General features: G+C 41.9%; 1 protein-coding gene across 2 annotated transcripts; it reads left to right on the top strand.

The window, feature by feature from the left end:
• The first annotated feature begins 72,345 nt into the window (after positions 1–72,345).
• LOC124777057 (BUD13 homolog) lies at positions 72,346–135,624 on the top strand. 2 transcript variants are annotated; one of them, XM_047252329.1, is made up of 5 exons: positions 72,361–72,728; positions 97,187–99,089; positions 100,747–100,901; positions 123,210–123,388; positions 135,295–135,624. In XM_047252329.1, exons 1-5 carry the CDS (start codon positions 72,616–72,618, stop codon positions 135,465–135,467), a joined length of 2,523 nt encoding a protein of 840 aa, XP_047108285.1. In that variant the 5' UTR covers positions 72,361–72,615; the 3' UTR covers positions 135,468–135,624. The 2 variants fall into 2 exon arrangements, with proteins under 2 accessions (XP_047108286.1, XP_047108285.1); XM_047252330.1 differs by lacking the exons at positions 123,210–123,388; positions 135,295–135,624 and having other exon boundaries at positions 72,346–72,728; positions 100,715–100,851.
• Positions 135,625–144,179: the final 8,555 nt, after the last annotated feature.

Raw genomic sequence — 144,179 nt, 5'->3', positions numbered from 1 at the left:
AGTAAATTAGGAGAAATAGGCTCGAAAATAGGGAATATAAAAACTACAATAGTTGGAGAAATGGATTCGAAAATAGGGGATATGGAATTAAGGCTTAGTGATAAAATAAAGACAGTGAGTGAAAAATTTGATCAGCTAGATCTCAAATTCACTCAAATTACAGATAAAGTTGAAAACACAGTTAAAATTGTTGAGGGAATTATCGAGAGAGTTGATGAGGTTGAAAGAGGCCTAGTAGCCAAGGTGGACACTGTACAAAGTAATCTTGTGGGGCAGTTCAGGTACAGGAACAGAAATGCACATTATTTCAAAGACAAACAGAGGCAGACATTGAATCCATTAAGATAGGAGTGCTGGATAGCCATAAGGAAATTACTGACAATAAGAAGGAATTAGAAGGGGAAATAAATATCTTGAGGGAAACAGTTAATACTGTGGCAGCAGGGAATGGAAATTTATTGTTGGGATATCCTCTGGGGCATGGATTTCAGTCAAAACCTTTTAATGGGGAGAATAAATACCATGCAGTTGACTTTCTAGTTGCTTGTAAGGATAACTTTGTGACAGGGATGAGTGAGCAGGCAAAAATTAAATATGTTAAGAGGCAGTTGGAAGGGGCAGCTCAAACATGGGCAAACCAAAATGATGATAAATTTTGTGATTTTAAAACCTTCGAAAACCTGTTCTTGAACAAATACTGGGGCCAAGCAAAACAATTAAGATTGCAAAACAATTTTTTGAATGGATCCAGTTACAAGAATGGAAAGGAAAGTATGAGAGAGTTCTATGTTAGAGAACTGAATAAATTAAATCATCTGGATAGGCCACTGGGCGTATTAACAGAAATATCTACACTAAAGAGAAGATTACCAGAGCATTTGCAATGGGATTTGATTCACAGTGCAACAGATTCAGTGGAAGAATTTCTTAATTTTGTGGATAATATGGACAGGGCATTGTGTTACAGACCTAAATACATGGAACATAGGGAGAGTGGAAGGTATCATGAAAGGGGAAACAGTATTAATTATGAATACAGTAATAACCATAACAGGTGGAGAGAAGATAGAAGTGATCAGAATAATCAGGATAGAGATTGGAGAAGCAAGCCACAAAGGTATAATAGAAATTTTGGAGGAAGAAGAGACAATTTTGATCAGATGAGGAGTGATAGAGAAAGTATGAGAGTAGGAATGCCAGATGCAAATGGACAGGGTAGGCAATCAAAAAACTAATTGATGCCTCACTTAAGGCCCGCAGGGGGGCTGGTAATTATGTGAACAGTGCCAGACAAGGACATGATGGGATGAGCAATAAAGTCAGCAAGGAAAATAGGGAAATTGGGATATGTCATATGGATGCTGTCTTAGGAAATGAAAATCTATGGGGGGTTTTAACAATTATAGAAATACAGATAAAAGGTATAAGAGGAAAAAAGGGAACAAGGCTAATATCAGCAATGAACAGTGTGAGTTTTACATTGATGACATGTTTAAAAGGGAAAGGAAATTACAGTCAGAGGAGGACAACATTGGTTTGTGTGCAGCAAAATTCATTGAAAGATGAGAGACAGAGGAAGTTTCATCAAAAGGGGGAACAGAAGTGGATATGGAATTAAGGGGCAATGTTCACAGTAATAATGAGTGTGATGAATGGGTACAGATGTCTATTGGAAATAGTATGGAGAATTGTGGAAAAGGTGAGGAGAGGGTTATTCAGTGTGATGTAAAGACTAATATGAGTGGTGTATTTGACAATGTGGAAAATGCTGGTAAATTACCTACTGATAAGGTTACTGTGCTTGTGGGTGCAGGTGTTAACTGTGGTAGTGATAATGACTTCAGTGTGGGTATGGAAGTGCGTAATGATATGGGGAATGTTGCTGCAGGTTGCCCAGAAGATAAAATTGAAACCTATGTTTTCTTAACTGATGATGCAAGCCTCAAAGATGTTAATTGTGGATGGTTAGGAAAGGAGGAGGCTGATTATGATTTGAGTGATTGGGTGTCCTATGCAAAATTACATAAAGCTTTGATGCCTGAAGAATGGGGTAAAATAAAATTTAAAATTGTCAGAAAAATGGAAGAATTAAGTGAAGAAGAGAATGTTGAGTTTGCTATTAAGGATCTGTTTGAAGGGGATACTGATGTATGTTTTGGAGAAAGACCTAAAGATATTTGCATTATGCAAGAGGAAAGCAGGAGTGAAGTAGAAAGAGATTTATTACAGGAATCAGGGCTGAACAGAGTAGAAATAGAGGTGATACAGCCAATAATTGATATCAGTGTGGGAGGAGTTACAGATATAGCATTATTAGACTCTGGCTCAAGTTTATCTGCAATCTCTGAATCTTTCTGGCAGCAAATTAAAGGTTTAGGATTAATAGAATTACCAGTTACAGGAGTCAAAATTAAGACAGCAACTGGGACATGTAGCAAGCCCATCAGCAGGGAAGTATTACTGGAATTTAATAGTAATTAGTATTGTTTTGATATTAGTTGCTTTGTGGTGAAGGGTTTGGGATTGAATGTAATTTTGGGTATGGACTTCTTGTACAAGTATGACTGTAGCATTTTTGTAAAGGACAGAGTGGTAGAATTTGATGCTGGTGGAAATAGACGAAGAATAGAATTTAAATGGGGATTAAAAGGAGGTGAGACAATTACTCATTTACAAAGGATAGAAGAGGTAGGTGATGAGATGTGCGCTGAACAGCAGATACGTGACAACGTAAATGAAATGGGACATTTAAATGAGGAACAAAAGGTGCAGCTTACAGGTTTCTTATGCTTACAATGTCCTCCGTTAGCGAGGATACATGCATCCACCCTCCGTCGCATGGAATCTCTGATGCGCTGATGCAGCCCTGGAGAATGGCGTATTGTATCACAGCCGTCCACAATATGAGCACGAAGAGTCTCTACATTTGGTACCGGGGTTGCATAAAGAAGAGCTTTCAAATGCCCCCATAAATGAAAGTCAAGAGGTTTGAGGTCAGGAGAGCGTGGAGGCCATGGAATTGGTCCGCCTCTACCAATCCATCGGTCACCGAATCTGTTGTTGAGAAGCGTACGAACACTTCGACTGAAATGTGCAGGAGCTCCATCGTGCATGAACCACATGTTGTGTCGTACTTATAAAGGCACATGTTCTAGCAGCACAGGTAGAGTATCCCGTATGAAGTCATGGCGGAGAATCGAGGAAGTACAGTACATACTAACGAAACTGAAATGAGCTCTAACATGGAAATAAGCGTTTCCGGACACATGTCCACATAACATCTTTTCTTTATTTGTGTGTGAGGAATGTTTTCCGAAAGTTTGGCCGTACCTTTTTGTAACACCCTGTAGATACATGGTAGGGGTAGAATCCCCAGTTCTTTAAAGAATGGTTTGCATGATTTTCGGCTGTTAGCATTTTTCGTTATCCTCACAATCTTTTTTTGTTTCCGGAATGTGGGTATGCTAAGAGGAGAATTTCCCGAGAATATGATGCCATATCTCAATTGGGAGTGTATGCAAGCGTAATACACCGCTCTAACTGTTTCAGGACTTGTGTTGTTCCATATAATCCTCATAGCATAAGTCATTTTCGATAGTTTAGAATTTAATGATGTGATGTGGGAATTCCAGTTAAGATTGTCTTGTAAGTAGATGCCAAGAAATTTTGTTTCAGTGACTTGTTAATTCTTTGGTTTTCCATGGACATGTTTGGTTTTAATGGGTTTTTATTTTGTTGTGTATGGAAGTGTAATACGACTGTTTTTTGAGGGTTTATCAGTAATTTATTCCTCATAAACCATTCTGTGACATTTTCATTTGTGACTTTAGCATTTAAACTTAGAGCCATTTCGTTTTCACCTTCAATTAATATGCTTGTGTCATCTGCAAATAGCACTGGTTCAGAGTGTTGAACGTGTAGGGGGAAGTTGTTTATGAAAATTAAGAAGAGAAAGGGACCTAAAATTGAGCCTTGTGGTACACCGTGGGTTAACGTGGAAGGTTTCGATTGATAAGCTCGGAGTTCGTTTTTTCCCATGTGTTTTAACTCTGTTATCTGAGAGCGATTTTCTAGGTAGGATTTCACCCACTCGTGTGGCAGGCCTCTTACACCTTACCACTCTAACTTTATTAGGAGTGGCTTTAGTCAGGAGTGCTCATTGTCCTCTTCCACTTGTTTGATCAACTTTATCAAAATCCCACATCTGCACCATGAGGACTAACATAAGCACAATCAGGTGTGTGGGATATCGGTGTTTTGTGCTATTATAATTATTTTAAGCGTAAGGTTTTTGGCACTGTTGATTGAAAATGTAATGGTACATTGACTTCATTGCATTACGAATCATTTCTTTCATACGGTATTGATATATTCTTACTTCGTTTCTCCCTGTTAAAATGTCACTTGTGTCAGAATGCAACGTTTGGTCGGGAATAACACAGACTACCGTTTTTTTATGATGGAGTGTTAGTTTAAACATGGTTTCGCGCAGTTCCGACAGTTCGAGGTTAAAGGCGTCCCTTGTTAGTGAGGGTACGCTTTCTTTTGTCCGCCATATCTTCATTTATATCTGCAGATATACTCCGCAGCTACTGTACAGAGCGTGGTGGAAGGTCCAAAGTGCCAATATAACCTATTTTATCTTCAGCTCCACAGCGTGGTAAAAGTAGTTGCGTCTGTATGCACCTTAGCTTCTCTTATCTTATTATGAAAATCCCTGCGCGACGTACACACGCTTGGAAAAAGTACGTAAAAACCACGAGAATTTAAATGCAGATTCTAGCCAAGCCTGAAAGTAGCGCTGTTGCATTTAACAACAAACCATACGTGTGCAATGTCCTCAATACATTGCAACTTTCGGTAGTGGTCAAAACAGTGCTCAGCTCCGTAGTCCTGAGAGTGTTATGTCGGAGATAAGTGAATTTGAACGTGGGCAAATCGTTGGTGATCGTGTGATGGGTGGTTCCGTAACCACGTTAGATTTTTCAAGAGGCAACGTATCGAAGTTTGTACGCGAGGTAGAGGAAAAATACCATCCGCTAGGTCACAACGCGAACGTGTGTGATGGATGGTCGTGGCGGACGGTCGTTGAAGAGGATTGTGACGAAAAATAAGAGGACGAAAGCTGCAAACGTCATTCCAGAACTGGATGTCGCACCCGCGAAGGCTGTCAGCACCAAGTACAATGTTTCTTCCCCAATAGTGAAGCTTTATTTCAAGGCGACAGGGCTCCTGTTCACACAGCTCGTACCGTCCAGGAGTGTTTTTGTGAGCACGCAGCATCTCTCATGGCCACCACACACTGTAGATCTCATTGTTATTGAGCATTTGTAGTCTACTTTGGAGAGAAGGATGCTCTATCGCTATCTACCTGTATCATTGTTAGCTGAACTTACCTGTATTTTGAGAAAGTATGGTATAAGAGGTCCTGAAAACCACACAGGACCTGTACTTATCCTTTCAGGGACGACTAGAAGTTGTTTCGAATGCCAGGTTTTTTCCTAATTGGTATTAGGCATCGTAATGTGTTCTCTTTTTGATGTTTCCATTTTTTGCCCACCCATAGAATGCTGATAGCAACATAATAATCGGACAGTCTTCTTAGGATACAGGTTCAGTGTAGTATAAACTTACCGAAAAGGGCTTCGCGTAAACTGTGTCATCCTTCTTCCGAGGATTCCAATTTAATTTCCTTACACTTTGGTGTGGACTGTAACGACTTGTCGTCTCTGAATTTATTCGATGTCGCCGTCGTACCTGCTTGATTAGGGCTCCAACAACCAGAAAAATAATCTAGAATAGGTCGCACTGACGTCTTGTATGCCATTTTCTTGACAGATGCGTAGTATTTTTCAGAATCCTTCCAACAAATCTTTCTTCCGTTCGCCTTCCCCAATACCGATTTTACGTGATCGACCGCTTCTTAGTATTACCCCTAAATACTTAGTAATGAGCTCAAGATATTCGCCGCTAATTGTGTTGTCAGATAACGTCGGCTTCTCTCTCTTCATTATTTGAATTATCTTACGTTTATCTAAATTTAAAGAGGACTGCCATTCATTACACTAAGTGGAAGACTTACATAGGTGATTCTACGCTTTGCTACGATACTCCAACGACAATCCTTCCCTGCAGGCAGTAGCATCGTCAGCGAACAATTTGATAACGCATCTGACACTATCTGACAAATCAGTAATATGCACTGAACAGCCAAAGAAACTTGTACAACTGGTATCATGTAGGGCCTCCGCGAGCGCGGGGAAGTGCCACAACACGACGTGCCATGGACTCAACTAATGTCTGAAGTAGTTTTGCAGGGAACTGACACCATGAATCGTGCAGGGTGGTTCATAAATTCGTAAGAGTACGAGGGAGTGGAGATCTCTTCTGAACAGCACGTTGAAAGGCATCCCACATATGCTTAATAATGTTCATGTCTGGGAAGTTTGGTGGCCAGCGGAAGTAATTAAACTAAAAAATGCCTTCCTCGACCACTCTGTAGAAATTACGGACGTGTGGGGCGTCGCATTGTCCTGCTCGAATTGCCCAAGTCCGTCGGAATGCACAATGGACATGAATGAATGCAAGTGTTCAGACAGGATGCTTACGGACATGTCACCTGTCAGAGTCGTAACTAGACGTTTCAGGGGTCCCATATCACTCCAACTGCCCACGCCCCACACCATTACAGAGCCTTCACCAGCTTGTACAGTCCCCTGCTGACATGCAGGGTCCATGGATTCATGAGGTTGCCTCCATACCCATACACGTCCTACCGCTCGATACAATTTGAAACGAGACTCGTCCGACCAGGCAACATGTTTCCAGTCATCAACTGTCCAATGTCGGTGTTGACAGGACCGGGCGAGGCGTAAAGCTTTGTGTCGTTCAGTCATCAAGGGTATACGAGTGGGCCTTCGGCTCCGAAAGCCCATATCGATGATGTTTCGTTGAATGATTCGCACGCTGACACTTGTTGATGGCCCAGCATTGAAATCTGCAGAAATTTACGGAAGGGTTGCACTTCTGTCACGTTGAACGATTTTCTTCAGTCGTCGTTGGTCCCGTTCTTGCAGGATCTTTTTCTGGGCGCAGCGATGTCGAGATTTGATGTTTTACCGGATTTCTGATATTCACGGTACGCTCGTGAAATTGTCGTGCGGGAAAATTCACACGTTGTCGCTACCTCGGAGATGCTGTGCCCCATCGCTCGTGAGCCGACTATAACATCAAGGTCAGACTCAGTTAAAGCTTGATAACCTGCCATTGTAGCATCAGTAATTGATCTAACGACTGCGCTAGACACTTGTTGTCTTATGTAGGCGCTGTGCCGTATTCTGCCTGTTTGATATCTCTGTATTTGAATACACATGCCTATAACAGTTTCTTTCGCGCTGCAGTGCATGAGGACGTGCTGGAAAGTAATTCCTCCAAATGTTTGCTTGAAAACGCGTAACTTTTTAAATAAAACAAACATTATTAACATTCTACATCTTTATTCTTCATGCCTATATACTCATATTTAGTTCTCGACATAGCCACTCTGGCGATGAAAACATCTCTCCAAATGGGAGACCAATTTCTTAACACCGCCACTGCAGAATAGGGCTGTCGAAGAATTCGGTTCACAACCCATGCCCATGAACGAGTGCCATAGCGTTAGTAGTAGTGGGATAAAGCCAATATCACACCAGTTTGTTAGAGCGGCTTGCATACATTCATGGGCAAACTTGATTGATTTATAGCCCCTTTCCCCTCCCCTTAATCTATTGTTCTGCCAAGTGGTTTGTGATCCCCTGGGGCCGATTTATGACCCACTGGGGATAATCGATACTTTGGAAAAGCCCCACTTTCAGGCCTGAGATACTCGAATATCCCCCTCCCACTCTATCGATTTGATTGACTAATTAAATTGATCAATTAATTAACCCCTTTCCTATCACCTACCACCCATCTACTCTCCATCTCCCAGAAATTGATGGGAAAAAGACTCAGTTGATTGGCAGTCTGGTGTTTAAATAATTTATTGGATATTGTTACTGGAGCATGTGGAATACTGTTTATTTCATCACTTGAGGTGACAAGGCAGTGTGGAGTATTTGAACAACTGTGGTGCTTTGCCTTCGGGTAGCACTAGGAATACCATCAATATAGCTCACTGTACATAATTACACTGTTAAAAATCTTTAAATTCTAAAGCACACACCATTCACAGTCCGCCAGGCCACACCACGCACCAGTCGCCTCACGTATTCTCGCACATGCAGGCCCAGGCCACTGTTGGTCACACCATGCGCCAAGCATCTTGTGTAGCATGCAGGCAAGTTATCACACTAACCCTCAAACAAAAATGTCAGGTGGCAGCAACCCTTTGATACTGATAACTAAGAAATTCCTTTCGATACACATGCTCTCCTCTCTCTCTCTCTCTCTCTCTCTGTTTCTCTCTCAAGTGGATACTTCTTGCTTGTGTGAACCAGAGTATGCAAACACACACAGACCAAGATGCCCCTACCCCTTCTCCCTTCCATCCCCCTCCCCTGCTCGCCTTGTCATTCATGATGGCTCTGAGCACTATGCGACTTAATTTCTGAGGTCATCAGTCGCCTAGAACTTAGAACTAATTAAACCTAACTAACCTAAGGACATCACACACATCCATGCCTGAGGCAGGATTCGAACCTGCGACAGTAGCAGACGCTCGGTTCCAGACTGTAGCGCCTAGAACCACACAGCAACTCTGCCGGCCCATTCATGATGACCTGACATTGGAAGAGCCCTTTGTTTTCACGCTCCCACTGCTATAGAAACCTATAGTGGTTGAAACAGACATCCAAGAAGAAATCGGTAGTGTATCTCATGTGCCCACTTTGTCCTGGAATAAGTAGTGAATACCTGGTAAACTCCAAGTTGTGGATATCTTGGAAATATTCCTTCACTCTATCAGATTGATTGACTAATTAATTAAATAGACACCCTTTGTGAATGGCCATTTTCCTTGCATCCCATTGTTGGATACTAGGACTAGTGTATTTGGCGTGACTCAATCCCGCAACTACCTGGTTCCCAAACCCTTCCGGAATTTTATTTTTCTCGTCTCCTATTAGAGGATATTGGCACAGTTTGGTCATTTGATACGACGTTCATTATATTGGTGGCAGCTGAAAGTCGCAAATTTCTGTTCAGTTGCATGTTATATCCTTAAACATTTGCAGGAGGGGTTGAACTAGTGTGTGTGCTCACAATACCACTATGAGAAATAACAAATTGATCAATCGGGAATCTGACGTTGCATTGGGTTTTTAAATCACTATATAACCCCTAAGTTAGTTCTCTCAGCTACATCATTATGAAGAATGAGCAGCAGCAGGAGGAGGAGGAAGAAGAAGATGAGGAAGAGGGGGAAGGGCCTACTGCGTGACAGGATTGAGAAAACAGCAAATACCAGTGCAAGACAGAGTCCACTATAGTTCAATTCTTTTATCTTGGCAGTTCGCACATGCCTGCCCAGACACGGGAGATTGCTGTGTTGCCAGTTGTACGCACCAAGAGAAACAGCGCCATAGTATAGTTCGCAAACTTACGTTTAGGGGGGAGCGCGCAGTTTATGAAGTAAAGCCACCAGGGTCGCATTAACCCTCTCGCTGCTACAGAGACGTGCTCCCCGCATTCCTCGATGTGCGCGATTTTGTCATCACTGCACTGCTCGCCTGTGCAGACACATGGTGTTTTGACTACTTTTACACACTTTATAATTCGATTTCACAAAAACTATTTGGCCCAAAAATTTGATTTTTACACACCTTGAGAGGTGGAATGAGCCCCCTCTCATATTTCTAGCTTACGATTTTCCTCTCTAATTACATGCAGTGAAAAGTCGCCATTCCTTCACACGCGGACTTCCCACGCAGCGTCTCTCGTCACCCGGGTGGTCCGGTGACAGGCGGGATCTGCTGATCTGGAAGGGGTTAAGCCGACAGGTGTGAGGAAGTCGAGTGAATGCTTTGCAGACGCCGACATTGTCAAAAGACACGCCCGGAGGGGTCTGAAGTAGCGGCTGGGCTAGAGGTTCCGTTACTTCGCAGAAACTTAGCGAAAACACTTTCTGGCAGGCTACCAGTGAGGCGTGGGAATGACTTGTGTACCCAGGCAGTTGTGGCGGGAAAATTCCCGCGCTTTCTGCAAAATAGTAACTGTGATTGGCTTGCTCAGGGCATAGCTCCGTGACGTAGCAAAATCAGCGCAGAAATTGGCGCCAAGAATCTCCATTGGTGGAATGGTAGTGCTCCGGCAATAGAGTGGAATTTTCCGCCGGTTTTCGAGTTGCTGATTGGAACGTTTAACCACGGCCACTGTCGTGGGGGCGGGAATGTTGTGTGTTCGGCCTGTACGGGTGCTCTAGGTAGTCGGCTCTCGCCTTTCGGTCGAGGACGTCGAAGCAACCAACCACCGCCTCCGGTACGCCAGATCGTGTTCTGGCAGTTAAGAAGACAGTTTGGTAATGTATGTCTGCAGCACCGGCAGATAGGGATTTTCCTAGGTGATAATCAGAGCTCAGCAGAGCGCGCCTGTTCGTCTTTTTCTAACTTTGTTCTGTCTTGAGTAGCAGCAATTAATGTTGGGTTAGCTGTGTGTTTTCTCTTAATATTTGAGTTGCAAGGAATTGGCTGCACATACCACTTCATCATAATCCTCACAATTTAGTTTAGGGACAACTTCACATTCACAGCGTTTGTTTGAGTATCCAATTTGAGCCAATTTGATGTATTGTAAATGTTTCATGTGTTTTTGTTTATTATTTTGTGTTTAGTCTTAATAAATCATATTGTTATTTTGGACAGAACTTTCATTCTGTTAATCGGTAGAGCAACCCTATCATTTCTCACTATGTTAATCAAACCTTCGTTTATTTAACTTATTTATCAAATTAAATTATTGCAGGTGCCAAACTCTCTTCTACTCCACTGGCAGGGTTGATTAGAGTCAGTTCGCGTATTTTTTTAATCCTTGTGCAACAGCAAAACTCGGAGTTAGATTGGGGGGGGGGGGGGGGGCTTAGAGCATCATTTACATATGTAGATTCTAGAAGAATGTAGTGTTAAATACACTGCTAGCCCCGGCACCTTGCATAAAATGGCGACCCTTAGCCTCGGATCTTTCCTGGAATCTTCTGATAAGCAAGCAGTAATTTTAGTAGGGACACTCAGAATTTTTGTTGCTTAATTTTTTATTGATTAATACCCAAGTTTTTTTCTGGTAGTTCCACGTTTAGTTTTAAGTAGCGGCGCATGATTACAGTTTTTGTTTTCAGTGTATATATTTTTTGTTTGTTCATTGTGTTTTTTGTGTTTCTTTGATGTGGTGTCTGTACCTCAACACACTTTGTCGGGTTTGTGTGCAGTTTCTGTACCACAACAAATCGTGCTTGTAGTTACAGCGTTGGAACGGCGTTGTTGAAATTTTATGTCTACGTGAAAAATATTGGGAGTAGATGATTTTTATTGTGAAGTTTAGATAAAATTGTTTTTTCATGAATGATCACGAGAGGTAAGGCACGACTATTATCGAGCGAAAGTAAAACAAAAGAGGATAGCATAATGGATAAGAGGCAGGTTACTGACGAGGATAGGTTCGGAGATGAGATGGGCACATTTTTAGCAGCACAGGACGACAGGGTCATTGATGAGGAAGGTGATTTGGACGCGATCTTAGAGCAACGTCGCGACCGTGATTATGATAGTGAAGTGGAGGATGGAACAGAGACAGGCACACAGGTCGAGATGGTAGCAGAAGTTTATAATCAAACGAACGAGTGCAGACAGAGGCCAGCTCGGTCACGTCAGAGCTCTAGCACCCAGGTGTCCAGAGTTACATCGCCCATGTTTGAAGAGGATCAAAAAGATGACGTAAACCCAATACTGAGCTTCCTAAGATCAATGAAAGAAGAAGCTGATGAACAACGTAAGAAGGAGAAGGAAGAAGATGGAAACAACGTAAGAAGGAGAAGGAAGAAGCTGGCGAACAGCGTAAGAAGGAGAAGGAAGAAGCTGACAAACAGCGTAAGAAGGACACTCAGGCAATAATTTCGCATATAGAAGAAATTCGTGGGGAATTACTAACAATAAAGAAAGAATGTGGAGAAGCAAAACAAATGTCAATGGTAGCACAAAAAGTAGCAGGCCTAGCCAAAACGGCAGCAACAGGGGCAATGAAAATCGGAAAAGTAACTTCTCAACTCGCAGGTCGCTTGCGACGTGCGACACAAGCCCACTCAAAATTCCTAGCGTTCTTAAAAACTCAAGGTAATGTTGCGGTTACGAACGTCACAAAACGAATGAAAGAAGTAGAGAGTCGGATAGCAAAACTAGAGCGAAACGGGCACAGGAGCACTGCGCGTTCGGATACCAATGATGGAGTACACAGAATGGTGTCTCCGAGGAAAAGCCCGCCGTGCTCTAGCCCAGTGACAGAGTGCGGAACTAACAATGCACACACAGAAACACCTAGTTATAGCTCCAATAATTGTAGCCTACACAGGAGAGTGAATTCGGAGTGCCACCTCCACTGTGATACAGAGGTAGTACATCACAGTTATCAGCAAGATAGATCAGGACACTCAGCAGACGTGCAAGTATCGGAAACGAGTGACAACACCAGTGCGAGGATCGGACAGGATTTTGATCAGAATCACTTCCTGTCGATACTAAAATTCCAGAAGTTCAAAGATAATGGAAGGTCGATGCATCCGAAGAGCTGGGTGATGCAGTTTACAAATTCATTACCGTCGTCATGGCAAACCCAGGCAAAATTAGAATTCATGTGTGGACACATCGAAGGCCAAGCTGCGGAAAAGATGCGGGGTGTGGCAGCGACGTGTCGGACTTATCAGGAATTTGTTGGTGCATTCCTGCGGACCTACTGGTCAAAGGAAACGCAAGACAGGATTAAAGAGGAAATAATATTTTGTCCTGAACTGGAAGTGTCCGGGCATAGGAGCGCAACCAAATTTTTTGATGATTTACTCAAGAAGAATCAGTTTTTAGATATGCCATATAGCAACGGAGAAATCATTAAATTTTGCTTTTCCAAATTGCCAGTTAGGTATCAACAGACACTTATCGGGAAGTGTGGATCTGACATAGAAGCATTCAAGAGTATATTGCGCGAACTCGACGTAGTCTTTGATAAACAAGACGCAAAGGACAGGAAGAAGGCACAAAATAACAAATACCACGGGCCAACAAGAGAAGACGACAACAGATCGCATAATCGCACTGGTCAGTTAGGAAACCAGGGTTACGGAAGCCAAGGTTACACTATTCAAGGTTATGGACACCAAAGACACGGAAACCAGAACGTCAGGGAGCAGGGTCAATTTAGACAAGGAATCTGGGACAGGAGGAATAACAAACGGCAAAGCGACCGTAATTGGAGAGAGCGAAACCAAGGACAACAGGAGAACCAGGAGATTGAAACTAGACCCGCAAATCCTATTGCACGTCTGAGGAGGGGTAGTCTGACAAGGGATTGACGCTAGTCCATAGGACTCCACCACATCTCTCACACAAAGAAGTTCGTGGAATAATAGTAGTTTAAGTGGTGTACATAGTAGAATGGGCAAATACATGAACCTTGCTATAGTAGTAGTGTAAGTGGTGTACATAGTAGAATAGGCAAATATATGAACCTTTCTTCGGGAAACAATAATTGTTGCATTAATAGATTAAGATTGTTAAAGTATTAACACGCTGCGTTTCCTCGCATAAGAATTTACTGCTGTTAACTTTTTTTGTCTATGTTCGGGATCTCCTCTGTCGTTGCGATAAGAGGCACTGCCTTTCCATGAGCAGTGTTCTTGTCCTTTCCTATCTGGTGTCCATGTTAAGGGATAAAGATGAGTGACGAGATGTGGCACAAACGGGCGCATACAAGAACGTGCTCTTAGAAGCGTTCTGAGAAGTCGTGATACGCTCCATAGCGGCCACAACCAGTTCGTGAGACGTTCATACCAATGCTTGCAGGCACGCGTCAGTGCACTGCAAGATTGTGGTATATTGCGTGATTTCGAGGATGAATATGGGCGGTATAGTTTTTTGCACAGCTGCGCCAGCATCGTTGTCTTGCAAGTCGGGGTGAACCTGTGAGCGTTTGACTCCAATGGTGCCCTAGACGAGAGAAATGCGGGCATAAAGCCTACCATGCCAATGTGCTGGTTGGGGATTTAGCGTGCTGCTCGTGACTGTCACAGATGAATAACCAGGGACTTATACTTGGATATTCGTGACATACTGTGTAGCTGGCGTGTGTTGGGCGACTGAATCCTCAACAGGAACCAGTCCTGGCTTGGCCATATTACATTGCCTCTGGAAAGGTGTGCTTTGATCGCGAAAACCGCATCACATAGAGAAGGAAGTTGCAACTATAAATTTATTGTCGTGTATAGCCATGGCTAACCCAGTCTCTGGAGTTTCAGTGAGGCGTTATGAAAACTCGGAGGTCATGTCGTACGGCGCGCACATCACTGTCGTCAATAGCGGCGAGCAGCGAGACATCTCAACGTAACAGGAATTATGTAAGAGTATTGTATAGGGTAAACAAACAAAAACAAAAGGTGCGATATACTAGGATAAGTTAAACTGTAGGATTTAACAATAACTAGATTAATATTGTGGGGGTTTTCTACCACAAGTGTTTGGCGCGCGCCTGTTGGGATGTTATTTTTCAGGTCATCAAATCACAGACCCAAGATGGAGGGACGACCAGCGAGCGAACGTAGATTAGTTGCTTGTTCTTTATAAGCCCAGTAAAACTTCAACCTGCATAATAACATAATTTATTCAAAAGACATAGAATGTAGATCGTTGGCAAATGGTAGTTAATTCTTGAGCATGTCTACTGTCGATCTATATAATTAATAGTAGTATTAGTGCGGGCCCGCACATTTAGCTGTTCATCCAGTGTAGCGTCACACACCATGTACAGTAGTGAGACCGGTCTCTACACAAATATCAAGATAAATTATTTCCATGTCTAAATTTGATACACCAAGATTTTGTTATAATGATAGCCATAGATTAATAACTATAAAAGTAAAATAAGAGTGTCTGAAATGACAGACCATCAATGTGTCATTATGTAAATTTATTATAACACAGAAGGTCATGGGAAAAAGTTAGGCATAAGATTTTTGTCAGAACTGTGCAGATGACGGGTATCGTGGCAATGCAGAGGCCAGCCAGCGCAAAAACAAGAGGTCTTCGGCTACCTGCAAGAAGGCGAGCGTCCGGTCCTGCAAGCTGACAGTCACCGGGCCTAATACCTGAGGGATTAGGCGGGATCCTCGCCGGGCCACAAGCGAAAGTGAAGCTGGCCGTTGACACCAACATGCGACCCACACGCGACAGCCTGATAGCTCTCCGGACGCGGCAGCCGTTTGGAGGGATTCCCTGCGGCAGACCACGTTGTCGTGATTACACGAAGAAGATCACATATCGTGTCAGAACCGGCGCCTCATGTGCCTCAGGACAGAAAGGGACGCTATATACTCACCTGTTTGGGTTTTTACAACTCACCAGCATTGGCCGATCTGCATACACAAAGCAGTATCGTGCCACACTAACAAATGTATCGTCTCATTTCTAACTTCTCCTCTCTATTAGAGAGCAGTTTTAGCAATCGTCGCTCATTGTTCGATCCTGTATGGATGACCTCACACACTTGTGGAGTCACTCCACATGCCATCATCCCTCGTCGAACTGCAATATTGGGAAACGTAAAGTACTGTCCAGCGAGAGAAGAGACCTAGACTAGTGATGTAGCCCAACAAGTAGACCTCAGAGACAATTAATCGACGTGAGGAGAGCCTATCACTGTGTCTTCCTACCATACTGCCGTGATCATATGCGTGGGTCTTGGTGCAATCTCAACAGAGTACTGAAGATGCTCCAGCACACCCTATTGCCGTTGCAACAACGTAGCAACAACACCCGACGTTTAGCCCTATGTGATGTCAGCACTGTGGAATTTGTGAAGTGCTTCGAATATTTCTAACAATGTGATTTAGTGCCTCATTCTCAGCACAGTCGTGAACTTTGTGCAATGTGCACACACAACTTGATGCCCCATGAACCTTGTTTTTTTTCTTAAATTTATTTCTCTGGTGTTGTTTTTGTAACGTATGTTATACCTTGTATGTGTTTGTGTTTTACACTGTAATTCTTATTACAAATTACTGTATTGTTCTCCACACCATGTTTTTTTTGTATTTTGTATTTATTGTTGTGTGAATGCAAAAAGTGTGCCTGAAGTCCCCATAAACTGAAGCAGATATCACCACTATCATTGTGAATGGACCATCAGTTCAGGGAACATTTTGTAAAGGTTATTCTTGCTGCAGGGAGACAGAATGAATCGGAGGTTGTAATTAGATTCTGAAAGCTCACAAAGAGATTGTTAACTTAAATAGTATCATGTGTGAGTGAGTTCAGGTTAGTTTAATGATTAAAATTGTTGTAACATCTTGGGCATTTAATTGCGGAGCACTCCAACTCTGATTGTAAAGAATAAATTGCTCGATATTTGGCTCACATGCCCGGGCCATATTTAGAGAGTAAATGTCTGTGTAAATCAGTGTTTGGAAGGGGCTCCCTGGGTATGGATGTGTGATGTGAGTGTTAGTGTTCCATATTAAGAAGGTGAAGTTGGCTACATCATAAATAATCCTCCCTCTATGAGCTGCATTTTTCAGCCAGTTTGCGAGATTGTTCTTGGGCGATTGACTCACTACCTTGCTCCTAAGTGAGCCGACCGCTCACCAATTGCAATCTAAAATGGCGTAGGGGCTATGAGAGGTGGCATGAGCCCCCTCTCATATTTCTAGCTTACGATTTTCCACTCTAATTGCATGCAGTGAAAAGTCGCCATTCCTTCACACGCGGACTTCCCACGCAGCGTCTCTCGTCACCCGGGTGGTCCGGTGACAGGCGGGATCTGCTGATCTGGAAAGGGTTAAGCCGACAGGTGTGAGGAAGTCGAGTGAATGCTTTGCAGACGCTGACATTGTCAAAAGACACGCCCGGAGGGGTCTGAAGTAGCGGCTGGGCTAGAGGTTCCGTTACTTCGCAGAAACTTAGCGAAAACACTTTCTGGCAGGCTACCAGCGAAGCGTGGGAATGACTTGTGTACCCAGGCAGTTGTGGCGCGAAAATTCCCGCGCTTTCTGCAAAATAGTAACTGTGATTGGCTTGCTCAGGGCATAGCTCCGTGACGTAGCAAAATCAGCGCAGAAATTGGCGTCAAGAATCTCCATTGGTGATGTGGTAGTGCTCCGGCAATAGAGTTGCTGATTGGAACGTTTAACCACGGCCACTGTCGTGGGGGCAGGAATGTTGTGTGTTCGGCCTGTACAGGTGCTCTATGTAGTCGGCTCTCGCCTTTCGGTCGAGGACGTCGAAGCAACCAACCACCGCCTCCGGTACGCCAGATCGTGTTCTGGCAGTTTAGAAGACAGTTTGGTAATGTATGTCCACAGCACCAGCAGATAGGGATTTTCCTAGGTGATAATCAGAGCTCAGCAGAACGCGCCTGTTCGTCTTTTTCTAACTTTGTTCTGTCTTGAGTAGCAGCAATTAATGTTGGGTTAGCTGTGTGTTTTCTCTTAATATTTGAGTTGCAAGGAATTGGCTGCACATACCACTTCATCATAATCCTCACAATTTAGTTTAGGGACAACTTCACATTCACAGCGTTTGTTTGAGTATCCAATTTGAGGTATTGTAAATGTTTCATGTGTTTTTGTTTATTATTTTGTGTTTAGTCTTAATAAATCATATTGTTATTTTGGACAGAACTTTCATTCTGTTAATCGGTAGAGCAACCCTATCATTTCTCACTATGTTAATCAAACCTTCGCTTATTTAACTTATTTATCAAATTAAATTATTGCAGGTGCCAAACTCTCTTCTACTCCACTGGCAGGGTTGATTAGAGTCAGTTCGCGTATTTTTTTAACCCTTGTGCAACAGCAAAACTCGGAGTTAGATTGGGGGGGGGGGGCTTAGAACATCATTTACATATGTAGATTCTAGAAGAATTTAGTGTTAAATACACTGCTAGCCCCGGCACCTCGCAACCTTCTTGACTAGTACCTTCCCCCCATAAATGACTTAATTTTGTTTCGAAGTTCAACGCAGTTATTGTGCAGCATTAGATGTAGTAAACCATTGCACGAAATTTTGAAGAGTTTGCAGAGGTAAAAGTCCATAGCGTATACCTTCCATATAGTCGATTTTAGTTGCCACTAGAAATTTCAAAAAATTACATTCAAACGAATAAAATTCATGAAGTAAGACACTTCGATATTGTTTTTAAATAAATGAAATATTAAGCGCACAACAAGGTTTGAATTCAGAACCTCCGCTTAGAAGCCAAACACTTTGACCATTACGCTAACCCAGCTCGTCACTTGATGTGATTCCCTGAGGACTTTAAAGGAGGACGCAAAATACCGACAAACACTGTTGGTATGACTATGAACTACTCACGTTTCGTCGAAGTACAATAGGAAATAAACAATTACTGCTGCTCTTTACAACGAAAAAGCGGTTAATGGGAATAATAGAAACACCTTTCCTTGCTATCCCCTGAATTAGGAGGCTTATTGTTTGTTTGGTTTAATTAATTAATAGAATATGAAGCAATTGGTATAAAGAATGCTTTTTCCAAACTTTCTATAAAAGAAAGTCTGCTATCAAGACACTGCTTTTGTTCAATTACTTTATTTATGACTGAACGTTTCTAAAACTGAAGGCACTCGTCCGTGCTCTGCCCTGCAGTCGAGCTCTGGTAACGTCGTTCTCTGTTCATTGGCTGACTGTGTTTTGTGACGTCAGATGCGCAGAACGAACCTAAACTCGGCCGCCGTCATAATTGACGCGCACTTTAGACTGCATTGAGAAGCAGTAAACCCCACACACTTGAACCACGATCCAACCCTCAGTGGTAGTAGTAGCAGTTGTCATGGCTACCTATGAGGTATCGTTGAAACACTTGCACATCCCACCTGCTCAGTTCCCGATGTCCACACGCAGCGCCCCAGGCCAGAGACTCACGCAGCACTACTTTCCGCAGTGTAAGCGCGCCTCAGCAACCGCACCAGTTCAGCAGCCGGGCTCAGCCCGCCGGAGAGGACTGCCGAGCCATGGAAAGGGTGCAGGATAGGTTGGAGTGGTAGGAATTAGGATGTTATCAATAACTCCAGCACCAAAGTCAGTGATCGATATTGAATCTTCTCAAATATCCACGTCAAAAACGGAGAATACTCGTGACACACAGGATCACGAAGGCTGCCCAGTACACATTGAGTATTAGTTCGCTATTCACCCACCTAGAGGGTGACATGGTTGTACGCTGCCTGACTGGTTCAGGAAGCTTAGCGACGGCTTACACCTTAAGCTGGAAAAGTCAGTTCGTTCCGACCACCTGCTACCTCCGCCACATGCCCCGTACACCAACGGTGTCGTCCTAAGAAACCAGCAACATATTTATCAAAGTAATTACAGTTTAATATTACCACTGCAGCCCTAATCTGGTGACATTTCAAAATGAGCGGAGTATCGGAAATACATTCTCCTGACTACTGTGGCTCTGCAGATATCAATATTTATACCATTCTTATGTCAGGACATAATTTTTCCACGTAAAATCTTTCATGACCCTTATGGCTATCGATGCATTGTATTCGCAATTTTCCACGTTAGATCTCTACCTCCCTTGCGACCGGACATAGCCATTTTCTTTGCACATGTCTGAACGCTGACCACAGTAACTTTACACTGCAACATATACACATTTCAAACAAACAATGCAGTTATGTGTATAGCACCCGAAAAAATTACGATACGTCCACGCTCACACTGGCTAGGTGTCTCGATTCTCTTCATCGTTGTAAATCACAGGCGTCTCTCAATACGTGATTATCAACAGTGCTCCGGCGGACGAAAGAGTTGGATAGACATCACCGATGGGTTGGTGTACTGTAATAAATATCGCAGTCGATAGTGCAACAAAGGACACGTGAGAATCTGCGTGTATCCATTTTGTTACAGCCGTACTGCCCTTCCCGTTTATACTCTATAGTAGATCCAGTTGAACCCTTGCATTGCTATAGTCTGAATGAATCTATCACGCCCTTACAGCAGGATATACTCCTCTATGCGTTGAAATCGCAGTTCATCATGTCAAATCTATCCTTCCCTTACGACTAGACACATGTAATTTTTTTATGTGAGTAGTAGTCTGATTACTTTGCACTAACGTCTGGCGATAGGTTAGAACATAAGGAACAGTACCTTTACGTTCAAGCAGCACAACATTTCTGACTATCATTTATAGGTGTATATGTCCGAAAAATATGGTATGTCCACACTCGCACCATCTGGGTGTCGTTTTGCGCTGCCCAGTAGCAAACACTCCCTCCCCCCTCCTCCCCCAACGACCTGCCAATGCCAGACCGTCGTTATAACATATCTGTCGAGAAGTAAATGGCTTAATTACAATTAAAAAAGCCCTCACGTCTTTTTTATTTTCTCAATTTCGCCACTTCCACGAAATCCTTTCGTATTTTTGATACATGTAAATCCAGCCAACAAAGTGACGTCTTATATATTCGGACCGCCAAGTTGGAGCTTTTGTTAGTGCATTTGGGCCTTATGCCATGTTTAAAATGGTTCAAATTGCTCTGAGCACTATGGGACTCAACTGCTGAGGTCATTAGTCCCCTAGAACTTAGAACTAATTAAACCTAACTAACCTAAGGACACCACAAACATCCATGCCCGAGGCAGGATTCGAACCTGCGACCGTAGTGGTCTTGCGGTTCCAGACTGCAGCGCCTTTAACCGCACGGCCACCATGTTTAAACATTAACTATTGTATACCGAATAGACCGAACACCCTGATCATACAAATTTCTCGACTGAGACATCATTGCGAGTTCAATATATTAGAGTACGTCCAAACGGCGTTAATTTTTAAGGACCAAGAAAACGGGTAGATAAACGTTTGTATATCATAATATTATCGCAAAACTGTTCTGTATCGAGTCTAAGCACAATTTAAGTTCCTCTTGGCAAGTCCCGTTCCTATTTAACGTTTTGGAGGAGGAACACCCCGAGTCTGTTACGAAAAAATAAGAACCCGTTAGAGCGTCATACAAAGATTTTGTCATATGTGCGAAAAATGGTGACTTAATGACGCATATTAAATTAAACATGCGTCTGTTTAGATCCTACGACATGTGTGCGGAGGCTGAATTTCCAAAAGGATACCTTGTTAGGAGGTTTTTACATATCTGCTATTCCAAACGAACAACAGACTTCCCCTGCAATGCACCAGCTGTATATCACCCAATAGTCACTATGAATCCATCGTTAGTCTGTTATTCAACTTCAAGTGCGTGCAGAATGTCTGAATAAGGTGATGCTGTTGGAGGCGAGGAGGAACAGTAGCAGCACCGTAATTCTAATAGTGAATTTGAGCAATGGTAGTGAGAGTATTGTGCAAAGTATGGTCGTGGATGCCAAGGTACATGCTTTAGTTATCGCTATTTCAGAGCTATTTAAGGGGAATAGTGACTGCACGATTCTTCTTTATTCACGGACACGTATGTTAGAACAATTAGCCTTGAGGACTACGGATTCGCTGGGAATAGAGAATGCTACTGCTTACAACATGTCTGAGTGGGTGAAAAAAAATGGCTCTGAGCACTATGGGACTCAACTGCTGAGGTCATTAGTCCCCTAGAACTTAGAACTAGTTAAACCTAACTAACCTAAGGACATCACAATCATCCATGCCCGAGGCAGGATTCGAACCTGCGACCGTAGCGGTCTTGCGGTTCCAGACTGAGTGGGTGAAATCGTGAAATGTGAGTAATGTGCTCTCGCATATTTATATGAAATAGATAAGAGTCGTCGCCACTTGAACTCAACTTATACCATAGTATTGTACTGTATGTTAAGCGGGGGCCTAGAAATGACAGAGAGGCTCCGTCTTCGCCGCAGGCGCAGTGGTCCACAACCCCACGACGACTACCGCAGTCCACTGCACCCGGTGTCCGGCCATTTGCCACGCCGGACAATTGCCACAATTTTACCTGCTTTGAAGGGTTGGGTCTCTTGTCTCTCCCTCCTCCTCCTCATCGCTGTCGGGCAGTAAAGGTACTTACTGAGCCTTTCCGCTGGTTTACTTAACATAGGACCAGAATCTCTTTGAATTTTCCACCATATTTCTAGAGAGACTTTCGTTGTGGAAACTACTAAATGCATCTCTCATTGAAGTCTGCACCAAATTTAGAGCCTCAGTAAAACTTCGCCAGTCTTGAAGATTTTGCGTTCGCCTAAATTGTACGTGCCTTTTTCGGTGCTCCTGCAGCAGCTTTCTGTCGTGTTTTGTGTACCATTGGGGATCAGTTGCATCTCTTATTAATTTGTTTGGTATGAATCTCTCGAGTGCTGTTGATACTATAGTTTGAACTTATGCCACATATGGTCGTCACTTACATAGTTTGAAAGGATTGGAAACTTTTAGAAAGACATCAACCGAATTTTCAGCTGCTTTTATAAATAGATATATTTCGCATTTAGTTTTGGTGAGTTTTTTTGTTACGGAATTGAGCCTCGCTACGACTGTGCGTTCACTAATCCCTGTATCCGTCGTGATGCTCAGGATTATTTGTGGCTAAGAGGTCAAGTGTGTTTTCGTAACCATTTACAATTTGAATAGCCTCGTGAACTAATTGTTCAAAATAATTTTAAAAAAAGCATTTAGAACAATTACGGAAGTAGTTTTCTGTCTACAATAGGGTCTGAAAATGTATTTTTGTCAATATATGGAAGGTAGATTGAAGTCACTGCCAACTATAATTGTATGAGTAGCGTACCTATTTGTGATGAGACTCAAGTTTTCTTTGAACTGTTCAGAAACTGTTTCATCTGAGACCGGGGGTCGGTAAAAGGAGCCAGTTATTAATTTATTCCGGTTCGAATATGCCCATACTAAGTCACAGGAACTACCTGCTTCAATATCGCTTGTGAGCTGGAACACACATTACATTATTTTTCCTTAAGCTGTGCTTCTTGTTTCTGTTGTAGTGCAGATCATTACAATTACGGCTTTTCCCTCCAGAACCTAAGCTGCTTTCTCTGTGACCCTGTAAATACCAGAGCTAAACAATGTAGAACAACGTACGTTATAAGCATGGCATTCTGTATTACTTCATTTCCTTATTTCCAACATTTTAAAATTGCACGTCGACTTTAGATGACATGTCAGTCATAGATGTTCTTACCCCTATTTTCAATCATGTTTTGAACATTGTCCCGCTACACTTTATTAACTAATGTTTCGCCGCAGGGGACATCGGATTTTAGAGAGTAAATTAATATGGAGTATGTCGTTCTTCTTTTCAAACATTCCCATTCCCATTTCTTCTTTCCTTATTGTCTTTTGGCCATGACAGTTGTAGTAATTAAAGTAGGCACAAATGCAGTGATCAAAAAGAAATGATTAGCGTACATTCGCATTCTCTTTACATCGTTCCTTTCTTGTTGCTCCAATGGCGATGGACGGTTTCTATCGCAATCAATAATCGTGAAAGGAAGCTACCGTACAGACAGAGGGATCTATATTTATACTTGGCAGAACTAATTACATACTGACATAATCGTCGGTATTGCTTCCGTTTCCCAAAAGTTATAAATATTTCGATTTCGGAAAAGAAGCTCTGTATTTCTCCAAGATGTCAAAGAAGAAGGTCCCTTACATATTGGTTGTATAGAGTAAGATGTGGAGACGGCGGTTTGAAAGCAAACAGAAGAAGTAAGAGGAAGGGCGTCCCTTACCTGAGGGATCGCTACTCAAGCTACCTGGCGAAGGGGCAAGTGTGGCAAATGTCCGGCATGGCAAATGTCCGGCGTGGCAAATGTCCGGCATTCCTTTCACCCCTCCGCCACCCCACACCGAACCACTCTTTCCGAGTTATTGTGCGGTTCGGCCCCCGGTGGGACCGCCCCGGGGAGCGTCCTACACCAGATAAGAGTAATCCCTATGTTTTCGTGGTAGAGTAATGGTGATGTACGCGTACGTGGAAAACTTGTTTGCGCAGCAATTGCGACATAGTGTAGCTGAGGCGGAATAAGGGGAACCAGCTCGCATTCGCAGAGGCAGATGGGAAACCGCCTAAAAAACCACCAGACATAGACACAAGTCCGCTGAGTGGATTCGTGCTGGGGACCAGACGCTCCTTCCCAATCCGGAAAGCCGTGAACTTGAGTTACGTCGCACACATTCAGTTTTCTATCTGTCGTGTTTAGAAGCGATGAACACATTTCAAAGTGTAAGCCCTGCTCTAAGCACTATGACTCGAATGCATGATGCCAACTGATCGACCACCGTCAATTGGGTGTAAAGCTGAAATGATCAGTAATAAATCGTAATGTCTTTCCGTTGTCACAACAGCCAAGCGAGACGCTGCTACTTTTTTACTAACCTATTACTTTACCTCATGGTTTCTGTGATGACGAGAGTAGACAGTTCACATTTAAAGATGTTGCATTCGTAGCGTACACAGAAGCGGTCGGAAAAATAGAGACAATCTCAGCAGCCAGCCGGTGTGGCCGAGCAGTTCTAGGCGCTTCAGTCCGGAACCGCGCTGCTGCGCGCAGGTTCGAATCCTGCTTCGGGCATGGATGTGTGTGAAGTCCTTAGGTTAGTTAGGTTTAAGTAGTTCTAAGTTCAAGGAGACTGATGACCTCAGATGTTAAGTCCCATAGTGCTCAGAGCCATTTGAACCATTTGAACACTCTCAGCAAACATTGTATCGCCGAGGTCTTTCGAGGAGGAGTGCAAAGTGGTTAGCACATTTCTACCTTGGAGTTCACTGGGATGATCCTGGCACACCCCATAAAGATATGATGACATCTGTTCGATTATTCGACCATCATTGACATGAAGGGGAAGGAGAAGGTCGTATGTATGCTTCGAATCTTCAAATTTGCTGCTGTTCAAGACCTGGAATTCTGTGGGTGTCCTTCTCTCCACGACTCACGTAGGAGATTTGTGTAAATAGTGTTGCTATGTCTGCTTATGAAAATGTAAAATTACTTTTATGTTGGGTGAGAAATAAATGAGCTTTCATCCCACAATCTGAGTATGATTTCTGTTCACACCAGTTCCCGCTGTGATAGTATACAGTTATGCCCAGATACTATGTCTGTGGCTTCCTTCAAGGACAGGAGATATAATTTTAGACATGTTCGCAACATTTCTTTGGAAGTGGACACGGTCTAATGCCTCCTGCTACCATATTCCAATTCATGCTGCACGATAGGCGTAATCCCATGCAACCATTCTACACATTTTGTTCAAAACGGTTCAAATGGCTCTGAGCACTATGCGACTTAACTTCTGAGGTCATCAGTCGCCTAGAACTTAGAACTAATTAAACGTAACTAACCTAAGGACATCACACACATCCATGCCCGAGCCAGGATTCGAACCTGCGACCGTAGCGGTCGCTCGGCTCCAGACTGTAGCGCCCAGAACTGCACGGCCACTCCGGCCGGCCCACATTTTGTTATCTTCCATCTTGAACTTCACCTCCTCGATGCCACTGATCTTCAGAAAAACTAATGTCATTTGTGTGATGCACATCCTTTGTGTACACAGTGCAATAGGGGATAGGTTTTTTGTAAATAACAACAATGCACCTATCGGCTCTTGCTATCTTATGAATTGGGTGGATGACATTTTTTTTTCATTTATTCAGTTCACATTTTATTTTTGAGATGAAGTACAGTTCTTGAGATACAATTCAGTTCTTGAGGTACAGATCAGCTCTTGTGGTACAATTCAGGTCTTGAGGTACAAATTAACTGTGATATTTCAATACAGAAATACTTTTAACATACACGCTGAAATGTTCCCTTAGAAAAATTTATGAATGATTGTGCTGATAAACCTCTTACATTATTTGATTTTCAAACAGCTGAGCAAAACTGAATGTACTCAGACATTTCTCTCTTTACTTATTCTGATCAACACTAAACTGACAAACAATATTTTTACCTCAACGCAATTTGACTTTCAAAAATCCCTACAAAAGAATGGCCCTCACTAACAATAACCTATACCTTTCATGAATCACGTACCTCACAAAAACTACTGCAATACAGCGTGCGCCAATACTGCCAGCTGAATAAAAGATTCTAACTATTGAAGGCAGTAACTACTGATAGGCATAGTTAGCAAATGAAAGATTTTGATAAAGAACAAACAATGTATTTACCTTAATAGTGTTCAAAAGTCATAATATATATATATATATATATCAGTTCATGACATACAGTCTTACAAATTTAGTGTCTCTGATGGACACACGTCTAGATCATCCGCTTTCAAAACTCCGCCATCTCTCTCCCCACATCCACCACTGCTGGCGGCTCACCTCCAACTGCGCAACGCTACGCGCTGTTCACATCCAACTGTCCGACACTACAATGGCGAATGTTCCAACAATGCCAACCAGCACAGCCATTGATTTTCATATAGAGCGCTACGTGGCGTCACCAGCATAAAAACTTAAACACCCTACTTACAACGCTATTACTAATACCCGGGAAAAAGAACCTACCAGCACTGAGACTGGTTGAGAATATTTTTACAGTTTTTTCCTGTAGCACTGATTGAGAACATTTTTACAATTTTTTTTATAAATCTGCACTAAAAACTAATACACAGAATGTTATTTTTACTACAACTAAAAATTCTGTACATAGCTCACAGTTCATCAGAATTATCGTTCAACCTTTCGGACTGTGGAATTTAGTTGTAGTTCCTGTCTTACACCGTTTTTATCCTTCCACTTGTTCAAAATGGCTCTGAGCACTATGGGACTCAACATCTGTGGTCATCAGTCCCCTAGAACTTAGAACTACTTAAACCTAACTAACCTAAGGACATCACACACATCCATGCCCGAGGCAGGATTCGAACCTGCGATCGTAGTGGTCACGCGGTTCCAGACCGAAGCGCCTAGAACCGCACGGCCACAACGGCCGGCCCACTTGTTGTTCTAAGACTGCATACGTATGTATCTACAAGGGGCATTCAATAAGTAATGTAGCATTTTTTTTTCTCTGTCATTGTCGGTTGAGGAAATCTGGATTTTCTTTCCGGGACGTCGTGGAATATTCCCACTTTAGCCCTTATAGTTTCACAAGACAGGTGGCAGTGGTATACGTAGCCTCCGAAATGGCGTCCGTAACGGAGGTGTGTTTCGAGCAGAGAGCTGTCATTGAGCCTTTTTTTCTGAAAACCATAGCATCGAAGATATTCAGATGGGCTTGCAGAATGTCTACGGAGATCTGTCAGTGAACAAAAGCACGATGGTTCGTTGGGCAAGGTGTCTGTTATCATCGCAACAAGGTCGCGCGGCAGGCTGCACGCGGCTGAGACTTCTGCAATGTTAGAACCGCGGACACACTCACTCGAGGAGATCGATGGATCACAGTCAAACACCCCTCTGCTCAACTGGACATATCTGTTCTTAGTGCTAACACACTCGTCCACCAATTGGGGTTCTCAAGAACTCCTCGCCGATTAACAGAAGACAATAAAGAAAACAATAGACCATCTGTGGAAGGATGTACTCCATGGCAAGAAGTACACGGATAATGGCGAAGTTATTGAAGCAGCAAGATATTGGCCTCGATGTCGACCAGTAGAGTAGTACCATGCGGTCACACAGGCGTTGCACTTAACGGAGATTGTGTTAAAATATAGCGTTTCGTAGCCAAAAGTGTGGGGAATAATATGGTGTATTGAAATCCTGAATAAAACCAAGCTGCTCTTAAAAAATCTTGTATTACTTATTGAACACTCCTCGTACTTCTAACACTGTGTAAGTAGTCTGAGTCATTTGTTAGGTATGCGACAAGATGCATTTAAAACATCCTGGTAGACGAGTCTTGTGGTATTATATGTGATGGATGTTTACTTTCCTGCCTCCTGTGGGTCCTCTGAGTATCGCCACAAATCCGCGAAGAGCTTCAGACTTGAAGGCCTCTGACAGTATATGCTCCACCATTCATACATGCCAGTATGTCCATGAAATACATGGCATTAGAGACACCTGACATAGCAAGCAGAGCCCGTTTCATCCTGCAATACATCAAAAGCCCTTTACTGTATGTAGACAGGTATTAGCAAATAGTTTCTTGCCAGATTTAAACAGTGAGCAAGGCTCGGATTTTACTCTGGATCTTAATTTAAAAGAGCAATGTTCTTCCCAACTGAGTTATCCAGGCAGGTATCAGAACTGCAATCTATCAAGACCTTTCCTCTATTTTTCGACATGGATGGACGCTTTTCTATATGCTTTTCAGGACTAACCAGGAGTGAACAGATGCTTGTTTTCTAGCAGCATGTTCACTACAGCGTGTGCTCCCTGCCGCCGTTGGATAAGCAGCTGAGCAGCAAGTCGTATACTCCTAGCTCACTCATTTGTTACATAGTTTAATTCTTAATTTCTTTGTGTGTTTTTGGTACTTGCATTGTTTAATTCATAAATTTCGGGCGTATTATAGTATTTGAGAGTTGTAGCATCGCGTTTTAGTACCTGAATAGTGTAAATTCGCGTAGTCGTTTGTCTACTGTTTTTGTTTTGAACGGCCAGTGTCGGTTGGTCACAGTCAGTGTGCTCCCTGCCGCCGTTGGATAAGCAGCTGAGCAGCAAGTCGTATACTCCTAGCTCACTCGTTTGTTACATAGTTTAATTCTTAATTTCTTTGCGTGTTTTTGGTACTTGCATTGTTTAATTCATAAATTTCGGGCGTATTATAGTATTTGAGAGTTGTAGCATCGCGTTTTAGTACCTGAATAGTGTAAATTCGCGTAGTCGTTTGTCTACTGTTTTTGTTTTGAACGGCCAGTGTCGGTTGGTCACAGTCAGTGTGCTCCCTGCCGCCGTTGGATAAGCAGCTGAGCAGCAAGTCGTATACTCCTAGCTCACTCATTTGTTACATAGTTTAATTCTTAATTTCTTTGTGTGTTTTTGGTACTTGCATTGTTTAATTCATAAATTTCGGGCGTATTATAGTATTTGAGAGTGTAGCATCGCGTTTTAGTACCTGAATAGTGTAATTTCGCTTAGTCTCCTTCCGCCGCCGAGCAGTGTCAGCAGTGCGCAAGTAGCAGCATTACTGCATTTACTAGGCAATCTTGTATTTTAATAACCGTTTAAATTTTGTCGATTTGTTTGCGCTCTCTGTAGATTAGTTCAGACGTTCTTTGTAAAACAGTTTTTAGCATGGATAGGGACTGCAACTGCTGTGTTCGGATGCAGGCTGAGTTGGCATCCCTTCGCTCCCAGCTTCAGGCAGTGTTGGCTTCGGTCACACAGCTTGAGGCTGTTGCCAATGGGCATCACTGTGGGGGTCCGGATGGGGGTTTGTCGGGGACGGCCAGCTCGTCCCACGCATCCCCTGATCGGACTACGACTGTGGTTGCCTGGGATACTGCCCGCATTGAGGCTGATCCCTCACCTGTGGTAGAGTGGGAGGTCGTTTCAAGGTGTGGCAGGGGGCGAAAGACATTCCAGAGGGCTGACGGAAAGCCTCTCCAGTTTGTCTGACGAACCGGTTTCAGGCTCTGTCTCAGGCTGAAACTGATCTTCGGCCTGACATGGCTGCTTGTCCTGTTCCAGAGGTTGCCCCTCAGTCTGCAAGATCCGGGCAGTTGCAGAGGGTGGGCTTACTGGTAGTTGGGAGCTCCAACGTCAGGCGCGTAATGGGGCCCCTTAGGGAAATGGCAGCAAGAGAGGGGAAGAAAACCAATGTGCACTCCGTGTGCATACCGGGGGGAGTCATTCCAGATGTGGAAAGGGTCCTTCCGGATGCCATGAAGGGTACAGGGTGCACCCATCTGCAGGTGGTCGCTCATGTCGGCACCAATGATGTGTGTCGCTATGGATCGGAGGAAATCCTCTCTGGCTTCCGGCGGCTATCTGATTTGGTGAAGACTGCCAGTCTCGCTAGCGGGATGAAAGCAGAGCTCACCATCTGCAGCATCGTCGACAGGACTGACTGCGGACCTTTGGTACAGAGCCGAGTGGAGGGTCTGAATCAGAGGCTGAGACGGTTCTGCGACCATGTGGGCTGCAGATTCCTCGACTTGCGCCATAGGGTGGTGGGGTTTCGGGTTCCGCTGGATAGGTCAGGAGTCCACTACACGCAACAAGCGGCTACACGGGTAGCAGGGGTTGTGTGGCGTGGGCTGGGCGGTTTTTTGGGTTAGATGGCCTTGTGCAATTACAGAAAGGGCAACAGCCTCAACGGGTGCGGGGCAAATTCAGGACATGCGGGGACCAAGCAGCAATCGGTATTGTAATTGTCAACTGTCGAAGCTGCGTTGGTAAAGTACCGGAACTTCAAGCGCTGATAGAAAGCACCGAAGCTGAAATCGTTATAGGTACAGGAAGCTGGCTTAAGCCAGAGATAAAGTCTGCCGAAATTTTTACAAAGGTACAGACGGTGTTTAGAAAGGATAGATTGCATGCAACCGGTGGTGGAGTGTTCGTCGCTGTTAGTAGTAGTTTATCCTGTAGTGAAGTAGAAGTGAATAGTTCCTGTGAATTATTATGGGCGGAGGTTACACTAAACAACCGAACTAGGTTAATAATTGGCTCCTTTTACCGACCTCCCGACTCAGCAGCATTAGTGGCAGAACAACTGAGAGAAAATTTGGAATACATTTCACATAAATTTTCTCAGCATGTTATAGTCTTAGGTGGAGATTTCAATTTACCAGATATAGACTGGGACACTCAGATGTTTAGGCCGGGTGGTAGGGACAGAGCATCGAGTGACATTATACTGAGTGCACTATCCGAAAATTACCTCGAGCAATTAAACAGAGAACCGACTCGTGGAGATAACATCTTGGACCTACTGATAACAAACAGACCCGAACTTTTCGACTCTGTATGTACAGAACAGGGAATCAGTGATCATAAGGCCGTTGCAGCATCCCTGAATATGGAAGTTAATAGGAATATAAAAAAAGGGAGGAAGGTTTATCTGTTTAGCAAGAGTAATAGAAGGCAGATTTCAGACTACCTAACAGATCAAAACGAAAATTTCTGTTCCGACACTGACAATGTTGAGTGTTTATGGAAAAAGTTCAAGGCAATCGTAAAATGCGTTTTAGACAGGTACGCGCCGAGTAAAACTGTGAGGGACGGGAAAAACCCACCGTGGTACAACAACAAAGTTAGGAAACTACTGCGAAAGCAAAGAGAGCTCCACTCCAAGTTTAAACGCAGCCAAAACCTCTCAGACAAACAGAAGCTAAACGATGTCAAAGTTAGCGTAAGGAGGGCTATGCGTGAAGCGTTCATTGAATTCGAAAGTAAAATTCTATGTACCGACTTGACAGAAAATCCTAGGAAGTTCTGGTCTTACGTTAAATCAGTAAGTGGCTCGAAACAGCATATGCAGACACTACGGGATGATGATGGCATTGAAACAGAGGATGACACGCGTAAAGCTGAAATACTAAACACCTTTTTCCAAAGCTGTTTCACAGAGGAAGACCGCACTGCAGTTCCTTCTCTAAATCCTCGCACAAACGAAAAAATGGCTGACATCGAAATAAGTGTCCAAGGAATAGAAAAGCAACTGGAATCACTCAATAGAGGAAAGTCCACTGGACCTGACGGGATACCAATTCGATTCTACACAGAGTACGCGAAAGAACTTGCCCCCCTTCTAACAGCCGTGTACCGCAAGTCTCTAGAGGAACGGAAGGTTCCAAATGATTGGAAAAGAGCACAGATAGTCCCAGTCTTCAAGAAGGGTCGTCGAGCAGATGCGCAAAACTATAGACCTATATCTCTTACGTCGATCTCTTGTAGAATTTTAGAACATGTTTTTTGCTCGCGTATCATGTCATTTCTGGAAACCCAGAATCTACTATGTAGGAATCAACATGGATTCCGGAAACAGCGATCGTGTGAGACCCAACTCGCCTTATTTGTTCATGAGACCCAGAAAATATTAGATACAGGCTCCCAGGTAGATGCTATTTTTCTTGACTTCCGGAAGGCGTTCGATACAGTTCCGCACTGTCGCCTGATAAACAAAGTAAGAGCCTACGGAATATCAGACCAGCTGTGTGGCTGGATTGAAGAGTTTTTAGCAAACAGAACACAGCATGTTGTTATCAATGGAGAGACGTCTACAGACGTTAAAGTAACCTCTGGCGTGCCACAGGGGAGTGTTATGGGACCATTGCTTTTCACAATATATATAAATGACTTAGTAGATAGTGTCGGGAGTTCCATGCGGCTTTTCGCGGATGATGCTGTAGTATACAGAGAAGTTGCAGCATTAGAAAATTGTAGCGAAATGCAGGAAGATCTGCAGCGGATAGGCACTTGGTGCAGGGAGTGGCAACTGACCCTTAACATAGACAAATGTAATGTATTGCGAATACATAGAAAGAAGGATCCTTTATTGTATGATTATATGATAGCGGAACAAACACTGGTAGCAGTTACGTCTGTAAAATATCTGGGAGTATGCGTGCGGAACGATTTGAAGTGGAATGATCATATAAAATTAATTGTTGGTAAGGCGGGTACCAGGTTGAGATTCATTGGGAGAGTGCTTAGAAAATGTAGTCCATCAACAAAGGAGGTGGCTTACAAAACACTCGTTCGACCTATACTTGAGTATTGCTCATCAGTGTGGGATCCGTACCAGGTCGGGTTGACGGAAGAGATAGAGAAGATCCAAAGAAGAGCGGCGCGTTTCGTTACCGGGTTATTTGGTAACCGTGATAGCGTTACGGAGATGTTTAATGAACTCAAGTGGCAGACTCTGCAAGAGAGGCGCTCTGCATCGCGGTGTAACTTGCTCGCCAGGTTTCGAGAGGGTGCGTTTCTGGATGAGGTATCGAATATATTGCTTCCCCCTACTTATACCTCCCGAGGAGATCACGAATGTAAAATTAGAGAGATTAGAGCGCGCACGGAGGCTTTCAGACAGTCGTTCTTCCCGCGAACCATACGCGACTGGAACAGGAAAGGGAGGTAATGACAGTGGCACGTAAAGTGCCCTCCGCCACACACCGTTGGGTGGCTTGCGGAGTATCAATGTAGATGTAGATGTAGATGAGTGATTCAAATCCCTGTCTCGTGCACAATTTTGCTTTTCAGGAATTTTCATTACTCAATAAATCCCACCTTAGAGTGAAATATTTCTTTATCAATTAATGCGCTGTCTCATAACACTTTCTTAACTCAACCGTAGTTTCAAGGTTGTTGGATAGGGATCTCACTGAATTCGGCCATGCATTTTTTTTTTATAAAACAGGGAGTGGTAAAATGCCTGACTTGTGTCGTTACAACGTTCGCTAGAATGTAATGGAAAGTTAATGCCCTTTTTAGCGAACCAGATCTTCCACTGCCAATGAATTTATGAGTCGGGTGGCAACTTCAATTGCAAACCACTCAAGAAGATTGGCTGTGCTCGTTTAGTACATTTACGAGAGTCCGTCTTAGACTTCTGAGACAAGGCACCGTCTGGCTTTCCTCTCTATCCCCTTCTATGTTCTCTCTCTCTCTCTCGCTCAGAGTGTATGTGTGTGTGTGTGTGTGTGTGTGTTTCATAAGAAGAAATAAGGTAACTGCAATTTCAAGGAGTGGGGTACTGCTCAGGTCAATACAATATCGTATCAGAATTTGAATTGACTTACTAAACTAATGGCTCGGTCATAAACACACCTTTCAGGATCTGCTTCGTGATTGGAATTACTACATTCTTCCTGAAGTCTGACGGTTATTTTGCCTGTCTCATACCCATTTTGAAGATACAACCGCTTCGGCTGTAAGAATTTATAAGCATGATCGGTTTTGTAGCATTCTAGCTGCATCATCAGGTGCAATAAAATCGTCATTTCTTTGTTCGTAAAAGAGAATTTGAGGACCCAGCATTCGTCATCAGCAATTTTTCGCTTGATTTTATTGATCCAGCTAAAATGCTGCGAAACCGGTAGTGCTTATAAATAAAGTACTTACAGCTGAAGCGCTTTAATCTTCAAAATGACGTATCCAAGCTGTGGCTGCCCTTACTACAAAGTCTTCTATGTCATACACCTTACATATCAAGTGGAATAATTTTGTCATTGCCCAACGATCTCAATAACTCTGAGGGAATGGTGTCTGCTACAGGTTCCTTGTTTGGGCTTAATCATTCAGCGCTGTGTCACATTCATCTCACAATAATACATCTTCCATTTCATCTTCATTTACTTCCTCTGTGTAGAGTTTCTGTATCCTCCTGCTACCTTTCACTCTTCTCTTCTTTCCTTGGTGTTCGCTTGCCACCTCGGCTCTCGATGGTCCTAAAAACTCATCTCTGTCTCCGGTATTCTTCTTGGGGTTGCAATAAAAAAATTAAAAAGTTTGTGCTTTTAGCTACACAGTTTAGTCACCCACAAATCCGTAAATACTCAGTTTATATACCTTTGTGATTGTTTCTTCATTTCCTCTTACAAAGAATACCACTAGTTCCCTATAAATCGTGTAGTACAAGGGATATTCGCCTATTAAGGCGCGACTGTTCGTGAAATGGAAACCACAGTAAAATAAAAAAATGTTTCATTTGTAGCTACTTTTCTACATAATCGGCGCTTCGACTTAGACACTTGTCGTAACGTTGTCCAACTGTCCAACACCCTCGTCATAGAAGTCAGCTGCCTGTGCTTTGCGGCAATTCTCTATCCTGGTCTGCAGCTCCTTCTCTATGCCAAAATCTTGTCTTCATAGCCAGCGGTTCATGTCAGCAGAGATGAAACTCAGAAGGAGCCAAGTCCGGGCTCTATGGTGGGTGATCAAATACTTCCCATCGAAAACGCTGTAGAAGCGTCTCATTGCTCCTCCAGTGTGTAGCCGCGAATTGTCATGAAGAACGAAATGCATGACAGTTACGTTATGTGGGTTACATGAAATCAGGCGAAATCTCTCAGAAAGCGTTCAATCTGGTGGAAGACATCTTTACGCGCTCGCATTACGTTACGAATTGAAAAGAGTGACGTGACGTGGCGTGAGCCACGGGAATCCTAGAGACACTGCCCAGTACATCTGTGCAAAGCTTCATTGGATTTTCACTGCGGTCTCCATTTCGCGACGAATCGGATCTTAATAAACGAATAGCCTCGTACAAGTCCATCTAAGTTTCAGAGCGCTGTAAAATAAAGCTGACTAGCTACAGGTATTTCCTGTTCTTCAGCTGGTATTCAGGTAAGTCACCGTTTCATCTATCCTAAAATGTTCGTTTTCATGGCGCTATGTTTTAGGTGGTGCCATGTACTTGAGAGGACCCACTTTCAAATTTTCACTTTCCTAAAATTTTCTCTAGGCAAAATGTATTTTTTTCCAGAGCTGCATTATTTCAGTACCAGTCGACCTGACACTGCGTTTTTAATGAGTCATTGTTGACAACATTAATTCCTACCCAAAATAAACTTCTCTCTCACTTCCGTCCTACTACCCTGACGACGGTGTCCTTAGCGTTGCAAACAGCTCCGAGAACATCAAAGAAGACGGAAAGCCGCAAAGTCAATCTTCTCCTAAGAGCTTCAGAAACGAAAACTGCAACCCGACAGCTGCGGTCTGCGTATTGACTCAAGAGCAGAGTGACTCAGAGGCAAGAGGAACGACATCGTTGGACGACACGCCACGTTAATGGAGCTAAAATTAGACCAAGGCGGCAGCCAGTCTCACAAACTTTTCTGCCACTATTGATCAGCTGCAAGCAGTTCAGCACACAGATCCTTCAAACTCTCTACGCCGTTATTGACTAGTGACATAGAAAAATGCCAGTTAATAATCTGCTTCATTATTCTGTTTAGTTCATTATGTCCTCTAGCGACTTACAAGCATAAAATTGTTTTCCTAGAGTTTCTGCGTTTATGAGATCGCTGTCATTGACGTTTCTAGAATAACTGAAAAGTGCATAAGCAGTACACCAAGGCAAAGGCTTCTTTAGGAGAAGCAGTCTACGCTCTCCACACCATATTTTTCAGAGGTTCCTGTAACATATTTCGTGTTGTGAGAAAAGATATATATGCCTGACAGTCAAATGTGTAAACTAGTGTGTCGCGTATGGCGTGCGTAGAGAAGTGTTATTTTTTAAAATTATTGCAAGTTTTTTTTAGAACTGTTTCAGAGATTATTTCCATTTTAACTGTTGATCATCCACCTCCTTGTCCAAGATCGTGATGGCGATGTTCTCGGATGTAACCATTTACAGTCCTGGTGCTGGAACAATAATCGATAATGTTTGGTCAGCAAGGAGAAGTTCCGACCACCGCACTTCGCGTCGATATGTAGGGTTAAGTACACACGAAATCAAAAAAAAGGCACACCACGAAAGAATTATCCAAATGGGACAGAAATTGGTACAGGTGAAGAAAGAAAGTTGGTTAAACTTTCAGAAAAACTGGATGATTTATGCAAGACAAAGAGTTTCACAAATTGAGCAAGTCAATAACGTGTTGGGGCACTTCTGGCCCTTATGCAAACAGTTATTGGGCTTGGCAGTGAGTGACAGAGTAGTTGGATGTTCTCCTGAGCGACATCGTGCCACATTCTGTCCAGCTCGCCTGACCTGGCATTCCTTAATTCCATGTGCCTATGCAGGTTTTCGTAGTTGATTCGTACCCAGCTCATAACGAATGTATAGATGGTGAGATACTTTATAGCAAGTGAATATGTTCTTTTTTAGCGCTTACAATACCTAAGACGATAGTGCCTAGACAGGTAAAGCCCAGCATACAGATTTTAATCGCTCGTCACATTGTACTTGAGTCGTGTTATGAACAGCTTTCTGTGTGCATATCCCTGACGTCCGTATATGAATAAAGGTAAATTATAATATGTAGTTGTGTAAGGCGCTAATGGATAATGTCTGTGCCTCAGATGCTTTTACCTTGTAATTGTCGTACTTTACAGGGACTGTAGTATGTACAGGAAATGTATGCACAAATGTGGGCTATGCATGGGTATGTGACAAGCAGTTACAGTAAAGTCGTGTTTTAGTACTAATGAGTGGTTATACCCTGGGACTATGTATGTGCTGCTTGGACAGCGCTGCCTGGTGGCTGGTTGTGAACCGCTATTATCACAGCAGGTAAGCCTGCACAGAATAGGGCAGTGATGATGCCGACCGGTGTTAGGCGAGCAGTGGTAGTTTCATCTGGTGACTTCAGTTTTATATTTTATGGAAAGAACGACCATGAGAGGAGTTATTTTATATTTTTATTGGTTATGACAATGATTTTATCAGATGGTCTGCCTCATATGCCATGATGTCCATATGGTTTTATAAATGTTAATCCACGTTTCAGGTATGTGGTTCTGTAATAATTGTAAGGTATATAATTAACTCATGTAAGCCCTCCCTCAAACCTGTTATATTATACCTTCACAGGTCTGATGATGGCACCTTCAGAGTGCTGAAACCGGTCATCTAATAAACGATTGAAGCGATCGTGGCTTTTCAATTATTTTAAAAATAGAGAAATAATGTCTTCGCCACAGCATTCAATCAACTCATTTTGAACAGTTTTACTTAAAAATGCGCGTCTTTTATTACCAGAGCTATACTGTGCTTCTAATTCAATTTCCCCACATTCTTCGGCGCGAAATTTCATCAACTCTTTAAAGTTGCCTTTACTTGATAGTCCGGGATCGTTAGAAAAAACAGAGCCATCATCTCGATGTCCTCTAAAAGGTATGCTCTGCCTTCCAAGAAATATGACGTTTTTCACAGGAAATGACAACAGTTTCCGTCGTTGTTTTTCTTTTTCGTTCTCTTTAGTCGGTACGAGTCAACTTGATTTTCAACCGATGTATTTGGATTTTGGTAAGAAACCAAAAAGTCGTTGGCACGTCCTGAAGTTTGCTGATGATATAGTGCTCTACTGTGATTTTCCAGGTCACCATCTTTACCTAATAACTTTGCAAATTTTGTCGGAGGTACAGTCACTAATGTGTTTAACTTCCTTCCCACATGATACCCACCCTTAAGAGTAGGCGCAAAGAAAGGACACACTTTGCAAAATAGACCTTCTTTGGATGGAGACAAAACTAACCATGCTTTATATTTATCTAAGTGCTCTTTTTTCAGAAACCTTCTTTCAGTCTTCCCACCCTTATTATGAGTAGAATGTGGGAAACTGTATTCAGCAGGAGGTTCCCAGTGGTTTTGGTGGTATGGTGGCAAGCACATTATCAGATGGTTTAGTCCCAGTTTGTAGACCGATGTCGTTTTCGTAATGTACCCCAGAAACGGAAGTGTTACCTGCAGGTAATGAAGTTGAAGCGCAGCTCATCTGATCACCTGGATCATTCGAAGTGGCAGGCATTGGCGGTGCTGAGTCCTCAATCTCATTATGCTCATCTGATGTGGAACCTGAAAAGGATACATTGCGTCAAAGTCATAAATGATATGTTTTGAACCCTCCTGTCTCACAAACTCACATGCCATACCACAGTTAGTATGCACAAGCAGCTGTTGGCATAAATGAATGCTTGGCTGCTCACTCTGCTAATAGACTTTTGGCCTAAATGCACATCAATGGCTTAATACTCTCTACATCTACATCCGCACTTTGCAAGTCACCGTGGGGGTGTGGCAGAGGGTACTCTAGAGTACAATACGTTAAGGTTTCTTCCTATTCCAGTCTCGGACGGAAAGAATCACTGTTTAAACGCTCTGTGCGAGCTCTTAGTCTCTTACTTACCTAATTTTGTCTTCGCGAGATAGATACGTAGGGGGAAGGAGAATATGCATCGCTTCTCCCAGGATTTTGCGTCTGGAATTTTTCAAGATGGATCTGGCGTGATATACGTCTTTCTTCGGGTGTTTGCCAATTTTGAATTCTCAGCATTTCACTAACGCTCTCTCACCAGTCAAACAAGCCTGTCACCATTCGTGCTGGCCTTCTTTGTGTTTGCTATATGTCTCCGGTTAGTCCAGCATGATAGGAGCCCCGCATATTTGCTCCATATTACTGGTCGAAATGTCTGTGGGTCCGTTCTACTTCTCTTTTAGTACACCGGTGTGACTTGTGCCCTTTACCATTCACTGGGAATAACTCCTTGTTCGAGAGACACGCGGTAAACTATGGTCAAGAAGGGGGCTAATTCGGTGGCAAATTCCATCGGGCCAAGGAGCTTTGTTGTGTTTTAGAGATTTAAGCTGTTTTTCGACTTTTTTAACCTAGTTCTTTCTGAGATTTAATTGTGTACTGTGTAATTTTATATAAAACCCAAGGTTCACGCAGCGTACCGCAAGAGAGTACACTGGCTGACTGGCGTCAAATTTTTGGCTGGCTTGATTGAGTATAATCGACACTGCTTCTTCTGTTTGTTACCCAAAGTAGCAAAATACTAAAACACAGCCAGAGTATTTATCTATTAATTAAAAAGATTCCCATCAGTCGGATAAGTGGTTCCAAATTTGTGATAATTTTTTTCATAGATTGTAGTGATGGAATAAAGCTTCGTGTCAGACATAACATCTGACACAGAGCTTTACGCCATAATTTAATAGATGTGGAAGTCCTCAAAGACCCTTCTGCTTGTGAATTTGTAGTTAGTTGACTGAAATAAGGGGGCTTATTTAGAAAATTGCAATGAAGCACATCTAAGCTGTGGTAATAACTGCTGTCTTGTAGCGGAACCATTTGACAGATTCGAAGGTGTATTTACCATTTTAAAAATATATACATGCTGCATATAAAAAAGATACACTTGTGTTTATTTCCATTTGACACTGATATTTCAGGTTGTACTGCATCAAAGTATCTTAGCTGTTAGTAGTCAAACATTTCGGTTTGAGATCACTGTGCGCAGGAAATGAGCATGTTTTCGAAAAAAATAAATTATCGCATTTAAGTGGTACATTGTAATTAGGCCTAAAGGTCACACACTGGATGATTTCTCATGGAAGATGAGATTTAAACGCGTCCTGACAGGTAAATTGCCATGATACTAACAAAATGATGAAGCAAGAATCCGGTTCTGTTTCTTCGTAAATTTGCTACCGTGAGTTGTTTCTTTTCATTTGTTAGTTGTACAGTTTTATTTAATAGATTAATATAGCAATCGTAGTGTATCATATTTGTATCTATCAGCAATAAAAAAGTTAAGCAGGCAGTTCTTTGCAGGGCCTACAACTTGGCACGCACGCGCAATGCCAGTCGTTTGCTACTTTAGGTACGACGCGCAGAAGCAACTATCTTTCATAATAATACATTGCTGAGACTTCATATTGAAATGTGACTATCCGATATATTCTCAAAAATGGTCAGTCCGCCTGCAGATCTTAAACGACACTGACCACTTTAAATTTTATCTTCAGAATGCCCCCTCCCCCAGCTGAAAATAATTTCCGAGGCAATGGTACTTCCTGTAGACGTCACTGATACCAAGTTTAACAGTTCGTAAAAATACAAGGAAACAGGAAAAGTAAGGCAGTTCTTTGCAATATCGTACAATTTCCACAAAAACACTCCTTAAAACAAGCACTTCCGCCCATGAAAATATTACTTGTCGCTATCTCGAACATAAAATTAATTTGGTCTGATTCGTTGATCACAAAGATGATGGGTGGCCATAAAAATACTTTATGTCCAATAAGTAAAGTAACATACATAGAAAAACTGTCTACTTTCCAATTTAAGTAGACAGCCGCAGCATATGAAAACAAGTTAACAGCCATGGAAGATAATAATATCAAACGCTTCTTCCTATAAAAATTGTAGTGTAATTCAAATAGCTTGCCTTTAAGAACTCAGTTCCAAAATTAAGTAATACATGTACATGAACAAGCAACTTTTGTCCATATAACAGCTCACGAACCATAATCTTACGCTATAATAAACTCACCTGTTGTCTTCTGTTTCTTAGAGAAAAAAAGATGTTATCTTTGAAGTTCGTTTCATGGTACACGGATGACAGTAATGAAACAGTCGACACCAGTAAAAGGAACTGTTCGTATAAGCTGTTCACCCCGAGATCAGATGTCTAAGAGTACAACTCTAACACTGATAATAGGGGAGGCACGGCAGGTAGCACCGCACGGGCTTAGCGCAGCGCGCTACACTGGTCGGAGGTACGGAAGTCAGGAAATCCCAGCAGGCAATTCCCAGAGAAGCCGGGAGGGATAGCCGTGCTGCGGACGGCTGGGCTGTTTTACCTGCTCCGAAGGGTTGGGTCCTTTGTTTCCCCCTGCTCCTCCTCCTCCTCTTCCTCCTCACTCGCCGCCCGACCCCCAGTAAAGGTACTTACTGAGCCTTTCCGCCGGTTTTCTTAACATAGGACCATGGATTTTTGCCACATTTCTAGGGAGAGTTTCGTTGTGGAAACTATTAAATTCATCTCGCATTGAAATCCACACCAGATTTCGAGCCACAGTAAAACTTCGGCAATCTTGGAGATTTTGCGCTCGTCTAAATAATACGTGCCCTTTTCGGTGCTCCTGCAGCAGCTTTGTGTCGTGTTTTGTGTACCATGGGGGATCAGTTCCGTCTGATATCAGTTTATAAGGTATGAATCTTTCTTTAAACTTAAGCCACATATGGTCTTCACTTACATAGTTTGGAAGGATTGGAGACTGTCTCTTAGAAAGATGTCAACCGAATTTTTAGTTGCTTTTATGTATATATATATATATAAATATATATATATATATATATATATATATATATATATATATATATATCGCGTTTAGTTTTGGTGAATTTCTTTGTTAGGAATTGAGCCTCGCTACGACTGTGTGTTCACTAATTCCTGTACCCATCGTGATGCTCAGGATTATTTGTGGCTAAGAGGTCAAGTGTGTTTTCGTAACCGTTCACAATTTGAGTGGCCTCGTGAACTAATTGTTCAAAATAATTTTATAAAAAGCATTTAGAACAATTATGGAAGTTGTTTTCCATCTACAGTAGGGTCTGAAAATGTATTTTTGTCAACATACAGAAGGTAGATTGAACTCGCTGCCTACTATAATTGTATGATTAGGGTATCTATTTACAATGAGACTTGAATTTTCTTTGAAATGTTCAGCAACTGTTTCATCTGAGACCAGGGGTTGGTAAAACGAGCCAGTTATTAATTTATTCCGGTTGTCGAATATAACCTCTGCCCATTCTAAGTCACAGGAACTACCTGCTTCAATGTCGCTTGTGAGCTGGAACACACATTACATTATTTTTCCTTAAGTTGTGCTTCTTGCCTCTGTTGTAGTGGAGATCATTACAATTGCGGCTTTTCCCTCCAAACCCTAGGATGCCTTCTCTGTGACCCTGTAAATACCAGAGCTAAACAATGTAGAACAACAACGTACAGTACAAGCGCATCATTCTGTATTACTTCATTCTCTTATTTCTAACATTTTAAATTGTACGTCGACTTTAGATGACATGAAAACCATAGATGTCCTTATCTCTGTTTATGAACGTACTTTGTCATGTTTTGAACATTGTTCAAAATGGTTCAAATGGCTCTGAGCACTATGGGACTTAACATCTATGGTCATCAGTCCCCTAGAACTTAGAACTACTTAAACCTAACAAACCTAAGGACAGCACACAACACCCAGTCATCACAAGGCAGAGAAAATCCCTGCCCCGCCGAGAATCGAACCCGGGAACCCGGGCGTGGGAAGCGAGAACGCTACCCCACGACCACGAGCTGCGGACTTTGAACATTGTCCCGCTACAGTTTATTAACTAATTTTTCGCCGCAAGGGATATCGGATTTTAGAGGGTAAATTAATATGGAGTATGTCGTTCTTCTTTTCAAACATTCACATACCTATTTCTTCTTTCCTTATTGTCTTTTGGGCATGCAATTGTAATTAAAGCAGGCACAAATGCAGTAATCAAAAAGAAATGATTTGCGTACATTCGCATTCTGTTTACAGCGTTCCTTTCTTGTTGCTCCAATGGCGATGGACGGTTTCTATCGCAATCAATAATCGTGAAAGGAAGCTACCGTACAGACAGAGGGATCTATATTTATACTTGGCAGAACTAATTACATACTGACATAATCGTCGGAATTGCTTTCGTTTCCCAAAAGATATAAATATTTCGATTTCGGAAAAGAAGCTCTGTATTTCGCCAAGATGTCGAAGAAGAAGGTCCCTTACGTATTGGTTGTATAGAGTAAGATGTGGAGACGGCGGTTTGAAAGCGGACAGAAGTAGTACGAGGAAGGGCGTCCCTTACCTGAGGGATCACTACGTGGCAAAGGAGCAAGTGTGGCAAATGTCCGGCATTCGGGCTGTTCTGGCTGGGGGTTAGAATACCCCCATGGGCATGGATGTGGGTGTTGTCCTGTGATTCTGTGATTCTACTTTGATTAATACAGCTGCATAGGATAAGTCACAAGCAGTACGTGGACACAAAATTTGACCTGAAATAGGACATAGAAAAGATCAAATTAGAGAAAAGCAAATAAGAACAATAAAGTGATACACTCTAGATCTCGCTAAAATTGGGTATCACTTCAGAGACCAAATTTTAATTTTAAATAAAAAGAATTCTCAGAGCATACAGAAGAGTGAAAACATAACATGATGAAATTCTGGCTACTCCAAGACATATGAACTTCCTTCACTTAGGCAAAGCAAAGTAAAGGGGGAGGGGCGACGGCCTCCCCCCCCCCTCCCCACTCCCTTTAATTCGCCAATGCTTTGAAGTTGCAGTCCCCGTAGTTGTTTGTGGAGGCCAGTACTTTCGTCTCGCCATAATTCACTGTGTATCCAGTTTTTATGAAATGTTCTGCTAGGACAGATTGGCTTGTTTGGCATAGGCGGGTGTAGTGTTCGGGTTATTTGGATCGCTCTTCCATTGTTTGGCTGATATAGGATTTGCCGAAGCCGCGCGGAATTTTGTAACGCCCGCTTTCTTGAGGCCGACATTGTCTTTCAGCGTTCCTAGTAAGGCGCGCGTCTTAGCCAATGGTTGGAGGACCGTGTCGATCTTACCTCAGCAGTCTTCCTATTTATGACGAAACGTTGCCTGCAAAAGGTAGAAACGCCAGGCCTTTTTTCTCTCCAGGTGTTGGAGTTCCGTTGGTAGGTTATGTTCGTACAACATCGTATGTGCTCTGTGTACCAAGGCGTTAAGCACTCCTGTTTAGCTGAGCCAGATGGTGGCAGCTGGAAGCATGTAGATACAGGTCAGTGTGTGTGGCGTTGCATTACACACTGGGACCTAGCGAACCATCTGACCTGAGCTGCACCAGGATGTGTAGAAAGGGTAGTTGTCCATCTTTCTCGATTCCCATAGTGAACCAAAGTTACTATGGATGGAATTTAGATATTGTAGAAATATTTGTAGTAGGTCCTTCCCATGTGACCAGATTACAAATGTGTCGTCCACATATCGGAAGAATCATACAGGCTTCAGTTCGTGGGTTCCAGGGCTACTTTTTCGAAGGTCTCCAAGAATAGGTTGGCTACCACAGGTGAGAGAGGGCTCTCCATGGCCACTCCGCCGGTCTGCTCAAAGTATTGGTCGTTGAAGACAATGTAGTTCGATGCTAACACATGCCCGACAAGTTGTCAGTTCTGCTCCAAATTTCTCATTGATTAAGTTGACAGTATTTTCCAGAGTGACTCGTGTAAAAAGTGAGACTACATCAAAGCTGACTAGGATGTCGCAGCCGGCCACTGTGGCCGAGCGGTTCTAGGCGCTTCAGTCTGGAACCGCGCAGCTGTTACGGTCGCAGGTTCGAGTCCTGCCTCGGGCATGGGTGTCTGTGATGTCCTTATGTTAGTTAGGTTTAAGTAGTTCTAAGGCTAGGGGACTGATGACTTCAGATGTTAAGTCCCATAGTGCTTAGAGCCAGGATGTTGGATTCCTGTAAAGTTAGCTCCTTTAGGAGGCTAATGAAGTCCGTCTAATTCCGGATGTGATGCACACATTTTCTCACCTAGGGTCGTAGCAGGCCCGCCAGATGCTGTGTGAGGCGATACGTAGGTGCCCCTATGTTGCTAACTATTGGTCACATCCCATATCTGACCGTCTTTGGAAGGCATATATCCTAGGTGCTACTGCCGAGCGTTGGCGAAGTCACTTGATGTCCTTATCCTTGTATCCTTGAGTTTTTCACCAAGTTGCTAAGGCTTTGAAACCTCTTGGCAGATTAAAACTGTGTGCCGGACCGAGACTCGAACTCGGGGCCTTTGCCTACCCAAGCGCCACTCACGACCCGTCCTCAGAGCTTCAATTCTGCCAGTACCTCGTCTCCTACCTTCCAAACTTCACAGAAGCTCTCTTGCGAACCTTGCAGAACTGTAGTTCAATTCTTTTATCTTGGCGGTTCGCGCATGCCCGCCCAGACGCGGGAGATTGCTGCGTTGCCAGTTGCACGCGCCAAGCAAACTTACGTTTAGGGGGGAGCGCGTAGTTTATGAAATAAAGCCACCAGGGCCGCATTAACCCTTTCGCTGCTACAGAGATGTGCTCCCCGCATTCCGCGCTGTGCGCGATTTTGTCATCACTGCACTACTCGCTGTGCAGACACATGGTGTTCCGACTGCTTTGACACACTTATCATTCGACTTCACAAAAACTATTTGGCCCAAAAATTTGATTTTTACACATCTTCTTGACTGATGCCTTCCCCCCATAAATGACTTACTTTTGTTTCGATGTTCAACGCAGTTATTGTGCAGCATTAAATGTAGTAAACCACTGCACGAAATCTTGAAGAGTTTACTGAGGTAAAAGTCCATAGCGTATACTTTCCGTATGGTTGATTTCAGTTGCCACTATAAATTTCAAAAAATTACATTCAAACGAATAAAATTCATGAAGTAAGACACTTCGATATTGTTTTTAAATAAAGAAAATATTAAGTGCACAACAAGGCTTGAACTCCAAACCTCCACTTAGTAGCCAAACACTTTGACCATTACGCTAACCCAGCTCATCACTTGATGTGATTCCCTAAGGACTTTAAAGAAGGACGCAAAATACCGACAAAAACTGTTGGTATGACTATGAACTACTCACGTTTCGTCGAAGTACAATAGGAAATAAACAATTACTGCTGTTCTTTACAGCGAAAAAGCGGTTAGTGAGAATGATACAAACACCTTTCCTTGCTATCGCCTGAATTAGGAGGCTTATTGCTTGTTTGGTTTAATTAATTAATAGAATATGAAGCAATTGGTATAAAGAATGCTTTTTCCAAACTTCCTATAAAAGAAATTCTTTTATCAAGACATTGTTTTTGTTCAGTTACTTTATTTATGACTGAACGTTTCTAAAACTGAAGACACTCGTCGGTGCTCCGTACTGCAGTCTAGCTCTGGCAACGTCGTTTCTCTGTTCATTGGTTGACTGTGTTTTGTGACGTCAGATGCGCAGAACGAACCTAAACTCGGCCGCCGTCATAAATGACGCGCACTTTAGAACTCCTGGAAGAAAGGATATTGCAGAGACATGGCTTAGCCACAGCCTGGGGGATGTTTTCAGAATGAGATTTTCACTCTGCAGCAGAGTGTGCGTTGATATGAAACTTTTCAGTCCGGAACACAGTTTAAAACTGCCAGGAAGTTTTAGTCGTGCTTTGGTAGCCCAGATGGAGCCGGCACGGTAGCTCAGTGTGTTCGGTCAGAGAGTAACGTGCCCTCTGTAATAAAAAAAGTGAGTTAACAGATCAGCAACGAACTTAAATGGATGTCTCAGGACGTCCGCCCTGAACAGATGCAACGAACCAAAGCCAACAAAACGAAAATTAAAAAAAAAAAAGAAAAACAAAGATGGTAGAGCACTTGCCCTCTAAAGACAAAGATCCCGAGTACGAGTCTCAGTCCGGCACACAGTTTTAATCTGCCAGGAAGTTTCATACCAGTGCACACTCCGCTGCAGAGTGAAAATCTCATTTTGGCACTGCTTTTTTGTACCTTCTTAGTCGGATCTGTTTTAATTTTCCGATATGCTGGGTCGTCTAGTAATTGCAGCATCTTCTGCTCATAGTTGCGTCTCTCAAGGATGGCAGTAGCGTTCTCCTTGTCGGCCGGGAGAGTGACTATCTGTATATATCCTCTGAGGTTGCATAGTGCTCTTCTTTCTGCTCTGGAAATATTGCTTCCGGCTGGTGTTTCTCTCGAAAGAATCCAGCATGCTTCTCTCCTGATTTCTTCAGCCTTGAGGTCTGGTAGCCTTCGGACTGCCTATTCTACTGAAGATATTATTTCAGTGAAGGCGCAGGTGTCGGCGCAAAGTTGAGCCCCTTTTCAAGTATGGCTATAGATGTGGAGTCAAGTCGTTTCCCCAGTGAGATTGATCTTGATGCGTCGTATGGTCTCTGTTTCTTCTTGTGGTTTGCCAGGTAGCCATACAAACTTAGCGATCTGCTTCTCCGTGGATTTCGAGTGCGCCCAGTCTGCTTCGGCCCTGGTGACACCATCTACTCATTTACAGGTGTATTCTTGGAGCGCGAAGGATAATCATAGGAGAAGATGCAGCAGCTCCTTGGCGTTTTTGTCGAGTTGTTGTTGGGTGTAGCGAATCCTTTCCAGGTTGGCTCTTTGCTTGTTAGTATTTGCCACAGGCGTGTGTATGTGATGCATGACTTTGGCGAAAGTAGGTATGGTGTGTTTGTACCTGAATCTTAACAAGGAGGCGAGAGGAGTTGGTAGACGTCGTTTCTTGTTTCGAATCTTATCCAGTTTCTTCACCCGATGGTATACATCCTCGTAGAGAATGGTAATATATGATCTGTGGCTTCCCCACATATATACTGTTTGAAGGGTTCTCAGGTGCCCAGCAGGATACGATCGTCGAATCCCCACAATATTTCGGCGAATAACCGTTCCGCCATCATCAGAAGGTGCTGATTCAGTGGTCCGTCCTGTCGTTACCGCTCCATTGGCGAGCTTTCCTTGCCTGGTATGTTGTGCAGTGTAAGCATAAAATACTGTTCCTACTGGTCCTGTGGGGAAGAAAAAAAGAACTTCACCTATATGAATTGTCCTTGGGTGATGATATCCTGTGTCTGCTGTAAGAAAATTATCCTCACAGCAGGTCAGGCCAACTTGTTGGCCTGTGGTGTGGTTGGTGGCCCAGGTCATGGACGAGCCCGTTACCGGATACCCCCGCGTTCTCGTAGAAGGATCTCGTGATGATCCTGAATCTGTCCTTCAGTAGCGGGATGCATGTGTCTTCTTACAGTACGCGAGTGGGATATTCCCTCGGAAGACGAAGGGCGGCCTTGAGAGCTCGATCTCGGATTCATTGCAGCGTTGCGATGAGCGAATCTGCGGCCTTTCCCCACAGCACGGCTGCATATTCTAACACTGGTCGGACCAGTATTACGTACAGCGTGATGCCGAGTTGCGGAGGCAGTGTCGACTGCGCGTTAAGCAGCGGGTAAAGAGTGCGAAGGCGCTCTATGGCTCTGCTTCTGATGTCTCGGATATGAGGCGCCCAGGAGAATCTTTGGTCTAGGGTAACATCTAGATACTTCGCCATCTTGCTCCATGGGATAGGTGCGCGCAGGATTTCGACGGGCGGAAGGTCTGGCGGTAGCATTCTTTGGGTGAAGACCACTGCCTTGCTCTTCGCTGCGTTGAATTTCAGCTGCTATTTCGTTGAGCACAAACCCAGAGTGGCGCACCTGAGTTGGAGACGGGGTTGCGTCATGTGTATTAGTGCCTACAGCTTCTCGAAAACTTCTGAGCATGGGAGTAGGCTGATAGGTCGGTAGCTGGTAACCTGGTGTGCGTCTCTGTCTTTGGGATGGCCACAACTTCGGTGTGTCATCAGCATAGAGAGCCAATTCGACGCGCATCACCCGTGGTATGTCGGCAGTGTACAGTGAGTACAGCAAGGGGCCGAGCACCGACCCCTGTGGAACCCCAGCACGTATCTGTCGGTCTGTGGACGTACCATCTTCTGCCCTAACTTGGAACGTTCGCTGCGCTAGATAGGATCTGAGGAGGACTGTGTGTAATCTTAGTATCCCGAGTACAAGGAATTTGTACACGAGATCGTCGTGCCAGACGCAAAAGAACGTTCTGAACATGTCGATGAACACTGACTCTACCTGTCTCTAAGCTGGTGAGAGATAGCGTGACCGCTACGAAAACCAAACTGCTCGTCTGGAATAACACCCTACTGAGTGACGTGTTCCATCAGCCTTTTCGCGTACAGCCTCTCTAAAACTTCCGAGAGGAACGGAAGTAGGCCGAGGGTCGGTAGCTGGTGACCTGGCGCGCGTCTTTGCCGGTCTTCGGGCGACCATAACTTCAGCGTTTTTCCATGCTGCCTGGTAGCTGCTCGTGCGGAGTATCGGCTAAGTGCTGGTGTGCTCCTCGTGGGAGATTCTCCAGCAGTTGGTTGTTTATACCGTCGCTGCCTCCTGCTTTCCTGATGTTCAAGAAACGAAGTTGCATCGCAACTTCTTCACCGCAACTTTTTCCTCTGTAATTGGCTCGATTACGTCTTCTTCATTCCTAACTGCTAAGAAGATTGTGAGTTGTTCGTCGACCCGACGGCTGTGTGCCACGTTCACGACATCGGCCAATGGTGTGAAGTTTGCAGCGAATGCGCCGGCCAGCACGCTGGCTTTTGTATGTGACTCACTGAAGTATTCGTTGCCGACTTATAGCGATGGTACGCGCTGTCGGCGCTGCAGGAGGTTCATGGTTTTTCAGGCGCTGTCGTCGTATGGCTAGAGCGTGGACACTAAGTCTGCCCATTCTCTGTTCTCCGAGTGCTGCCCTTATCTCCCGTCGCATGCGGTTGACGCAGCTTTTGGTGTCGCGTTGTCGAACGAATTTCCATTCACGGAACAGTCGATTCTTCTCCGTGATAGTTGCCAGGATGTGTGGCGGTAATAGCAGCGAGAAGTCTCTTGGTCACTGTGGTCGTCTCGGGTTGGCTGAGTTTGCTGCTCGTAGTATCCTTCGGTTGAGGGAAGCTAGGGCTGCATCAGCCCCGACTACTTGGGAGTTAGCTGCACATTCTAGAGACTCTAGTATTTCCACTTGGAAACGGTCACAGTCCAAGTTTCTGTAACTTGGGCGCTGATCTGGAAGGGAGGTGCTTATGAAGTTCATCTCATAGGTGACTGGAACATGGCGCTGTGAGCTATATAAGTCGTCATTCTGGTAGACTGGCGCAGTCGTCGTGTCGCTGCCGCACAGGCAACAGCGTTGAATGGCTACAGAGATTCTGCGTCAGTACAGGAGGAGAAGGCGTTCGCACCTGACAGTGTATAAAGCTATCAATAACATTGTGATGAGCACCGCAGATGGTGTAAATGGACAAGTGTTTTAGCATAGCTCTTCAGTGTTTTGTGGATGTATACTAAATTTTACTTTAGATAACAATGATGCCAATCAACATGGTAATGATTGGGTTACTGTGGCTATAGTGCGTTAACCAGGAGATAAAATGGCCAAAGTACAAGGACTGGAGTCTTTTACTGATGAGGTATTATTGTTTATCGCACATTCCAGAGATATGAGAAGATCTTATTTTATGTCTACAACGCCATTGGTTGCTAGGACCAGGAATCATCGTAAAGTAAATGAGTAAAGTATGGGTGAGAGGTGCTCTTAACTGTAGCAAGATTAAGATTACTAGTGATTTGACACATTGTTATAAAAATTGAAATAAAGTTCAATTTCTCATACCTGTCCTTCATCCTTATCTATGCGTCTAGGGGTACATGAATTATCCAATCCCCTTCAGTAGTGCGAAGTAGATCACATCCAGTCGGCCTTGGGCGAGGAAATGTATGGGTTCAAGGGGCCCAAGGCGGACTGCGCCGTTTCAATGACCAACGTGAGAGACCCGACGCCCACAGGCGTTAGTGTGGCGAGAGTTCCAGTCAGGGTTTTTCACATTGAAATCTCTCACAGTGAAAAGACGTCCCTCAAGTGACAACATAGAATTGAAATCTGCCTCGTGTATCGGTCTAGCGGAATGCCGATATACCGACATGAAGAGAATCTTCCCAGCGGTGGTGTCGATAGTCACACCTGTAGCCTACACCATGGTGAACTCCAGCAGGTAGACTTGATGATGTTGCAGTGACCTCTTGACGCAGATGGCAATGCCGCCCTTGGGGGGTGCTCTGTCATCTAGGTAGCAGCAGTAGTTCGGTGCTCATATATTCACCTCGGGTTTGAGGAATGTTTCCTGTATCAGATGTCAACATTCTCATCCCGTAGGAATTGGCGAAATTCGCCCTGCTGGGAACACAGTCTGTTCGCATTGAACGTGCATATGGTCAAACCATGGATATGGGCATTATCCATGGTGTTTCTGGAGTTGGACGCCGTTGGCCTGGAGGGCCGGCATTGCTTCGATGAGTGCAGGAATTTGGTGCGTAAGCTCGCTCAGTGCTCCCAGGAGTGTACTAATTTTGCTGGCGTCCGTTCCGGCGGCTGCGACGTTCCCGTCGCTTGGGTGCTGACTGATGGCTGCTGCGTGTGCTGTACAGGATGCGAGGGGTCGCGGACGTCAGACGGAGTGGCGCAGTTGGCGGCGCAGATGTGTTGTTCACAGGTGGCGCGTTCCCCCAGACGGCGTCTGCAAAGTTGCGTCCCAGCTGGACACGTTTGGCGGCTCTCTTGTGGAGGAAGGCATTGCAGCCCACAGTTGCAGCAATTCGGTGGGTCTGCCTCCTTCTTGCCGCATTCCCTGGCCTGGTGTAGTTTGGCGCACTTCACACAGTGGGCTGGCTTGTCGCAGTAACGAGCCACATGGTCCCTGCCTTGGCAGGAGTAGCATTTTGCTCTCCTATCTTTTGCACGAAGGGGCTCGACCTTCAGTGAAAAGTCTGCGATCTTCTCCACCTTGAGAGTTTTTTGGGTTTCGATGTTATCGGCCAGGACAACCAGGAACAGAGGCATTTCCTGTGTGTCCTAGGCGACTTCATCAGGCCTGCAGAATGGACTGGGAAACCCTGAGCAGCGAGCTGCTGCTTCAGGAACTCCAGTTCCTTCTTTATTGGAAGGTGGCGGAAGACCTCCTGCAGCTGCTTCTGCGACTCGACATTGTGTGTGCAGCAATGCCACTATTCTTCGGCCACGAGCTTCATGAGGTTGCGGTAATCATGGTTTGTCCTCTCCTTGCAGTTACTATTTACCCCTCGCGTAACTAGGTGCGTTTCCGTGCGCCGACGGCTCGCGGCGTGTCTGGTGGTGGGGGAAGCAGACGTTGCGGTAGGTGGGGCAGAGGGAGAGTCGAAGTATCTCTTCGGCAGATGTGGCAGAGTGATCTCGTGTCCATTTGCACCGTTGCTCCTTGATACAGCTGAGTATTGGTTTCCAGGCCTTACTGAATGGGTAAACAGTTCCCCTATTGAGAGGTTGTTGGTTAATCGAATTTATATGGTCTTCTTGAAGATGCAGTCCCTGTAGTTATCTGTGGAGACCAGTACTTTTGTCTCGCCATAATTCGCTGTGTATCCGGTTCTTATGAAATGTTCTGCTAGGACAGATTGAATCGATTGACATAGGCGGGTGTAGCGTTGGGATTCTTTGGATCGATCTTCCTCCGTACTAATTGTTTGGCCGATATAGGATTTGCCGCAGCCGCGCGGAATTTTGTAACGCCCGCTTTCTTGAGGCCGACATTGTCTTTCAGCGTTCCTAGTAAGGCACGCGTCTTAGCCAATGGTTGGAAGACCGTGTCGGTCTTACCTCAATTGTCTTCCTATTTATGATGACACTTTGCCTGCAAAAGGTAGAAACTCCAGGCCTTTTTTCTCTTCCAGGTGTTTGAGTTCCGTTGATAGGTTATGTTTGTCCAACATCGTATGTGCCCCGTGTATCAAGATGTTAAGCACTCTGTTTAGCTGAGCCAGATGGTGGCAGCTGGAAGCATGTAGATACAGATCAGTGTGTGTGGCGTTGCATTACACACTGGGACCTAGCGAGCCATCTGACCTGCGCTGCACCAGGACATGTAGAAAGAATAGTTGTCCATCTTTCTCGATTCCTTCAGTGAACCGTATGTTACTATGGATAGAATTTAGATATTGTAGAAATATTTGTAGTAGGCCCTTTCCATGTGACCTGATTACAAATGTGTCGTCCACATATCGGAAGAAACATACAGACTTCAATTCGGCGGTTTCTAGTTAATTACAGTTTCAGAAAAATTGGATGATTTATTCAACAGAAAGATCTTCATAAACTGAGAAAGTCAGCAACACATTAGCCCAATTCTGGCCCACATGCAAGCAGTTACTGGGCTTGGCATTGATTAATAGAGTTGTTTGGATGTCCTGACGGCTATCAGTAGTGGGGCAACAAGGACATCACCCCAAAGTAGGTTAAAAATGGTTCAAATGGCTCTGAGCACTATGGGACTTAACATCTATGGTCATCAGTCCCCTAGAACTTAGAACTACCTAAACCTAACTAACCTAAGGACAGCACACAACACCCAGCCATCACGAGGCAGAGAAAATCCCTGACCCCGCCGGGAATCGAACCCGGGCGTGGGAAGCGAGAACGCTACCGCACGACCATGAGATGTGGGCAAAGTAGGTTACCCCAGACAATTACGTCGCCACAAAGTTGGTCACCCCAGACAAGGACGTCGCTGTAAAGTAGGTCACCTCAGAAAAGAACATCAATCCACATTCCATTGTTGCCTGATGTATCCAAGATGGCGGCGGTGAAATCCAACATGGCGGCGTATAGACTTGGCAACAGTGCATGCCGTCATACAAAATGGCAGCTATGACATCATTCAATATGGCGGATTTTGGCAGGAAGTTAGAATTTTGGTGGGAAGGATGTCAATTGGGCTACCTCCACTAACCTAAACCCCCTCCCCTCCCTTCCCCCAGAAAAATGGCGGGAAGTTCAAATTCCAACAGGAAAATGCATCACACCTAAGAAAATTGGGGAAAGATATGTCACTTGGGCTACCTCCACTAACCTAAGTCAGTCCGCCCCGGTAGCTGAGTGGTCAGCGTGACAGACTGTCAATCCTAAGGGCCCGGGTTCGATTCCCGGCTGGGTCGGAGATTTTCTCCGCTCAGGGTCTGGGTGTTGTGTTGTCCTAATCATCATCATTTCATCCCCATCGACGCGCAGGTCGCCGAAGTGGCGTCAAATTGAAAGACCTGCACCAGGCGAACGGTCTACCCGACGGTAGGCCCTAGCCACACGACATTTCCATACCTAAGTCACCCGACTGCTACCTCTTTCTAGGGATTTGTGAGAAAAGGGCTCAGCCTGCACTGGGCTGCTGGAGAGAGTATGGAAGGAGTGTACTTTATTTATTTTGGAACAATTTATTTAGGTATGGAGTATATTTATCACAGTGATACAGAACACACGCTCTGACATGCTTGGGGTCACACAGCCTACAGACATGCAAACCACTAAAAGACTCTGCAAACATGCTTGCTAATCGTCAGCTGTCGAAATCATGCACCAGTCTTTATGTAAACAATCTCAGCCACTACCGCCATCCAGTGTGTGTGTTGATGGCGAGGTCCTGAGCCCAACTGACTTAGTACACAGTACCACCACCAGAGGGAGCTGTCATCCATTCCGTGACGTAATCCAAGATGGCTGCAAACAGTGTGTTCACCACATGGTCATCTACCCAGTACTGTCACCAGAGGGTGCTGTCTCTGTGACGTCATCTGATGATGCTACTACTGTTATTCAAGATGGTGGCAAACAGTGTGTCCACCACATAGTCTAGTACCCAATACTGCCACCAGAGTGTGCTGTCATCGCTCCTGTGACGTAATTCAAGATGGAGGTCTTGGGTGTGGAAAAATGGCGGGTAAACTACTCTGCCTGTGCTGGACATGAGTCTTTATTTTGCAGGCAGTCTCTCCACCACGAGATCTAGAGTCCAACTGACCTAGTACACAGTACTGCCACCAGATGATGCTGTCATCCCTCCTGTGACATAATCGAAGATGGTGATCTGTTGGGGGAAAATGGCGCGAAATTACTCAGCCTGTGCTGGGCTGCTGGGGAGAGTAAGGAGGGAGTGCACTCTATTTATTTTGGAGTATTTTATTTGTGGATGGAGTATATTTATCACACTGACACAAAACACTAGCCCTGAAGTGCTTGGGGTCACAATACAGTCTGCAGACATGCAAACAACTCCTAATTTACCGAAATAATTTCGGTACAGACCTGCAAACGTCTCCTAAATAATGCAGTACACAGATGTACAGACTCGAAATCAACTCTTAAACTGTCCAAATAACGCATAGCACAGTCTACAGGCCCACTTGCAAAATAATGCAATCAACGCATGCCACCCCAGTCCACTGGACTGCACAGGCGGGTAAGCGGCAGCCCCTGTGAAGTGACGCGGCCGTCAGCTGCCAAACCACGCACAGATGCCCTCAAGAATAAGGTGGTGACACATCACTTTCACACTATCCATTCCTATCGAAATAGTGTTCACCTAGACACCGGTGCAGACACTCCTAGGGCGTAAACAGTCTCTGTCATAACTACATCACAGAACTACAAGGCATGCTCACGTCTGTCTCATACATGAGATACCACCGCGTAGGACTTGCCTTTACCACTGATGACAGAATAGCACAGGCTGATTTCCACCTAACAGAACATACAACCTGCGTCTAGTTGTGCATACCTGCCCCAGCGTCACTGACACCTCAGCGCGAAACGTCTACGTGGCGACTTGCCATCTAAATGCTTCTTAAAGTTATTCTTATGTCACATGGCTTTGTAAAAAATAACACCCAAGTCGACCTCTCTGGAATTGTAGAGTGTCCCAGAAATAGTTAACGCTCGCTTTCTTGAGGTCTCAGTTTGTATGCACGGAAATCCTTGCCCTAACAAAACCTGTTTACAAAAATTACGCCGAATTCAGTTTTCCTCGCGACCTAACGTGGTATCCAGTCCTTCCTGCTTTCAACACACACAAATCTACCCTCCGCTATGTAGAGGCTCCTATATCACAGCACAAAGGATGTGAATGAATCGAGCATTATGTTTGGCTCTTTTCGAATTTGCCTGACAGATTACTGATGCCGCCAGTATCGAAGCACCATCAGCCTTTTTTCCTTCTGCAGACGAGACTTTCAGTGGCAATAAACTATTTTACACTGATCAACATATTTCAACGACAACTAAACCTCGCAAAGTGCTGTACATATCGTCAAATACGGAAAGACTCTTAGTCATTTATCCTGTTCCCCCACCGAGGACAGAAGCTTGAATATAAGACCGCAAAATCAATCTCCAACCCATCAATACATCACCGCGTACCATGTCGATGTAGTAAACATATAATTCATATCCTCCTCCATACAAAATCATCCCTTTTACATCATTCATACATGTACTGCGAAGACGGACAGTACCGTACATATTCTCCTCTTTGCACTAGGGCATCTATGCCCGATGGGTGTCCACAGCACCTCAGTGAACCGAAGTCACTCTCAGAACTGTTCTACAAATTCGGAATAGTTTACCCTTGGCACAAACGCGTTACTGTTTCTGCTCCGAACCTGCTTCCTTGCTTGCTCGCTTTTCCACAGACATCTCCAGACTCGGGGATTACGAGAACACACGCATTTTCGCATAGGTCGCCATATTATAATACCATTTTCGCGGTACTCCTCGATATCAAGCACTAGGCAGCATCCTACCGATCGCTAGCACAACGTAATTCCCAAGATATAGACTGGTAATTATTTCTCTACAAACCCCAAACTGTAGCGAGGTGCAGCGTGCTGTAAACCACTGAGTAACTGGAAACAAATAGAGGAAACTGATATTTCCACTCTCGAATACAGATGTCGGTTATGTAACAGATTCCAAATCATTCCTATAATTTACAAGCCAAGTAAGGTCATTCCGATGTCTAGAGAACAGGCAAACGTGTCTTCCACATGCTAGATGCACACACCACAATCGATCTTCTCTCAACTATATAAAGGCGCGAAATGTGCAGAAGCAGTCAACCGAACAATTTACATGGGAGGGAATAACGATCCAGCGCAAACGCACCTACATACACAATCTTCTCATATTTACACTTGATCACGAAAGCCACCCAACACGTACTAAGTATTAGTTCGCTATTTGGTCATCTAGAGGACAGCAAAGTTAACTCAGATACATTCCTACACTCCAACAGGCCTCTGCATTCAGACGGCTGTTGCCGTTAATGGGAAACGTGAATCACGCATACATGGAATCATTCTAGAAAACTGGGCACACATATGTTTTATCAGTATACTTACAATTAAATGTTACGATCGCAGTCTCAATTGAACGGCATTTGACAATGAGCGAAGTATTGGAAATACACCTGCTGTCAGCAGTGGCTCTGGAAATAGAAGTGACACTACCTTTCTTATGACTTAACATACTCTTCCCTTTGCTATCACAGTACCACAAGTCAAATCCATGCCTTCCTTATGACTGGACATAGTCATTTCCTTTCCACAAACACATACTTTATAAACCTGATGCTCAAATGCGAAGATATGGCTCATCCCCTACTACTAAGTATAATACTTCATCAATAGCTGATTGCCTACAATAAGAAATAATACTGACTGAAAATCAATGATGGGTGGACATGTCTATTAGGTTTTTCTTGCGAGTGTTACCAATGTGTCTTAGAAAGAGAGATGTAATCGGCCAGATGTTAAACAAACCTGATCCCAACAACTACTGCATGTTACTGTCACAAGCGATCTTGGTTCTACAGGTGCACCGAAGTATCCATGTTAAAACCTGTACCTGCTTTACGAATAGAGGTACGACATTACATCTGAATGAGGTGGTTTTTTTCTGGACAAACCTCATGATGGTGATCGTAGGAATGTGTATTATCTGATCAGCTCATAGACCACAATACAACCTCGTGATAAAATTATCGCATTTTGAAAGTGATTCGGCTAAGGAACATGGTATGTAAGCGGTATTTGCGAGTCCCTCAGCTAGATAATTCTATAGTATTTGTAGTGCATTCTGTCTTGAGACTATATCAGAGGTTCCATGATATATCCACTGAGTTATAGGCTATGACTGATTGAGAAGGAACACAAGCAGTAGTAGTAGATGATGTGCCGATTGAGGTCGTAAGAAAATGTACACTAGCTTCTCAGATCTCTCTTCTCGGATAGTATTACACTATCCGCTAGAAATGATGTCCATGATTTGGAATTGGGTCTTTCCATTCAAGCACATACCTGTGTTGGATCCTATTGATAATTGCTTTAACGATTACAATCAGTACTCAGTCACGTTTCTGGCACTCTCATATCTCGAAACGAGTCACCTTTCCCGAACCTAGCTGCTACAGTAAAAGTCCAACGTGTTTTTAGTCACCCCCTACGCATCTTGAAACTGCTCCCTTTCATGCAGCTTTCCGCAAGTGATCATTCCAATTTAAGTTGGAACTGAGCAGAAGTCGGAGAAAGACATATCCACCACCTTCTGCAACCCATGTAGAAACAGAACGACCTGAGTTACTGAAACAGGACCGTGTTTTGACCATTCAGTGGAAATGCACACAGTGTGGTACGTCTCCAAGCTAGATATAGATACTACAGCCTGAAGCAGGTCCGCGCCCATTCAAATCAATCAGCCCATCATGCCATAATCGTTATTCTCTTAGAAGTCACCTAGGCACTGATGCTAGTGCAATGACGCATAGCTACGGTGCAGTCCCCAGAATACTGCAGTGTGCAGCCATCCAAGCAGTTCTAACGGTATACCCAGTCCCTCACTGAATTTACACCTTAAACTGCTGTTGCTACTGCTGCTGCCTGTACGGCACAATCGTATTAAATATACAGGCACCGCATAGGCCACTTTAAAGTTTGATCACCTATATGCTAGGCGAATGATCATATCCCACAGACTATACTAAATTGCATGAGATGCTCCCTCTGGTCCTGTTTAGTTGTTTCAGACACTGTTTTCTAACATGCTTTTGTACAATGCTAAACATTTCCTTTTTCTTGCCACGACTTCGAGAGCTGTGCAAGGTTCTAAAGTGACATTAAGAAGTTCTAATCCACGGTCTTTCACAGGAAACTAGACGTTGCATGGTGTAAATCATATTATTACAGCGGATAGCATAACACACCACACATCGGCTGATTTTAAATAAAAGACAGTTACAACATAACCAAACTGGAAGAGTTTTACAGCGCTGCAATAGGTTTCCAAACTACAGTCCGAAGGTGATTCACGAGCTCTACATTTTAGACTCATCTCTCACACTGACTGAATAGCTGATGGGTCTGCATTCCCTTTGACTGACTCATCATATTGCACTCATGTACGCGATCAGTGTTTCAGTGCTATCCACCCCAGAAAGTGCTGTCCATCCACTAAAATTTTTTCCCCAACTCAAACAAACGATATCACTCAATCATTATGTGGTAACCAACAGCATGCCAGTGCACAGATAGGATGGGAAAGACACAATCAATGTTGCGAGTATCATTGCGAACATGGATAGATGACTGTGCAGTACGTCCATTCAGTGTTAATTCTCGAACACATAAAGCATCAAAGTATACCAGACAGCGCTCCACATATTTCTATCACCTCAAGCATAGTGTTTAATTTACGATCTATGTCTCTGCATATGACAGTCACAGAGCATTCTCGCTGCCTTATGGTAAAGACCCTCCTCACACTGCCATTGACCAAGGTATCCTGCAGTACCGTTAGCGAATCAATCTGCAACCGACCAGAATAAGACAGCTACACTCACGTTTCGTGAATGAATGGAGCTTTCCGATCCTCACCCATCTCGAGATGCATCCATGTCGAGGAGCTTAGTATTCCTTATCAATGTATAGTAACAGATTTCAAAGTGCCGTGATGTAATAGCAGACAGTTAAGAAGAACAAGAAATGAATGATTTTTATACGTGATGGAACTCCAGATGGATGGAGGTCGATGCATTTTTACGTAAATAACCAAGCTATCAACTCTAAAGTATTGTTCTAGAGTCTAGGATCGGTACCTGGAAGGTATTGGTAAGAGAGAACACATAGCAGATGGAACATTTGTGTGTGTTGAAAGCAGGATGGGTAATACGTTCGGTCCGTGAGCAACACTGCATTCGGCATTATTTTCGTAAATAGGTTCAGTTGGGGAAATAATTTCCGTGCATAAAAGCTGAGACATAAAGAAAGTGAGCTTTAAATACTTCTTGGACACTATACAATTCCCGAGAGGTCGACGTGGCTGTTATTTTTTACAAAGCCACAAAGCCATGTGACGTAAGAATAACACTGGGAACCTTTTAGATGGCGCCGAGGTGTCAGTGATGCTGGGGCAGGTATGCACGACTGGACACAGCTCATATGTTCCATTAGGAGGAAAGCAGCCTGTGCTATACTGTCATCAGTGGTACACGCAAGTGCTACCCAGAAGTGTCTCACGTATGAGACAGGCGTGAGCGCACCTTGGCGTTCTGTGACATCGGTGTAACAGAGACTGTTTACTCGAAAATAGAGGCAACTTTCATCTGTGTCCGGCGACGGCTCGCAGCTGTGCATGCCCCGTGAGTATCTGCACTGGTGACTGGTGTCTAGATGAACACGTATTTTGATAGGAATTTGTTAGGTGTCAAGTATGAAAGGGATGTCGCCGCCTCACGCTTGAGGACAGCTGTGCATGGTTTGAGAGCTGATGGCCCCGTCACTTCACGGGGGCTGCTTCTAACCTCCTCTGCAGTCCAGTGGACAGAGGGTAGTGCCCGTTGATTGTGTTTTTATGTGAGCAGGCCTGTAGGCTGTGCTACGCATTATTGGGACAGTTTAAGGGTTGATTTCGTGTCTGCACATCTGTATACTGCATTATTTAGGAGCAGTTTGCAGGTTTGTACTCAAATTACTTCGGTAAATTAGGAGTTGTTTGCGTGTCTGCAGACCGTGTATTGTGACCCCAAGCACTTCAGGGCTAGTGTTTTGTTTGAGTGGCTCAAATTGTTTACATAAAGACTGGTGCATGATTTAGACAGCTGACGATTAGCAAGCATATTTGCAGAGTCTTTTAGTGGTTTGCATATCTGTAGGCTGTGTGACCCCAAGCATGTCAGAGCGTGTGTTCTGTATCACTGTGATGAATACACTCCGTACTTAAATAAATTGTTCCAAAATAAATAAAGTACACTCTGTCCGTACTCTCTCCAGCAGCCCAGTGCAGGCTGAGCCCTTTTCTCACCAATCCCTAGGAAGAGGTAGTGGTCGGGTGACAGGTTAGTGGAGGTAGCCCAAGCGACTTATCTTCCCCCAATTTTCTTAGGTGTGATGCATTTTCCTGCTGGAATTTGAACTTCCCGCCATTTTTCTGGGGGAAGGGAGGGAAGGGGGGGGGGTAGCTTAGTGGAGGTAGCTCAATTGACCTCCTTCCCACCAAAATTCAAACTTCCGCCATATTGAATGACGTCATGGCCGCCATTTTGTATGATGTCATGCACTGTTGCCAAGTCTACACGCCGCTATGATGGATGTTATCACCACCATCTTGGATACATCAGGTAACAATGGAATGCGGATTGATGTCCTTGCCTGGGGTGACCTACTTTGGGGCGACATCCTTGTCTGGGGTGACCTACTTTGGGGTGACGTCCTTGCTACCCCACTACTGCCATCATCTCAAATTCTGTCAAATTGGCGTGTTAGATCGTCAAAATTCCCAGGTGGTTGGACAGCCATGCCTATAAAGTTCCAAATGTTGTCAGTTCGAGAGAGATCTGGCAGCCTTGCTGGCCAAAGAAGGATTTGGTGAGCACGAGGACAAACAGTAGAAACTCTCGCCATATGCAGGTGGGCATTACTTTGCTGCAATGTAAGTCCATGACGACTTATCAGGAAGGGCAACAAACAGGGCTTAGAATATCGTCGACATACAATTGTAAGGGTGTCACAGATGACAACCAACGGTGTCGTGCTATGAACTGAAATGACATCCCAGTCCATCACTCCTGGTTGCCAGGCCGTATAGTAGGTAACAGTCAGGTTGGTATCCCACAGCTTCTCGGGGTATCTTCAGATACGTTTTCACTGGTCATGGGGTCTCAGTCTGAAGCAGTCCTCATCACTGAAGACAATTCTACTCCAGGCAATGAATGTCCAGATTTACCGGACAGGTTGAGATGGAAAGACCGATTGTTGGGGTCTGCAGCTGGGAGAGACTTGAAAACCTCTAATCCCAGGTTTTCAAGTCTCGTCTGGCTGCATTCCACAACAATCAGTCTTTCATGTTCATCTCACCCAGTAAATCTCTCCTGACCTGGGGAAGCGACTTTTTTACAGCACTCCCCGTTTCGTAATCGTCCCCAGTCCTTTCCCTTCATCCCTCTTCCTTCCACTTCTGCCAGAAGATGGAGCCACTGGCAGCTTGCACATTTCCATAACTTTTATATGTGTTACCTCCTGCTGCCATTTGGTGATCAGATTTTTTTATTTGTCCAATTGTATTATATTATAGTTACAAAACTTGACTATTTATGAACATACAACAGCTAAGAATACTAATATGAATGATGAACTTACAAGCTCGACTTCAGATGTTACTCAGTAATGAATTGTTTTCAAATGTACACACACGTCATATTTTTTAAAATAGTTTAATTTGCTTTCACTTCAGTTTGGTGGTGGTGGTGGTTAGTGTTTAACGTCCCGTCGACAACGAGGTCATTAGAGACGGAGCTCATGCTCGGGTTAGGGAAGGATTGGGAAGGAAATCGGCCGTGCCCTTTCAAGGGAACCATCCCGGCATTTGCCTGAAGCGATTTAGGGAAATCACGGAAAACCTAAATCAGGATGGCTGGAGACGGGATTGAACCGTCGTCCTTCCGAATGCGAACTTCAGTTTGAAACAGAATGCTAAGTGTTATACTGATTTGTATACTGACGAATGTCTAGTGTCAGTAACACTGCCATATGGAGTGTTCTGTCTCGTCTCATTCCCTAGTGTGCCCATACATTTCAGGAAACAGACATCAGCATAAAAAGGCATCAGCACACACTCCTGTGAAACACAATGAGTCTTGTAATGGTAGAATATTATAACCTATTTACACATAACACTGTCAGTGACACTTTATGAGCCTTTCGTAAATTAGATTCAGTTGCAACGTCCCCAAATTTGTGAGGCATTGTTGATGCATAATTGATATGGGACAGTTTTTAACACAGTCCGCAGTGCTCAGTGACCTTTCTGCCTCAGCTACTGACAGTGGACGAGTGCGAAAGATGCGCAATGCTACACATACATTCGGAAATAAGCATGGAATTTTAAGCTTGTGTGTCTTATTCATGAGGTTAATGGTTCGAAAGTTTTATCCTCGAAGTTTGAAGGATGAGTTTAGAAATATTTAAATTCTTCCTCTAAATCTGTTGTGACATCATTTTGGTAGTCACTGAAAAATAACTTGCATGCATCAGTCGCCTGATTATCATACCTCTTCGAGTATTTCCATAAAAACCCAAATGTTTCACCTAAAATCTTCACTGCTTTTTTCTGATTTCCTTGTCAGACACTAGATTGTCAATAACGACATATCAAACAATTATCTAGAATAAATCTTCTGAATTCAGATCTGTCACTCCAATCCTGGTTTCATTATGAAATGAGTTCCTTTTATTAGCGAGCATCTCTGAATCATCGGAATCGACATTAATTGCGCTGGCAACAGCTTTAGGTTCAGAGAGAATGTTGCCCCAATTTTCGCGAAGATATTTTAAATCATTTAATAATCTCTCATTGTTTCTTACTCAACATCAATGGTAGTATTTCGAGCTTCCAGTAATTTGCTTCTGTAGACAAGGGGTTCAACCAACTTTAACCAATATCAATGTAGTTCCTCTCGAAGTCAGCCGCAGTTGGTCTTACAGAGCTCAAATGGCACTGAGTACTATGCAACTAAACTTCTGAGGTCATCAGTCGCCTAGAACTTAGAACTAATTAAACCTAACTAACCTAAGGACATCACAGTCTGAGCACTAGAACTGAAGTGATTGTGTAGTTGCTGAACCAATCCGAAAATAGTATCTGCTTTGCGACAACTCTCGGCTGCATGTACTCCACAAATGTTAACGCTGTGATAAGCACACAGAAAATTTTGCAAATACGGTCCCGTCGGAGGAAATGTATCTGTGGTCCTTTATAAACCCCATTCAGATTACTTCCGTTATCATAACCTTTTCCGCGGCGTTCACTGTGAAGAATTGAATAATCGAATTAGATGTGCAATAGAGGGCACAACTCCTGTTTCCTCATTACAATCTACGAATTCCAAAAACTATTCATTTATTTCGTATTTTCCAGTTTCCTTACTGTAGTAAATGTAACGCAGGATGAATCACTACGTTTACATGCGACACATCTTCCGGAAAACGAATTCCGAATTCGGAAACCATTTTTCGCTGTCGTGTTTACATGTTAACGCCGGAAGCGGATTTCCTTGCCCAGTTAAATGTGGCGTCTGGAAAACAGCTGTTATAGTTTATGGTTTAGGCAGCACAATCACTCTTTCTCTTCAATTACACGACGTGTAAACAGCTTCAATCTAATATTTATACTTATCTTTCATTGTATAAAAAGCCACTCCGTCCATATTAGTCGAAAATTTGTAAAAACAAGACGAAACCTGACGGCCAGACACGTTTCAAAACCGGTTGAGCGAAAATCGATTGAGGAGTTGAAAAACCGGTAACCAGAAATCGATTGAGGAGTTGAAAAACCGGTAACCAGAAGCGGATTTCCATAATCGATTTTCAAGTGTTTATGTGACCACCCAGAAGCGGGATTGGGAAATCGGTTTACGAAATTTGGTTCTAGGAGCCCCATGTAAACGGGGTGAATACAACTGTTCAACATCATTTCAATCAGGAACTGCATCACCAATAATTGGATAATACTTCGCATTTTATCTCTGTTTCAAGATGGCACTGCTAATATGTCATTTTCTCTCTGCAGCAAGATGACACTCCTGGTATGAAGGGCACAACTAAAGTGAAATTTATTATGTGTCACTAGACAAATGTTTTTTGTTAGAACTAGATCGTAGTGACTCAGGAGCTCTAATATTTCGAGAAAATTTCCATTATTTGCATCTCCAGTTTTCGGAAAAGAACTTCGGGAGGACAAGCCTCTTTGACCAAGAAATAATGTCACATCAAGTAACCGTCTTAGTATTTGTTTCCAAACAGGTTTTCGATCTGCTTCACGATTCTTTCGAATACAGCAACACAGCATTTTAACTAAATTTCAAAGTCTCGCCATTTCAAGTAACATTCCTTACGAAGATCGCTAGATTGATGTCCAGGGATCCCGCCAGATAATCTTTTTCCATTTTCATGTATATGAATGCTCTGATTTTGAAGAGAAGCGCGAGCGAACTGTCTCATCCCGGCGAGCAAAAATGCGGCAAGGGAAACACAATAATGCTTATCGACTTTCACTCCAAACTAACAAGTCACAGGTCACACATTCATTGTTCGGAAATTTACGGTGAAGTAGAGATGTAGGAAATTAAAGGAATTAACATCTGCCGCAAAATGTTTTGGATGATTAGGTGTACCACGTTTTAGTGCCTCTTCTATTTCCTTAGTTGTAGAACTGAAAATGTTTAAAGCTCTACATCCAAACTGTTATGAGCGCTGGTCTATTGTTCATCTGGAAAAAAAATCTCTTTTCATCCTTGTTAACCCTAGTAATACCAACGCATTTTCCATAACGCGCATTACCAAGGGCAAGGGGGGGGAGGTACTTTATGCTCACCCAATAATAGTTTTCAAAAAAATCGTTTATCGTTGTTGACTTCTTAAGGAAGTACTCAGGTAGAAGCAGTGTCTAGAACCATAAAATATATTTTAGTACATACTTAGCAATGTCAATGCATTTTCAATAACAAGTACCACCAAGTGGAAGTACTTTATGAGCACCGCTAAAAAAAACTAAAGATACAAATTTCGTTAACTGTTGTTGATTTTTATTCACGACATGCTTTTTAAAGAGATATTAAGGTGTAAGTAAGGTACTGAACCTGAAAATATGGAAATGGCATTCATTCTGTGACATCTACTTAGACAAAAATTGGGGTTAAGTTTAACTGAAAAGATTAAATTATTTGTGGAATCTGGTAGAAGAATTTATTTAAAATAATAAAAATTTTTTTTCAAAATTTTAAAATATGAATTAACTGAATAGATCACAATATTTTCAAAAGGTAGATATAATTTACCCCCTCCCTCTTGGTATTGTGAGGGTTGAACTTTTTAATTGGAGCCTGAATGTTGATGTTGTAAATGAGTTTTAAAATGTTCATAACACAATAAAAATTACTTTAGTAAATAACCTAAATCTTCGAGAAAATGCGTTATGAAAAGACGAAAAAATATCTTTGAGATATAAATAAATGCTAGGCTAAATAAATTAGTCTGTTATCATTTCCCTTTGTGGTGTAGGGGTAGCGTCTTTGATTCATAATCAATATGTCTTCGGTCCCGGGTTCGATCCCCGCCACTGCCTAAATTTTGATAAATAATCAGCATTGGCGGGCGAAGACTCATTCTGCCAACGGCCTTGTCAAAGAGGGCAGAGGAGCAGATAGAGGTTCAGGGCACTCTCTTGTCCTAGGGCTGGGAAATTGCCCCTAAAGGCGAAAGAATCAGCAATGATCAACGACATGAGGATGCAGAAGGCAATGGAAACCACTGCATTAAAGACACGTAACGTGTATCCACAGGACATGTGGCCTGTAATTGAAGAAGTGTCATGATGATCTCTCCATTGGCAAAAGATTCCGGAATAGTCCCCCATTCGGATCTCCGGGAGGGGACTGCCAAGGGGGAGGTTACCATGCGAAAAAGATTGAATAATCAACGAAAGGATAACGTTCTACGAGTCGGGGCGTGGAATGTCAGAAGCTTGAACGTGGTAGGGAAACTAGAAAATCTGAAAAGGGAAATGCAAAGGCTCAATCTAGATATAGTAGGGGTCAGTGAAGTGAAGTGGAAGGAAGACAAGGATTTCTGGTCAGATGAGTATCGGGTAATATCAACAGCAGCAGATAATGGTGTAACAGGTGTAGGATTCGTTATGAATAGGAAGGTAGGACAGAGGGTGTGTTACTGTGAACAGTTCAGTGACCGGGTTGTTCTAATCAGAATCGACAGCAGAACAACACCGACAACGATAGTTCAGGTATACATGCCGACGTCGCAAGCTGAAGATGAACAGATAGAGAAAGTGTATGAGGATACTGAAAGGGTAATGCAGTATGTGAAGGGGGACGAAAATCCAATAGTCATGGGCGACTGGAATGCAGTTGTAGGGGAAGGAGTAGAAGAAAAGGTTACAGGAGAATATGGGCTTGGGACAAGGAATGAAAGAGGAGAAAGACTAATTGAGTTCTGTAACAAGTTTCAGCTAGTAACAGCGAATACCCTGTTCAAGAATCACAAGAGGAGGAGGTATACTTGGAAAAGGCCGGGAGATACGGGAAGATTTCAATTAGATTACACCATGGTCAGACAGAGATTCCGAAATCAGATACTGGATTGTAAGGCGTACCCAGGAGCAGATATAGACTCAGATCACAATATAGTAGTGATGAAGAGTAGGCTGAAGTTCAAGACATTAGTCAGGAAGAATCAATACGCAAAGAAGTGGGATACGGAAGTACTAAGGAATGACGAGATACGTTTGAAGTTCTCTAACGCTATACATACAGCAATAAGGAATAGCGCAGTAGGCAGTACAGTTGAAGAGGAATGGACATCTCTAAAAAGGGCCATCACAGAAGTTGGGAAGGAAAACATAGGTACAAAGAAGGTAGCTGCGAAGAAACCATAGGTAACAGAAGAAATACTTCAGTTGATTGATGAAAGGAGGAAGTACAAACATGTTCCGGGAAAATCAGGAATACAGAAATACAAGTCGCTGAGGAATTCGCCCCTACTCTTCAATCTGTACATCGAGGAAGCAATGATGGAAATAAAAGAAAGGTTCAGGAGTGGAATAAAAATAGAAGGTGAAAGGATATCAATGATACGATTCGCTGATGACATTGCTATCCTGAGTGAAAGTGAAGAAGAATTAAATGATCTGCTTAACGGAATGAACAGTCTAATGAGTACACAGTATGGTTTGAGAGTAAATCGGAGAAAGACGAAGGTAATGAGAAGCAGTAGAAATGAGAACAGTGAGAAACTGAACATCAGGATTGATGGTCACGAAGTCAGTGAAGTTAAAGAATTCTGCTACCTAGGCAGTAAAATAACCAATGACGGATGGAGCAAGGAGGACATCTAAAGCAGACTCGCTATGGCAAAAAAGGCATTTCTGGCCAAGAGAAGTGTACTAATATCAAATACCGGCCTTAATTTGAGGAAGAAATTTCTGAGGATGTACTTCTGGAGTACAGCATTGTATGGTAGTGAAACATGGACTGTGGGAAAACCGGTACAGAAGAGAATCGAAGCATTTGAGATGTGGTGCTATAGACGAATGTTGAAAATTAGGTGGACTGATAAGGTAAGGAATGAGGAGGTTCTACGCAGAATCAGAGAGGAAAGGAATATGTGGAAAACACTGATAAGGAGAAGGGACAGGTTGATAGGACATCTGCTAAGACATGAGGGAATGACTTCCATGGTACTAGAAGGAGCTGTAGAGGGCAAAAACTGTACAGGAAGACAGAGATTGGAAAACGTCAAGCAAATAATTGAGGACGTAGGTTGCAAGTGCTACTCTGAGATGAAGAGGTTAGCACAGGAAAGGAATTCGTGGCGGGCCACAGCAAACCAGTCAGTAGAATGATGACAAAAAAAATTCCCTTTCTACTCTTTATCTCTTTTTTCTTTTCTCTTAATTGCCCCAGACTTATGTTTAGATTCCATAATGTTAATATTACTTAATCAAGTTTGCACATTTGTTAACCAAACTCACAACTGTAAAAGTTTGTAAAACAAATCATTGTCATGTTGCAAACTCAGGGAAATAAAGATGTGGTGGTAGCAGACTGTGGTCAGGTTTTGTTATCGCTATGTACGAAGCCATATGGTAAGTATTGTGTCCAGACAAGACAGCCTAGACACAATGAGAGGAAGCCGACAGGCACGCGCTAAGCCAAAGAGGGTGCGTGAGGTCTGAAACAGGATACGTAATGATTGCTATAAAGAAAAGTACGTAGCTTCTGTAATACTTAACTTTAATCCATCCTTTTGGTACATCTGGAGATTGTGGCGATACAAGTGAGACTCTTTAGATACATGCAATGTTACTAATGGCGCCTTGCTAGGTCGTAGCCATTGACTTAGCTGAAGGCTATTCTAACTATCGGCTCGGCAAAGGAGCGAGGCTTCGTCAGTGTAGTAGCTAGCTACGTCGTCCGTACAACTGGGGCAAGTGCTAGTCCGTATCTCGAGACCTGCCTTGTGGTGGCGCTCGGTCTGCGATCACACAGTGGCGACACGCGGGTCCGACATGTACTAATGGACCGCGGCCGATTTAAAACTACCACCTAGCAAGTGTGGTGTCTGGCGGTGACACCACAGTAAGCCTTACAATGTTATTACTCTCCGGTAATTCCCACATTCTGGGTGTAGCTGACGAGGATAGTAATCTTTTGAGGAATAGCAAGGGGTATCCTTGCGACCGCGTAATTACAGTAATTCTTCTTTTACGTTGAGAATGTGGGTTTCGCGGGAGGCGTGCCAGAGATAAATCCCTGCAGTCGCATTCCCTTCTGTGTCCTCGGTGGCTCAAATGGATAGAGCGACTGCCATCTAAGCAGGAGATCCGGGGTTCGAGTCCCAGTCGAGGCACACATTATCATCTGTCCCAATTGCCGTATGTCAACGCCTGTAAGCAGCTAAGGGTGTTCATTTCATTGTAATTTCATTCTTTACTTCGGCACTGAAGAGAAGTGAAAAATAAAAGATGAGACGAACCTCCCCTTGCAATCTTATGTTAGTGGAGGTATAGCTATAATATTGCAGACTTGGCAGCACTGACTTGTGTTATGAACTGTAATTAATGTTGTCATCTTTGCTCATTTTCTAAAGCCCAGTATGATACAAAATTTATTTTACAACAGCAGTCCGATATTTGCCAACTGAGTACCCTGAGGGATCCGAACCCATGAGAGAACTGGGGCCATCATGATGCCCAGGTATTTTTATCTTCCCCCCCCCCCCCCCTTCCCACTCTCGTAGGGACTCTTCTCTCTCGGTTACGGTTTCTCCTTTCGTCTTTTTTTCCCAACGCCACTGTCTCCGCCATTTCTCGGCAGTTCAGAAATTCTGTATGGCCCAACTTACTTTTTCCCCGTTACCCATTTGTTTAAAATTTCGGTCCAATGTGCGCCCTCCACTGTAGTTGTTAAAGTTCGCCGCTCTGAAAGGGTCCAGACCTCCCAAGCATATGTATGGTCTCGACTCGACTGTATTTTTAATTTCCAGTCTCCCCTCAATTTCTCTGTCTCTGTCGGTCTGTCTGTCTGTCTCTTTCTCCCTCCCTCCCTCTCACCCACTGGCACTGTCTCCTGTCTCTTCCACAGTCACTGTGTCTCTGCTACTCTCTCTTGGCACAAAAAAAAACGCGAATATGTTCGCAAGCTAAATTTTTTTGTGAGGAAGGCGGAATGAGGAATAAAGCGGCTGGTTCCAGATTTTTCTGTGAGTCTTTTACAGAAAAACGTATTTGATTTTTGCTGGTCCTATTCCGCTAGTTTTCTTCGTTTTCCTGCTACAGACGGGTGTGCTGCTTGTATAAAACGAATTCCACAGGTCAGTAAAGTTTCGAAAGTTTATTTGTACACTTTGACACTTATAAATAACAAATAAGTACGCTTAATATAAGATTAGTATAACATTATTTCCTGTACATGCCTTCTGGATACTTTGTACATCGATCGCAATTTACCGAAAACGCATCTTGTATCTTAAAAAAGGAAATCTGTTATTAAAAATATTTTACTGAATTAGCAGTCTTTCCAGTTTTACGTAATTTTTGGCAGTCATATTAAGTTCTTTTCAGGCATGTTTAAGACCCTTTTCAGCCCATCTTTTGTCACTACATGACCATTTTGTGCATATTTGTGTCGGCGTGATGTCCCCATTATACGGAGACGGCGCGTCATAAAGTTTTATGGTTGAAAAAATGCTAACCAAACATGTTTGGTTACCTGAGAACTCTTGCAGCGGTCCTAGAACAATCGCCTTGACAGTTAAATCTACAGTTATATCTCACATCGGATATTACATTAAATTTTACGCCGATAAATACAGTAAAATTTAACCTCTTTATTTCGGTAATGGATAATGATGCCGAAAAACGTTCAGGGTTTCCCGAGAACATCATCTTAAGGACAAGTGGTGCAAATTTCGACGATTTGCCGTGAACAGAAATTATAGAATTGACCGCCCCATAATTGCTATTTTTGGTAACCGAAAATCATAGTTTTCCGCATGTATCTTGTAACGGTTACAGGTTTTCGAATGCGGGAAAAGGTGTTACTAGATGAATGTCCAAGGAATGTACAATTAAAATTTCAGTCATTTGCTTTGGTTAGTTATTTAGATAATTGCGGCCCACGGCGCAAAAACGGCTAAAAACCGGTTTTCTGCACGTACGCTAACTTTGAACATCTGGATATCGGCAGCGGTTAATATGGATAGAAGTTTCGCGTGAATGTCGTTTTTAGCACATATGGTAAAAATTTCGCCGATCTGCCATGAACAGAAATTCTGGAAGTGTCCGCCCCCCACACCTGTTAATTTTCGTGCCCAAAAGTCGTGGTTTTTCAGGGTTTTCTTAGGAACCGCCCATGCACAAATGGTACTTTTATAAGCCGCCTAACGTCCATCCTAGACCAATCCTAATGCCAAAGAACCAACGGATTTGCTCAATTTGTCTGGGTTGGAGGAAGTGTGTAATCTGTAAATTTTGACCTTGCGCTGTAGGATTGCTTCGCTACGCCCGTTTTTTTTTCCCCCGAAAGGTATATACGTATATGGTCGTTAGGCCGAGGACTACCCAACACTTGGCCCCGTATCTTTGTGATCAATAGAACCCGCGATGGGGCCCCCTGAAAAGCCGCATTTTTGTGAGCGACTTTTTGGAGCTTATATTGGTACCGTGCACGATTCGTGGCGTTCAGCCAGTGAGCAGTATTGAGCTCACTCAACCTCATTGCATTTTCCGGATTGAAATATGGATTGACTTTCCCTCAGCGATAATATGTTGACTAATCGAGGGCAGTGTTGTTTACATGTATACATGTTCCGTCAGTTGCTCGTGAATGTAAATAAATGCACGGATTGATATTAACTCTTAGAGCGCATGTTGAAATTATATGTACCCATCTAAAAGTTAAAAAGGTACCCATTATAGACAAGATATTTTGTATGAATTTAACTTATTTGGAAAAGATTGACTGTACTGGAAGAATTGCTGTAATGTTGGCGGCCTTAAGCTTGTGTGAGGGTCGAAATTAAAGATGTCGGTGAACGCTTTGAGTCAGAAGGAGTATCTGAAGAAATACCTATCATCGGGCTCAGATGATAAGAAAAAGAAGAAGAAAAAGAAAAACTCGAAATCGACGGACGACAGGTATACATAACATTATGAATTGGTTTTAAAGAAAGATGGTAGGCATCAGCTGCTGCACTAGTTCGTAGAGTGAAAGGTTAGGAGAAATGTTTTTTTCAACGCCTAATATTGGAGAGAGCAGTGATCGTTTAACGGCACATCATCTGGTGTGTGGTATTCCTGTGTATTATTCGAAGAGCTATCTCTTCGATATGCCAACTATGTAAAGCGTCATGTCATACTTTTTGTGCTAATTTGCAACTCTTGTACCAGCGAATACAAGATGATTCTTTGAGACATTTGAGAGGATTAAGGTAACGTAGAGCTCTTGCTTTCGTTGCAATTTTATTTTCTTCGTATTTATTACTATCTCATATTGACTTCTTGCCTGATGAACTAATTGTTTTCTTCCTCATTTTAAAAGTTCCACTTGTCATTTACTTTTTGGACAAAAAAATAAAGCATTAAATGCTTTTGCGACTGTTAGTTGCCGTTTTAGATGTGTATATTTGTAACAGATTTGGAAGGGTATAAAATGTCTGTTATATCTTGTGCACTGTTATCCTCTTACAGAGGGCATAGTGTACTGCCGGAATGTAGGGTTAATTAGTATATACCTGAATACTGTTCACAGATTCACAAGGAATTCCACAAATCTGAAATACTGTATTTTAGCATATTACATCACATTTTGCATCTACAAGATAATGGCTGAGTGTGGGGATAATCATATTGTTGTAAGTGCCCTCTGTATATCTTGTTACATTTTTCCCATTATTTCATGTAATATATGCTGAATGACAGCAAACACAGCAGTGAACATAATGCTGGACACTGAAACAGTATGAAGGACATTGGTATTTTGTTTCTCTTAATTGCTTCATAGCACAAGTTAATGAAACACTATAAAAGTCATATGCTGAATCTAAGAATAGGCTATATTTACTTTGTGCACACACAATCATAGTGTTTGTAATTGCGGCTAATAGTTACGGGTCAAGAGAAATGTTCAGTACTAGTTATCTGTTTTACCAGTGACATAATGTTAATGTCAGATGTCGTCTTTTGGTGTATATTTTCACATTATAGTTGTTAGTTGGCAAAATCAGTGGTTGTGAAAGCAGAAAAACCTTGTTGTGGTAACAGGCTGATCTGTAGCATAGCCTATTAAATAGTGACCCATCCCTTTCAAATTCAATATAACTGATGTGAAAAATATGTTCATAATAGGCACCAAAATACTCATTGTAGATTTTCTGTTAGGTGCTACATTGTCTCACTTTTATTTACTTATGGCATAATAGTAATTAATTAATTTAGTGTGGCTCTACGGCCTGGTTCAAGTTTTTAAATTGGATGCTGTGGAGTCAAGCATGTCCCCAACCTGGCTCACACCTTTCTTTAGTCCTGCCTGGGAAAGAGGACCTATAATTTAATATGGAAACTGAACCATGTGTTGTGCCTGAATCTTCACATCTAAATACATACATTACAAACCACTGTGTAGTGCATGATATTGAGTACTACCCATTTTACCAATTATTAGGATTTCTTTCCATTCCAGTCACATACAGAGAGCTGTAGGTGAATCTGGTGGATGGGGGCCTATCAGGCTACAGCCCCCCCCCCTTTCCCCCAAGTGACCTGTTTCTTTTTAATCTCAAGGCAGAAAAAGTGCAACATAGCTGTCAGAAATTTTCATGTTATTGTAGTTAGTGTTATAATAGATTAAGAAAACATCTACATTTACGTTAGAGAGTTTGGAGGGGCAAGGTGATACAAAGTTGCTGCGAGCTCAGCCCTCATGAAAATCATGTATTTGCCTCTATGGAAAGCAGGAAGAATAACTGTTCATATGCCATGTGTATGCTGTAATTAATCTGTGTCTTCACAGTCCCTACGGATGTGATACGTCAGGAATTTTCATATATTCCAGGATTCATCATTTAAAGCTGGTTCTTTAAACTTTGTAAGTAGGCTTTGTCAAGATAGTTTGTGTCTATTTTAGTGTCTGCCAGTTCAGTTTCTTGAGCATCTCTGTGATAGACTCCCACGAGTCAAACAAACCTGCAACCATTGAAACTACCCTTCTGTCAGTGTCCCCTGTTAGTCCTACTTGGTATTCGAGAATGACTCACACAGTTGTTTTGTAAGCAATCTCCTTTGTAGACTGATTGCATTTCCACAGTATTTTATAAGTGAACTGAAGCCCGCCACCTGCTTTACCCTGACTGAGCCTACATGATCATTCCATTCCATTTCATATTCCTGGAGTTTGATGGTTGGATATTTGTATGAGTCGTCCAGTTCTGTGACTCATATGTACTTCAGTCATAGGAGACTCTTTCTTTGTGAAGTGCAAAGTTTAACATTTCTGCACATTTAAACTGAGTTGCCAATCTTTGCACAAATTTCAATTAATCTTATCAATTTCCAACTTAATAGTTGTGCAGCATTCTTCAGACAATAATTTCATTGTATAAAACTTGCATCATCTGTGAAAAGTCTGACATTCTGGATCCTGGACTGCAGGCAGGTGTCTCATTGCGTTCTTAAATCTTCTTGTAGTCTAAGCTTCTGCAGTATAATTTTCTATAGTCACCCAGCAAAGCCTTGTACTTAGAAAAACTGCATTCTACTTCAGCTGATACAGGAGAAGCGTACCCAAGCATTTGGGAGGATGGCAGTTCATGCTCGTGTCTGGTCATCGTGATTTAAGCTTTCTGTGATTTCCCTAAATTGTCTAAAGCAAATGCTGGATAATTCCTTCAGAAAGGGCACTGCTGCTTTCCTTCTCCATCCTTTCCTAATCTGAGCTTGTTCTCCATCTCTAATGAACTCGTTATCGACAGGATGTGAAACACTAATTTCCTTCTCTTCCTCAGGAGGAGTGTATTTAAAATGGATGGCTAAAGTTATACATTGGTTTCCCCCTGCCCTCCTGAAACTTGGTTGTGGTGACAAACTGATCTTTAGTGCAGCCCAAGGTCTAGGTTATGTTGGAAGGTGGCAGTTTGGTTAAGAGTTGGCGAAGCCAACAAATGTGAAAGCAGAAAATCTGGTTGTGGTAAGAAAGTGACTGGTTGCGAAGCACATGTTTGCATTTGTGCCATATTGAAAAATACAAAGCGGTTCTAATAAATAACTGTTAACAAAATGGACACTATCATGTAGATGTAAATGATTAAGACAGAACTTTTCATGCAACAAAATCATTGAAATGGAACACAGGGTATGATACCCTTTGTTTTCATTATCTTTGACATTTCTTTTCCCACTTTACAACATACAGTTTCTAATTCATTTTTTTTTTCTGGTAGTACTATCTGCTTCTCTAATGGCAATTCCAATTCCTGCAAATCAGTTATGGCAGCAGGAAAAGTTAAAGAAATTGATTTTATGTGTGATATATTACCTGAAGTTTCAGCATAGTCTTTCTTATGCTACTCTGATCGAAGTGAATTCATTGCTGTCAAATAATCAACAAGTCTTTTCTCAATATTGAGGTTGTGGTAGTAACAGTTGTAGACATCGGTTCTGGAGCCCCATGTTTTCAAAATGTTGTTATAAGAAATGTCTGGAGCTAACAGCTTAAATGGTGCAAAAAATTACCCTTTTGACACACCTAGTAAATACCACGCTGTTTAGCGCCCGAAAACCTCAAACCACACACACACGCGCACACACACACACACACACACACACACACACACACACACACACACACACACACACACCTAGTAAATCTGTCAACATCGCTGAATTTATTACAAACCTCTCCTGTAACTCTAAAATGGTTTTAGTGAATCAGCAGCTTTCACCATATAAGGCACAGCATCTGTATGAAGAGTATTATATTGTCATGCTTAAAGCCAACAAGCCACACAGCACCCATAGATCTGTCAAACAGTCAACTAATGGTGGAAAAATCGAATAATTTACTGATTGTGGAAAAACTTGCATTTTCTGAATGTTCACAGTTTGTTAGACACTCTTCACCAGGACCATCCTCTTTCAGAGTTCCCACAATGACATTTGCAATATATCTACTCATAGTGTCTGTGGTTGCAACAACTGATACTGGTATTTTTTGTTTGCAACTTGTTGTCTGATTTGTTGTATTATTGTTTATAGCTTCTGGTGACTTAGTCCTTTCTTAATGTGGAAGATCCAGGAAGAGATTTGTCTGTGTATTTTTCTAACAATTCGTAAAATTTTTGATGGTTTAGCTTACTTAAGGGAATGTCAGCATAAAGCAAAGCTGTACAATGTTCTTCACATAAAGCTGAATAAGTTTGGCTACATTTCCTGTATAAACAAGATGTAATAAGTGCAGTAGAAGGTTCTGAATCTCAGACATTGTATAGGTGATGCAGTTATATACAATGAAATTATTGACCAAAAAAAGCTGCACCAATATTCAATTGGAACTTCATAAGATTTAATAGTGGTGCAAAGATTGAAAACTTGCTCTAAAGTTTAGAAGTTTAAAACCGTGCACTTAACAAAATGGAAAAAGAAAACCTAGTATCCTGTGAGTACAAATCCTAAAAGTCACGGAATTGATCAACTCGTACAAATATCTAATTTTCATTTTATTTTTAAATGAATAGTTGATTGTGATGAACTGACTTACTATGAGGGGAGTCAAATATAAACAGGATTTTAGTTCCTGAACATAAGCAGTTGGTAGGACTGGCCCTGCGCTTCTGCAATGCTTAGATGGGACCATTAGAAGTGAGGAGTGCGTACTGTTAGATATTTCCCGCTGTTTCGTCAGTAATGCTCATGATGTCTCAGCAACAGGTACACTCCTCCATTGGGCAACACAAAATTATCAAATTTCTTGCTCGTGAAGGAGTTACAGCAGCGGAAATTTGTGAAAGATTGACTGCACAGTTTGGTGATAAAACATTATTAAGGATGCGTGTGTTTGCCTGGCATAAAAAGTTCAAGGAAGGACAAGAACATGTGGAAAACCAGCAACACGATCGCCGTCCTCGGAGCAGTATTACAGATAAAAACATTTGTGCGGTTAAAGACATTATTGACGACAATCGGCGGGCAAGAGTATCAGAAATTGCACAAAAACTCGGACTCAGTTATGGAAGCTGCCAAGCAATCATCAAAATGACCTACAGTTCCGTAAAGTGTGTTCCAGATGGGTCCCTAAACTTTTTACTGAAAATATGAAGTTGAGACATTTGGAGGTCTGTCAGAGGCTTACAGCAAGGTTTGTGAAACAAGGTGAGGTGATGCATTTTTGAGTCAGGTCACCTGCGACTTAACATGGGTTCACCACTACACTCCAGAATCCAAACAAGCTAGTAAGGAGTGGCGGAGGAAAGGGGAGGCAGCACCAGTGAAAGCCAAGACTCGACTGTCAGTTGGCAAGATTCTTTCAACAGTTTTTTTTTAAATCAGTGAGGCATTTTGCTGATTGATTTTTTGCATGAGCGACACACGATCAATGCTGATTACTACTGTAAACTGTTGAACAAGGCGAGAGGTGCATATCGCCGCAAAAGATGAGACCAATCTATTCAACAGATCATCCTTCTCCATGACAATGCACAACCCCATACTGCAGCTCTAACTGCCTCCAAGCTACAGGAAATGCACTGGACTACACTTGATCATCCCCCTTACAGCCCAGGCTTATCGCCCTGCAATTTCCATTTATTTGGATCACTTAAAGAACCTCTAGCAGGGCGACGATTTGAAGATGATGAGAGTGTGAAACACTTTGTGTGCAACTGGCTGGTGACACGACCCAGTTCTTTTTATGATGAGGGTATCAATAAGCTGCCCATAGGCTGGGACAAATGCATTTCCAAAGCGGGAGACTATGTGGAAAGTTAAATTATAATTGCATTGAGTTTTTCAATAAATTAATTTAAATTAAAAATAAAATCCCATTTATATTTGATCCACCCTTGTAATTTCTTTTACAACAGATATTTTAAGTCATTTCGACATTTTAGCTCAGACTTTTTATATTATTGTGCATACATTTGTAATTTGTAGGGCATAACCAAATAATTTTGTGCACATTGTGGTGGTTCTTTTAGGTTATAAAAATCCTAGCCTTAGTCATTAACATCCAACATGAACTGCGTGGGTCTCAACACGCTTTCCTGGGGTTCATCCAAAGATACTTCTACATCTGTGGATAATTCTCCAACCAAGATAACATGCTGTGTCCTCCCTACCAAGATATCTTCAATCTAGTCACAGATTTTGCTTGATACCCCATCTGATCATACTTTGGGTAATAATAAATGCTGTTTGTAAATTGAGAAATTCTATCTCTGTTGGACTTCCTTGGTCTGTGGCTTTCAGGACGTCATGAGAAAAGTCTGCGTTGGGTTGCACATGATTGAGGTTTTTGGAATCCATGACTGGTGGCATGGAAGAGGTCATTCTGTTAGAGATACTTCATTATCTTTGACCTCAGAATATGTGGATCATTTCTGCTAACCTTCTCGTAGATGGGTGTGATCTGTACTTTCATCCACTGGGCATAGTGTTACCTCGAGGGATCTGTGGCATATTACGGTTCAAAGATGAGGTAACTCAGCCGTAAATTCCATCAGGCCCTAATGGTTTGTTCAAGTTTAGTGTTATTGGCTGCTTCCCCAATACTACTTACATCAGTATCTGTATCACTCATTTTGCAATGGTGTGCGATTTAATTTGGGTCACTACCCCTGGATTTTTCTAAGGGAACAATTGAAAATTGAGTTAATCTTATGACTTTAATTTTGCTACCTTTACAGTAAGTCCCTCTCTTGGCTATGAGTGTCTGTGCACTAACTCTGGTGCCATGATTACATTTACCTATGATCAGAATTTGGGTTTTATGAAAGAGCTTTCGATAATATTCTGTTGTGGTAGTCATTGGAGGTTTCATACATTGCCCTCTTAAGGCAAAATGTATTTCAGTCAGCATTTCTGTACCTATGGCCCCATGCTGTGTTTTGCACCTATTGAGTAGTAATCTGTTTCTTTGTAAGTTTCTTTACAGTGACTGTATACCATGCAGGGTCCATGCTCCTCTCCAGAACTAAATGTTTAGAGTTCAATATTAAGATTGGATACTACCACCACTTCATCTGTTTTACTGAAAATCTAAATCCCCTTGCTTGCTTTACTTGCCCTTTGTACTTTGGGAATTATTTCTCTAGAACTGCCTCATGTTCACAGATACCAGTTTCTGTGTTGATTTCCTGAAAGGGATCAGGTCTATTTGTTGTTATTAGATCCAATATAATTCCATCATGATACTGCGTATAGTATTGTTTCAAAGGAGTTCTTGTCACATCCACTACTTACAAAACTAATTTTTCCAAGTGATTGTTCGAAGATTAAAGTCTACTCCAGTGATTACAGTATGATTGGGGACCTAATGTATGTTAGATTTTCAATAAAGTTTTCAGTTCCATCTGGAGGCGAGTCTGATGGTTGAGAGGAGGTCTGAACTAAAAGTTTGTGCACACCTTTGGTACTGAGTCTTGCCCAGACAGTTTGGGTGCAATTTCAGTTTTGATCTTGGTGGTTTTAAGTTTCTGTACTGCCACTGATGCATCACCTCCATTTACCATTAACCTATACTTTATCTATGCACTTAAATTTGCTCAAAAACTCTCACTGCTATCAATTTCATGTTTCAGCCATCTTTCTGTACCTAGTATTATGTGAGAAGGTGAAGGCTGGGTTAAATGCAGACTGAAATATTCCGTGATCTTACATAATTTTCAGAAACTTTGTTCTAGCAAAACAGCGATCTCAGGCCTATCAATAAAATTTACTAAAAACATTCTTGATAACATGTTTTTTGTTAAAACTGCAAAGAAAGTAGTAAAGCAGCTAAGAGGTAACAATTCACTACAATGATAAAGCGAAATAGTTATATAAAACAATTACTATGAATGGTACACCCATGATGGTACCAGGAGCTGGGCTGGCTGAGCAGCCTGCACGAGAGATGTAGTAGGTTGCTGACTGTCGCTCAGCTGCTCTTGGTTAAGTACCACGAGCAGCTGAGAAACAGTCGGCAGTTGATTATATCTCTAGAGCAGCTTGTTCAGCCAGCCCAGCTCCTGTCGTCATCATAGGTATACTATTCATAGTAATTATATTTTATAACTATTTCACTTTATTGCTAATCAAACAATGGAAAATTCAGGAAGGAATGTAACATTAATATGAAAAGTCGCCACTCATCATATAGCAGAGACGCTGAGCCTCAGATAGGCACAACAATGTGACTGTTCCAAGTAAAGCTTTCTGCCCATAAGCTCCTCATCAAGTATGATAGGGGTGACAGGCAGTGCAGTGCTGCTAGGGGAGTATGCAGGGATGAGGTGGTGAGGGTAGGGCAGTTATGTGCAGTCAGGAGGTTAAATGAAGGCCTGGGGAGAAGGGGTAGCAGAAAAGGAGAGAAGTAAAAAGACTGGGTGTGATGATGGAATGATGGAATGAGGGCTGTATAGTGCTGGAAAGGGAACAGTGAGGCTGGATGGTTGAGGACGATGACTAATGAAGGTTGAGGCCAGGAGGGTTACGGGAGCATAGGATATATTGCACTACCTTTCATCATCCCCTGAAATGAGAAATTTCCTGCCCAATATCCTTCCCACCCCTCCCACAGTGGTATTCCACCGAAACTACACAATATACTCGTCCATCCCTACACACACCCTGCTCCCAACCCCTTACCTCATGTCTCGTACCCCTGTAATAAACCTAGATGCAAGACCTGTCCCATACATCTTCCCAGCACCACCTACTTCGGTCCGATCACGAACGTCAGCTATCCCACCAAAGGCAGGGCCACCTGTGAAACCAGTCATGTGAACTACAAGCTAAGCTGCAACCACTGTGCTGCATTCTATGTGGGTATGACAACCAACAAGCTGTCTGTCTGCATAAATGGCCACCAACAAACTGTGGCCAAGAAACAAGTGGACCACCCAGTTGCTGAGTACTCCGCCAAACATGACATTCTTCACTCCATTGACTGCTTCATAGCCTGTTCCCTATGGATTCTTCCCACCACCACCACCACCACCACCAGCTTTTCTGATTTGCACAGGTGGGAACTTTCTCTGCAGTACATCCTACGTTTCCATAACCTTCCTGGCCTCAACCTTTGTTAGTCATTGTCCTCACCTATCCACCCATTGAGCCTCCCTGTTCCCATTCCAGCACTATACAGCCCTCATTCCACCATTGCACCCAGTCTTTTTACTTCTCTCCTTCTCCGTTACACCCTCTCGCCCACCTCCCCCCACCCCTTCCCGTCTAATCTCCCAACTGCACATCGTAGCTGCCCTACCCTTTTCTTTTCACCTCGTCCCTGCATGCACCCTGGTAGCACTGCACTTTCTGCCACCTCTACCCTACTATCCCTCTCCCTCCCTGCCCCAGCCTCCTCCTTACCCCCACCCAGTCGCCATTCCCATCATACACTGGTGCTGCTGCTCACAGTGTGGCTACAGTTAGCTTAGGCTGCAGTCGTGTGTATGAGTCACGTTTGCCTGTGTGCATGTCTCTTTTTGATGAAGGCCTTATACAAGGGGCGTTCGAAAAGTCCGTGCAAAAATAAAAACTACTTGCATGTTTGGGGTAAACCTTTATTTTTCAACATAGTCTCCTTTTAGATTTATACACTTCGTCGAACGCTGTTCTAATTTGTTGATCCCTTCGGAATAATAGGAACTGTCCAAGTCTGCAAAATAGCTATTATTTGCTGCAATCACTTCCTCGTTTGAATAAAATCTTTATCCTGCAAGCCATTTCTTCAAATTGGGGAACAAATAGTAGTCTGAGGGAGCCAAGTCTGGAGAACAGGGAGGATGTGAAATTAGTTGGAATCCTATTTCCATTAATTTTGTGACCACAACTGCTGAGGTGTGTGTGCTGGTGCATTGTCGTGATGGAAAATGTTTTTTTTTTTTTTGCAGTCCAATTGCCGGCGTTTTTGTTGCAGCTCGATTTTCAAATGGTCCAATAATGAGGAATAATATGCACCTGTAATAGTTGTACCCTTTTCCAGATAGTCGATGAGCATTATCGCTTGCGAATCCCAAAAGACATTCGCCATAACCTTTCTGGCCGAAGGAATGGTCTTCGCCTTTTTTGGTGCTGATTCTCCCTTGGTAAACCATTGTTTAGACTGTCGTTTGGTCTCAGGAGTACAGTAATTTATCCATGTTTCATCCACAGTGACTAAATGATGCTTAAAGTCCTGCGGATTCTTCCTGAACAGCTGCAAACAATCCATGCAACACTTCACACGATTCCATTTTCGCTCAAGCGTGAGCAATTGCGGAACCCATCTTGCGGATAGCTTTCTCATGTCCAAATGTTTATGCAAAATATTATGTATGTACCCATTCATTCGAGATGCCCACAGCACTAGCAATCTCACATACCTTAACTCTTCTGTCATCTATCACCATATCATGGATTTTATCAATGATTTCTGGAGTCATAACCTTCACTGGGTGTCCAGAATGTTCAGCATGATTTGTACCCATATGACAACTCTGAAAATTTTGAAACCACTTATAAACTACTGTTGTAATCGAATGTTTATCAAGCTTCTCTTTAGTCTCCTGAGGCATTTTGCCTTTCATAAAGTAATGTTTATTCACCACACAAAATTATTTTTCGTCAATTTTTTTTAACAATCACTCGACTTCCTTGATTCACACAAATGCCAAACACAAAGAAATAGACCAATATGGCTGAAACTTGGTGTGCATTCTTTCCAAAGATGCTACTAACTGAACATGACCTCGATACACGCCGGTGGTGCCATCTCACGGACTTTGCATGGACGTTTCAAACGCCCCTCGTAGGCCGAAAGCTTTATTTGGAACAGTCATTTTGTTGTGCCTATCTGCGACTTGGCATCTCCGCTATATGGTGAGTGGCAACTTTCCTTTTCATAATATTGTCACTTTATTGTTATGATTTGTAACCTCGAAGCTGATATACCATTCTCGCTAGTACAAGATCTGAAGACAATCTAAGTACAATAGATTGAAACCGGTCGCCAGTTTAAATAAAATATTTATGTGATCAAGACTTTTTTTAGCAAATTTTATTGACCTAGATTTTATTCTGCAACCATTTGGTTTTTAGTCACAAACTTGACTGCTAAACTTGTCATGTCCAACATTTGTAATTTAAGACCTCACTACATATGCAGAAAATGAAAGCAACAATGGGGAGAGTGGGGGAGGGGGAGACACTGTCACACACTAACCATAACTATAATGCAGTGTTGGTGCTAAAAGTGACAAGAGACACTACTTTCCTAATGTCCGTGTATAAATGTATCTTGTGCAGATGGTGCTACACACCTTGCAAGACCTTGAAAAGAAGACATGACCAGAAAGAGCCTGCTGTATGATTTCCTCAAATCGTGACTGGATTTGATAGTACTGTCGTCTTCTGGTTGGTGTGACCAATTCTTACCGGGGCAGGCTATTTTCATAATATATAGCTGAGTATTTCACGTTGTTGATGGCAATGTCTACACTAGCAAGCCAGTGTGACTTGGCTATTTTGATCAGAAAATGAAGGGTATATTAAAGCTTGTGGTCAATAAATAGTCAGATGCCAACTTATTGGGGGGGGGGGGGGGGGTCTTATGTTGAAAATTTGTTGGAAACTGTTTTTCTCAGCAGAATTGGTACTGGGACACAGTGTGTATCACATATCATTGCTTAAGTCAGATTATTAAACCAATGCTGCAGAGATCAAATGCCTCACTAAATCTAGTTAAAAAATTCGAAGCATCTGTTTTGTGGCTGAAGTCTTGGGAAATTTAATATCCAGTTGATGTCTTCACATAAATTTTGACGATAAAATAGACTAGTAAGAGCAAGAATACATGTGGATGCACAGAAGCAGTTGTACTTTTTACAGACCTTGTGTGAAAAGAGGTGAACGTCAATAAAAAATACTTACTTTAGATGGAGCCTAATACAGTATAAAATTGTTTCAAAAATGTTTGCTATAAGACTGACAAGGGATAATTCCTGAATGTCAGAGATGACGCTGGAATGGCCACCGCTGGTGTAAATGCAGCACTGTGCTTGATTTACCAAGCTGTGAGCCACACATTGGTCTACCTGAAGGGTATCAACAAAGCATTTTCAATGCTCTGCTTGTACTTTTCCAGTGTATGAAGATTATTTCAGTGCATGTGACTCTTCAGTTTGCCCATAGGAAAAACCACAGGAAGAGGACTCAGGGAGTTAAGGTGGACAGGAGATTGCACAGCCTCTGCTGTTTGTCTTCTTCATTCATTCATTCATTCATTTTCTGTGAGTTGATTCAAATATGGATTAAACAGTTCAGGGGATACTGATGAACAGTAACAGCTTAGTGAAAACATCGTGTTACAATACAAACACCAAACATTGCAGGCCAAAGAGTCACTGATGGTTTCAGATTAATCCAGGTACAATAAAGCATGTGATTGTGCACTCCAGCTGGTGTTGAGGGAATGGGGAACATTGGTGACCACGGGAGTGTACGTTTGGGTGTCTGTTGTTGTTGTTGTTGTTGTTGTTTGTACTTTAGGTAGAAAAAGAGCTAATGCTATAAAACTAGAGCGAATGCTATTTTCTGTTACATGTTTCTGTGCTCCACGCATTAATCTGCTATAGTTAGACACAGAAAAATTTCACAAAAATGTTAATGTGAAATTAGCAGTTATTTGTGAAATAACACAAACTCTGTGACTGTTACGAGATAACACAATTTTTTAATATTGGTGATTGATAGTTGTTGAATTTTAAAATTGTGTTTCGACTGCTAATCTTGTCGTATCTGAGGTTCATGTCTAATCTTCATGTCACGTGTAACAGACTTTGATGCTACGTTGAAAACAGCACCAAAAGTGGCAAAAATAGAATTTGGCAAAACATCACCTAATTTGGGGAAAAAAACAATGAAATTGCCAAAAATGCAACCAATTGTTTAAAAAATGCAGCTATTTAAAGAAATAACACCAAATGTGGCAACAAAATAACACCAAATTTGGCAAATAAATAACTGATTTATCAAAAATGCTAAGAATTTGGTAAAAGTGACACCAAATTTGCCAAAAGGAACACTCAGCTTTGCCAAAAGTAACAGCTAATTGGACCATAAAATAAAATGGTGTTTTCCTGTCCCTACCTGTAGGTGAGTGGTTGCCTTTCCCTTATTTGCTCCAGCCAAGAATTTCCATTCTCGTTGTATTCTTAAAACCTCTTGTAGATAGCTGTTTCAACAGTTGTCCTAATTGATAATAACTTCACAAGACGTTTATTCACTTAAGTTTATCTACAATCAGGCAGAGGTCAAAAACAGCAGTGTCATTCATAAAAGTAATACTAGAAGGAGAAGTGGCTTCTACTATATATCAGTCAGCCTTAGTGTGGAACAGAAAGGAGTGACATAATGAAGACAAAAATTTTTACGACTTGACCCAAGATGTAAAGAATTAATTGATAATAAAACTAAGTTCAAACACGAATTGAAGTAATATCTGCTTGACAACTCCTCGACCTTGATAGAATAATTTGTCTACATAAAATAATGGTTATAAGGGCAGGAGCGAGGATTTAAGTGTTATTCACAATATGTAAACAACAGAAAAAGTTCCACAAGATTATTGTAAGAGATGGTAATATAAATGACATACATGTTGCTACATTTTTCATTGAGAAAGTGTGCATCCATACCCTGCGAACCACTGTAAAGTGTGTGACGTAGGGTAATTCCCAATGTACCACTTGCCTAGGGCTGCTTTCTGTTATATTCATGTAAGAAATACTTGAAGAATGATTGCTTAAACATCTACGTCTGTGCTGTAATTAGTACAATTTTATCTTCAGAGCACTACAGGAACAAGGAAGGGTGGACTGTAGTATTTCTGGATTTCTCATTTAAAGCTGGTTCTTGTAGGTGTGTGGGATAGCATACAACTATCTTCAACCACTTGCCAGTTTATTATTTTCAGCATCTCCATCATGATCTCCCTTGGGTCACACACATGACCATTTATGCCCCACTCTTTTTTGTATGTGTTCAGTATCCTCTGATTGGTCCCATTTGGTATTGGTTCCCCACACTTCAGCAATATTCTAGGATGGGCTGCAGAAGTGTTTTGTCAGCAGTCTCGTTTGTTTATTGATAGCATTTCCTAGTAGCATACTAATTAACTGAAGACTGACGCCTGCTATGCCTAGGACTAAGTCTATACAACTGTTCTAGTTCATATCCCAAGAAGTTGTTGTTTAAGGTGACTGATTTAGACTGACTCACTGATACTATATTCACAGGATACTAAGTTTTTTCATTTTTTGCAGTAAGAAATTTTACATTTCTGAAAATTTAAAACAAGTTTGCTACGGTATGCCAAATGCTTCCTCAGCTTTTTTTTAGACTGTACTTCATCATAGATGACAGCACCATCTGCGAAGTCTGAGGTTACTATTAATATTGTACACAACGTTATTAATGTACAACATAAACTGCTAGCATCACAAGACACTTCTTGGTAACACACATGAAGCTACTTCTACATCTGTTGTTAATTGACCATTCAGTCTAACACACTGTATTCTCCTGACCAAAATATCCTCAGTCCAGTCACAATTTTTGCTTGATACTCCATATGATCCTGCTTTTTGTAGTAAGTATAGGGGTGGCTTTGAGTCAAATGCTTTTCAGAATTCAAGAAATACTGAATCTACGCTACTGCAGTTATCCACATATTTCAAGGATCTCAAGTGAGAAAAGTGATTTGTGTTTTGATAGTTGGAATGCTATTGGTAGGCATGGAGGGGAGGTCATTCTGTTAGGTATATCTGGATTCAGAATTTATTCTATGTTTCTACAGTGTTGTTGTTGTTGTGGTCTTCAGTCCTGAGACTGATTTGATGCAGCTCTCCATGCTACTCTATCCTGTGCAAGTTTCTTCATCTCCCAGTACTTACTGCAACCTACATCCTTCTGAATCTGCTTAGTGCATTCATCACTTGGTCTCCCTCTACGATTTTTACCCTCCACACTGCCCTCCAATGCTAAATTTGTGATCTCTTGATGCCTCGGAGCATGTCCTACCAACCAGTCCCTTCTTCTTGTCAAGTTGTGCCACAAACTCCTCCCCAATTCTCTTCAATACCTCCTCATTAGTTATGTGATCTACCCATCTAATCTTCAGTATTCTTCTGTAGCACCACATTTCGAAAGCTTCTATTCTCTTTTTGTCCAAACTATTTATCGTCCATGTTTAATATGAAATAGTTATCCGGCACGTTCCCTGACTCGTGGAGGGAGGCGATTTTGATTCCCCTCCTCAAACCGGGGAAGGACCGAAGGCATCCCAGTAGTTATCGGAGTATTGCTTTGACGAGCTGTGTTGGGAATACATTGGAACGCATGGTCAACCGTCGCCTGGTTTGGCTGCTAGAGACCAGGCAGCTCCTTAGCCACTCTCAGTGTGGCTTTCAGAGATGTCGTTCAACTATAGACAACTTGACCCTGCTTGAGGCAGCCATCCAGCAGGCCTTCCTAAGTAACCAGCATTGTCTAGGTGTGTTCTTTGACATTAATAAGGCGTATGACACTACTTGGCGCCGCCTTATCCTCAGTCAACTCCATCAGTGGGGCTTCCGTGGCCATCTCCCCATCTTAATTCGGTCCTTTCTTTCCCGCCGCCTCTTTCGATATCGGGTTGGTAATGTGCTATCTGATTTGTACGTGCAGGAGAATGGTGTTCCTCAGGGAAGCGTTTTAAGTGTCACCCTCTTTGCCGTCGCCATTAACAGTATCGCGTCCACTATCCGGAGTCCTGCCCAATGCTCCTTGTTTGTGGACGATTTTGCTGTTTTCTGTTCTTCCTCTAGTCTTGTCACTGCTAGTCGGCAGTTGCAGCTTATGATAAAGCGATTAGAGGCATGGACTGCGAAGACGGGTTTTACCTTTTCTGCAGACAAATGTGTGTGTGTTCATTTTAATCGTTCTCGACGTCTTTTTACCTCCCTTGAATTGCGTCTGAGGGACACCATTCTTTTTTTTAGAGACACTGTGAGGTTCCTGGGCCTCACATTTGATTCCAAGTTGTCGTGGTTGCCTCACCTTAAAGACCTCAAGGTGCGGGCCCTGAAGGCACTGAATATTTTGAAGTGTCTGAGCCATCGGTCCTGGGGAGCAGATCGGGCGCGTCTGCTGCAATTTTATAGGGCTTTCATCCGATTGCGTCTTGACTATGGTTGCACCGTATATGGGTCAGCAAGGCCTTCGTATCTGAAGATTCTTGACGCAGTACACCATGAGGGTATCAGGCTGCCCACTGGTGCCTTCCGTACTAGTCCCATCCTCAGCCTGTGTGCTGAGGCAGGGGAACCGCTGCTTGCCATCCGGCGGAAACTCCTCATGGTGCGACGGGTGTGTCAGTTCCTTGCCTACCTCCCCTGCGTACCCTACCGTTGCCCGACCGCCTATGGAACGTCTCTTTTCCAGTCGTCCCAGGGCAACGAGACCATTTGGGATTCGTGCCAAGCATCTGCTTGTGTGCCTTGGTATGGAGCGTGTGGCCCCCCAATGACTGGGTTTTACTCGTCTCCCTCCCTGGTTGCTCCAGAGGCCCAGCATCCTTTTAGACTTGTCGGAGTACCGGAGGAGCTGCACTCCTGCGTTTGTTTTTACCTCCTTATTTTCCGATATTTTACACCAGCACCCGGCCCATGTACCAGTATTTACGGATGGCTCTAAACGGGGGGACTCTGTTGGTTGTGCTGTTGTTTTCCCTGATAGAGTCGTCAAGTTACGGCTTCCTGCGGCGTTTACCATCTTTGATGCCAAATTGTTTGCGATCCTGCGGGCATTGGAGCAGATGAGATGTTTTCCCAGTCGTAAGTTCCTCATCTGTACTGACTCCCTGAGTACCTTTCAGACCATGCAACACTTGTACGCAGCGGATACGGTTGTCCAGAACATCCATGATGCCCTACTCCACCTGCAACGGCAGGGGAAGGAGGTTTCTTTCTGCTGGGTGTCGGGGCACGTGGGTATTAGGGGAAACGAACTGGCGGATGTGGCTGCCAAAGATCCGTGTTCCCTCCCTCACGTTGTTGAATGTGCCGTCCCTCTCCATGCTGTTACCTCCCTTTTGCGTTTTCGTGTTATGCGTCAATGGGAAGAGGAGTGGCTGGCAGTCGGTGAAAATAAGCTGCGTCTGGTTAAGGCCACCACGTGGCCATGGCATACGTCCTACCAGTCATGCAGGCGGGATGAGGTTCTCCTCACTCGCCTCTGCATCGGGCACAGTCCCTTAACGCATGGTTTTTTACTCTGGCGGGTGGACCCCCCAATCTGCAGTGCTTGTGGCGTCCAGATTACTGTCCGCCACATTTTACTTGACTGTCCTTTATTCTCTGACCAGAGGGCGGTGGTTTCCTTGCCACCGGATTTGCTCTCTATTTTGCAAGATGACGCAATGCCTGTGGTTAAGGTCTTACGGTTTTGTGTCCAGTCCAATTTGTTGCCTCGGATTTTAGGGAGAGGATTTTAATGTGCTGCTGGGTAACTGGCTCACCCAGGATTTAAGTAAGAGGTCCGCCAGTCACAATTACCTACTTGTTTCACTTCGATTTCTGTTCTCTTTTCCTTGTGTTTTCCTTCCTTTTTTAGTTTGTTTCTTCTCCTCTTGTTTTGCCTCTGTATGTGAGGATTTGGAACTGCGTCAGGTCTGTGTCTTTTAGTCGTTCTCCTTGTTTGCTGTCCGTCTTCGTCCCGTCACCGCATGTGTTACTGTTTCTGTGCGTTAGGGCGCTGATGACCACGCTGTTTAACACCCGAAAATCGCAAACCACACACACACTCTTCTTGTCCAAACTATTAATCATCCATGTTTCACTTCCATACATGGCTACACTCCATACAAATACGTTCAAAAACGACTTCCTGACACTTAAATTTATACTCAATGTTGACAAATTTCTCTTCTTTAGAAACGCTTTCCTTGCCATTGCCAGTCTACATTTGATGTCCTCTCTACTTCGACCATCATCAGTTATTTTGCTCTCCAAATAGCAAAACTCCTTTACTACTTTAAGTGTGTCATTTCCTAATCTAATTCCCTCAGCATCACCCGACTTAATTCGACTACATTCCATGATCCTCGTTTTGCTTTTGTTGATGCTCATCTTATATCCTCCTTTCAAGACACTGTCCATTCCGTTCAACTGCTCTTCCAAGTCCTTTGCTGTCTCTGACAGAATTACAATGTCATCGGCGAACCTCAAAGTTTTTATTTCTTCTCCATGGATTTTAATACCTACTCCGAATTTTTCTTTTGTTTCCTTTACTGCTTGCTCAATATACAGATTGAATTAAATCGGGGACAGGCTACAACCCTGCCTCACTCCCTTCCCAACCGCTGCTTCCCTTTTATGCCCCTCGACTCTTATAACTGCCACATGGTTTCTGTATAAGTTGTAAATAGCCTTTCGCTCCCTGTATTTTACCCCTGCCACCTTTAGAATTTGAAAGAGAGTATTCCAGTCAACATTGTCAAAAGCTTTCTCTAAGTCTACAAATGCTAGAAACATAGGTTTGCCTTTCCTTAATCTTTCTTCTAAGATAAGTCGTAAGGTCAGTATTGCCTCACGTGTTCCAATATTTCTACGGAATTCAAACTGATCTTCGCCGAGGTCGGCTACTATTAGTTTTTCCAATCATCTGAAAAGAATTCGCATTAGTATTTTGCAGCTGTGGCTTATTAAACTGATTCTTCGGTAATTTTCACATCTGTCAACACCTGCTTTCTTTGGGATTGGAATTATTACATTCTTCTTGAAGTCTGAGGGTATTTTGCCTGTCTCATACATCTTGCTCACCAGATGGTAGAGTTTTGTCAGGACTGGCTCTCCCAAGGTCGTCAGTAGTTCCAGTGGAATGTTGTCTACTCCCGGGGCCTTGTTTTGACTCAGGTCTTTCAGTGCTCTGTCAAACTCTTCACGCAGTATTGTATCTCCCATTTCATCTTCATCTACACTCTCTTCCATTTCCAGAATATTGTCCTCAAGTACGTCGCCCTTGTATAGACCCTCTATATACTCCTTCCACCTTTTTGCTTTCCCTTCTTTGCTTAGAACTGGGTTTCCATCTGAGCTCTTGATATTCATACAAGTGGTTCTCTATTCTCCAAAGGTCTGTTTAATTTTCCTGTAGGCAGTATCTATCTTACCCCTAGTGAGATAAGCCTCTACATCCTTAAATTTGTCCTCTAGCCTTGCCTGCTTAGCCATTTTGCACTTCCTGTCAATCTCATTTTTGAGACGTTTGTATTCCTTTTTGCCTACTTCATTTACTGCATTTTTTTATTTTCTCCTTTCATCAATTAAATTCAATATTTCTTCTGTTACCCAAGGATTTCTACTAGCCCTCGTCTTTTTACCTACTTGATCCTCTGCTGCCTTCACTACTTCATTCCTCAGAGCTACCCATTCTTCTTCTACTGTATTTCTTTCCCCCATTTGTGACAATTGTTCCCTTATGCTCTCCCTGAAACTCCGTACAACCTCTGGTTTAATCAGTTTGTCCAGGTCCCATCTCCTTAAATTCCCACCTTTTTGCAGTTTCTTCAATTTTAATCTACAGTCCATAACCAATAGATTGTGGAAATGTCTTACAATTTAAAACCTGGTTCCTAAATCTCTGTCTTATAATTATATAATCTATCTGATACCTTCTAGTATTTCCAGGATTCTTCCATGTGTACAACCTTCTTTTATGATTCTTGAACCATGTGTTAGCTATGATTAAGTTATGCTCTGTGCAAAATTCTACCAGTCGGCTTCCTCTTTCCTTTCTTTCCCCCAATCCATATTCACCTACTATGTTTCCTTCTCTCCCTTTTCCTACTCTCGAATTCCAGTCACCCAGGACTATTAAATTTTCGTCTCCCTTCACTATCTGAATAATTTCTTTTATTTCATCATACATTTCATCAATTTCTTCATCATCTGCAGAGCTAGTTGGCATATAGACTTGTACTATTGTCGTAGGCGTGGGCTTCGTGTCTATCTTGGCCACAATAATGCGTTCACTATGCTGTTTGTAGTAGCTTACCCGCACTCCTATTTTTTATTCATTATTAAACCTACTCCTGCATTAACCCTATTTGATTTTGTATTTATTACCCTGTATTCACCTGACCAAAAGTCTTGTTCTTCCTGCCACCGAACTTCACTAATTCGCACTATATCTAACTTTAACCTATCCATTTCCCTTTTTAAGTTTTCTAACCTACCTGCCCGATTAAGGGATCTGACATTCCACACTCCGATCCGCAGAACGCCAGTTTTCTTTCTCCTGATAACGACGTCCTCTTGAGTAGTCCATGCCCAGAGATTCGAATGGGGGACTATTTTACCTCCAGAATATTTTACCCAAGAGGATGCCATCATCATTAACCATACAGTAAAGCTGCATGCCCTCGGGGAAAAATTACAGCTGTAGTTTCCCATTGCTTTCAGCCATTCGCAGTACCAGCGCAGCAAGGCCGTTTTGGTTAGTGTTACAAGGCCAGATCAGTCAATCATCCAGACTGTTGCCCCTGCAGCTACTGAAAAGGCTGCTGCCCCTCTTCAGGAACCACACTTTTGTCTGGCCTCTCAACAGATACCCCTCTGTTGTGGTTGCACCTACGGTACGGCCATCTGTATCGCTGAGGCACCCAAGCCTCCCCACCAACGGCAAGGTCCATGGTTCGTGGGGGGAATAGGTTAGAGATATTGAATGTTAGGTTGTGCCTCACTTCTGCTTTTTTCCGCCTGTTTGGCACAGTTTTTTCTTTTGAGGTATCTACGACATACGCTAATGAGCCACAACATTATGATGACCTACCTATTAGCCGGTATTTCTACCTGTGGCACAGGTAACAGCAGCGACATGTTATGGTGTGGAAACAATGAGGCCTTGATAGGTAACTGGAGGGAGTTATCTGTGCACACAAGTCAGTTAATTCCTGTAAATCCAGGAAGGAGGGGGGAGGGTCAGCTCTAATTCCACATCCAATCACATCCCATATGTGTTCAATCAGTTTCAGATCTGACAAGTTGGGGGGGGGGGGGGGGCAGGACATCAAGTGGAACTCACCACTGTGTCCCTCAAACCACTCCATCACACTCCTGGTCTTTTGTTGAAACATGCCACTCCTGTCAAAAAATATGATCATTATCAAGGGGTATACGTGGGCTGCAGCCAGTGTATTGATACTCTTTGGCAATGATGATGCCTTGCATGACTTCCACTGGATCCATGGATGCCCACGTGAATGTTCTCCAGATCATAATGGAGCTGCTGCCAGCTTGTCTCTGTTCCGCAGTACGTGTGTCAAGGAGCTGTTCTCATGGAAGACAACAGATTCGCTCCCTCCAGTCGGCCTGAAGAAGAAAGTATTGGGATTCATCAGACATTGCAACCCTCTGCCACTCTGTCAATGTCCAGTGATGATGGTCACGTGCACATTTCTGTCATAGTTGCCAAAATTGTGGTGTTAACATTGGCACATGCGTGGGTCATCAGTTGTAGAGGTCCATTGTTAGTAGTGTTCGGTGCACTGTGTGTTTAGACACACTTGTACTCAGCCCAGCATTGAAGTGTGATATTAGATCCATCACAGTTCAGTGCCTGTCTTGTTTGACCAGTCTGCCCATCCTGTGATGCCCGTCATCTGTAATGAGGGTTGGCTACCCAACCCCATGATATCTGTACACAATTTCACCACGTTGTCGTTATGTGTTGAAGACACACACCACAGCATCCTCGAACATCTGACAAGTTGTGCAGTTTCCAAAACACTCTTGCTGTGCCCCCAAGCCATTAGTCTGCCCTCGGTCAAGCTCGAATAGATCGTGAGCCTTCCCCATTCTGCACACAGACAGCACACTTTCTGATACTCCTTACACCATGCGTGTTTCTGACTACCAATCTTTCCTTGCCAGGTGACGCTGCTTTTGCTGGGACAGGATTATATTGATAGTAGATTGGTGGTCATAATGTTCTGGCCAAGTGTATATGACATATAAAAGAAAGCTAACTTGGCTGCAAATTCTGTGTAGAATCTGATCGTTGCCTTTGCAGTGATGCGAGAATTAAACTGTGGCAATAGTCATAGATTTTCCTTTGTAAAGGAACATTAGTGAAGTGAACTCAGCCTTTCTGCTTTTGTTTGGCAAACCTCGGCTTCAAACCCTGTCTCATCCATAAGTGCCTTGGTACTAACTTTGGTGTCACTAATAGCCTTACATATGTTCAGAATTCCTTTGGATTTCATGATATATTTTTAGATACTATTCCTCTAAAGAAGTCACATATAAGGCTATTAGTGACACCAAAGTTAGTGTTGAGATGCTCATGGATGAGACAGGGACTGAAGTTGAAGGTAGCAAACCAAAAGCAGAAAGGCTGAACTCAGTTCACGTATGTTCCTTCTTGATAGGTAAATGTGTTTCAGTTAGGCTAGCATCTTTCTGTTCATAGCCCATGCTGTGTTTTGCATCCAATGTAGTAGTCTCTATTTCCGTAGTAGTTAAGGTGACACTATATAATGGAGTATCTCTCCCATCATTAACTATATTACAAGAAACAGCTCTATCCACTGTGTGGTCAAATATTCTTCTAAACTTGAGCCACAGCTCTTCCACCTGCTCCTGTCCAGGGCTAAATGTTCAAAGTGTCCCATTGAGATATGACACTACTGCCACTTTTATCTAGCTTTCTGAACACGCACACCTCAGTTTTTGTGTTAGGTGCCCTATCTAGTTCAGTAATAATTGTCAGTTCTGACAGAAAGGTTGGGTACTGAGCAAGGTGGCGCAGTGATTAGCGTACTGGACTTGCATTCGGGAGGACAATGGTTGAAATCCAGATCTGGCCATCCTGATTTGGGTTTTCTGTGATTTCCCTAAATCGCTTCAGGCAAATGCCGGGATGCTTCCTTTGAAAGGGCACAGCTGACTACCTTCTCTAATCCGTTAGGACTGATGATCTTACTGTGTGGTCCCTCTCCCCCAAATCAATCAACCAACCAACCAAAAAGGTCAGGTCTGATTGTTGCTGTTAGATCCAATATATGTTCAACATTAGTGAGTATCAGAACTGTCTGTTCTTAGTAAGTTTCAGAGAAAGCATTCAGTGTTGTTTTGCAGAGTGTCTTGCCATACCCGCTACTTAAAATCTGTAATAATCCCAAGTGATTGATAGATGGGATTACTGTTTTTTATTGTCATCACTCAGTTATGTTTAAACTTCAATTCTTGAAATTAACTAAATTGGATGTGTATCACTATTGAAATAAGGTCTGAATATATGACATGCACTTTAAAACCTTCTTTTGTTCCTTGTTTTTTTCCCCCTCATACATTACTTTGTTTTGTGAAGCCAGATGATGATGTGTGTAGAACAAATGAAGCCATTTTTAAATTGATATTTTTCTAATATTTAAGGTGGTTATACTCCGTGACAGTTATCACATAAAGTGGCCAATTATTTTTAATGTAGTCCCAATTCAAAAGTGGAAATATATTTATGGGTTTGGCTTGTATGTTGTCTGATGTAATAATGTTGATGGCTATTTTGTGGCAAAGTAAATTTCAGAGTTTTCAGTGTTATGTTTTGTAATTCTTTGCAGTAGGTAGCTTGTACCACAGTGAGCTATTACTTGCTACAAAAAATATTTAGTTCACCATTTAAAGCAGCGAAGGTCAACCTGGTCCCTGCAATGCACTACTGAGTATTCCACCTTTCCTGGTGGGCAGTAGGGGTTTTAAAAAAAAATTCGTTATATTTTCATAAAATTTTGACATTAAGCACTTGGAAAGTAATTATTATTACATGTTTTAACTTGCTATAACTCTGCTTCATAAATTTTATGAAGTTACTTCCCTATTTTATAAAAGAATGTAATTGTGGAACCGGTGGGTAGTTAGAAAATTTTCTTACTGACAGAGATACAAGAGTGGGCAGTGGATGAATAGATTGACTACTCCTAATCTAAAGAAAAATCATGGGGAATAACAAAGTACCCACATGTAGTTTAGTGTAAATGACATTTTATCGATGTTTCCGTTGTGAGAGCAATAAACTTTTTTCATTCATTTGTGAGACTTGTATCGGTTGTGGGATTGTACTATACTAATGGAAATTTTTGATCAGATGTTTACAACGATATTTAAGTATTTGTAAACTAAGATTGTGAGATAAAAGGAAACAAGCATGTGGATGTGTGTTCATAAAAACATTTCACTGAGTTCGTAAGATACTGAAGAATACATTCTAACCATGATGTAAGGTATTTGATGTCAACTGTAATCAAATAATTTTCTTTGTAGCTTTTGATATACTGTCTTGTACTCAGATGAAACAGCACATTAAGTTCTGTTGTCATACTGTTCCAGGTTCCGCATTGTGGATGATGACATCGACATAAAGAATATGCGACCACTAGATGATGATGAAATCGAGCTGTACAACTTAGCAGAAGATGCTCCACAAATTGCAGGAATAATTGATGAGCGTCCTGAAGAAGTTAAAAGATTGGAACAATTCGGGACAAAGCGGTGGAAAGTTGTAGCTGATGAGGATGGTCTTGATGATTTAAAAATCACAGCCATTGACATAAAATCAGCAGTTACAAAAAAGCCAAAGTATAATGGAAATTCAGAAGAAGTTAGTGACCGTAGCAACTCTAAGAAGAAAGAAACATTACAGAATGAAATTATAAGAAATTCCAGCGAGTTAGATGATTCAGCAGCACCAAAAAAGAACAACAAATTGTCAAGGACTAACGAAAACTATAGTGATGCAGATATTTCCCCTCCACGCGCAAAATGGAAAAAAACTGTACATAGAAGTGATAATGACTCTGATGCATCCCCTCCAAGGAAAGGGCAAAAGTCTCGTGAGTTTCAAATGCCCTCGAAGGACAAGGAGAAAGTTCAGGAGAAACCCCATGTTGATTACTCTGGAAGACTGAAAAAACTGAGTGCAACTGAAAAAGTGCAACACCCACGGAAATATGATTCAGATGAATCACCACCTAGGAAGTCACAGAAATCGAATTCGGACGAATACTCATTACAGAGATCAAGGAATCAAAGTGATTCAGATGTATCACCTCCTAGGAGATCAAATCAGCAACAGGATTCTGATGAATCTCCTCCAAGAAAAGTAAGGAAAGATTTCATTGACAGATCATCTCCTCACAGAGTTAGAAAGCCAGGAGCAGATGAATCACCACAAGGAAGGCCAGTGAAGTATTGTAGATCACCACCCAAGCAAAGAGAGCGGCAGCATGCTTCTGAATCGCCTCCTAGAAAAGTGAAACAGCATCAAACCAGCAGTCAGGGTAGACATAGGAAGCAGTATCCAGATGAACACACTGCTCAAAGATCAAGGTACCAACAAGGTTCAGAACAGTCTTCTCGCAAGAAACACAAGCAACAGTTACCAGATGGCAGTACAGAGGGAAGCTCGAAACACCGAGAGTCACCGTCCCGAACTACCAAGAGGTACAGTTCACCCTCAAGAGCAACAAAAAATCATTCTGACATTATTGGGTCATCACAAAGGAAAAATATAGACCAGTACAATGTAGAGAAAGGTCATCAAAACTCGGTGAAGAAACATGACTTTGAGCTCATAAGAAATAGAAAGTTTGACCAAAAATCTCCCGCAAAAAAGTTTTATAACAGAAATGAAAGAAGTAAATCTCCAGAAAGTAGAAGCAATCAGAAGAGTCTTGGATTTGATTCTGCAAGTAAATTTATGAAAGATACTGCTGATAACTTGCATAAAAGTCACAGTTCTGAAAAAACTCACTCTAAGTACAAAGACAAAAATTCAGTGAATAGGCAACATAGCAGGGATAGTGTATCACCTTCAAGAAATTATGGAGAACCATCACGTTGGAAGCATAGGCAGAATTCACCTTCTGGTAGAAACAAGTCAGATAATGATTCTGATGCGTCACCCCCTAGGAAGTATTCACAAGTTAAGTCTTCTTCGAAGAAATCTTTTGAAACTGATGGTCAGGAAACCAGAGCAACAAAAACCCGTGACACCTTTCCTGAAAGAAGCAGAAATGAGTCTAAGGATACCTCCCATAGAAAGATAAAGCAGGATGGCAGCAGTGATACAAGGAGCAGGAGAGAAAATTCTCATACCAGAAATAGTCCTGGAAGAGCAAAAAAAGGTAATGCCAAAATGTTAGATGGAATGAAAGCTGGTTTGCAATCCAAAGACGAACTGAAAAAGGAGATTCAAGATTTTCAGGAACGAGAACGTGAAATGTTTGCCCAGGTTAGTAATTCTTAATAGTCTCCCTTATTTGTCCAATTTTAACTTTTTATCACACAAGTAAAAGTAGTTAACATAAAGAATGGATTTTGGTATTCAATCAACAATGTAATGTTTCATATTAACATAGGCCTACTACTTAGACTGTAAAAAGTTCAGAAAGACTAACAGCAGCACAAAATCTCAAACATATTTTAATTTGGATAGAAACTGAATGGTAAATAAAAATAAAGTTGTTATTTTAAAACATTATAAAAGATAGGGATGTAAAATAGGCCAAAATATGCTCTTGATGTGTGTATTGGAGGAGGGGGGAGAAGTAAAATATGTGGAAGGTTTGAAAGAAATGGTGTGCCATTATTTACAGGGTGGTTATAATTAAATTTGCTACTTGAGCCAGTGTTGACAGAAAACTTTTTACCATATGGATACCCAATGGATGGAATTATGTTGAGACTGTGTGCTGCAGGGTTTGCATTGTTAGTAGTGTTAGTGACATGACTTGCCGTTATGTACCAGTACTGGCACAGTGACTTAGGGCTGGTACACAAGACTGCATACCTGTTGCAGACAGTGAAGATGGCTCAGGACAAGGTGATCAGAACTTTGCTCATAAAGCTATTTTGTCGGAACAATAGCAACAATACTGCTGCTCTTCTTGACTATCAGTACAGTGAAAGAGTATAGCGAAGTCCTCTTTTTGCACGGTAGTAGAACAACATGATTCAGAGGTTTGAATTAACTGGTGATTTGAGGATTGCTCCTGGGATAGTCCAACTGCCAATTGTGCCACAAATTGAAGAAGTTACTGTTACCATGGTCAAGTATCTGGACACAATGTGTGATCTTTAAGCAATGCATGAGCCACGTCTCGACAGCTAAACATTCCATGGTCCACCATTTGAAAAGTAATGTGAACAGTTGCGGTATCCCTAGTGCTGTTCCAGGCTGCCGTGCATGCAGGTGGTCGTCACATTCAGCAATGTTTATAACCTGGAACTCAAACATGGTGTGCAGTTAATGAGTGTTACCCCTCAGGTGGTAATTAAAACACGTTTCCTTCAGTGGTTTATTCATTATTTCTCTTATGAATGTCCTTACAAATTTTTCCACAAAGCTTCATTGTCCTACGGTCATTTGTTTTTCATGGGCTGCCCTCTCAAGTAGCAAAAGTTTAATTATAACATCCCGGTATATTAACATTTTATATCAGTTGGTCCTGCTTTAATTCCAGTTTTGTTGGACAGTGAATCCTTGAACCATGCAAATATGTTTACAATAATTTGTCTACATTAAAACTGCAGTGAGCTTTTCAAAGATGTGGGTCTGTCTGTAAACATGTTTGTGCATTTAAGAGTTCTTCTTTGCTTCTTCCTTGGTTAGTTTTACCTCTAAATATCTCAGATTTCGTGGTAACTTGAATTTGACTGAACAGCTGACAGATTGTGCTGTATTGTGTCCATTTGTGATGTTATCATATCTCATTTTGATATCTTCTGTAATAAGCTCTAATGATTTACTTAATCCCATTTTTCCCTTTATAAAAGAAGAATATTAAGTATCAAAAAATTATTAAATTAAGTGATTAATCATATGTTAAATAGAAAAGTTAATAGTTCTGTTTTTAGTTTCAGCTGTGTTGGTTAATATTACTTTGCAGTTAGACCCATCAGTGTCAGGAGAAGGTGTTAGTGCTATTTTGCGAGACAGGAAGACAGGAAAAAGAAGGAATCTAGAACAAGAGGCCCGGGACCGAGAAGAGCAGCAAATAGCAGAAGCTGAACAGAAGTCAAAGTATTCCAGATGGGGCAGAGGGTAAGGTTTAACAACTAGCATACATACTACAAACGAAAGTTACAATATATTTTTTCACCCCCCCCCCCCCCCTCCCGAATTATTCAGTTTTGCAAAGAAACTGTTCACTTTATTGGAAAGAGAGAGATGGAGTGTGTGTGTGTGTGTGTGTGTGTGTGTGTGTGTGTGTGTGTGTTTTGGGGGGGGGGGGGGCACAGACTGAGTAGAGTAGTTAACTGTAAAAATCACAGAATCATCTAAGGAAGGAATTCTTATTCTGCCACATCTAATAACTTTTCATTTTCAGTTGCAAGGGAGATTTTCCTCCTCAAAAGTGCCTTTCTTTTGAGTTTTCCTTCCTTAGTCATGGATGGTGACACACAGAGTTCTGAAGGATTGTGATTTTAGGTGTGCTCCAAAGTGGACAACATGGCTGTGATCACAATCATGATTTCTGGATATTTAATTATATTTTTTGGGTCCCCTCTAGGATATGGTCCCCTACTTTTCTTCATTCTACAGCCATTAGGTCATTTAGGTGAAGACACCTTATGCGGTGCTCACGTAGTCCACACTATGCAGAGACCCTGTGCACACCTTAATCATATGGGCTTAAGTACACACCAGAACTGCAGCACAGTAGCTGTTCTGAGATGGAGCTGTAGGGGTACCCCTTGGCTGTAGCCCCCTGACAAAATAGGTACCATTTTGTGATTCTTGAGCTGTGAACTCCCCATCCAAACCATGGAGTAGGTGCCAGTCTTTCCTGGACAGTGGTACTCTTAGCAGTGACCACTAACCAGGTGACCCATGGCCGGCTCCGCATTGGCCACGCTTGGGCGACCCACAGCTACCTCTTGTGCCATCAAGACCTGCCTCAGTGTTGGTGTGGCGCCCGGTTGACAGTAATTCATATTCTGGTGCACTGTCCTACTTTGACTGCCCTGCAACAAAATCTTGGGTTACCGGACTCATTGCTGCTCATTTCATCTGACAATGCCTCATTGGCTGATTTATTTTTATGTTTTATCCGTGAGGGTGGGTTTTATCATTTTGTCTAAGTTTGTTCGGCCACTGTAATTTAATTTTGTTTTACTCTCTTCTGTTTCTAGTGTGTCTGTTGTTTTCTTGTCCTCTTTCGTTCGTTGGCTTTCCTTTGCTCTTGTGGTTTTTCCTTTCTTTCCATTTTGTGTTATATGTCTCATCTGTTTTATTCTCACACTTGTGGCATTGTTTTATTAGGAAAAAGGGACCGATGACCTCGTAGTTTGGTCCCTTCCCCCCTCTTTTAAATAAACCAAGCAACCAACAGGTGACCCATACAGTGGGTGATGATGCCCACATGCAGAGCCTCGTGATTGGAGTTGCATCAGGACAAACATCCACATGAGACAAATTAAACAGGATACGGCCATCCCAGCAGACAAAGCTAGCAGTTATGATGCAGAAAGTTGTCAACCTATAGCATTTCTGCCTCTGAATATCCCATGGGACAAGGGATAAGTACTGAGAAATGGAACAGGATGGTTTACGTAATATCTGGTATGCTTGGAGAAGTAGTCACATTAGAGAGAACTAGAAATAGGTCTTTATTGCTCAAAATCTGCATCATGTGCAACCAAACATGCACTGACCTGGGAGACATACTGTCACTATTATTCTGCATAAAAGCATCAACATTATCCAAGGTCAGGCTGATAACGAATGGCTTCCCGATGTAGAATGACAAATAGTCCATTTTGTACATTATAGAGAGGTCCAGAGGACAATGGTGTGGACACAGATGCCTTTATACTTGCCTTAGAAGAGAACATCCTTCCTGAAAAGATTAGTCATACTCTACATATCTGATCCTACACCTTATGTTTCTCCACCTACAAGATGTTTTCAGTTCTTTCAGTGCTGAATGTATTTGTGAAAGAGTACTGCCTGAAGTTAGGCCATCCGAACAACATCCAAAGTGTGTTATTTTTCCAGTATGTTATTATCTACACGCACTGACTTGCCTTATATGAAAGAAAGAATGAAAAATGCAAGTGTATAAAACATTTTATTGGCTTCCTACTTTGAGGCGCTCCCCAAACTCAGCAGTCTGCAGTCTGAGTTAGCCATGGGATGAAAGAGCCATATGTGACAGGTCACACGTCTGCACAATCATCATTGCCATCATCATCATCAAAAAATATAGAAGTGAAATCAAAATGTGGTGCAGCAGTTGCAACATCCTTTGAAAACAGATGAACCCTTATGCATGGATATCGCACCATCCTCACAGGAAGTGCAGAAACAACCAGCAAAATAACCCATACACTCTTTCACATTCACAGTTTCCATTATTCAGTGGTGGTGTAATGGTTACTGTTGCCATCTAGCAAATCTTCGTCAGCTGACAACCATTGCTAAAATCAAAAATTGCCATGCCTTTTGCAAAACCGAGGAGGATTCTGAAGCAGTCTGTATACTGACATGTTCAAATACCTCATCGTTGCTTAACACCAGAGTTGAAGCTGTAGCCACCTCTGTTCATGTGTCTGCTTGGATAACAATAAGCAATACCAGTGTCCTACTAAACTATCCCTACCAGACCAAATAAATAAAGAATTCGTACCAACTGGTCTCTTAAAAGTCATCATGTGATCCTACACTTCCAAAGCACTCTTCAGCATTGATCAGGAGGAAGCAATCAATGAGGTGGTGAAAGATTCTTCTGCTGCTGTTGTGCTACTGCAGTTGCAACTATCCCCTTCTCTCTGGGCTCTTGTCATCACTAACCCATTCCTTGGTGGTGTGAAGGAACCGCACTTGCCATCGTATCAAATGCTGATAAACTGTGCTACATTTGTACACATTATTTGCATTCAGAAATCTGATATCTCTGGATCATATACTGCAAACTATGGACGTAGGGCAACAGACAGCTTCCACATTTCTATGTTTCCAGAAAGCATTTGACATGGTGCCCCATTTCAGGCTGTTAATGAACAAATGAGCGTATGGAATAAATCCCAGATATGTGGGTAGCCCAAAGACTTCTTAAGTAATAGATCCCAGTGTGTTGACACAGTCGTGTCGTTTAAATATCTGGGCATAATATTACAAAGAGATTTGAAATGGAATGAGATGTGAGAATTGTGGGGAAGGCGAATGGTCGACTTCAGTTTACTGGGAGAATTTTAGGAAAGAGTGGTTCACCTGTAAAGGAGACCACAGGTAGGATGCTCGTGCAAACTTTTCTTTAGTACTGCTCAAGTGTTTGGGATCCGTATCAGGTCAGAATGAAGGAAGATGTCTAAGCATTTCAGAGGTAGGCTGCTAGATTTGTTACTGGTAGGTTAGAACAACATGTAAGTGTTACAGAGCTGCTTTGGGAAGGTAACATTCTGTTTTGAGAAAAGCTACTGAGAAAATTTAGAGAACCAACATTTGAAGCTGAGTGGCAAATGATCCTGTCGGTAGCATACATTGTGCGTAAGGATCACGGAGATAAAATTCAAAAAAATTAGGGCTCATTTGGAGGTATATAGATAGTTATTTTTTCCCTTGCTCCAATTGTGACTGGAACAGGAAAGAAAATGACTAGTAGCTGTATAGGGTGCCCTCCACCGCACACTGTAACGGTGGCTTGCTGAGTAACTATGTAGATGCAGATATAGATGTAGACCCTGAGGATATTGCAGAAAGTACTAGCAGAACATTTTTTTGGAAATATCTACATCTAGTAATTACGATCCTTTCACAGATTATCAATACTTAGCAAAATGCAGCACTTTACCCTTCTGCTCCCAGCAAGTGAAATTTATGTCCCTTTTAAGGAATGAGAATCTAACATTGTCTTATGTTGGGATAATTCTCCAGGACACTATAAAGTTCACAGTCAAATGCTGCAACACATGGGCGATAGAAGTAGAAAGAACACTAGAATTTTTCAGTTGCATTGGGCAAGAAGGAGAATTTTCCCTCAATGGCAAGAGAGCATCACTGTACCCATGTTGAAACCAGGAAAATACACACCAAACACAGATAATGGCTGTTGTAACAAATGGCACATGTTAGTTGTTTGAAAAATAGTAATAAATTTCCACCAATCATTTCCTGCACCTAGATTGCACAATTTGTGATGCTATTGCACAACACCACTCGACTGGGCCTTACGCCCCTTTTATGGAAAATTTTATATCACTTATTTAGAGTCTGAGTGAGCACACTTCTAAGTTTCATAAGGTGCGACATAGTCTCAACAAACATTCACTGTTACCCAGGACAGCATTTTTATATTTATTTCAGCTCCAGACCATGATATTTTATACTAAGTTATTAATTTCAGTGTCTGATGACCATCTTTGACCTGAATACAACCCCAAGTACTCAACACATTCAGGTGAACAGGATCCCTCAGGGACCATACTCGGGACTACCCTCTGTGGGATGGCAATAAATGATATTATAACTTCTACGAGACCTACCATCTCATGGGCACTGCACTATACATTGATGATGTCTGTTTATACTACAGCTCTATATCACTGCACAGTGAGGAATGGCAATTTCAAGTTCGGTGATTTTCACATCTGTCAACAACTGCTTTCTTTGGGATTTGAATTATTATATTCTTCTTGAAGTCTGAGGGTATTTTGCCTGTCTCATACATTTTGCTCACCAGCTGGTAGAGTTTTGTCAGGACTGGCTCTCGCAAGGCCGTCAGTAGTTCCAGTGGAATGTTGTCTACTCCCGGGGCCTTGTTTCGACTCAGGTCTTTCAGTGCTCTATCAAACACTTCACACAGTATCATATCTCCCATTTCATCTTCATCTACATCCTCTTCCATTTCTATAACATTGGCCTCAAGTACATCACCCTTATATAGACCCTCTGTATACTCCTTCCACCTTTCTGCTTTCCCTTCTTTGCTTAGAACAGGGTTCCCATCTGAGCTCTTGATATTCATACAAGTGGTTCTCTTTTCTCCAAAGGTCTCTTTAATTTTCCTGTAGGCAGTATCTATCTTTACCCCTGGTGAAATAAGCCTCTACATCCTTACATTTGTCCTCTAGCCATGCCTGCTTAGCCATTTTGCACTTCCTGTTGATCTCATTTTTGAGACGTTTGTATTCCTTTTTGCCTGCTTCATTTACTGCATTTTTATATTTTCTCCTTTCGTCAATTAAATTCAGTATTTCTTCTGTCACCCAAGGATTTCTACTAGCCCTCGTCTTTTTACCTACTTGATCCTCTGCTGCCTTCACTACTTCATTCCTCAAAGCTACCCATTCTTCTTCTATTGTATTTCTTTCCCCCATTCTTGTCAACTGTTCCCTTACGCTCTCCCTGAAACTCTCTACAACCTCTGGTTCTGTCAGTTTATCCAGTTCCCATCTCCTTAAATTCCCACCTTTTTGCAGTTTCTTCAGTTTTAATCTACAGTTAGTAACCAATAGATTGTGGTCAGAGTCCACATCTGCCCCTGGAAATGTCTTACAATTTAAAACCTGGTTCCTAAATCTCTGTCTTAACATTATATAATCTATCTGATACCTTTTAGTATCTCCAGGCTTCTTCCATGTATACCACCTTCTTTTATGATTCGTGAACCAAGTGTTAGCTATGATTAAGTTGTGATCTGTGCAAAATTCCACCAGGCGGCTTCCTCTTTCCTTTCTTTCCCCCAATCCATATTCACCTACTGTGTTTCCTTCTCTCCCTTTTCCTACTCTTGAATTCCAGTCACCCATGACTATTAAATTTTCGTCTCCCTTCACTATCTGAATAATTTCTTTTATTTCATCATACATTTCATCAATTTCTTCATCATCTGCAGAGCTAGTTGGCATATAGACTTGTGCTATCGTCGTAGGCGTGGGCTTCGTGTCTATCTTGGCCACAACAATGCGTTCGCTGTGCTGTTTGTAGTAGCTTACCCGCATTCCTTTTGTTTTATTCATTATTAAACCTACTCCTGCATTACCCCGATTTGATTTTGTATTTATAACCCTGAATTCACTTGACCAAAAGTGTTGTTCCTCCTGCCACCGAACTTCACTAATTCCTACTATATCCAACTTTAACTTATCCATTTCCCTTATTAAGTTTTCTAACCTACCTGCCCGATTAAGGGATCTGACATTCCACGCTCCGATCCGTAGAACGCCAGTTTTCTTTCTCCTGATAATGACGTCCTCCTGAGTAGTCCCCGCCCGGAGATCCGAATTGGGGGACTATTTTACCTCCGGAATATTTTACCCAAGAGGACGCCATCATCATTTAACCATACAGTAAAGCTGCATGCCCTCGGGAAAAATTACGGCCGTAATTTCCCCTTGCTTTCAGCCGTTTGCAGTACCGAAACAGCAAGACCGTTTTGGTTAGTGTTACAAGGCCAGATCAGTCAATCATCCAGACTGTTGCCCCTGCAACTACTGAAAAGGCTGCTGCCCCTCTTCAGGAACCATACGTTTGTCTGACCTCTCAACAGATACCCCTCCGTTGTGGTTGCACCTACGGTACGGCCATCTGTATCACTGAGGCACGCAAGCCTCCCCACCAACGGCAAGGTCTATGGTTCATGGGGGGAAGAGACTTAACTTAGGGGGAAAAAAGGGACAGGTATACACTCGCACTCACACACATATCCATCCACACATTTACAGCCATATTTAAATATGTCTGCTTGTGTCTGTATATGTGTGGATGGATATGTGTGTGTGTGCGAGTGTATACCCGTCCATTTTCCCCCCTAAGGTAAGTCTTTCCGCTCCCAGGATTGGAATGACTCCTTACCCTCTCCCTTAACACCCACTTCCTTTCGTCTTTCCCTCTCCTTCCCTCTTTCCTGACGAAGCAACCGTTTGTTGCGAAAGCTAGAATTTTGTGTGTATGTTTGTGTTTGTTTTTGTGTCTATCGACCTGCCAGCGCTTTCGTTCGGTAAGTCACTTCATCTTTGTTTTTAGATATATTTTTCCCACGTGGAATGTTTCCCTCTATTTTTTATATATATATATATATATATATATATATATATATATATATATATATATATATATATATAAAACCCACTTCCTTTCGTCTTCCCCTCTCCTTCCCTCTTTCCTGATGAGGCAACAGTTTGTTGCGAAAGCTTGAATTTTGTGTGTATGTTTGTGTTTGTTTGTGTGTCTATCGACCTGCCAGCGCTTTTGTTCGGTAAGTCACCTCATCTTTGTTTATATATATATATATATATATATATATATATATATAAAAATGATGTGACTTACCACACGAAAGCGCTGGCACGTCGATAGACACACAAACATACACACAAAATTCTAGCTTTCGCAACCAACGGTTGCTTCGTCAGGAAAGAGGGAAGGAGAGGGAATGACGAAAGGAAGTAGGTTTTAAGGGAGAGGGTAAAGAGTCATTCCAATCCCGGGAGTGGAAAGACTTACCTTAGGGGGAAAAAAGGACGGGTATACACTCTCGCGCGCGCACACACACACACACACACACACACACACACACACACACACACATATACGGACACAAGCAGACATATTTAAAGACAAAGAGTTTGGGCAGAGATGTCAGTAGAGGCGGAAGTGCAGAGGAAAAGATGATGTTGAATGACAGGTGAGGTGTGAGTGGCGGCAACTTGAAATTAGCGGAGATTGAGGCCTGGTGGGTAACGGGAAGAGAGGATATATTGAAGAGCAAGTTCCCATCTCCGGAGTTCGGATAGGTTGGTGTTGGTGGGAAGTATTCAGATAACCCGGACGGTGTAACACTGCCAAGATGCGCTGGCCGTGCACCAAGGCATGTTTAGCCACAGGGTGATCCTCATTTCCAACAAACACTGTCTGCCTGTGTCCATTCATGCGAATGGACAGTTTGTTGCTGGTCATTCCCACATAGAATGCATCACAGTGTAGGCAGGTCAGTTGGTAAATCACGTGGGTGCTTTTGCACGTGGCTCTGCCTTTGATCGTGTACACCTTCCGGGCTACAGGACTGGAGAAGGTGGTGGTAGGAGGGTGCATGGGACAGGTTTTACACCGGGGGCGGTTACAAGGATAGGAGCCAGAGGGTAGGGAAGGTGGTTTGGGGATTTCATAGGGATGAACTAACAGGTTACGAAGGTTAGGTGGACGGCGGAAAGACACTCTTGGTGGAGTGGGGAGGATCTCATTTCAGGGCGGGATTTGAGGAAGTCATATCCCTGCTGGAGAGCCACATTCAGAGTCTGATCCAGTCCCGGAAAGTATCCTGTCACAAGTGGGGCACTTTTGTGGTTCTTCAGTGGGAGGTTCTGGGCTTGAAGGGATGAGGAAGTGGCTCTGGTTATTTGCTTCTGTACCAGGTCGGGAGGGTAGTTGCGGGATGCGAAAGCTGTTTTCAGGTTGTTGGTGTAATGGTTCAGGGATTCTGGACTGGAGCAGATTCGTTTGCCACGAAGACCTAGGCTGTAGGGAAGGGACCGTTTGATGTGGAATGGGTGGCAGCTGTCATAATGGAGGTACTGTTGCTTGTTGGTGGGTTTGATGTGGACGGACGTGTGAAGCTGGCCATTGGACAGGTGGAGGTCAACGTCAAGGAAAGTGGCATGGGATTTGGAGTAGGACCAGGTGAATCTGATGGAACCAAAGGAGGTTGGAAAGGAAATTCTGGAGTTCTTCTTCACTGTGAGTCCAGATCATGAAGATGTCATCAATAAATCTGTACCAAACTTTGGGTTGGCAGGCTTCCTCTAAGCGACCCATGAATGGGTTGGCGTATGAGGGGGCCATCCTGGTACCCATGGCTGTTCCCTATAATTGTTGGTATGTCTGGACTTCAAAAGTGAAGAAGTTGTGGATCAGGATGAAGCTGGCTAAGGTAATGAGGAAAGAGGTTTTAGGGAGGGTGGCAGGTGATCGGCGTGAAAGGAAGTGCTCCATCGCAGCGAGGCCCTGGACGTGCGGAATATTTGTGTATAAGGAAGTGGCATCAATGGTGACAAGGATGGTTTCCGGGGGGTAACAGATTGGGTAAGGATTCCAGGCGTTCGAGAAAGTGGTTGGTGTCTTTGATGAAGGAAGGGAGACTGCATGTAATGGGTTGAAGGTGTTGATCTACGTCAGGTGAAAGGTTTTGTAGGGGGCCTAAGGTTCTGAGGATTCAACACAATCTGGAACCACAACACCCTCCCCACCGACACCCCGCACCCCTACCTTCTACCTTCTTCCTAAAATTCACAAACCCAATCATCCCGGCCGCCCCATTGTAGCTGGTTACCAAGCCCCCACAGAACGTATCTCTGCCTGCGTAGATCAACACCTTCAACCCACTACATGCAGTCTCCCATCCTTCATCAAAGACACCAACCACTTTCTCGAACACCTGGAATCCTTACCCAATCTGTTACCCCCAGAAACCATCCTTGTAACCATTGATGCCACTTCCTTATACACAAATATTCTGCACGTCGAGGGCCTCGCTGCGATGGAGCACTTCCTTTCACGCCGATCACCTGCCACTCTACCTAAAACCTCTTTCCTCATTACCTTAGCCAGCTTCATCCTGACCCACAACTTCTTCACTTTTGAAGGCCAGACATACCAACAATTATAGGGAACAGCCATGGGTACCAGGATGGCCCCCTCGTACGCCAACCCATTCATGGGTCGCTTATAGGAAGCCTTCTTGGTTACCAAGGCCTGCCAACCCAAAGTTTGGTACATATTTATTGATGACATCTTCATGATCTGGACTCACAGTGAAGAACAACTCCAGAATTTCCTTTCCAACCACAACTCCTTTGGTTCCATCAGAGTCACCTGGTCCTACTCCAAATCCCATGCCACTTTCCTTGACATTGACCTCCATCTGTCCAATGGCCAGCTTCACACGTCCGTCCACATCAAACCCACCAACAAGCAACAGACCTCCATTATGACAGCTGCCACCCATTCCACATCAAATGGTGCCTTCCCTACAGCGTAGGTCTTCGTGGCAAACGAATCTGCTCCAGTCCGGAATCCCTGAACCATTACACCAACAATCTGAAAACAGCTTTCGCATCCCGCAACTACCCTCCCGACCTGGTACAGAAGCAAATAACCAGAGCCACTTCCTCATCCCTTCAAGCCCAGAACCTCCCACTGAAGAACCACAAAAGTGCCCCACTTGTGACAGGATACTTTCCGGGACTGGATCAGACTCTGAACGTGGCTCTCCAGCAGGGATACGACTTCCTCAAATCCTGCCCTGAAATGAGATCCATCCTTCATGAAATCCTCCCCACTCCACCAAGAGTGTCTTTCCGCCGTCCACCTAACCTTCGTAAACTGTTAGTTCATCCCTATGAAATCCCCAAACCACCTTCCCTACCCTCTGGCTCCTATCCTTGTAACCGCCCCCGGTGTAAAACCTGTCCCATGCACCCTCCCACCACCACCTACTCCAGTCCTGTAACCCAGAAGGTGTACATGATCAAAGGCAGAGCCACGTGTGAAAGCACCCACGTGATTTACCAACTGACCTGCCTACACTGTGATGCATTCTATGTGGGAATGACCAGCAACAAACTGTCCATTCGCATGAATGGACACAGGCAGACAGCGTTTGTTGGTAATGAGGATCACCCTGTTGCTAAACATGCCTTGGTGCACGGCCAGCACATCTTGGCACAGTGTTACACCATCCGGGTTATCTGGATGCTTCCCACTAATACCGACCTGTCAGAACTCCAGAGATGGGAACTTGCCCTTCAGTATATCCTCTCTTTTCGTTATCCGCCAGGCCTCAACCTCCGCTAATTTCAAGTTGCCGCTGCTCATACCTCACCTGTCTTTCAACATCATCTTTGCCACTGTACTTCTGCCTCGACTGACATCTCTGCCGAAACTCTTTGCCTTTACAAATGTCTGCTTGTGTCTGTGTCTGTGCGGTTGGATATGGGTGTGTGCGCGAGTGTATACCTGTCCTTTTTTCCCCCTAAGGTAAGTCTTTCCGCTCCCGGGATTGGAATGACTCCTTACCCTCTCCCTTAAAACCCACATCCTTTCATCTTTCCCTCTCCTTCCCTCTTTTCTGATGAAGCAACCATGGGTTGTGAAAGCTTGAATTTTGTGTGTGTGTTTGTTTGTGTGTCTATCGACCTGCCAGCGCTTTCGTTTGGTAAGTCACATCATCTTTGACACACACACACACACACACACACACACACACACACACACACACACACACACATCAAAAAAAGTTTTCATCACCTCGGTTCCGGAACCTGTACAGATAATTGAATAGAGATTAACATAAACATCATTTCCGCCCTTTTTATTGCTCATGAAAACCACACACTGCATGTTGTATCACCATACAGTGAGACCTTCAGAGGTGGTGGTCCAGATTGCTGTACACACCGGTACCTCTAACAACCAGTAGCACGTCCTTTTACATTGCTGCATGCCTGTATTCGTCGTGGTATACTATCCACAAGTTCATCAAGGCACTGTTGGTCCAGATTGTTCCATTCCTCAACAGCAATTCGGCATAGGTCCCTCAGAGTGGTTGGTGGGTCACGTCGTCCATAAACAGCCCTTTTCACTATATCCCAGACATGTTTGATAGAGTTCATGTCTGCAGAATATGCTGGCCACTCTAGTCAAGTGATGTAGTTATCTTGAAGGAAGTCATTCACACAATGTGCACGATGGGGTTGTGAATTGTCGTCCATGAAGAGGAATGCCTCGCCAATATGATTGCACTATTGGTCGGAGGATGGCATTCACGTATTGTACAGCCATTATGGTGTGTTCCATGACCACCAGTGGCTTACGGTGGCCCCACATAATGCCACCCCGAAACAGCAGGGAACCTCCAACTTGCTGCACTCGCTGGACAGTGTGTCTAAGGCATTCAGCCTGAGCCAGTTGCCTCCAAACATGTCTCCGACAATTGTCTGGTTGAAGGCATATGCGACACTAATTGGTGAAGAGAATGTGATGCCAATCCTGAGCAGCCCATTCAGCATGTTGTTGGGCCCATCTGTACTGCGCTGCATAGTGTCGTGGTTGCAAAGGTGGACCTCGCCATGGATGTCGGGAGTGAAGTTGCACATTATGCAGCTTGTTGCACACAGTTTGAGTCATAACACAATGTTCTGTGACTGCACAAAAAGCATTATTCAGCGGGGTGGCATTGCTGTCAGGGTTCCTCCAAGCCATGATATGTAGGTTGCAGTCTTCCACTGTTGTAGTAGCCCTTTTGGGTGGCCTGAGCGAGTCATGTCATGTTATTGACTGTTCCTGTCTCTCTCTATCTCCTCCATGTCTGAACAACATCACTTTGGTTCACGCCGAGATGCCTGGACACTTCCCTTGTTGAGAGCCCTTTCTGGCACAAAGTAACAATGCGAACATGATCGAACCATGTTATTGACCGTCTAGGCATGGTGAACTACAGACAACATGAGCTTTGTACCTCGGTGGAATGACTGGAACTGATCGGCTGTTGGATCCCTTCCATCTAATAGGTGCCACGTGTGTATGGTGGTTTACATCTTCAGACGGGTTTAGTGACATCCCTAAACAGTCAGTCATTCACACAATGTGCCCGATGGGATGCAAATTGTCGTCCATAAAGATGAATGCCTCAATGTCTGTGATACAATATCCACAGTTAATGTCTATCTTCAGGAGTTCTGGGAACCGGAGCGATGCAAAACTTTTTTTGATGTGTGTATTTATGTAGACTGAGGGTTGCACATTCCATCCTGAACTTTAGTTAGGTGATCAGCTGCTACAAGTAGTTTAATAATCCTGCATTTTATGACTAATATTTGACAGTAATCGTGCATATTACACACACACCAATTCGAGGTAAACTTGCATGAGGAAATTTAACGCCACCCATTTCCTCAGCTACAGTCCTGTGGGAACAAGTTGGATGGTTTTACTAAGATTTTACAAAATGTTAAATTTCTTGCCTAGACTATGGTTGTACAACAGCATTATCCAACTTCAGGTATCGAACACTGTACTCCATAGTATAATACTAGCAACTGGAGCCCTTAATACTAGTCCTGTTGACAGTCTCCTTGCAGAAGTGTGTGTCCCACCTTTGAGAGACCAGTGGTGGCAACTCCAGTTCAGCTGTGCAATCACTGCCAACCACAGGGCAAAATATGGTTATAGCATTCCTACCAAAATGGCAGTATCACATCTCATGTGCAGTTCCACTTGCTGCTTATTTTCCCCTAAACTATGTCTAACTGTTCTTTATGTACTGTGTAACAAATTACATCAAACTCCTTTAAGAATATTGTGACGCGCACACACACACACACACACACACACACACACACACACACACAATTATGCACATATGACCACTGTTAACTAACTGTTCAAATTTTATTCACATTGTGTATAATACATAAAAAATTGTCAGCAGGCAAAGATTATTGTTACTTTTGTTTACGGTTTAACCAGTTGCTGTTGCACTCCTGTCAATATACCATATTACACCTCAATATGCAGCCACATGTAAGAGTAAGTTTAAGAAAAATATTAAAAAATAGCAAACAACAGTAATGTAAGGGATTATAGTATCCTAACATCTTGTTACCTCACGCCATTCCAGAACCCAAGGATTTTGCTGCTTATGAATCATCTCTGAACAGGCATACAGGCCAAGGTGTAACTTCAGGATCTGTCTTAAGTGTCTGCCTCTTTTTAATTGCAATTAATGGGCTCGCTGCAGCGGTGGGAATGTCTGTCTCAGCTTCCTTGTATGCTTATAACTTCTGCCTATACTTTGGCTCTACTGGCATTGCAGCTGCTGAATAGCAGCTGTTAGGTGCTATCCGCAAGGCACGGTTTTGGGCTGTAGTGCATGGCTTCCAGTTTTCGGCTGCCAAGACCTGCGTTATGCATTTCTGCCGGCGACGCACTGTTCACCCTGAGCCACGACTTTATCTTGATGGCGAACCTCGTGCTGTGGTGGAGATGGATCGGTTTTTGGGATTGGTTTTTGATACCTGGTTGGCTTGGCTCCCTCATATTCGGCAGCTGAAACAGCTGTGCTGGCGGCATCTTAGTACTCTTCGTTGATTGAGTCACACCAGCTGGGGTGCCGATCAGTCTATCCTTCTACGGCTGTACCAGGCGTTAATTCTGTCCTGTCTGGATTATGGGAGCCTGGCTTATGGTTCGGCATCACCTTCCGCATTGCAGTTGCTTGACCCCATCCTTCACAGCGGGATCCAACTCGCCACTGGAGCTTTCCGGACAAGCCCTGTCAACAGCATACTTGTGGAGGCTGGTGTCCCTCCATTGCGGTTCCGGTGCCAACGATTACTGGCTGCTTATGCTACACACGTTTATAGCTTGCCGGGCATCCCAATTATCATCTCCTGTTCCCTCAGTCGGTCGTCCATCTACTGGAACGGCGGCCCCGGTCAGGGTGTATGATCGCAGTTTGAGTCAGAGCTCTTCTCTATGGGCTTCAGTTTTTCCTTCTCCCACCTCTTTTCTGGGCCCCCCTGCATATACTCCCGTGGTGAGTGAGTGCCCCGCCCATGCCTTCGGCTCGATTTGGCACAGGGCCTGAAGGACTCAGTCCCTCATGAGGCCCTCTGCCGCTGCTTTCTTTCAATCCTTGCCGCATTTCAAGGCTCTGACGTTGTGACGTTGTCTATACTGACAATTCTAGGGTTTCTGGTCATGTCAGTTATGCTCTTACTCTAGGGGATCATTATGAACAACACTCATTGCTGGCTGGCTGCAATGTTTTCACTGCAGAGCCATCTCTCGCGCCCTAGAGTATATCCGCTCCTGTTCAGGTGAGTCCTTCTTTATCTGTAGTGACTCCCTGAGCGGTTTACGAGCTATTGACCAGTGTTTCCCTCGCTCTCATCTGATGATGGCTATCCAGGAGTCCCTCCATACTTTTGCCCGTTGCGGCTGCTCTGTGGTCTTTGTGTGGACCCCGGGTCTGTCGGCATCCTGGGATATGAACGTGTTGACATGCTGGCCAAATAGGCTGTCGGTGCACCAGCCTTGGAGATTGGCCTTTCGGATATATATATAGACACACACAAACATACACACAAAATTCAAGCTTTCGCAACAAACTGTTGCCTCATCAGGAAAGAGGGAAGGAGAGGGAAAAGACGAAAGGATGTGGGTTTTAAGGGAGAGGGTAAGGAGTCATTCCAATCCCGGGAGCGGAAAGACTTACCTTAGGGGGAAAAAAGGACGGGTATACACTCGCACACGCACACACACACACATCCATGGATGGATATGTGTGTGTGTGTGTGTGTGTGTGTGTGTGCGCGAGTGTATACCCGTCCTTTTTCCCCCCTAAGGTAAGTCTTTCCGCTCCCAGGATTGGAATGACTCCTTACCCTCTCCCTTAAAACCCAAATCCTTTCGTCTTTCCCTCTCCTTCCCTCTTTCCTGACGAAGCAACCGTTGGTTGCGAAAGCTAGAATTTTGTGTGTATGTTTGTGTTTGTTTGTGTGTCTATCGTCGTGCCAGCGCTTTTGTTTGGTAAGTCACATCATCTTTGTTTTTTTTTATATATATATATATGTATGTATATATATATATATATATTCTTTGTGGGTGTTTAAAGTTTGTGGAAAAAGGGACCGATGGCCCTAGTAGTCTGGTCCCTTCAATCCCACAAACCAACCAGCTGACAGGATTGCAATTTGCTACACTGGCCTTCTGGCCTTTGCGCTTGGGTTCACTGAAGATGGTATGGATACAGCAATTATTCGTGCAGAACCACCCATAAAAGAGAATGGTTCACACCTTCTGCTGCTGCCAGTCACCGCACACTGATTCCAGGTCATAAGTCCAGTAAATGCAGCACATGCTCCTTCATGTGTGTGGCTTGCTGTATGTGAACTGACAGACGCCATCCACTGTTCGTATTTTAGGTGCTAGAGAGTCTCTGTCCTTAAGATGCTGAAAAAGTTGGCTGAACACATTATTGGATGATGCTCTGTGATGTGGATATTTTTTTTCCCCCTTAGAGGGCACGGGCTCACGGTCTCCTTCCATTTGCCAACCCGTAGCAGAAAATCATTTCCACCATATCACTTGTGAAGTAGTACACTTCCATTGCTGACATGGGGTAGAGAAAAGAAAATGCACTGAATGATTTGTGTCAAGAACAGAACAAACATAATAATAATAATAAACATAACAGTAAGCAATTTTTGTAAGTAGATATAAAGCCATGATACAAACACAGTGTTGCAGTTAATTTACTGTGCAATATCGTGTACTAACAAGACTGAAACTTCAGTACCTACATTTCAAAGCAAACACAATAACTGCCTGTGGACTACTTAACACTCAGATTAATGTGTACACTAGAGTAGTTCAATACAGAGAGACATGTAAAGTAGTAAACACTGTTGACAAATCGCTGTGACAGTGACTGTGGCTGTACAGTATTTGTTCCCTTAATGTTTATCTTGCTGTTGTCAAAGAGACAGGCATATTGACAACCAAATGTCTTCAGCCACCAGGAGCAAATGTACAGATTTGAGAAAGTATTCATTTCTCACTACCAAATTTCAAAATAGTTGACAATTACTTTTAAATATGCTGTATATGTGTGTCTTTCACTCTTTTGGCATATTACTATTATTAGGTGCTTATTTCTTTTTTAATCCTCTTTATGTAAAGTGACACATTACAGGTATTAATCAAAAGTAATAGACCTATCAATTTTTGGGAATTTTTAACAATTCTCTCTTGCTTTATTTCTCTTCACCAGAGGCTGGAAGGACTGCCAACTTCATAGTTGAGTCCTTTTAAATCCATCAACAACAATAGCAAATGTTAGAGTATTGTAGTGTAAGACAAATTAAAACGTGTATTACATAAAGCAGATGATAGAACAATCCTGTGGACATGTCAACAATTGATAGATTGCTACTCCCCAGACAGAGGTGGTGTTAAGCTGCAGTCAGGCACAATGATAAGACCACTAAATATTTATTTCATCCTGGACTTCCCAGACTTTTTTGAGGTAGAAGTGAAAGACATAGATCAGTAAACTGTTTGATCCTTTCCTTCTGTTCAATATGCAACATTTGTTTACTTCTCTTAGTAATATTCCCCTCACCCACCCACCTAAAATACTGTAACCCAGTCTTCTTCCCCATTTCTTACTGTACTTTCCTCTCTCTCTCTCTCTCTCTCTCTCTCTCTCTATCTCAAACAGTCTATCGTATTTTGGGTTAAAACATTGACTTAATAACTAAGAGAGATCATCTGGCCTCCAAACAGACTCTGGCATGTCTATCCTGTATCCAATCAGTATTGTCAAATTTTAAGATCCCAACCTTTGGATTGGTCGGATGTGTCAGTTTTCTAATGCTGTAAACTCCGGGTACTTAGTGTGACCACCATTGGGTATGCCTATGAAATGCTGTGCATGTCAGTGACTAGATATTGTGGCTTAAATTTTACCAAAGGGGATGGAAAGGGGGAGGGGGGGCGGGGGTGAGCAGTGCCTAATTGTGTTGGTGGTTGTTGAGGAAAAACAGTCATAAGTGGACAATCTGTGTCATACATGCCTAGTTCTACCAGACCTTCCCAGATGTAACAGGACTGTTTGGATAGAGCTGTATCTTCCCGGCTACTCAAGAAACTATAATGACATCACATGTTACTCTTAACACTCCATGCAATATTGGTTGTTACCAAATTAGCTCGGGTCTTCAGTTGTAGTAGTAGTAGCAGTAGTAGTATTCTACCTGTTAACAAGTGTTTTCATAATATTACCCCCAAATCTTTCTGCCTTCTGTCCTTTTTTTCCATATCTGTTTTTCACTTTATCTGTCAACTACCATCTTTCCTCCTCCTCGTCCTCCTCCTCATTTTTCCTTTCTCCATCCCTTCTAAAGCATCGGTTTGTAAGCATTGTCTTCTTAGACAAGTGTTCTAGTCAGCTTGTTTTTCTCTTTAATATCTCTTGTATTATTTTTGCTGACTCTTCATAATACTTCATTCATAAAACTTTGTCCACATTATCTTTTCTGTCCTCTTACATATATATGTACCCACATCTCAAACCCCTCCATTTTATTTTCAGCTTCTTTCCTTGTCAGCCATGTGTCTACACAGTATGAAACCACACTCCACACAAAGCATTTAACCAGTCTTTTTGTCATTTGTTTGTTCAGTATCCTGTATAGTAGCTACTTCCTTTTCAATGCTTGCTTAGCTTCATTAATAAGGTGCATAAATATTTTGAATTTTTTTACTTTTTCAGTTTGTCCCTTCCCAATATTGTGTGTTTCTTACCTGTGACCATACTCGTGGTTTTCTTGCTATCAATTCTCATCCCTCATTCATACCATGTCACACTCAGACCATGAGTCATTTTATTCCATGTTCATTATCTGTCAGCCAAAAGCACCATGCTGTCAGTGAATTTTATGTATTTGATTTTAGTCTTTTCCCATCAACTGGAGTACCCTTGTTCCCTTCAAAACATTTCATTACAGTTTCCTCCAAACATATATTGCTCAAGACATGAGAGATACAGAGTTCCGTGTCTGACGAAAAGGGCTATTAAGAACATTAAAAGATTGAAAAATGAGAATCCTCTGATACATGGCATTGTTATGTTAAGTCACTATATTTCTGAATGCAAAATTTCTTTCACTCTTCACTTAAGACAGTTCTGTTCTACTCTTAATATTTGAAAAAGTATTATTCCTCACAGACTTGAAGGGCATCAATATTAATAAACAAATAGGAGGTAGCTGGGAATGTTGACATCCTAAATTATAAAGAAAATTAAAGATGTAGCTTCCACAACATACCACACCTGGCATATTAGCTGTAAGGTATAGCTCTCTATCTGCACCTATTACAGTGTTCCAGATGCCATCAGTTTTTGTCACATCACACTGTGATGCAAGGGCCAAGCAACATATGGGAAATATGGGCACAACTCCCATGAAGGCAGAATGTGATTCTCATTCCTGCATACATGTATTACTATTAGTCAAAATTTGTATGCCTTCCTTAGGCTTTTGACCATTCTGTTATTTCCATCAGCCACCGCATTGAATATCTTCTCAGTGTGTGTGATTAGTACTTGTAATGGAGAAAATCCTATGTGCTGATGGAGAGCCTCATTAATTTAGAATACCAAACCCCATGAGAATTAGGTGATTTGACAGCTAAGAAAGCATATAATGGAAACAATTATACAATGTCTGATTCTCTTGTTTGCTGCTGTTGTTGTTATGTGATCTACCCATCTAATCTTCAGCATTCTTCTGTAGCACCACATTTCGAAAGCTTCTATTCTCTTCTTGTCTAAACTATTTATCGTCCATGTTTCACTTCCATACATGGCAACACTCCGTACAAATACTTTCAGAAACGACTTCCTGACACTTAAATCAATACTCGATGTTAACAAATTTATCTTCTTCTTGTTTGCTAACACCATATTATTGCAGTACAAGGTCATGTATCAGTGGAAGAAACGGGAACTAAATGTGATTGAGGCCTAACAAACAAGAAGTGTCAAATAATGCATTGTGGTGTTTTCAACATTAATTTGTATAAGGATCCTGAATGAACTTCTAAAAATATTTTGTGCTTTGCAGTGGACATCAGTTGTTAATCTTACCATCAGAATTGTACGGAACAGTTACAACATAACAGAAAATGTTTTATGTATAAAAATATATGCAGTGTGCTCTAATTTATCTATTCATTAGTGTATGTGGTGTTATTGAAATCTAGGTGGCCATAGTGGATAACGTAAGTCATGTTTAAGTATTAACAAGATTTATAATATTACAACAGTTAAGAGAAGAATGTGCAATGTGCCACCTGAGAGTATATAAATGTGATGTGTATGGTATTGATCATAACTGTTTGCTAGCAAAAATAGTAATTGTTGCCACAACATAGTATGAAAGAAGCCATGGATAAAGAAAATAATTTAAATGGATTCAACAGCTTGATACACGTTATTGCTCTCATAATGAATATTTGTATGTAGTGAGAAACATTACTAAAATATCAAAAGCTGCATATTGTTCCAGAGTTAATAATGTTTACTAGATGGCACAGTCATCTTAACATCTCATGCATATAAGATACTGACATGAATAATATGCAGAAGAGTGTAAAATAAAATTGGAAAGCTGCTAGATTGCAATCAGTTCGGCTTTTGTATAGGTAAAAGCACCAGAGAGGCAGTGGTGATACTGCACTTGATAATGGAAGCAAGACTTGAGAAAAATCAGGACACACTCGTAGGATTTGTTGACCTAGAAAAATCATTGGACAATGTAAAATGGTAAAAGATGTTAGAAATTCTGAGAAAAATAGGACTAAGCTGTAGGTAAAGGTGGGTTATAGAAAATATGTTTAAGAATCATGATGGAACAATAAGAATGGAAGACCAAGAAAGAATTGCTCTGATTAAAAGGGAGTTAGAGGGCCTGCATGCTTTTGACTCTACCGTTTGGTCTATACAACGAAGAAGCAATGACAGAAATAAAATGTTCAAGAACGGGGTTAATATTCAGAGTGAAAGGATATTAATAATAAAATTTACTGATGACATGGCTTAACTCAATGAAAGTGAAGAAGTAGTACAGGATCTATTGCATGAAATGAACTGTCTAGTGAACACAGAATATCTACTGAGAGTAAACTGAAAAAATATGAAAGTAATAGGAACAGCAGAGAACAGATTAGCAATAAACTTACCATCAAAATTGATGACTACAAACTGGACACTATCAAGGAATTCTACTACTGTAGTAGCAAAATAAACAGAATAGACAAAGCAGAGAGACAAAAAAAGTAGATTAGCACATACAAAGAGGGCATTCTTGACCAAAAGAAGTTTACTGTTATCAAATATAGGCCTTAATTTGAGGGAAAAATTTCTGAGAATTTCCGTTTGGTGCACAGCACTGTATCATAGAGAATCGTGGACTGTGGGCAAACCAAGAAAAGAAAATTGAAGCTTTTAGGATGTGCTGCTATTGAATGGTGTTGAAAATTAGGTAGTCTTTTAATGAATGAAGAGACACTCTGCAAAATTGGCAAAGAGAGGTGCATATGGAAAACACTGAAAAGGAGGGACAGGATGGAGGGATGTTTGTGAAGACATCAGGGAATAACTTGCATGGTGCTAGAGGGAGCTGTAAAGGGTAATAACTACAGCAAAACATTGGAATAGATCCAACAAATAATTGAGGATGTTGGGTGCAGGTGGTAGTCAGAGATAAAGAGATTAGTCCATGAGAGGAATTTGTGGCTGATCACTTCAAATCAGTCAGAAGACCAATGCCTCAAAAAGATGGTTGAAAGGAATTTGTTGTAGAGTTGACGAATGAGGTTGCTGACAGTTATTTTGGGTTAGGCACTGCTGCTTTGCACATGTATCTTGACCATTCGTGTAACACAATTTTGTATGTGTCATCTCAGTGTTGTTGCAGCACGGTAGACTACTGAGCCACTTGTGCTTTGCAGTTGGAAGGTGACAATAGCACTGCCATTGCCCAGGGGTCATTTTCGCAACCTTATCTGTAGGATCTTGGTCAAGGAGCATGTTTGAGGTATTATGTTGAAGAAATACAGCAACCAATCGCTTTTTTGTGTGTTTTTATTTATTTTTGTTTTGATTGCTGGATTTCTAAAAATAATAAATTCACTGCCACAGAGGTTAACAACTAGTAAAATGGGTAAATTGTTTTTAGTTATTAAAGAAAGGGGAGCTGGTACATGATGACAGAGGCCTAGACCTTTTCAATTGTCACTTCGTGGACCTAATTGGAAAAACTGATGTAATAAACTCAGGAGCTAGACTTGCAGTATATACAATACTGTGAACTTTCTGACTCGGAGGTAACTGCAGCCTTTAGTGGAAGACTCACAAGAAAACAAAAAGTTGAATACATTTCATGGAAAATACCATGTGTCTGTTATATTCATGTTGATTTTGCAAGATAACTTCTAACTTGTGCATTCCTGCCTAGAGAATATACACAGGTTCTAAAGAGTGATGTGTTTGAGGTCCACATGGTATTTATGGATTCATTAGTCCTATGATAAAACGTTCAATTCTCAAAGTATTTCCATCCAGAATTTTCTATAATTTGTAATGATATTTTGTTAAATAGAGCATAACCTATGTAGATAAACTAAAATTGTATTGTATAGAAGACATAGCTAGTGACCAGTTTACTTCATATGTAATTATGCAGAAGCTTAGAGTTACATCCAAAAACTTTCTTCGTATTATTAAGCGTCATCATCTACATATTTAGGATGAAACATTAAAATCTACCTTGTTATATATTTTAGGTTGAAGCAAGTGGAAGATCAAACAGAGAAGTTAAAGGAAGATTTGTATGAAATGTCAAAACCATTGGCCAGATATGCTGATGATGCAGATCTGGAGAGACACTTGCGGGACCAAGAGAGAGAAGGTGATCCGATGCTTGAATACATCCGAAATAAGAAAAAGGAAGAAGGTGTCAAAGGTAATTAACTTACTTAAAAAAATTAAAACAAAGACATTAACTTTTTAGGTGAAGAGATTTATTTATGTCTTGTAAATCATGGTATTGGTGGAGATTGCTACTAGGGCATTGTATTTAACTTATCATAGGTAGGGCATTATAGGTAAGATGTTTCCTTTATTTCAAATGATTGAAACCTGCAATCACGAAGGTCGCTTTAAACCACAGTGTGAAACATAGACTTCATTTATGATTTGAAACACATGTTCCATTTGTAACATTTAAATGGGATCTATTATGTTATGTTTTAGCAGTAAATAATTCAATTCACAAATGCTCTTATAATGATTGGTTTTTGATAAATGGATAATGGTAAGTTATCAAGTAAATTTTTGGTTAGTTAGTAAGTGAAATTTTGTCGGTGATTACATTTCATATTGTAAAATATTGACAAATTATCATTTAGTTTGCATTTTATCCTCAGCCAAACATTAATGCATTTGTCATTGTCATCCAGTGCAGCAAGAAATAGTTATGGTTTTTGCCACTTTTTAAACATTTGCGGTTCTCTGATATGATGTAGAAGCTATTTTGCCTATCCTGTGGTCTGAACTGTAATTTTATTGAAAATTTTCTTGCTGTAACTTGCTGTATGTAACTCTGTGAAGTGTTGATTGGGATGAAAGGATGTTTCAGACATTACTTGCAGATAATTTGATACTCTTTTATTGCCTTGTTGAATTCTAAATTGAACCTCATAATAACACCATGAACCATGGACCTTGCCGTTGGTGAGGAGGCTTGCGTGCTTCAGGGATACAGATAGCTGTACCATAGGTGCAACCACAATGGAGGGGTATCTGTTGAGAGGCCAGACTAATGTGTGGTTCCTGAAGAGGGGCAGCAGTCTTTTCAGTAGTTGCAGGGGCAACAGTCTGGGTGATTGACTGATCTGGCCTTGTAACACTAACCAAAACAGCCTTGATGTGCTGGTACTGCGAATGGCTGAAAGCAAGGGGAAACTACAGCCATAATTTTTCCCGAGGGCATGCAGCTTTACTGTATGGTTTAATGATGATGGCGTCCTCTTGGGTAAAATATTCCGGAGGTAAAATAGTCCCCCATACGGATCACCGGGCAGGGACTACTCAGGAGGATATTGTTATCAGGAGAAAGAAAACGCGTTCTACGGATCGGAGTGTGGAATGTCAAATCCCATAATTGGGCAGGTAGTTTAGAAAATTTAAAAAGGGAAATGGATAGGTTAAAGTTAGATATAGTGGGAATTAGTGAAGTTCGGTGGCAGAAGGAACAAGACTTCTGGTCATGTGAATACAGGGTTATAAATACAAAATTAAATAGGGGTAATGCAGGAGTATCATTTAGTAATGAATAGGAAAATAGGAAATCGGGTAAACTACTACAGACAGACATAGGAAAATAGGAAATCAGGTAAACTACTACAGACAGAAAATAGGAAATCGGGTAAACTACTACAGACAGAAAATAGGAAATCGGGTAAACTACTACAGACAGCAACGCATTATTGTGGTCAAGATAGATACGAAGCCCACTCCTACCACAGTAGTACATGTTTATGTGCCAACTGGCTCCGCAGATGATGAAGAGATTGATGAAATGTATGATGAGATAAAAGAAATTATTCAGATAGTGAAGGGAGACGAAAATTTAATAGTCATGGGTGACTGGAACTCGATAGTAGGAAAGGGAAGATAAGGAAATGTAATAGGTGAATATGGAATGGGAGTAAGGAATGAAAGAGGAAGCCACCTGGTAGAATTTTGCACAGAGCATAACCTAATCATAGCTAACACTTAGTTCCAGAATCATAAAAGAAGGTTGTATACATGGAATAAGCCTGGAGGTGCTGGAAGGTGTGGACTCTGACCACAATCTATTGGTTCTGAATTGTCGATTAAAACTGAAGAAACTGCAAAAAGGTAGGAATTTAAGATGATGGGATGTGGATAAACAGACAGAACCAGAGGTTGTACAGAGTTTCAGGGAGAGCATTAGGGAGTAATTGACAGGAATAGGGGAAAGAAATACAGTAGAAGAAGAATGGGTGGCTTTGAGGGATGAAATAGTGAAGGCAGCAGAGGATCAAGTAGGTAAAAAGATGAGGGCTAGTAAAAATCCTTGGATAACAGAACAGATATTGAATTTAATTGATGAAAGGAGAAAATACAAAAATGTAGTAAATGAAGCAGGCAAAAAGGAATACAAACATCTCAAAAATGAGATCGATAAGAAGTGCAAAATGGCTAAGCAGGGATGGCTAGAGGTTAAATGTAAGGACGTAGAAGCATGTATCCCTAGGGGTAAGATACTGCATACAGGAAAATTAAAGAGACCTTTGGAGAAAAAAGAACCACTTGCATGAATATCAAGAGCTCAGATGGAAACCCAGTTCTAAGCAAGAAGGGAAAGCGGAAAGGTGGAAGGAGTATATAGAGGGTCTATACAAGGGCGATGTACTTGAGGACAATATTATGGAAATGGAAGAAGAGGTAGAAGAAAATGAAATGGGACATATGATACTGCGTGAAGAGTTTGACAGAGCACTGAAAGACCTAAGTCGAAACAAGGCCCCAGGAGTAGAAAACATTCCATTAGAACTACTGACAGCCTTGGGAGAGTCAGGCCTAACAACTCTACCATCTAGTGAGCAAGATGTATGGGACAGGTGAAATACCCTCAGACTTCAAGAAGAATATAATAATTCCAATTCCAAAGAAAGCATGTGTTGACAGTTGCGAAAATTACTGAACTATCAGTTTAATAAGCCACGGCTGTAAAATACAAACACAAATTCTTTACAGATGAATGGAAAAACTGGTAGAAGCTGACCTTGGGGAAGATCAGTTAGGATTCTGTAGAAATGTTGGAACACGTGAGGCGATACTGACCCTATGACTTATCTTAGAAAACAGATTAAGGAAAGGAAAACCTAAGTTTCTAGCATTTGTAGACTTAGAGAAAGCTTTTGACAATGTTGACTGGGATACTCTCTTTCAAATTCTCAAGATGGCAGGGGTAAAATACAGGGAGCGAAAGGCTATTTACAATTTGTACAGAGATCAGGTGGCAGTTATAAGAGTCGAGGGGCATGAAAGGGAAGCAGTGGTTGGGGAGGGAGTGAGACAGGGTTGTAGCTTATCCCCGATGTTTTTCAATCTGTATATTGAGCAAGCAGTAAAGGAAACAACAGAAAAATTCGGAGTATGAATTAAAATCCATTGAGAAGAAATAAAAACTTTGAGGTTCGCCGATGACATTGTAATTCTGTCAGAGACAGCAAAGGACTTGGAAGAGCAGTTGAACGGAATGGACAGTGTCTTAAAAGGAGGATATAAGATGAACAGCAACAAAAGCAAACGAGGATAATGGAGTGTAGTCGAATTAAATTGGGTGATGCTGAGGAATTAGATTAGGAAATGACACACTTAAAGTAGTAAAGGAGTTTCGTTATTTGGGGAGCAAAATAACTGATGATGGTCGATGTAGAGAGGATATAAAATGTAGACTGGCAACGGCAAGGAAAGCGTTTCTGAAGAAGAGAACTTTGTTAACGTCGAGTATAGATTCAAGTGTCAGGAAATCGTTCTTGAAAGTATTTGTATGGAGTGTAGCCATGTATGGAAGTGAAATGTGGAGGATAAATAGTTTAGAGAAGAAGAGAATAGAAGCTTTCGAAATGTGGTGCTACAGAAGAATGCTGAAGGTTAGATGGGTAAATCACATAACTTCTGAGGAGGCATAGAATAGAATTGGAGAGAAGAGAAATTTGTGGCGTTACTTGACTAGAAGAAGGGATCAGTTGTTAGGGTATATTCTGAGACATCAAGGGATCACCAGTTTAGTATTGGAGGGCAGTGTGGAGGATAAAAATCATAGAGGGAGACCAAGAGATGAATACACTAAACAGATTCAGAAGGACGTAGGTTGCAGTAAGTACTGGGAAATGAAGATGCTTGCACAGGATAGAGTAGCATGGGGAGCTGCATCAAACCAGTCTCTGGACTGAAGACCGCAACAACAATAACAACAACAACAACATGTGCCGGTGCAGGCAACCCCTGCTCTGAGCACAGTACATGCGATGCATTATGTCAGAAACTGTGACACCATTACTACCCTTTACAAGCCACATATTTCAGAACTTATGAGGTTTAGAAATGTGAAACAAAGTGTGTTACCACTAATTGTTCCTCTAGTTGTCATTTTGCAGCAATAAACATTATACACAGGACATGCATGATTCTGATACCGCATTATTTGAGACATTATAAGAGGTGGACTGGTTCAAGTAAGGTACAGCTCAAGAAGGGGCTGAACTATCCCCGTTTAGGAGTGCCATCAATGAAATATGGGTCAGTGATGTGTTGTCATACTATACCACACCATTCATTAACACTCCACTGACATAGTACGTCAATCACATCACGATTACTGGCAGCGTGAAGTGCGCACTTGGGTCTCAGGACGTGTGCTAACTGTGCACTTCATTTATTTCAAACGTCAAATTCGCTTTGCAATTTCTCGGGATGTAATTGACGTATTGTGATGCAACCAGTGGGATTATTTTTTTGATTTATCATGCTATTGATTGCAGACGAAATAATAGGGGGTGTCCATTTAAAAATACAGAAGTTTGTGTTGAAAATAGTATTTGTTTATGTTTTAAAATTTCTCATAGTATTTGGTTTCCTAAGCCATGCTAGTGAAAATCGTTTTTGAATATCTATAGTTGTTCCAGAGATATTTGAGGTGGCATGGTTAGGTGAGACACCCTGTATATCATTACGGTGATGATGGCCAGTGATCCCTTCAGTGCAGATGCATACCTAGCTCAAACTCATACAGGAATGGGCTAGATGTCGCAAGTAATGAGGCTAATGAGCAGGGGCACTACATCACTAGTGTGTGATGCAAGTTGAGAATTTGGATGTGTTGAGAAGCATGCTAGGGTAGTCTGTATGATTGTGGTTACAACTGTGTCCGTGTGGCATAGTGGTCAGCGCATTTGCTTACTAAGCGAGAGACCTGGGTGTGGCACAAATTTTCAACTCGCACCATTGATATAAATCACTGCCTATTGGCAGCTAACACCTTTAATTCCTTTGTGTCTTTATTTCCATCATGAATGGGGCTCCAAATTATCTGTTCTAGGTAGTTTTCAGAGAAGACATTTACAGTGGAACTTAAATTTTACGTTCTCCGATTTTACATTCTCCGATTTTACTATTTTCGCGATTCTACACCATAAATTCTTAGTGCTTCTCAAAAACCCATAAGATCAATAGCCAATTTTATGTTGCTTCCTAGTAATGTTTACCTCAATTCTTTGTTCATACTTGACATTTTGCTTGACTTCATTCTGTTTCCTACTTATTGACATATGATGATACTGAATGACTTGCAAGTGGCACAGAAGACAGACGGTTCTTAACGTGGCTGGTGGCGGAGGTAAGGGAATATTTTAGACTGTTGAGGAGAGGGGAGACGTGAGAGAGGAAATGCTGATGTAATCCATGATAGGCATTGCCAATGCCATTTGCAATATGCAATGTTTAGCTCCACCGCACAATTATGATGAAACTACTGCTGGATTGTGGCATCAATAGAAAACCAGGACAGGCAGAGTGAAGTGTTCCGGATCGAGCTAGTAAGTGAGGAAGCAGCCCGTCTGCCATCTTTTCTTGTGCCACTTATAACTCTGTCTTATCTTTTTGCATGTATTTCCGACGTGCTACTGTATTCAGCAACAATATCATCAACCTTTTATCTTCAAACACCTAGACTCATTCTATGCTTGGTCAAAATTAAGGAAAGGTGGACCATTTCCTGCTATTGTACTCTTACTGGCTGGCAACTTGTTATGTCACCCAACATCCAGTGCTGCTGCCACACCACGCTAACACACATAATAAGTTTACAGACCTTACCTTACGAAACATCTGAAATTCCTAAAGTACTGGATTATAAACTATAAATGGGCACAGAAGCTATAAGCCAAAGTTGATGGTAGAATTTCTTTTTTCTCCTCCTAGGTACCAATTTTACCAATGCTCATAACATCAACTGACATGACCAAATTGCAAATTCATAAACAACCGAGAAAGAAATTTCAAAATTTTACGTCATATAATAGATCTATTAGGAAAAAAGTGGGTTTTGCTGCTAGGAATACTGTACAGTACATAACTGAAAAGACTATCACTTTCGCTATCGCTTTTGTATGAGGTAATTCATTTCCCAACACATTACTACCACAAATTATCCTTAAAACATGCAGTTTTGAGCATTATTTCATTTTATTTTCACCTTGAAAATAGCAAAAATATATAGCCTGCATGGGGAAATAAACTGGAATCTGTGAAAGATGTGAAAATTGTTGGATTACATCATCTCAGATGTTTGTTTTCCATCTGCAGCCAATAGCTGTATAGCATGATGACATCACACTAATGCAGTGGCTTCTAGCATATAGAGTGACAAGCAGCAAGCTTACTTGGTGGCTCTTTCCAAAGTATTGCTGATGTGATCGGTGTATAGCAAATGGAGTGACTGCAGCTCCCACTTAGGTTTACTTTATATAATTACACCTCGTACGCCCTTCACTACTGTGCATTAATTTAGCTTACAGTAGTTTTGCTCGGAGCCTGTTGACAGAATTCAGAATGTATCATGCGTCTACCAACTGTAGCCAGTGTATGCTACTCCATTTGCTATGTGCAATTAACAGGATGTATTTGGTGAATAGTTGTGCAACGGCTTGTTCGTCTTTGTTGCAGTCCTCATTGAAGTTTAATGTGTTGTGAAGGGAGGCAGAGTGTTGTAAATGTATGGATTGCTGAGACAGAGAAACACTGAAATCACAGGAGGCTTAACTTTAATTCATATTCATTGGTATAAATAACACATGTGAAGGAAACTTTTGTGTATATACGTGTTTTTGTGAAACCTGCTGTGTTTACCCTACAGCAAGCGACGAGTCCAAAGTGCAAACAGTGCACGTTGGCAATACTGCAGAACACTTCACTTCAACTAATCAGCACAATAAACAAGGAAAAGTTTACAAGCAATATACTAGAGGTCATTGCACTTGTGTCACCAGAGTATGCTTGCACTGCCATTGGCTATAGGAGGGAAACACATACCCCGCATGTAAGATTCCAACGCCTTTCACTGTACTTCAGTTTTTGGTTTAATTCACCACATTCATCAATTTTTGCTTTTTTTTCTGTGTGAGCACAAAAGAAAGATCTCTCAAAAACACGCGTTTTGACTTATAATTTGTTGTAGCGTGTTGGAAAATAACTCAACTACGTTGTACCCAGAACACTAGTGTCAGTTTTTACTTGCTGTTACACATCTGTGATTTCTTAAGAACTGGTAAATTTATTACCACAAATAATTGTATAAACTTTGTATTGTACTTTAATTTCTTTCACATATACAGATTTTGTACAGTGTATTGAACAGGATTATGATTTTTAATCATTTATGCGAGTTTCATGTGTTTTTGCTCATATTTTGGAGGTTTTAACATTGTCCTTGATTCTGCATTTTATCTCCAATTTTGTGTTTTTTTAAGTCTGGACCTCGAGAAAATGTAAAATAGGGGTTTCACTGTAGTAATGTCCCGTCATGCCCACCACTAACAAAACTGTTATTTTCCCAGTTGCTCATTGGATTATTAAAGTCTCCACTGATCATCATACCTTCTTCAAAAGCAACAAGTGCCAAAGCTAGAAGATTTTTTTTTTATTTTTTATCTATTTTTTTTATTCATCTCATCCAGTTTTTGTTATGGTATTGTCTTGCAGGGTAGCTAGTAACATGTCAAAATGCAGTGTTCCTTTAACACAGCAAATTGCCAAGTTACTTATGCTTCTAGGTCCAATGTTTTGTCTGCTGATGGTAAAATACTTCTGTGCAAAATATGTGAGCAATCTGTAAATTATGAAAAGAAATATTTCATTTCTCAACATGTTAGTTCAACCAAACACAAAAACGCACTGTCCAAGACTACTGGGAGCAAGATTTTTTTGCTTCCAGCAGCAGTTGTAAGATTGCGTCAGAAAGAACAATTTGCATTTTATTTACGCAAAATTTTTATTGATACCATAACCCTTTCTGGAAACTACAGAATCCTACATTAAGATAGTTTTTGGAGGAGTATAAGGATGAATCTGTGTCTAGTGAGTCAAGTTTGCAAAAAAAAAAAAAAAAAAAAAAAGTTACGTAAGTGAATGTTACCATAAAGATGAAGTAAAGAAAATAAAATTATTTCAATCGACGAGTCACCAGTGTCATTGCTGGACAGTTAGATCCTTAAGAAGGCAAATCAGTAAAAGCATTCCTGCTTATAACAGTGTATCTGGAAATGGTTAACAATTCAACTATTGCACTGTTATTTACTAATTTGTTGATGTTATTGTAGCCCAAAGAAATTCAGTGAAACAGTGTAGTACTTTCCATCTCAGATACTGCACCATAAGTGAACAAGGCTGGGAAAACTTTAGAAGTCCCATTTCCAAACATGCTCCACATGGACAGTGTAGCACATGGTTGTCATAGGGTTGGCTTTTTCTGGGTGTCAACAAGTTGATTTCCAGTATTAAGAAAATCTTTATAAAAGCTCCAACATTTAAAGATATTTAAAAACATTGCACCAGATTTACCCCAATTTCCCTCAGACTACCTTAACAAGATGGGAGACATGTATTTCAGCAGTAGCTCACATTACTTAAAATTTCCCCAAGTATATTGCTCTGGAGGATAAGGCATCTCTGATTGAAGCTGCAAAGAAAATTCGTGAACCTTTGTAAGTGAGAAATGCCTTACCATAACTTTTCCTATGGCTGAGTTTGGTTCCTGGTTACAAGCGATCAGCCATCTTCAAGAAACAGGGCCCCTTTGGAAAGGTCAGTGCAAATTGTGTATGTTGGCCTGCAAAAGTTGGAGAGAGTGCCAGGGGAATGGGCTGTATCAGTTATCAAAAAATATAAAATGCCAGGATGAAATTTTTACTCTGCAGTGGAGTGTGTGCTCACAGGCAAGTGCACTTGACCATGAAAGGCAAAGATCCCGAGTTCGAGTCTCGGTTCGGCACACAGTTTTAATCTACCAGGAAGTTTCAAGTATAAAAAGTTTTTTGAAATTCCTGATCCAAACATTTCAAAAATTTTACAAGATGGCAAGTCTGTTTGCAGTAGAAGTGGGCCATACAATTGTTCACTGTTTCTAGTTTGCTACAATTATCTCTGTTAATGTTGAGAAGCAAGACATTGTAACGTGTAGGCTTTCAAGAAACATTTTTACTTTTCTGTAATGTACAATTAGCATTTTGTTTAAAACTTAAAGGTACTTTAAAAATATAATTCAAAACAAACGTAACATATTTATGCTGATTGTGTTTTTGTGTAGTGCAGTCTAGTAAATAAATGGACATAATGTAAGGTTTTCCTTTATTTCCTGTTTCAGGAATTTATAGTGCACTTTTGCCTTCTTATTTTAGTGATTTATAATGTGTAAACTTCCTGTCTGATGATCACTATCACTGTGCTTTTGATGAAGCGAAAAACTTTGGTGTAGGCTGCCAGTGATATGAAAGGGACGGCAAGGTTGCCCCCTCACATTGCTCCTCTCCCTGTGGTGGTCTTAAGTTCTGGTTTGTTTTCACTCGTGGCTGACTGATACAATAATGTGCACACTATAGTAGTAGTAGTAGTAGTAGTAGTAGCAGTAGTAGGCCAAAAATTATTTTCTGAATACATGTTGAGTTGAAGAGAAGCACTGCATTAGTTCATTGTTCATGTGTACAGCCTGCAGATAGTGTTAAAAATGAAGTTCCACTCTAAATTTTGTCATGATTTGGTTCTGGAAGATGTATAATTTTCCCCTCCCTTCCCCCCTTTTTTATTTTAAAAAAATAGACATACAAATTTAAAAGGCTGTCATGCTGCATGAGTGAAAGCAAAGGCTTAGTGTTTTCAAATCATTAAAGAAAATGATTGAGGAACTTTTTGACTGGAATATTTGCTTTTGTGAAAACTTTAACAGCTTTTTGTTTAAATTGGCCTTTCATTTTCTTCTTTTGGCTATATTTAAGTTCCACCAAATGACACTTCTGTTGAGCAGCAGCAACATTTTTCCCACCAGTTTACTGAATGTGTGTCTGATTTAAGATGTGTCTCAACACTATTCTTCCTTTCCCACCCAATCTGATAATTAAAAAATCTGCAGAATATTGATTTGACCTTCTACGGGCACTCATAGCCATGTGACCCATATGTGACAATGCTAAGGATAGAAACTTCAAGACACTTACTGTAGAACTGAAAATAACTATATTCAAATGCTATGGTATGTATTTCAGTGTGATCAAAATATGTGATAGGTATTGTTTTCCAGTCTCTACACTGTAGAGTGCAGACACATGAACTAACAGATGGCCATGAATATAAGCAAAGTAGGATATTGACCACTTGAGGGGAAAGGAGCAGTGCAGGGAAACAAGCCCTGCCTCCCCTCTCATAGGGCAGCAGCCTACATTGCCATATTGTCAGAGGGATCACTGACATCTTTTGGTGTTGTGAGAGTGGTAATTGAAATTTCAGGATTAGGCTTTTACTCAGTTCAAAATGTGAAAACAACTAACAATGCACAGCACAAAGCTTTTGGAAATGGCAACCACACATTTGCTAGCTGAAGTTGGCAGAGTGTTGTTAACAAGATAGTTTGGGTCATACCTCTAATGCTATTTGGTTCAGCCACTGTTCAACCCCCCCTCCCTCATGGCTCCCCTGTTCTCAGGTGCTAGATCCCATGGCTCAGTGCAACATTGCATAACGTGGGTTATATCTTATACAGACAGTTTGAATCTCTACAGACGGCATGGCACGGCATCAGAGTGTCAAGTGCACTGATATGTTGTTGTGTTAGTCCACATTTTATTGTGCACACACAATCTTATCCACATTATCTTTCCAAACTGGGCTTTGCCAGATGATGTGCAGTACCAATAACCAAAAATTGGTTATGTTTTTGACATTTGTATGCAGAAAATAGTTATTTCAGACTATCTCTGATAAAATAATGCATCTGGAAATAATTCTTTATTAAATTGTGTGTATTAGATAAGTTTGTATTTCTGCATTTTCAGCAGACTTTGCGACTGTATTCACATTTATCGTAAAATGGGAATTATCTGGTCCCTAGTCATAAGTTCAGTTGATGCAAATTTAGTACAGCAGCAGCTATTCAGTAAACATAAGAGAGGGGAGCAGTATGTTTGCAGATTATATATGAAGTTCTTTTAAAATAATGTCTTTTTTTTTTTTTTTTTTTACCAAGTTTCGAACAGATATGAGACATGTAAATAATCTCAAATTTTATGATCTAAATTTAAGGTTAACTTCGTAGTGCTCATTTTAAGTCATTTGAAAAGCTCTTAGTAGTTTCTAGTTCTTACCATTGTAATCTGTTATGTTATTGCATTAAGGTGTTGCCCTCTTTCATAATGCAGTTGGTTTTATGCCACTTTTGTGACTTCTGAAGACTTTTTGTGAACTGGGTGAAATTTCCTGCAGTATGGCCTTCATTCTTAGGTAGAGTAAATACATTTCACACTGGTAAAGCACACTGAATTTTTGCTTACTTTTGTTGCACCTGATTTTCTCAGGATCATAGTATATGAAGCAGAAATCCTAAAAAGAAAAAAAGAAAGAGTGTCAATGGTCAAAAATGGTTTCATCATGATTTTGTGCGTTTGTCTGATGTATTTGTCTGACTGTATGAGGGTAGTGTTATTTATTCAATAGTATGCTTCTGTTTTATGTTATTGGGTTTGAAACACATTTTGAAATGATTTTTAATTCTCATTATTTTCATTTCAGAAAAACCTAAATACCAAGGATCATACTTACCAAATAGGTTTGGTATACCACCAGGACATCGCTGGGATGGAGTTGACCGTTCTAATGGCTATGAAAAGAAATGGTTTGAAGAATTAAATGCAAGGCGAGCTCGAGAAGAGGAAGCACACAAATGGAGCACCTCAGATATGTAGTCTGTAAAAATGGAACAGTTCCATGATTTTAATTTTTTTATCTGAATGATTTTGTACATACTATGTAGCTGAAAATAAAAAAAAAATGTATAGTGATATTTTTTATAAAATGTGTACATTCATTTTTTTCGATTTAGTTTGTATGGGACCCAAATTTCCTGAGCTACAAATGTTCCTGAATTTAATTGTTGAGTTTTACAAGTTGCTTATTAATTTACAATGCACACCTTAAAACTTTCCGTGTTACCCTTAAATTTAAGAGAACTGTTCATGAAATTTTTTATGAGATATGCTTGAATTTTTGTGCAGTCTGTTTTGTAGGTATTTTAAAGTAAATTTCCTAAAAGCAGCTAGCTGATGTCATTTTTAACTGTTCATTTTAACCATATTTATTTGATTCACAATTTGAAGTTATCTAAAGGATTAGTTGCAGTGACCAAGTGTATGTGATCTCCAGTTGTCACACTCTCTTTTATTCACAACCACATTCCACACTCTCTGCCCCCCTCCCTCCCACCCTTCCTCCCCCCCCCCACCCTTCCTCCCCCCCCCCACCCTTCCTCCCCCCCCACCCTTCCTCTCCCCCCTCCCTCCCTCCCTCCCTCCCTCTCCCCCCTCCCTCCCTTCAACTCCCCCCCCCTCCCTCCCTTCCTCCGCACCACCAAAGAACCTAAATAGTCTCCAATCTAGAGGTAAGACTCATGTCTGTTTTGGAAAAACACATTAAATTTTTTTTTTTATTTTATGAGGCAAAATCATCTCCATCAGTGCTTATCTCAGTATAATTGCAATTGAAGACCTTTGATTTTATCGGTAACATATGCCACTCAACAATGCATTTCCTTTTGCCATGCTGGTGTGAGTGCTGTTACAGCTCTCACTGTGCTAATGTAAGTATATTTTGTTCTGAAGCTTCATCATCATGTACACTGAAATCAGATTTATTTGTAACTAGCTGACAAACCCAGCATTACCCAGGTTTTCATTTTACCGATTTTCTATTACAAATGAGGACAGAAAATCAACTGTGTTTTAGTGTAAAATAGAAAAAATTTCATTTCCATTTATTGTTGAAAATACCTTTCAAATTATACAAACAGTGTTACAAGAAAAATGTCTAATGTACAGATGTGTAAGTACAGTACCCAAGTTAAGAAACATAAAATGCAAAATGCAAAATCTGTGTTGTGTTTGATTACCGTATTTACTCGAATCTAAGCCGCACCTGAAAAATGAGACTCGAAATTCAAGGGGAGAGAAGAGTTTTAGGCTGCACCTCCAAATCAAAACAAAGTTGGTCCATTGTAATAGGAGACACAATTTAGGTCAAATGAATGACGATACAGCTACAGTAGTTTGGTTTGAGTTGTAAGCTTAGCAGTGAAGCTTTACCATGTAGCCATTGCTATGTGTAAGGCGCTCCGTCCGTTTTTATATGAGTACCCTTCCTTTTCCACGTGCTTCGTCTGGTTTGAATTGATTGCTTAATTTTCTTTGATCTGATAAGTGCCGTTCTCTTTGTTATAGGTATTTACGTTCACTCTAATCTGAAGATGCATTACTGTACTGTATCATGCATTGTTTGTCGCATTCTGATAATGAGCATTTACGGCCTATCGCTGCTCGCGGCATGGCTTGCTTTTGTGTGTGCTACCACCGCTTACAACTGAAAAAAAGAAAGAAAGAAAGGGAGAGAGGAATCGTCTCATTAGCGAAACAATGGCAAGAGACTGCTATTTGTTGTTACTTATACCGTTGCTTTCTTTGATAATGATCAACAAAAACCAAATAATAGACTGCATATGATTGAAGATGTTCTGAACGAGAGTTTAGTAAAAATTTTTCTCCGTTTGAAAATCTTTGCAGACACCTCTTTAGTACATTACATTCTGCACAGAAATTAGTCATCTTAGATTTAAAAATCTAGTCAATTGCCGTGCTTCATTTCTGACTGTATCACTATTACGCTTAAGAATAATACGAATATAAGCATGACATGATATGTATATTCTTCTGCATTTGCTGTTGTCTCACTCTAGTTTCGTAGTTTATTAGGCAGACAGAATTTAAATGAGATAGCAGCAAACACGAAAGAATACATGGCAAAATGTTTATATTCGTATTATTCTTATGGTGAAGAGAATACTGCATGTGATTCACAATTCATAAAAGTTCCTATTAGCAACAATCTCTTCTCGCAGGTAGGAAAAAATTCAGAATGTAGAGTTGGCCATATTGACAAACATCCCTAACAGTTTTGCCAGTCGGATTTTCATAGTACATTGAAACGCTGCAAAATTCAAAGATAAACAATACGGAATTTGTATTTACTTCGATGGATAATGTATGAAAATGCAGTGGTTGAAACTTGGGGCGGAGGAAAAAAAAGCTCGTCTTCCACTTATTTTTTTTAAATTTATTTACTGACACAGAGGTTTTGTCGCCAGTATTTATCTTTATGCCTGCAAAGCATGCCTGTATAGCGCTACATATATTCGATGGCAGAAGTTAGTTGTGGCGGCACCTACCAACATTTTTAAGTACTTCCGCTTACTTTGCACTCGATTCTAAGCCGCAGGCGGTTTTTTGGATTACAAAAACCAGAAAAAAAGTGCGGCTTAGATTCGAGTAAATACGGTAAATCAGAACTTGATTATAAACAATATTTCGAGTTACACGTGCAGGTAGCTGCGCAAAGCATGTCTGCAACACAATTTTATAGATGTCACTATGGCAAGGCTTTTGTATAGCTCTATTGTTTTGCCTACAGCTGTTTGTGCTTCACAGTTGACTCTACTGTAGCAGTGTGTTAGTAGTAAAGGATAAATGGGTTAAAACTTCATGCACGATGCAGCATTTTTTCATGCATCTCATTGTTTATGATGACATATCTCCTGAGCTATGACGGGTTGGTGGTTCTTACCCATAACGATTGTTGCCTGAAAGTAAGGAGTATGTGTGCCAAATTTGGTTGAAATCAGTTCAGTGGGTTTGGAGGAGATGTGGAACATACATGCATACGTAGACACATCAATTGTTAGTATGTACAGATATTATTGGACTAAAATACTGTACTAATTTTTATAGTGGGCTTACTTCAGCACTGTCATTCCTTAATCCTTTAGCAACTTGGCGTACTGGACCTATGGGTCTATCTTCAAGATTGACCAACTTCAAAAAGGTGGATATTTAGTCTCAATGGTGTACTTCCAGGTGTCCAGCCTAGTTTTTATTTCTGTTTTCACACAGTATTTCAACAACTGACCCAGTCATCTTCATCAAGTGATGTGAGTCACGTTGTGTGTACTCACTGCCTGAACTACAAGCAGCAAGTACATGTAATGTAACTCACAGCACCTGAAGAAGACAACTGTGCTTGTTGAAACACTGTGGGAAAATTGAAAAAGAAACTCGGCCGAATACCCAGAAGTATACCATTAACCCTCACACCAAGAGAAACTGAGAGATCATAACATTCAGTCTCCCTGATTGGCTATTTGAACAAAGTGCTATACCACGACATGTGGAAGTTACAGTGTGTGGAAGCTGCAGTTTATATAGGCCACCATGACTGCAAATAAATTGCCTCGAAATGACATCTTAATAAATATTCCTAAAAATACCTCTATTGGATTGGCTTTTGTGTTTAGTTACATCCTAGTACATATGAATGACATCTAGTTCTTAGATGTTGAGACTAGGTCAGAAGTCTCTGTTGTGATGTTTTTTTATGAAGTCCTGGTGAGGCTAGTTACATATTCCTTCCCAAACTGCTTTTCCTAAAGCTATTTGAGCTGCAAGGGCCCAAACATATCTGCATGGCACCAAGGGGGCTTTTACTTCATCATTCTGACAGAAGTAATAGTGGAGCTGCCATGTTTGAATTATCATCAGATTACAATACTACAGATTCTGTGTCAGTTGATGGGAAAGTGGTCTTATTAGCCTCATCACCACTTGATGATTCATCAAGCGCCTCTGCTAAACTTGTGCCCTATGATAGAAGCAACAGCGATTGCATCAAAGTAATTGTACAATTCTAACATTAACTATGATAACATGATCCGACTAATATATTGACAGTGATTGCGAACTGCAAAGCTGCACGCCGCCACGAAAGGCAAATTGGACAGTGACTGTGGCTGTCTTAAAGTGCATGGCGTGGGCAGTGAAAATTCACCTTAAAAATTCCTGCTGTGCTAGAGCTGCAGAATCTTTACCATACACCAGCTGGGATCAGCAATGTGGTGACCAGTGTGCCCCTGCATCCACTGAGACAATGGACCTTCATCTTGTTCTCCACGTGCAAGTCCCAAATCCTCACTCTAATACCTATAATGGTCATTGGCGGACAACCCAATTCAACACCTCCCATAGCCTAAGCCCTATCTTACTCGACTTGAATGTTCACTCCATCTTTTCACTGTGGTTTTCCAAAAACATGGCATGGGGGGTACTCTCAAAAAGCTAAATCAAGCAATAATAATGTGTCAGCATTTCCACACACCAATTGCAAAATTCTCTATCCTCCATACAGCCTCCTTTCAGAAGGTGGGCAAATTCTCCTCCTCCAATCCTGTTGCTATACATGACAAAGAATAGGTGCCACTGGCACATCTTCTGACGTGACAATTGGTGTCCCAATCAAGAGACTATTTCTCTGTATGCATGGGAAGCAGCTTGTTGAGGGTGCCTCCATGACTCTAAAAAATGAGAGCTGTCCTGGCAACATTCTGATGAGCATCCTGCCATGCTGGTCTATTTCAACCACCATGGCAAAATGTTTTTCACGATTCTAGCAGATACGGATATTGGCAGGAAGGACCATAGGAAACATTAGGTGGATACCTGGAGATACAGAAGAATGCTCTCTCCCTGGATAAGAACAGTTATCAAGGCACCGGGCCATCGCAGCTCGGCAGCAGCTCACTAAGTGCTTATCTCTCCCTGAGGCTATGAGACTTCCTCCACCCCCCCCCCCCCCCTGCTCAGTCTGTGTCCACCAGCATGAGTTTCACTGTGTAATAGTGGCAGCCGGGGCTCCCAGGGTCATCTGACATACTTGAGTCCAAGTCCCTCTTGTTCCACAAATTGACAGCAGTAAAGCAGCCTTCTTCGCTATCTACACACAGTGAGCCTTCCCTCACCTAGCTACAGACGTAACTGTCCACCAAAGCATATGTAGTCATGTCACCTTTAATTACTCCATGCAATAAGGTACTAATGGATTTAGTACTTAGCCATTGTCAACCCTCCTTAATATGCCAATCACAATGTCATCAGATATCAATACAAATTCCCTAATTGTACCTGTCTTCATGAACTGAATAATTAAGAGTGAAAGAAAGCCAAATCCAAAAGTCTTGCCACCTTTCATAGTCTGTTCACAAAAAAAACAGCATTGGTTCAAGATAGGATGTGGATAAATTAATGAAAACATACTCTTATAAAATCTTAACATCATTTTGCTGTTCTTACACTGTGGATGTCAGATAAACAATAGCTGATTTGGTAGGTGATCAGATTATTGACACATGTATCTTTGGCATTGCATGGGTTCTGTATGCATACAAAGATTACCACTTCTGCATGTCATATATGACAGGTGGGATGTGAAGAAGATGATAAACCACTAAGAAATTTCAACGGAAGCCAAATTTTTGGTTTAAAAACTCTGCAGACTCGCTTATTATTTTCAGTTTGCTGTGGAGCAGCATTTTTGAACAGTTGTACTTTTTCACTACTATGAGATCTGGGTGGAGAAAGACAGAAAATAAATAACGTAAGCATACCATTGGCTTTCGGAATCCATACACCAGTTTTCAAAATTTTTGCTGTTTGCTTTTATGAGATTTGAAACCAAACGTGCCTAATATATTTAGAGCATGTAATTATCTTTTCAGTCACCATAATGGACAGTTTGGACTGGTTAAGAATAGTATTAGTGTGTTAACAAATTTTAACTATAGTTTGAATTAGAAGAGTGTATACTTAGGACTCAGCATCACTTGCTTTTAAATATTTTTCTTTAATTTTATTTTAGTATTCTTATATATTCTTTTATCATTCATAGCATAGCTTACCTACTATTCCTTCATCATCATTACTTCTAAGGATCAATGGTGTACAGCTGAAGACTTCGGTTTTCACTGATTGATCTCTTAATCATTTAAAACTTTTTATTAAACGTTTTTTACAACAAAACCCTACCCAAAAGAGCAGCACACATTTAAAGACAGCTTTTCATCAAAAATTAACATTGTACATCCCTTTGGCAAGCCCTAAAACAGTACTTAGGCTACTAAATGCACCCTCCAGAACAGACCCAAAATAGAATTACAACTTTTTTACCATTTCTAATTATATTATCATTACAATGAAATTTTCTTTTTTTGTGTCCAGGCTTATTCATTTATAAAGAATTCAAGGTTTTTTCTCCCACTTCCATCACATATCAAACCCAACCCATGGACCTTGGTCCCTCGCGTATGCTTCCTTTTGTAAAAAAAAAAAAAAAAAAAAAAAACGTTTTCAGACTGTAAACTTCCAACTCTCTGTAACATAATAACTGCTGGAACCCAAAAGGCAATATATATTTATCACGTGTTCACTTAAATCTAATTACAACTTTTTCATTATGTCTTTCAAATAATTTTCTTACCTACAGTCACTAATCTGACCACAGATCCATTTCAAATCAGTAATTTTATCTAATCTTTTGTCCCATTTCTTAAAAAAAAAATCATTCTTTCTACACATCTTATATCAGGCTAGTATTTACTAAAGAGCACATTAACTAGATGTGGTCAGTCACTATTGCTTGGTCCTTGCTGCACAATGGTTTATGCCTGTTATACCTCAGCAAACTGCCTTTAATGAAAGTGTTTATTAAATATGGTCAGTAATTCAAACTGCCTTGCAAATAAGAGGGATTGATACAAGGAAATTTTATGAAGAGAGATAATTAAGATAGATGAGGTGAATAAAAAGTAGAAATAAAGAGCACAGGAAGACAGAACCAAAGAAAGAACCATCTCCCCATCCCATCTTCAGTAGGGATTGATCCCGCCCCCGGTAGCTGAGTGGTCAGCGCGACAGTCTGTCAATCCTAAGGGCCCGGGTTCGATTCCCGGCTGGGTCGGAGATTTTCTCCGCTCAGAGACTGGGTGTTGTGTTGTCCTAATCAGCATAATTTCATCCCCATCTATGCGCAAGTCGCCGAAGTGGCGTCAAATCGAAAGGCTTGAACCAGGCGAGCGGTCAACCCGACGGGAGGCCCACATCACACATGTTATTATAGTAGGCCAGAGCACCACTGTGTCTATTAATCCTACAGAATATTAACTGCCAACCTTCACTTCCACAACCTGTTGATGACAAAATTCGACTGCCGCACTCCTTCAGAGGCTTACACACTAATCAAGGATGTTTTAAAGACATACATAATTATTATTACTATCAGTAATTCCTTCTTTATCAGAGCACAAAAACCAAATCTATTTTCATTGCCTTTTTTCTGTCTCTTCCTTCCAAAAATTTCTCATGTATTCATTGTTTCTTTCTTCCTCTCTTCTGCCCACTAATTTTCTGATTTTCCTTCATTCTTCTCCAAAACTTTTTCATTTTCTCAGAGAGAGCTCTTTTCCTTTCATCTGGCCATTTGACTCTAGTTGTTTCCTATCAATCTTCGCCGGCCGAAGTGGCCGTGCGGTTAAAGGCGCTGCAGTCTGGAACCGCAAGACCACTACGGTCGCAGGTTCGAATCCTGCCCCGGGCATGGATGTTTGTGATGTCCTTAGGTTAGTTAGGTTTAACTAGTTCTAAGTTCTAGGGGACTAATGACCTCAGCAGTTGAGTCCCATAGTGCTCAGAGCCATTTTTATCAATCTTCCTGAAAACCTGTTAATTTCTTGATTACTGATCAGAATTTGTTTCTCTCTTGCTCAATTTGGATTTAAGTCCTTTTTGTCTTGCCTCTCCACTCATTTTCTTTGTCTATTTTCCTGTTTTGAAAGAATGTAGATCTTTGTTAATCTATCTTCCTCCACTCTCTTTAGATGCCCATAGAGTATAACATGTCTTTTCCTGATCTCATCTTTTATTTTATGGCAGTATGAGTATATTTCCTTATCTGATCTCAAAACCGATTTGCCTTCTTTATTGTTGATTGGAGTAATATTTTTCACAAGATATTTTTTTTGTATCTTTTCCAAATCTTCCAAAGCAATTTTTGCACCCAAATGAAAGTAGGACTGCTGGCCTTACAGCTGTATTATAATGCCTTAACTTAACATCTTCAGATAAACATTTTTTTATTGTACATATTTCTTACTTTCATGTATGCTCCTTCCATTTTTTCACATCTGTTCTTGGATTGGGTGGTGTTTGGTCAGTGTCTGTACCTCATGTTTGGGACAGCTGGAAAATAACACTCTAGGATTAACAATTTGTGTTTTAACAGTGGTAGACAAATGTCTTCCCACATTGCAACTACTTTGTTACTTCAGATGGCCACTCCACGATTCCTGAAAAGCGTGCAAGTAGTCGTCGTAAAATTGTGCAATCTGATACTATTTATTATGTTTATTTCTGGAGTCATTTATAAGATAATAATATAAATTATAGAAATTCATTTCTCAAGAAAACTTGCAAACCTTTTGGAATACTGTTATTACTGCGGAGTAAGCAGTAGTGGGCATGCCTCTGATGTCA

Source organism: Schistocerca piceifrons, chromosome 2 (assembly GCF_021461385.2).
Source record: "Schistocerca piceifrons isolate TAMUIC-IGC-003096 chromosome 2, iqSchPice1.1, whole genome shotgun sequence".
Classification (NCBI taxonomy): domain Eukaryota; kingdom Metazoa; phylum Arthropoda; class Insecta; order Orthoptera; family Acrididae; genus Schistocerca; species Schistocerca piceifrons.
The sequence above is the reverse complement of the archived record's forward strand: the minus strand, read 5'-3'. Positions and strand labels throughout refer to the sequence as shown.

Coding starts and splice junctions, on each gene's coding strand:
- LOC124777057 (XM_047252329.1), top strand. CDS start 72,616: ATGTCGGTGAACGCTTTGAGTCAGAAGGAGTATCTGAAGAAATACCTA. Junction 99,090..100,746: donor AACGTGAAATGTTTGCCCAG/GTTAGTAATTCT, acceptor ATTACTTTGCAG/TTAGACCCATCAGTGTCAGG. Junction 100,902..123,209: donor TATTCCAGATGGGGCAGAGG/GTAAGGTTTAAC, acceptor TATATATTTTAG/GTTGAAGCAAGTGGAAGATC.